At 30.3% G+C, this 144179-nt stretch overlaps 1 protein-coding gene across 1 annotated transcript; it reads right to left on the bottom strand.

The window, feature by feature from the left end:
* Positions 1–14374: 14374 nt before the first annotated feature.
* Optix (optix) lies at positions 14375–86559 on the bottom strand. The gene is made up of 4 exons (XM_075312599.1): positions 84839–86559; positions 66797–66915; positions 61806–62055; positions 14375–16210 (listed from the first exon to the last, which is right to left on the bottom strand). The coding sequence occupies exons 1-4, from the start codon at positions 85129–85131 to the stop codon at positions 15274–15276; spliced, it is 1599 nt and encodes a 532-aa protein (XP_075168714.1). The 5' UTR covers positions 85132–86559; the 3' UTR covers positions 14375–15273.
* Positions 86560–144179: the final 57620 nt, after the last annotated feature.

The raw sequence follows: 144179 nt of genomic DNA on the forward strand, positions 1-144179 counted from the left end.
ACCACTCAAGTAGGACGTCATCTTTGAAAAAAAAAAACAGCAACTATCAAAAGTCATAAGCATCAACTTAATGATACGATGTTTTTGAGGTGGCGATAATGGTGTTCTCTCCATTTAGGGATGTCGTTAAAGAGTGGGGTTTATCGAGTATAAATTTATAATTATATTAAAAATCGAAAATTAACATAAATTTAAATTGAAATTGAAATAAAATTAAAAAAATAAAATACAATTTTAAATTATAACTAAATATTGTTAGATTAAAATAAATTTTTATTTTTATTTATTTTTTTAGTTCACTTTTTTATTTTATTTTTATTTGTTTATATTTTACTTTATTTTATTTTAATGTAATTTGGAATTAACATTTCAACGAAATTAAATTAATTTTATTTTATAAACTTATCAAAGGTTTAATTAAATTAAGTTTAAATTAAAGGATTTGATTTTATTTTAATTTTTTTCGTTGTATTTGTTAATTTACTTTATTTGATTTCATTATTTTAGTTTAATTTATGTAATTTTTTGTATTTCTTATATATTTTCTTCTTATATATTTAAGGTACAAAATTCAACTTATATTTGGTATAAATTTAAAATTATAATTAATATTAAGATCGAACATTAACATAAATTGATATTAAAATAATATTTAAACAAAATTAAAACAAATTTTAAATTTTATTTTATTCATTACATTATTTACGGGCAACTATTATTTTTTAATTAAATTAAGTATAAATCATTTATTTGAATTCAGTAAAACATTATACTTAAGTTGACAATTGAAATTAAATTTAAAATAAATTGAATATGTGTAAAATTTATTTTACTTTTCATGTTGTTTTTTTTATTTTATTTCAATTTATTTTATTTTGAGTTTTAAGTTGAACTTTTTTATTTTAGTTTATGTTTATGTTTTAGTTTATTTTTTATTTTTTCTTTTAGTTTAGTCTATTTCAATTTGTTAATATTATATTTTTCAGTTTACTTTATCTTATTTCTTTTCATTTAAAATGAAAAATTTTATATTTAATTTAAGTTTAAATATATTCATTTGAATTCAGTAAAAAACTAAACTAACATTAACGATTAAAATTAAATAAAATTTATTTTATTTTTTTATATTTTATTTGTTTTTTTATTTTACTTTAACGTAATTTGGAATTGACTTTTAATTAAGTTTAAATTAAAGGATTTGATTTTATTTTAATTTTTTTCGTTGTATTTGTTATTTTATTTTATTTTACTTTATTTGATTTCATTATTTCAGTTTATTTTTTATTTAATTTTTTGTATTTCTTATATATTTAAGGTACAAAATTCAACTTATATTTGGTATAAATTTAAAGTTATAATTAATATTAAGATCGAACATTAACATAAATTGATATTAAAATAAAAATTAAACAAAATTAAAACAAATTTTAAATTTTATTTTATTAATTTTTTATTTATTTTTTTATTAAATTATTTATTTTTTTTATTAAATTTAGTATAAATCATTCATTTGTATTCAGTATAAAATTATACTTAAGTTGACAATTGAAATTAAATTAAATATTCGTAAAATTTATTTTACTTTTTATGTTGTTTTTTTTATTTTATTTTATTTCAATTTATTTTATTTTGAGAGTTAAGTTGAACTTTTTTATTTTAGTTTATTTTATTTTATTTTTTCTTTTAATTTGCTCTATTTTAATTTGATAATATTATATTGTTCAGTTTACTTTATCTTATTTCTTTTCATTTAATTTTTTATTGTACTTTATTTTATTTTAAACGTAAATATAAAAAATTAATGAAATTTAATAATGAAATAAATAAAAATTATTTTTATTGAAATTAACTTATTTTTGTGTTTATTTTCTTTGGGTTCGTTTTAATTTATTCTATTTTAATTTATTTTACATAATTCTTTTATATTTAAAAATTTTAAATGACCCCCCTATCCGTATTTTTATCACATTTAGTCTGATCTAATTTAATTTTCTATGTTTTACTTTTTATTTTATTTTATATCATTTTATTTTATGCCATTTTGTTAATTTTTAAGTTGAACTTTTTTATTTTAGTTTAGTTTATTTTTATTTTTTCTTTTAATTTGCTCTATTTTAATTTGTTAATATTATATTGTTCTGTTTACTTTATCTTATTTCTTTTCATTTAATTTTTTATTGTACTTTATTTTATTTTAAACGTAAATATAAAAAATTAATGAAATTTAATAATGAAATAAATAAAAATTATTTTTATTGAAATTAACTTATTTTTGTTTTTATTTTCTTTGGGTCCGTTTTAATTAATTCTATTTTAATTTATTTTACATAATTCTTTTATATTTAAAAATTTTAAATGACCCCCCTATCCGTAGTTTTATCACATTTAGTCTGATCTAATTTAATTTTCTATGTTTTACTTTTTATTTTATTTTATTTTATATCATTTTATTTTATGCCATTTTGTTAATTTTTAAGTTGAACTTTTTTATTTTAGTTTATTTTATTTTATTTTTTCTTTTAATTTGCTCTATTTTAATTTGTTAATATTATATTGTTCAGTTTACTTTATCTTATTTCTTTTCATTTTTTATTTTACTTTATTTCATTTTATTTTAAACGTAAATATAAAAAATTTATGAAATTTAATAATGAAATAAATAAAAATTATTTTTATTGAAATTAACTTATTTTTGTTTTTATTTTCTTTGGGTCCGTTTTAATTTATTCTATTTTAATTTATTTTACATAATTCTTTTATATTTAAAAATTTTCAGTGTATATTTTTAAATGACCCCCTATCCGTAGTTTTATCACATTTAGTCTGATCTAATTTAATTTTCTATGTTTTACTTTTTATTTTATTTTATTTTATTTTATTTTATATCATTTTAATTTATGCCATTTTTAAATTTGTTTATTGTTGAATTTAATTTGGAACTAAAATTTCAACCAAGTAATAATAATTTTATTTTGTAATGCTTTTAAATTAAGTTAAGTTTAATTAATATATTTTAATTTGGTATACACTTAAAATTAAAACTAAGTTGAAATTAAAAAAAAAACTTAAAAAATAAAAATTTTAATGAAATTAATTTATTTTTATTTTCTTTGGTTTCATTTTTATTTATTTTTTCTTAATTCTAATTTTAATTTTAAAAGTTCCCCTACGCCATCCGTAGTTTTATCAAATCAAATCTATTTTCATTTTCTATATTTTAATTTATAAAGAATTAATTTAAGGTAACTTTTTAATTTAATTACAAATAAGAACAAAAATTTCAATATTAAATTATTTTTGTTGAAAAAAAAAATTTTTAATAAAAAAAAAATTAGAACGAAAATTAACATTTCAAATAAATTAATTTTACTTAATAAAATTAGGTAGTAAAATCTAAAATTAATATTATTAAAATAAGCTACGTTAAATGAATTTGATTTCTTTCTTTTTTTTTTGACTCAGTTTTTCATTTATATTTAAAAATTTGAAATGACCCCCCTATCCGTAGTTTTATCACATTTAGTCTGATCTAATTTAATTTTCTATGTTTTACTTTTTATTCTATTTTATGCCATTTTTTAATTTTTTATTGTTGAATTTAATTTGGAACTAAAATGTCAACCAAATAATAATAATTTTATTTTGTAATGCTTTTAAATTAAGTTAAGTTTAACTAAATATATTTTAATTCGGTATAATCTTAAAATTAAAACTAAGTTGAAATTAAAAAAAAAACTTAAAAAATAAAAATTTTAATGAAATTAATTTATTTTTATTTTCTTTGGTTTCATTTTTATTTATTTTTTCTTAATTCTAATTTTAATTTTAAAAGTTCCCCTACGCCATCCGTAGTTTTATCAAATCAAATCTATTTTCATTTTCGATATTTTAATTTATAAAGAATTAATTTAATGTAACTTTTTAATTTAATTACAAATAAGAACAAAAATTACAATATTAAATTATTTTTGTTGAAAAAAAAAATTAAATTAAAAAAAAATTAGAACGAAAATTAACATTTCAAATAAATTAATTTTACTTAATAAAATTAGGTAGTAAAATCTAAAATTAATATTATTAAAATAAGCTACGTTAAATGAATTTGATTTGTTTTTGTTTTTGTTTTTTTTTTTGACTCAGTTTTTCATGTATTTTATTTAATTTATGTTATTTATAGTTCCCACAATTTCAGTTTCTCCTTTACGTCATCCCTATTTCCAATTGCAGTGAATATTGGTATTTGTGTTGCATTTACTTTAGAGCCGGACGTGTCATCGATGGCGCCAACGTTTTGTAGTTTTAGGAAAATTGGGCTAACAGTTGCATTCGCTGGTTTTGTATCTTGGTGAACACCAAGATCACCAGTGTAGGAGGTAGAGTAGTGAGTCTTGGGAAATTTGGAAAAACAAATGTTGTTGTCATTGTGTCACTTGCGCATTCAGCGCATTTCTATAGGCTGTTGCTTTAAAGTTCCTGCTATTGTTGTTGGCGCTGTTGGTACTGATCTTGGCCGTGTGTTTATTCAGAAATTGATATTTTTCGTATTTGGAAAATAAACACAAAAATAGGCCTCAAAGCAAACATAGAACATTGTCTATACGTAGGTGGCGCCTTTGAAGGATGATGAGCCTCTGGAAGCAGCTAACTTTGGCCAGTGCATTATGTTTGTACAGGATTTCCTGGAAATACTGGGAGATCGATTGCAATATTTTATTTTGGTAATCTCTCATTTGCTCAAGTCATTTGAGAATTGCTTTAGGGAATGTTGGAAAATTTCCCTGAGTTATATGTTATGGAGAAGTCATGCCATAAAGGGACCTATTTAAACCATATGAGTGGACCTTCTTATTCTATAATCTCAAAAACTACCTAGTACCAAAAAGTTATCGATTTTTACGATCACCACTTTTTCAATCTCTTTGTAACGCATAGAAATATTGGTCTGAGACCCCAAATTATAGATAGATTTTTAACCCTTTCACTACCGATGTCCACTTCGACGGACATTCGAAAAAGACAGAAAATTCTATTTTCCCACTTAGTTTCGATTTATTTCTCGATGCTATTTTAAAATACATTTTTATAAACATTTTTATAAGGTCATTTGGTCACAATTCATGAATCAAGTTTTCAGAACAAGCTCATATAGTTCATGAAGTAATTGAGGTAGATTTTCAAAATGTCAATTTTTGTTCTACGTGCACGGATGAAAAAGACTGTTTTTCATATGTTTGGATATAAATATTATATGTTTGGAACACAAATTTTTAAACACAATATTTTTGAGTGCAAGCATATAATGTTCATAATCTAGCATAACATGTTTGGGATATATATGTTAATATGTTAGAACATATTATGTTTGGGACATAAAATGTTTGTAAATATAATATGCTTGGATGCAAACATATATTAATTTAGAAATAGCCTATAAACATATATGTGTTTAGTAGCTTTGAGCGCTATTTAACAGGGAGCGATATTGAATAAAGTTGGTGGTTGTTGCTTGTTATTACAAAATTAACATTTTATTTTTCCTTGGGCAATTGATCAGCTACTTCTTTGATCCTTACAAACTGTGTGGTCCGCTGTTCGAATCCCCGTCCGGCAAAAGGTAAAATTAAAATAAAAAAAATCATACAATTGAATAATTTCTTCTACAATGTTTGTATTACAGAAAAAGGTGCTAAGAACTAAAAAATCTCGTGGAAGTGAGAAAGATGTGGGGGAATATACAATTGGGCAGAAACAAAATTTTGAGCATTCAGGTCGAAAACCTATGTTGTTAGCACCTATATTACCTGTTTATTTTCATAATTCATTATGATTGTAAATATATAAATAAATAAATATAATTTTGGGTGCAAAATGCTTCCAAACATATTATATGTTCACATAATAACATATTGTTTTTTGGAAGACAACATTATTGAATTTGGATGCAAAAATGCAAAATGTTTGGAACTTAGACTACCCAAACATATATTGTTTAGACCAATGTGCTTTCAAACATATTATATATTGGAAGAGATCATACATATAAATGTTTGGGCAATAGCCAAAAATGTATATGCTTGAAGCAAAATATGTTTGGGAGTATATGTTACAGAAACGATTTTTTGTGAACGTGTGCTGTTAGTACAAGTAAAAACAGAAGAAAAACAAGTATATACGGCGGCAAGTTCGGCCAGGCCGAATCTTATGTACCCACCACCATGGATTGCGTAGAAACTTCTACGAAAGACTGTCATCCACAATCGAATTACTTGGGTTGTGGTATCTTAAAACTTCTTATTCCTGCATGGTTGTTGGATACCATATACTAACATCACGTACCAAATTTCAACCGAATGGGAAGAATTTTGCTCTTCCAAGGGGCTCTGGAGGTCAAATCTGGGGATCGCCCATGCCAATATATAATTATGGACCGATATCGACCAATTTTTGCATGGGAGTTTGAGGCCATATATTAACACCACGTACCAAATTTCAACTGAATCAGATGAATTTTGGTCTTCCAAGAGGTTCCGGAGGTCAAATCTGGTAATCGGTTTATATGGGGGCTATATATAATTATGAACCGATGTGGACCAATTTTTGCATGGTTGTTAGGGACCATATACTAACATCACGTACCAAATTTCAGCCGGATCGGATGAAATTTGCTTCTCTTAGGGGCCTCGCAAGCCAAATCGGGGGATCGGTTTATATGGGGGCTATATATAATTATGGACCGATGTGGACCAATTTTTGCATGGTTGTTAGAGACCATATACTAACACCATATACCAAATTTCAGCCGGATCGGATGAAATTTGCTTCTCTTAGGGGCCTCGCAAGCCAAATCGGGGGATCGGTTTATATGGGGGCTATATATAATTATGGACCGATGTGGACCAATTTTTGCATGGTTGTTAGTGACCATATACTAACACCATATACCAAATTTCAGCCGGATCGGATGAAATTTGCTTCTCTTAGAGGCCTCGCAAGCCAAATTTTGGGGTCCGTTTATATGGGGGCTATACGTAAAAGTGGCCCGATATGGCCCATTTGCAATACCAGCCGACATACACCAATAACAACTACTTGTGCCAAGTTTCAAGTCGATAGCTTGTTTCGTTCGGAAGTTAGCGTGATTTCAACAGACGGACGGACGGACGGACATGCTCAGATCGACTCAGAATTTCACCACGACCCAGAATATATATACTTTATGGGGTCTTAGAGCAATATTTCGATGTGTTACAAACGGAATGACAAAGTTAATATACCCCCCATCCTATGGTGGTGGGTATAATAAAAGTTTTTTACCTTAGATTTATTTCGGTAGTGAAAGGGTTAAACGTGTTGAAATTCTTTTTGGCGTTATCCTTGTCCGTCCGTCCGTCTCTTGAAATCAATTTAACTTTCCAACGAATGGAGATATCGAACGAATAGAGATATCTGAAGCATATCTGAGTTATAGTCCGATCCCCAGATTTGACTTCTGGAGCGTTTTTTTAAGATTTTTAAGTTCGATCCGCTTCCAATTCAGTATTTGGTTCACCAACAGGTTGCCAGCCAAATTGGTTCTTAACTAGATATAACCCCCATATAGACCGAACCCCAGATTAAAATTCATGAGATTTCTGAAGGCTTATTTTTAATCCGATCCGCTTGAAATTTGGTAGGAGATGTCGATACTCACTCTCAAGCAACCACTTAAAAATGACTGCATAATGGTCCATAATTAACGATTGTCTTCATATGTAGCATTTTACAATTTAAATGGAACCATTTTTAATTATAAATGAAACCTTTTTCAAATACAATGAAGTGAATGTAAAATATATTCAATTTTGATTCCGAATTTTCTTTTGTTTAATATTTTATTTTGGTTGCCAAAACGACCGTTGTTACGAATTATTTGCATATTTTTGTGATCATATGTATGATAAAAATTTTAGTTAAAGAAACTTACCCACTTTAAATATGGCCAGAGAAGGGTAATTTGTATTGTCAAGAATATTGCTTGCCTTGAAACCAATTTTGTACTCTGTTGGGCTATATGCCTCAATACAGGTCGATCACCAGATTAAACTTTTGGAGTGTCCTGATATGTATATTATTTTTCAACCGATCCGCATGAAATTTGGTGCGAGATTATATAGTTTGAGGCACAGTCCATATTGTCCTACATATAAATCTCACGATCTGCTTTTATATTAAATTGGTATGTGTGTCTGTCTTACGAGGGCAGTTCGGAAACTTCTTAGCCTAGCTCAAAAAGCGCGGTATAAACAGAAAAAGTTAAGTGTTTTGGAAACTTCTATCTCTGTTATGAACACATGTTAAATTTTGTTTCGATCTGGCAACTCCTTAAAAAAGACGCATCCGCAATTTTTTTACAATGGAAAAATTAGAAATGCGTGCTGTCATTAAATATGTACATAAAAAAGGTTTATCGGGACAAGAAATTCGTAATATATGGTGAATGTGTTAGGTGAAAGTGCTCCTTCATATGCAAAAGTAAAAAATTGGGTTGCTGAATTTAAACGTGGTCGTACAAGCATTGAAGATGAACCGCGTAGTGGACGTCCAAAAAACAGCAACAACAACAGAAATTGTAGCCGAAGTGCCATATCATGGTATTAAATGAACGACGAATAAAAGTGCGTGAAATTGCTAATATCATGGGCATCTCAAATGATCGAGTCCATTTAATTTTGCATGAAGAACTACAGATGGAAAAAGCTTTCTGCAAGATGGGTGCCGCATTTGTTAACAGTCGAGCAAAAACGCATAAGAATGAACATTTCTCAAGCTTGTTTGGATCGTTTTAAGCGAAATAAAATGGATTTTAAGCGTCGTTTTATAACATAGAATGGTGATGGGGGTATAAAAAGTTTGTCATTCCGTGTGTAACACATCGAAATATCGACTTCCGACTATAAAAAGTATATATATTCTTGACCAGGGAGAAATTCTAAATAAGATGATATAAACATGTCCGTCTGTCTGTTGTAATCACGCTACAGCCTTCAATAATTGCGTTATCGTCCTGAAATTTGGCACAGATTCGTTTTTTGGTTGCAGGCAGGTCAAGTTCGAAGATGGGCTATATCGGTCCGAGTTTTGATATAGTCCCCATATAAACCGATTTCTCGATTTGGGGTCTTGGGCTTATAAAAAAAGTAGTTTTTGTCCAATTAACCTGAAATTGAAAATCTAGAGGTCCTTGAGGATCATAAAGAGGTGTGCCAAAAATGGTTCGTATCGGTCCATGTTTTGGTATAGCCCCCATATAGACCGATCTCCCTATTTTGCTTCTTGGGCGTCTAGAAACTGTATTTTCTATCCGATTTGCTTGAAATTGAAAATCTAGAGGTATTTTAGGACCATAAAGAGGTGTGTCGAAAATGGTTTGTATCGGTCCATGATTTGGTATAGCCCCCATATAGACCGATCTCACGATTTTGCTTCTTGGGCTTCTAGAAACTGTATTTACTATCCGATTTGCCTGAAATTGGAAATTTAGAGGTATTTGGGGACCTTAAAGAGGTGTGTCGAAAATGGTTCGTATCGGTCCATGTTTTGGTATAGCCCCCATATAGACCGATCTCCCGATTTTGCTTCTTGGGCGTCTAGAAACTGTATTTTCTATCCGATTTTCCTCAAATTGAAAATCTAGAAGTATTTTAGGACCATAAAGAGGTGTGTCCAAAATGGTCCGTATCGGTCCATGTTTTGGTATAGTCGCCATACAGACCGATCTCCCGATTTTTATACTTTGGCTTCTATAAACTGTATTTATACCCGATTTGCCTGAAATTGGAAATTTAAAGGTATTTTGGGACCCCAAATATGTGTGCCGAAATTGAGGTGTATCGGTCCATTTTTTGATATAACCCCCATATAGACCGATCTCTCGGTTTTACTTCTTGGGCGTCTAGAGACTATATTTTCTAGCCGATTTGCTAGAAATTGAAAATCTACAGGTATTTTAAGATCACAAATAGGTGTGTCGCAAATGGTGCCTATTGGTCCATATTTTGGTATAGCCCCCATATAGACCGATCTACCGACATTATTTCTTGGGCTTCTAGAATCCGTAGTTTTTATTAAAATTGTCGGAAATTAGAAATATAGACGTATCTTAGGACCATAAAGAGGTGTGTCGAAAATGGTCCGTATCGGTCCATGTTTTGGTATGGCCCCTATATAGACTGATCTCTCGATTTTACTTCTTGGGCTTCTAGAATTTGTAGTTTTCACCAATTCGTCTGAAAGTGGAATTCTAGAGGTATTTGAGGGACATTAAAAGGTGGTGAGTATTGGTCCATGTTTTGGTATAGGCCCCATATAGACCTAACTCCTGAATTTATTTCTAGGACTTCAAGTCAAGGCGTTATTTCATCATATACACTATATGTTTATGATTTCTCTAAAACTCAAACAAAACTGGTTCTCATAAATCCAGAATCTGATATGGTCTTCATAGGTAGAATCTTTAATTTATTTCTTCGGGAAGCGTACTGGTTGAACTGATTTGCTTGGGAGAAGATTTGTCATCAAACCCCCTAAAATGCTATATATTATCAAATAACCCGCTACGACGATGAGTTTTCAAATTAAACTATTATATGTGATTCATGGTGGTGGGTATTTAAGATTCGACCCGGCCGAACTTATTGCTTGTTTCATATTTTAATGGGTAAGTTTTTCTTTTTGTTTCTGCAAATAGGTTAAAAGAGTAAGAATTTATAAATATTCTAGGTCAAAAGTTTCAGACAAGCATTAGAATGCATTATAACATTGAATTCTGATCCCACCTCAAAATTCAGTGCCACGGATGTTGAAATGATGGACATCCGTCCTATGACATGCCCATATTAAATTCATCGCTTCGGCGCCAATTTTTCCCCACTTCCGGACCCAAAAAGAATATTTCCACTACTTTTTGGCGACGTGAGTCTAAGCCCCTCTCCAGAGGCCTTCCTATGCTTATGATATTCGGCCAGTCCGTTATACTTGTTCCTTACTAACATTGTAGTCCCAGGTTAAGTTAGGTGGCAGCCCGATGTATCTGGCTCACTTAGACTATTCAGTCCATTGTGATACCACATTGGTGAACTTCTCTCTTATCACTGAGTGCTGCCCGATTCCATGTTAAGCTCAATGACAAGGGACCTCCTTTTTATAGCCGAGTCCGAACGGCGTTCCACATTGCAGTAAACCACTTAGAGAATCTTTGAAACCCTCAGAAATGTCACCAGCATTACTGGGGTGGGATAATCCACCGCTGAAAAACTTTTTGGTGTTCGGTCGAAGCAGGCATCGAACCCACGACCTTGTGTATGCAAAGCGGGCATGCTAACCATTGCACCACGGTGGCTCCCCAGGTTACTAGCCGATTTAACGATGCTTGTCTAAGAACTCGCATTAATAAATAGGAATATAAAAGTATTTTAAATGGCTACTAACAAATTTAAAAGACATCAGATTGAATCGAAAATGTTGGTGCAGGGTATAATATAGGCGATCTCTCCCTACTTTAGACTTTCTTTACTTTTTTTTAATATGTCTTTCTATCGCAATATATTTTTGCTAGATGTGTTAATTTTCCCCCGTGTATTTTGGTTAAAAAAAAAATCCTCCCACATGGAAATGAAACTCTGTGAAATATTTTAAATGTTTTTCATGTATATATTTTTAACTGATTTATTTTATATTTATTGCATTCTAATAATAAGCTTTCTATTTACTAAATATATATTTTTATTTATTTATTCAATTATTTTTATTTTTATAATTATAATAGTATATTTCTTATCGCTTTCGTCTCTCATTTTGTTTTATTTAATTCGTAGTTTATTATAATATAATAGTAATAATCTTACAAGCTATTTACAATCAAAAACAAAAAAAAATTCTTTAAAAACAAAATTTAAAAAAAAAATATAAAATAAAAAACAAAAATTAATTTTTCGAAGTTTTTTTTAAGAAATTTCTTTTATGTTTTTCGTATATTTTGTTTTTGTTTGACAATAAAAACTCAAATAATAAAGCCTTATTATTATATTAGGAAAAAATATACAATGTATTAATTAATTAATTTCATAAATTTGTTTTTTTTTTTTTTTTTTTAAATATCAAATAATTTCTATAAATAAGCATTTCGTAAGTGCAAAAATATTGAAAGATTGACAATTTAGACATTTGTTTAGGTGTTTTGTTTTTCAATGTTTAGTGAATAAATGGATCAGGGTTACCAAGGGGATGCGGGGTGGAAAAAATTAGCAAAATTCAGATGAAAGTGAAGAGAAATTCAATGATTTATGTATTGTCTCTTTTGTATAAAAATATAGTGATTCAATTTATCTGGTATGCATTATAGGGATGGATAATTTTAAGAAATTGTCTGAAGATATTAAATCACTACAGAGTTACTTCAGACACAGCATACAAAAAATTTTCGCCCGATTCAATCACGAAATTAATGAATCCAATTAATTTTTTAATTGAAATGTCTTCAATCACAGAAACAATAGTATCAATTAAAAAATTAATTGAAGGTCAATGAAAAAAAATTAATTGATCTAATTAAAAAATTAATTGATATTATTAAAAAATTAATTGATATTATTAATTTTTGTGATTGATTTTTGTTTCAATTTTTTTTAAACTCAATTAAAATTTTAATTGGAAAAATTTTCGTGAAATTTTTTTCTATGTGCAAGATGAAATAAACACTCAAAAATCAGTGGATCCACTACACACAAAAAAAATATTTTTTGTCTTCAATCACGACATTAATTGAAACGATAACACCAATTAAAAAAATGAATTGAAGATCAATTAAAAAATTAATTGATCCCATTAAAAAATTAATTGATACTATTTATTTTTATACACAGAAAAAAATTCACGAAAATTTTTCCAATTAAAATTTTAATTGAGTTTTAAAAAATATTCAATTAAAAATTTAATTGAATCAACAAATTTTTTAATTGAGACAAAAATCGATCACAAAAATTAATAGTATCAATTAATTTTTTACTTGACCTTCAATTAATTTTTTAATTAATACTATAATTTCTGTGATTGAACACATTTCAATTAAAAAATTAATTGGATCAATTAATTTCGTGATTGAATCAGAAAAAAATCTTTTGTGTGTAATCGATATTTGTTTCAATTAAAAAAAAAATTGTTGAATAAATTAAATTTTTAATTAAATATTTTTTACAAACCAATTAATTCTTTAATTGGAAAAATTTTCGTGAATTTATTTTTCTATATAGGTAGGAAATTTTTTGTTATTTTAGAAAAATTTAATTAAATGATCCAATTAATTTTTAATTGAAATGTCTTCAATCACAGAAATGATAGTATCAATTAAAAAAATTAATTGATACTATTAATTTTTGTAATCGATATTTGTTTCAATTAAAAAATTTGTTGAATCAATTAAATTTTTAATTGGATATTGTTTACAAATCAATTACTTCTTTAATTGGAAAACTTTTCGTGAATTTATTTTTCTGTGTAGGAAGGAAACTTTTTGTTGATTTTAGAAAATTTTAATTAATTGACCCAATTAATTTTTAATTGAAGTGTCTTCAATCACAGAAATGATAGTATCAATTAAAAAATTAATTGATACTATTAATTTTAGTGATCAATTTTTTTCAATTAAAAAATTTGTTGAATCAATTAAATTATTGTTAATTGGATATTTTTTAAAACTCAATTAATTCTTTATTGAAATAATTTTAGAAAATTTTAATTACTTGATCCAATTAATTTTTAATTGAGGTGTCTTCAATCACAGAAATGATAGTATAAATTAAAAAACTAATTGATACTATTAATTTTAGTGATCAATTTTTTCAATTAAAAAATTTGTTGAATCAATTTTTCTATGTAGGAAGGATTTTTTGTTTTGTTAATTTTAGAAAATTTTAATTAACTGTATTACAAACGCCTATAACGCACAGAAAAAAATTTCACGAAAATTTTTCCAATTAAAATCTTAATTGAGTTTTAAAAAATATTCAATTAAAAATTTAATTGATTCAACAATTTTTGTAATTAAAATAAAAATCAATCACACAAATTAATAGTATCAATTAATTTTTTAATTGGGTCGATTAATTATTTAACTGACTGCCAATTAATTTTTTAATTGATACTATCATTTCTGTGATTGAAGACATTTCAATTAAAAATTAATTGGATCAATTATTTTCGTGATTGAATCAAAACAAAATTTTTTTTGTGTGCGCGCTGATAACACATAAATAAAATCAAGAAAATTTTATTTACTTTTCATTTTTTCACTTTCTAAAAATTTTTTTTTTTAGTTTGTAGGAAAAAAATAAGAGTTCAATATTGCAAAAATGTCTTTAGCGCCATACTTGTATTGATTAGGAAAGCATTAAAAAAATCCAAAATAATTTTCACACAAATGAGACAAATTTGTCAAGTTTGGAATTTCATAAAAATTTAATTCTGACAATATAAGGAAAGGAGTTCATGTATGATAGGGTGAAGTTTGGTGTCTGTGACTTACAAAAACTAAATAAATTGTTGTAATTATTAATTTATAAAAATATAATATATGTATATAAATACTTTTTTTTGTAATATTGTTCTATTTCATTGTATACGGTAACATGGTATGGTACAAGAAATTATAAAAAAACAAAATTAAATTTAATGATTTCTTCGATAGGAAACAAACAAAAAAAGCGCACCCTGTTTTATAAAAGGGGAGAGATTTTTTCTTTACTCTTTTTCTCCCTCTCTCTCTCATTTACATATTATCTCTTGGTGTTACATTTGATTCTGGTGACACGTGTCCTGCCACGAGGTCTTTAAATATACGTTACTTTTCTAAATTCAAAATTATAGGTTTGGTGATTTCTGTTTCGTTTTTTCTTATGATGGGCTGAATCCCGGGGCTTTGTAATCCCTGGCCTTTAACAAATGAATAGGTAATTGAATTTCAATTGGTACCAGAAATCAATGGGATGCATATTGTAATATCTCCTGTGCCCTCCAACCCCTCCGCCCTTGGCGTTTTTTCTTCCCCGCGCTTTCCTTTAACGCTTTAAGATTGGGATTTTTTTTGTTTTTTGATTTTTGTTGATGCCTCTAACATTTGATTGCTTTAATTTTGTTTTATTTTACATAACTTTTGCAGAATATCTCTCTTTCTGCCTTTTGGAGAACAGTTCATGCGTGTCCTTGCGGTCACTACTAGACTTTGGTGGGGCATAGACATCATCATGTTATCTCTGGGGCCGAGCTATGTTTCACAATATCAGGTGATGTGGAAAAAGGTCTATGCAAAAATTGGCCTCCATGATGATAGGGTGTGGTCAAGGCGGTGGCTGCTGCAGCAGCTGCCGCCGCCGCTGCTGCTGCTGCCGCTGATACTGAAGTGGCTGAGGCCGTTGATGATACACTTGTGGGACTACTATTGCTTCGCTGGGTCTGGACCGATGATGGAGGTGGGTGTTGCTGTTGTTGTTGCTGCTGCAGTTGCTGCTGCTGTTGCAAATGATGATGTTGCAGGTGATGATGAGCATGGGCTGGATGATGAGCCACCGCTGCCGTTAATGTTGCCGCTATACTATTCGCTGTCAGATTTAATTTTTCCGGGGAATTCACACGAATTTTGGGTGGATGTCCTCCCGCTGATGTCTGTTGCTGAGCCGTCGAACAATCGACTACATAAGCTGCCGATGCATAATTCGGATGTAAATGTTGCGCCCCATTTAATCCGGCCGCCAAGGCTTGTGGTAATTGTGGATGTGGTCTTATCACCATCGGTTGTATGGGAAATTGTTGTGTCATCTCTTTGAAATTGGCAAAACTTTGTAGATAACCCGCCGAAAAGAGACTTGTGGCAGCCGCATCCAATTTGAATGAGGGCAAACATGAGGGTGGTAATGTTGCTGTGGGATAAGCAGGTATACTATTGGATGTCAGGGAATTGGAAAGATCACGAGGTTTATCATCATCGATACTAAGACTTTCATCGCGATCATTCGCCCCATTTGAGGTGGAGCCAGGACTATGTTGTAAATGCAAACTACCCGGAACGGGAGAGTGTGTACCCAACGAAATGTCCGAATCGGAGGTGTCCGATGGTGTAGGCGAGGGTGCACCATCGGGACGTCGTCTACAACCCATGCCAGAATTTTGATTGTGCTGTAATCTGTAATGGTAGAGATATGGGGAAGGAAATTAGAAATTAATAAATTTAAAAATTATAAATTATATTTTTTCTATATGCAGAAAAAAAGCTAGACACAAAAAATACAAAATCTACTTTTCGTCTAATGGACATATTGTCAACAAAAACCTAAATCTATCCTTTTAATAGCTTTGACGAACCTATATTCGATTTTTTCAAAATTTCCATATATTAATGTGATAAAGAGATTGGGAAGGAAATGAGAAATTTAAAAATTTGAACTTATCAGCCAACCTATTAATGTGATAAAGAGATTGGGGAGGAAATTAGAAATTTAAAAATTTGAATTCAAACATTTTTTATTTTATTTTGATATTATATACGGAGAAACAAGACAAAAAAGGAATAAAAATCCACCTGCCATTTTATCGACGTTGAGTCAAAACAAAAAAAAAATCAAATTTAACAAATTTTGATGTGAGAAAGAAATTAGAGCCATAAATAATCTAGCAAAATTTGGAGAAAATGTTAACAAAACGTTACCAAACAAAACAATGTTATGTTGCAATATTTTATGTCTACAGAAAGTTTTGCCACAATTTTATTTCTATAGAAAATTTTGTCAACATTTTATTTCTGGAGAAAATTTTGTCAAAATTTTATTTCTAGAGAAAATTTTGTCAAAATTTCATTTGTAGAGCAAAATTTTCAAAATTTTGTCCAAATTTTCTTTCTATAGAAAATTTTGTCAACATTTTATTTCTACAGAAAATTTTGTTAAAATTACATTTGTAGAATAAATTTTTCAAAATTTTGCCCAATCTTTTTTTTGTAGAAAATGTTGTCAAAATTTTATTTCTAGAGGAAAATGTATCAAAATTTTATTTCTATGGATAGTTTTATTTCTATAGAAAATTTTGTCGACATTTTATTTCTACAGGAAATTGTGTCAAAATTGCATTTGTAGAACAAATTTTTCAAAATTTTGACCATTTTTTTGTGGAAAATTTTGTCAAAATTTTATTTCCGGAGGAAGATTTATCAAAATTTAATTTTTGTAGAAAATTTTTTTTCTAGAGGAAATTTTATTTCTATAGAACAGTTTGTCAAAATTTTATTTCCGTAGAAAATTTTGTCAAAATTTTTGTTTTATAGATAATTTTGTAAAAATTTTATTTATATAGAAAATTTTGTCAGAATTTTATTTCTATAGAAAATATTGCTAAAATTTCATTTGTAGAACAAATTTTTTAAAAATTTTGTCCAAACTTTTTTTTGTAGAAAATTTTGTCAAAATTTTATTTCCAGAGGAAATTTTATTAAAATTTAATTTTTGTAGAAAATTTTGTCCAATTTTTTTTTCTGTAGGAAATTTTGTCAAAATTTTATTTCTAGAGGAAATTTTATTTCTATAGAAAATTTTGTCACAATTTTTGCTTTACAGATAATATTGTACAAATTTTATTTATACAGAAAATTTTGTCAGAATTTTATTTCTATAGAAAATTTTGCAAAAATTTCATTTGTAGAACAAATATTTTAAAAATTTTGTCCGAACTTTTTTTTTGTAGAAAATTTTGTCAAAATTTTATTTCCAGAGGAAATTTTATTAAAATTTAATTTTTGTAGAAAATTTTGTCCAATTTTTTTTCTGTAGAAAATTGTGTCAAAATTTTATTTCTAGAGGAAATTTTATTTCTATAGAAAATTTTGTCAAAATTTTTGCTTTATAGATAATATTGTACAAATTTTATTTATATAGAAAATTTTGTCAGAATTTTAGTTCTATAGAAAATTTTGCTAAAATTTCATTTGTAGAACAATTTTTTTTTTAAAATTTTGTCCAAATTTTTTTTTAGAAAATTTTATCAAAATTTTATTTCCAGAGGAAATTTTATTTCTATAGAAAATCTTGCCAAATTGTCAGTTGTAGAACAAATTTTTTAAAAATTATGTCCAAACTTTTTTTTGTAGAAAATTTTGTCAAAATTTTATTTCCAGAGGAAATTTTATTAAAATTTAATTTTTTTTCTTTAGAAAATTGTGTCAAAATTTTATTTCTAGAGGAAATTTTATTTCTATAGAAAATTTTGTCAAAATTTTTGCTTTATAGATAATATAGTACAAATTTTATTTATATAGTAAATTTTGTCAGAATTTTATTTCTATAGAAAATTTTGCTAAAATTTCATTTGTAGAACAATTTTTTTAAAAATTTTGTCCAAAATTTTTTTTAGAAAATTTTATCAAAATTTTATTTCCAGAGGATATTTTTTTAAAACTTAATTTTTGTAGAAAATGTTGTCCAATTTTTTTTTTCTGTAGAAAATTTTGTCATAATTTTATTTCTGTAGGAGATTTTATCAAAATTTTATTTCTATAGAAAATTTTGTCTACATTTTATTTCTAGAGAAAATTTTGTCAAAATTACATTTGTAGAACAAATTTTTCAAAATTTTGTCAAAATTTTTTTTGTAGATAATTTTGTGAACATTTTATTTCTATAGAAAATTTTGCAAAAATTTTATTTGTAGAGCAAATTTTTAAAAATTTTGTCCATTTTTTTTGCAAAATATTTTGTCAAAATTTTGTTTCTAGAGGAAATTTTATTAAAATTTAATTTTTGTAGAAACTTTTGTCAAAATTTTATTTCCAGACAATATTTTGTCAAAACTTTATTTGTAGAGAAAACTTTGTCATTTTTTTCTAAAGAAAATTTTGTAAAAATTTTATTTCGATAAAAAATTTTGTCAAAATTTTATTTCTATAAAATATTTTGTAAAAATTTTATTTCTATAATAAATTTTGTCAAAATGTTATTTCTATAAAAAATTTTGTCAACATTTTATATCTAACGACAATTTTGTCAAAATTTTAATTCAAACAAACCTTTGTCAAAATTTTAGTTTTAGAGAAAATTTTATCTCTAGAGTTTATTTTGTCAAACTTTTATTCGTAGAGAAAACAAAGTCAAAATTTTATTTTTTGAGAAAATTTTCTCAAAATTTTATTTCTAGAGGAAATTTTGCCAACATTTTTTTTCTAGTGAAAATTTTGTCAAAATTTTATTTCTAGAGAAAATTTTGTCAAAATATCATTTTTTAGAAAATATTTTCAAAAATTGATTTATGTAGAAATTTTTTTTCTTCAAAATATTATTTCTATAGAAAATTTTTTTCAAAATATCATTTCTATACAAAATTTTTTCAAAATTTTATTTCTAGAGAAAATTTTGCAAACATTTTATTTCCAGACATTATTTTGCCAAGATTTTATTTGTAGAGAAACCGTTGTCATTTTTTTCCATAAAAAATTTTGTCAAAATTTTATTTCTATAAAAAAATTTGTCAAAATTTTTTTTTCTGTATATAATTTTATACAAATTTTATTTTTATAGACAATGTTGTCAAAATTTTACTTCTAGTTAGTGTCAAAATTTTATTTCTACCATATTATAAACTTTATTTTTTAGAAATTTTTTTTTCTATAAAAAATGTCAAAATTTTATTTTTATGGAAAATTTTGTCAACATTTTATTTCTTTACAAAATTTTCTCAAACTTTTGTAGTTGTTTTTTGTCAGCTTTAACTTCTATTTTAATCTCGGTTTAAAAAGAATGTGAAAAAAATTGTTTGAAGATTTCTTTATATTATGAGGTATGAGAAAATATTTAAGCGAAACATGTTACTATAGTGTCCATAGGCCAAAGTGATGTTGTAATTTTGACCACAATATAAATGATTTGATACGCCTATCGGAAACATTTAATGCCTATTTAGAAAGCATTAAAAGTCGGCAAAGGGACAGAGAGAGATGAATTGGACACCAGTTCATCTTAGACAAGATGGCAACACATGAAAGAAAGACAGACCGAGAAAAAAAACGAAGTGGGAATTAATGACCCATTGCTATAGATGGACAGACGTAAATATGCAGCTATAACCTGGTATATAATTGAGGGATATCATCAGAGATAATAAAATGAAAAGTATTAGCAATTCACACAAATGCCCTAAATGGTCATTTGCTAATCCACTATATGGTGTTCTTCCAAACGACAAGGGTAGCCACATGTAGAAGAATTATTGAATAATATTATACACCCCAGAAGAATTAATTAGAAAAATTTTCGTAATATTGAGTCCGTTTGAAATTTTTTTAGCAAGTAAATTTATTACAATAAGAAACATTTTCACTGCATTTAGGAAATTGTTTACTTTTAATGACAAATTTCGTTAATATTACGGTTATTTTTCTATTAGTTTCACCATAAACGAAATATTTTTCAGTGTTCATTCTTCAGAAGTCAGATATATCAAAATATCTCCCTTCTAGAATCCCCAATTTCCCAGGGCCAAATAAAAAGTTACTTCTTAATTTTCTGAGCAGACATAGAGGCCGTCAGTAAATTCTTTTTTTTTTTTTGCCATCTAAACTATCTTCACTCTTAACTGATGTTTGAACATTTGAAATGCGACTGTCATTAATCACTCGACACGTTTGGACAGTAAATGGTAAATGTTCCGCTACCAAAGCGGCATGAAAATAACACGACCAGCTACGTTTTTCAATGGACATCACACGAGCCTCTTCTTGCTGGTGGAGGACACCAAATGTGTTGGACTTTTAAAACCTCAAGATTATATCACTTGGAAGAGTGAAAAAAAAAACAACGAATGAATGATAGGATTTGTTGATTCATTTTAGCCACCAGTCACAGACTATAGCTCACCATACATGCGAAACTCAAGGGAAGCCCAAACCATCAAGCGAACGGATAATTATGACAATGTAAGGAAACAGCATGATGCCGACACATGTATGACCTCGCCGATTTCGGACCATAACCATCACATCAAATCATCTCATCGCAGCTCAGTTCACCTGGTATAAGACATGACACGACTTATGTGAGAGTCCCACCGTGTGTTGGCCAAGATAAATGACCAACATTAGTAAAGATCACAGTAAATGACCAAACAAAAAAAATGACTAAATTTGGGAATGGTGGAACATATGAGAAATTCCCAAAAAAAAAATTCTGAGATATTCACTTCTTGGGCGGGGGGGAATGGTGGGGTCGAAGCCTTCAGCTAAGGCGTAATAGTCCAAGTGAGTAAAATTAAAGGTGGCAATAACCGGCCTATGCCGCCAGCTTTAGCATCCGTAATAATATAGATGGCAAAAAGGCTTCAAGCTAATGTGATGACTATATTTCCATCATCTTCCTTGGGATGGAAGTGAGGTGTTAGTTACCCCCAATGAGGACTGAGGAAAGTTTAGGATCGTAGAGAAACACAAAAAACGACAGCGTTTAACTAAACATTAGTGGGGGGACACCATCATATCACCATCCACTCATATGCCGTGGTGTTGTTTCTTTGATCTTCTTCTTAATTTCTTGTGAAAAACCGCCAGACTTGCCGACGCTCCAATTCGCTAGCAATGGCCTAAAGTCCAATCTGTAGCGATTATACAGCCTTGTATCTTAATAATGTGTGAACGATAATGTTAAACGGAATGAAAGAGATCTCAGATCTACATTCAAGCTATGAGCTATGAAAATCACAATGTCTTTAACTAATGACTGTTAATTATTCTTTCTGGATTTTTATTTAATTTGCCTTATATACGAAATTAGAAGAAGATGTTTTAAAATGATGATGATGACGAGATTTCACAATCAATGTCATTAAATTACAGGTCAGTGATATGAAAACAATGCCCATAAAAATATGTCACTGCTAGACGGACATATTTGCTTGAAAATCTGGTGATTATTATACAAGGGTTCACGATAAGTATAATATAGAGGATCAGGGCTTTCGATCTTTCTTCAATATCCATCCATAAAACTGTGCCAAAATGAAGGTAAAATTCTCGCAGTTGTGGTTGAAAATTTCAGAAATTTTGAAATTCTCTAAATTATTAAAAAATTATGCATGTCAAAAGCAATGTAATTTATTTGTAAAATTCTTATTTTTAATCTGTAGGAATTAAATGGAGAAAAAAAAAATGGAAAATACACTAAAAAAAAGTTTACTTGGATCCAAAGATTTTGACGTTCTCTTAAGGATTTAGGTATTGATTCCGAGCCAAAGATGCGGCTTCTTTAAAATAAAGACATTTTTAGCGACATATCTGACCTTAAATCTAGGATCAATAAAATTAAAATTAAAACTAAATTTTAGATCTCATTTATCGCATTTTCAATATGAATTTTCATTTCAATTGCAAGCAATTCGAACTGAAAAAAAATATTTACGTGATAATTTTACGATGCGAAATTTACAAAAATAATGAAATTTTATTTAAAACAAGTTAATTAGAACAAGTAAGTTCGGCCAGGCCGAAGCTTATGTACCGTCCACCATAGATTGCGTAGAAACTTCTAGTGAAGACTGTCATCCACAATCGAATTACTTGGGTTGCGTCAACACTTGCCGATGGCAAGGTATCTTAAAACTTCCTAACACCGTAATATATACCACATAGTCCATACGTGGTATATATTAAACTAAAAAAGGCCGATTAAATACGTATATAACTAAGTTTAAAGTTTCTATAGAAATAAAATTTTGACAAAATAAAATTTTGACAACATTTTCTATAGAAGTAAAATTTGGAAAAAATTTTCTATAGAAATAAAATTTGGAATAAATTGTCCATAGAAATAAAATTTTGACAAAATTTTCTATAGAAATAAAATTTTGACAAAATTTTCTATAGAAATAAAATTTTGACAAAATTTTTTATAGAAATAAAATTTTGACAATGTTTTCTATAAAAATAAAATTTTGGTCGATTATTTTTGGCTCGAGTGGCAACCATGATTATGAACCGATATGGCCTTATACTAACACCACGTTGCAAATTTCAACCGGATCGGATGACTTTTGCTCCTCTAAGAGGCTCCGGAGGTCAAATCTGGGGATCGGTTTATATGGGGGCTATATATAATTATGGGCCGATGTGGACCAATTTTTGCATGGTTATTGGAGAACATATACCAACACCACGTACCAAATTTCAGCCGGATCGGATGAAATTTGCTTCTTTTAGAGGCTCCGCAAGCCAAATCGGGGAATCGGTTTATATGGGGGATATATATAATTATGGACCGATGTGGACCAATTTTTGCATGGTTATTGGAGAACATATACCAACACCACGTACCAAATTTCAGCCGGATCGGATGAAATTTGCTTCTCTTAGAGGCTCCGCAAGCCAAATCGGGGGATCGGTTTATATGGGGGATATATATAATTATGGACCGATATGGACCAATTTTGGCATGGTTATTAGAGACAATATACTAACACTACGTACCAAATTTCAATCGGATCGGATGACTTTTGCTCCTCTAAGAGGCTCCGGAGGTCAAATCTGGGGATCGGTTTATATGGGGGCTATATATAATTATGGGCCTATGTGGACCAATTTTTGTATGGTCATTAGAGAATATATACCAACACCATGTACCAAATTTAAGCCGGATCGGATAAAATTTGCTTCTCTTAGAGCAATCGCAAGCCAAATTTGGGGGTCCGTTTATATGGGGGCTATACGTAAAAGTGGACCGATATGGCCCATTTGCAATACCATCCGACCTACATCAATAACAACTACTTGTGCCAAGTTTCATGTCGATAGCTTGTTTCGTTCGGAAGTTAGCGTGATTTCAACAGACGGACGGACGGAGGGACGGACGGACGGAAATGCTCAGATCGACTCAGAATTTCACCACGACCCAGGACTTTTTGGGGTCTTAGAGCAATATTTCGATGTGTTACAAACGGAATGACAAAGTTAATATACCCTCATCCGATGGTGGAGGGTATAAAAATTGGAAAATACACTCAAAAAAAAATTTACTTGGATCCAAAGATTTTGACGTTCTCTTAAGGATTTTGGTATTGAATCCGAGCCAAAGATGCGGCTTCTTTAAAATAAAGACATTTTTAGCTACCTATCTGACCTTATATCTAGGATTAATAAAATTATAATTCAGATATCTTTCATCGAATTTTCAAACTAAAAAAAAAAATCACGTGATATTAAAGATTACGCACCTCAAATTTTAGGATGCGAAATTTACAAAAATAATGAAATTTTAATTAAAATAAAATTTATAATCTTTGCTTCAAAAAATTTTTTTTTCATTAAATTTAGGACAAACATTTTGTAAATTTGCATCCTATCGTTAAAGTCCCATGTCCTTGAACTAAGGCTAATTTTCCTTAAAGTAAAGAAGCAAATTTTTAATATGAAGAAATTGTCCTTAAATTAACTGAAATATTGAAACTGCCAGTTTAAAAATCCAAATTATTACGGATACCTCAAAATAAGTCTTAGCCTATATTTGAAGTTTTTTTATCTTAAATCTAAAGATTGAATATTTCAGTTAATTGAGGATGACTTCTTTAATTGAGGATGATTTCTTTAAATCAAAAATGTGTTTCTTTATTTTAAGGAAAATTTTCTTTGAGTTTATAAATTTAATGAAAAACATTTTTTGAAGTAAATATTATAAATTTTGTTTTAATTAAAATATCATTATTTTAAAGAATTTTGTCCTCAATATTTTGTAAATTACGCATCCTAAAATTTGAGTTGTATAATCTTTAATATCCCTTAAATATATATTTTTTTAGTGTAGCCTATACCGAAAAATTACGAAAAAAACTACGCGAAAATTGAATTAAATTCTATCCCACATTTTGAGATTTCTATAATGCCCTGTTGTGACTAAGTTCAATTTGGCTTTAATAATTCTGAAAAATTCTTCAAAATTAATAAAATCGTCTTGGTGTAAAGACATAATCTTTGTATGTTTTTTTTTTAGTGTATATAAAATTCGACAACGTTCGGCCCATATTTCCTTGTCCTCCATTGGAATCCCTTAAAGGTAATTTGATAGTTTTTTTTCAAATTTAATTTTCACTAACAGATCTCATACAATGGTCCCTTGTTTTTAATCCTTCTCAAACATAGTATGAGACGTTTTAAAGGAGTTTTGTTTTTATGATTTTTTTCTTTAATAAATTAATTTGCAAATCACTTTAAATCATATCATTTACGTACCAGTATTAGGACCAAAATTAAATGCAAATAATTCTTTTATTTTGTTTACTCCACAATAGCATTGAATTTTTCAATTGTTTTCCAAAATTTAAACAATGGATTTGTGTTTGATTTCCTGTCGCGACAAATTAAAAGAACAATTAACAGCGTATAAAACAAATAAATTGAGCATAACGATGCATATAATTACCAGGCACTAAAGCCAGTAACCAAAAAAAAAAAAAAACTGAGCAATCATATGACAGACACTATTGTTTAAGCGGATATACTAAAAATGTGGTATGAGAGTTTTGCAAATTCCGAGAAGAATGTTTTTTTTTTTGGAAATATGAGGGAATTAGAAAATCTCACTGAGTAGATTTAAAAAAAAATTTAAATATTCGGTAGTCGCAAAGGTTTTTTTATATATCTAATCCAATTTTCAATTAATAATTTATTTGTATAAAAAAAATATATTGAACCATATACCATATGTATCATTTTGGTCCAAACCCTTTTTGCTATTTTTCCGTTGGAGTCATAACTGATTTATAGAGTTAGCCATAGAATTCTCTAACGACATCTATTGACAATACGAATTTTTTCGATTAAATACTCAATAAAATTGAAACGAATTGTTTAGTTTGCACCTATAGCCATTATATAAATTAAATTGTTTTTATTTTTTTTAATATACAGGTTAGCTGATATAAAACGCAACAAATTGAAGCACTATACTTATTATTATTATTTTTTTTTTGATTTTATTCTAGCTCCAATACTGCCTTTAATATATTTTCCCGACATTCGGTATTTATGTTGACTCCACGACAACGCCGGCCCACGCCATTACCATTGGCATCGCTTGTCCATTTTGAGGCATCGAAGGTGTCCATTTTGAGTTGACCTCATTGGCAAGTAAATCCGATCATTTTGTTTGTTCACAAACTGCTCAATTTGGAGCAAAATTTCGTCACTGAATAGTTTCGTGCAACTCCTTCTTTTTTTCAGTCCAACTTTTCGTTGAACTTTCGCACTCTTTGAATCTTCAATGGCTTCGAAAAATCATTTCTGGTGTTGTTACTGTTTATTTCGTTCAACTTTTGGATACCATGAAACACTGCTAGCAAGGCCGTAGCCAGGATTTTAATTCGGGGGGGGTTCAACTTTAAAAAAAAAAATATTCATATAATCTCATGTGTAGAAAATTTTATTTATGCATAGGTATGTATACAATATTTTTATACCCACCACCATAGAATGGTGACGGGGGTATAATAAGTTTGTCATTCCGTTTGTAACACATCGAAATATCGATTTCCGACTATATAAAGTATATATATTCTTGATCGGGGAGAAATTCTAAGACGATATAACCATGTCCGTCTGTCTGTCTGTTGTAATCACTCTACAGTCTTCAATAATGAAGCAATCGTACTGACATTTTGCACAAACTCGTCTTTTGTCTGCAGGCAGGTCAAGTTCGAAGATGGGCTATATCGGTCCAGGTTTTGATATAGTCCCCATATAAACCGACCTCCCGATTTGGGGTCTTGGGCTTATAGAAATCGTAGTTTTTATCCAATTTGCCTGAAATTTGAAACCTAGAGGTATTTTATGGCCATAAAGAGGTGTGCAAAAATGGTGATTATCGGTCTATGTTTTGGTATAGCCCCCATATAGACCGATCTCCCGATTTTACTTCTTGGGCTTATAGAAACCGCAGTTTTTATTCAATTTACCTGAAATTGGAAATCTAGAGGTATTGTAGGACCACAAATACGTGTGCCAAAAATTGTGAGTATCGGTCCATATTTTGGTACAGCCCCCATATAGACCGATAGGTATTTTCGGGTCATAAATAGGTGTGCCGAAAACGGTGAGTATCGGTCCATATTTAAGTAAGCCCCCATAAGAACGATCTCCCGATTTAACTCCTTGGGTTTCTAGAAACCGTAGTTTTTATCTGATTTGCCTGAAATTGTAAATATTCTGGCATTTTAGGCTCACAAAAACGTGTATCGGATTAAGTTTTTATCGATCCATTTGGTAATGCCTCCATATAGACCGACTTCACTTCTTGAGGGTGTAGAAGGCGCACTGATCATGAAAATTGCTTGAAACTCAATGTAAAATTTCCAGATTTTACTTCTACAGATTTAAGATTTCAAATCAAGACTTTATTTTATAATTTTCTTGCACACTTACAAGAGATGTTAATGATTCCTTTAAAACTCAAACAAAAATGGTTCTTATAAATCCAGAATCTGATATAGTCCTCATAGGTGAAATCTTTAAATTTATCTTCGGGAAGTGTTCTCAAGTCCTCAAGCCCTCCTGAAATTTCAAAGGAAACCCTAATATTTGGTTCATGGTGGTGGGTATTGAAGATTCGGCCCGGCCGAACTTAGTGCTGTATATACTTGTTATAATATTAAATTGAGCCGACGGGCTTTTTGGGCAGCAAATAAATCAATGACTTCTTCAGTCGGCACATTTATTCGGCGATGAACCGACATTAATGCCAATCCTTTGAGTCTACTCTCGCTAGTCGAATTTCTAAGATACGTCTTTAATCTCTTCATTGTTGAAAATGAACGTTCGGATGAGCACGTAGTAACTGCAGGGATGGAAAATGCAGTACTATAGTACTTTTTTCAAACCTTTTTCACCCCGGTCAGTACCGTAGTACCCCCGCGAATGATTTAGTACCTTTTGTGTAGACATTTTTGAGTCGATATCAGATTTATGGTACATTGGCTTTGACAAAATATTTTAATATTTTGAGAAAGTCTTTATCAACCTTATTTGCTAATAGTCTTTTACAAATATGGCAAAACAGACATGTTCATGTGGGAAGAAAATCTAGATTTTGTAAAAGACATAGTCAAAAACAGGATTTTATTGAACTTCAATAAAGTTTTAGTCGAAAAAAGAATGCGATTCTATATTATCGAAATAGTAGAAATAGTTGTCAACATTTTATTTCTATATAGAATTTTTGCAAAATTTTATTTTTATAGAAAATTTTGTCAAAATTTTATTTCAATTGAAAATTTTGTAAAAATTTTATTTCTATAGGAAATTTTTGCCAAATTTTATTTCTATAGAAAATTTTGTCAAAATTTTATTTTTTTAAAATTCAGTCTCTTGACAATAATCTTCCAGTGAAATTTTTGTTGAAATTTAGTAAAAAGTACCTTTCCGCTCAAAAAATGCCTTTTTTGTACTTTCTTAAAATTTATATTTTCCATCCCTGAGTAACTGGCAAAGTGACCAAAATTTTTAAAAGAATATGCACGTTTGGAAAAATCTCTTTATTGCTTCCATCGCTGAATTAGGCAGTTTCTTTTCGCGGGTTTTGCGCCATTTCATTTGCACATGTATGTTTGGCTGTTTCGTTGTTGTTGCTATGGCCAAACAAAGCGAGTCATGTTGACAAAAAGAACAACAAACACACATAAAAAGCACAAATACATTTTCCAAAAATGAAATTTGTGGTGCGAGAACAAAAATAATTTGTTTTTTTCGACCGTCCTTTGACGGGCTTTTCAACTAGTATTCTATGATTTGTGCAAGTTTTATAGGTAAGCGTTCTTCAAAATAAAACCTCCAGCTTTTCTTCAACATCTTCGATAAGATTTTTCTATGCAGCTAAAAATATATATTTATTTATATAAAAATATTCATTCATTTCGGGGGGGGTTTGATCCCCCTCATCCCCCCCCCTGAATACGGCCTTGACTGCTAGCATCTTAGTAACGACCAATGGTACGACAAACAAATGAATTATTCACATTTAAATGTTGGAGGACTCTAACAAAAGTAAATTGTGGTTTTTATGTCAAATATAAAACTAACATGCGTAACTTCATTTTGAGTGCAATAGATAAAAATGCTTTTGTAAAATGAACTTTCACTGGAATAAGTTTGTCAGCTGCCCTCCGAGTCATTTAGAAATTATAACAACTCTGAAGTTTGGTTGCAATACATTTCAGCCGCTTTGTAATTAGCTGGCCACACACTCAGAAAAAAGCCAACCCATCAGGAAAGAACAATTTGGTTAAATGTAGTAATATTTAATTAACAAATGAAATAAAACAAGTATATACGGCCGTAAATTCGGCCAGGCCAAATCTTATGTACCCTCCACCATGGATTGCATAAAAACTTCTACAAAAGACTGTCATCCACAATCGATTTACTTGGGTTGCGGTAACACTTGCCGATGGCAAGATATCTTAAATCTCCTTAACACCGTCTTCTCAATTATAAGTTAGTACGGGGTATATGTTAAACAAAAAAAGGCCGATTAAATACGTATATAATGCAGTTTGACAACATTTTCTATAGTAATAAAATTTTGACAAAATTTTCTATAGTAATAACATTTGGGTAGATTATTTTTGGGGATCGGCTATATATAACTATAGACCGATATGGATCAATTTTGGCATGTTTGTTAGAGGCCATACACTTACACCACGTACCAAATTTCAACCGGATCGAGTGAATTTTTCTCTTTCAAGGGACTACGGAAGTCAAATCTGGGGATCGGTTTATATGGGGGCTACATATAATTATGGACCGATTTCGACCAATTTTTGCAAGGGTGTTGGAGGCCATATATTAACACCACGTACCAAATATCAAGTGAATCAGATGAATTTTGGACTTCCAAGAGGCTCCGGAGGTCAAATCTGGCGATCGGTTTATATGGAGCTATATATAATTATGCACCGATGTCGACCAATTTTTGCATGGTCATTAGAGACCATATACTAACAACATGTACCAAATTTCAGCCGGATAGGATGAAAATTGCTTCTCTTAGAGGCTCCGCAAGCCAAATCTGGGGATCGGTTTATATGGGGGCTATATATAATTATGGATCGATGTGGACAAATTTTTGCGTAGTTGTTAGAGACCATATACTTACACCATGTACCAAATTTCAGCCGGATCCGATGAAATTGGCTTCTAGAGGCTCCGCAAGCCAAATCTGGGGATTGGATTGTATGGGGGCTATATATAATTATGGACCGATGTGGACAAATTTTTGCGTAGTTGTTAGAGACCATATACTTACACCATGTACCAAATTTCAGCCGGATCCGATGAAATTGGCTTCTAGAGGCTCCGCAAGCCAAATCTGGGGATTGGATTGTATGGGGGCTATATATAATTATGGACCGATGTGGACCAATTTTTGCACGATTGTTAGAGACCATATACTAACACCATGTACCAAATTTCAATCGGATCGGATGAAATTTGCTTCTCTTAGAGGGTCTGCACGCCAAATTTGGGGGTCCGTTTATATGAGGGTTTTACGTAAAAGTGGACCGATTTGCAATACCATCCGACCTACATCAATAAAAACTACTTGTGCTAAGTATCAAGTCGATAGCTTGTTTCGTTAGCGTGATTTTAACAGACGGACGGATGGACATGCTCAGATCGACTCAAAATTTCACCACGACCCAGAATATATATATACTTTATGGGGTCTTAGCGCAATATTTCGATGTGTTACAAACGGAATAACAAAGTTAATATACCCCCCATCCTATGGTGGAGGGTATAAAAATATTGGATATTTGTTTCTCTTGATTTTTTTTTTTTGGGAGCCATCGTGGTGCAATGGTTAGCATGCCCGCCTTGCATACACAAGGTCGTGCGTTCGATTCCTGTTTCGACCGAACACCAAAAAGTTTTTCAGCGGTGGATTATCCCACCTCAGTAATGCTGGTGACATTTCTGAGAGTTTCAAAACTTCTCTAAGTGGTTTCACTGCAATGTGGAACGCCGTTCGGACTCGGCTATAAAAAGGAGGTCCCTTGTCATTGAGCTTAACATCGAATCGGGCAGCACTCAGTGATAAGAGAGAAGTTCACCAATGTGGTATCACAATGGACTGAATAGTCTAAGTGAGCCTGATACATCGGGCTGCCACATAACCTAACCTAACCTTCTCTTCAATTTTGAGGCAAAAAACTGGAGTTAGAATTTGTCTTTAGTACACTACGAAGTCCAAAATGGACGCATTTTTTTCATAAAATTGGGAAATTTCATGAAATTCTGTATTATTTTTTGGGAAATAGGAATTTAATAAAATGTTTTGCTTCATTTGTTTATATTTTTTCCTCGGTTTTTGTTAATCTAAGTAAATTAAAAAAAAAAATTATAAAATTGAAGAAAGCTTTCTCATATTGGGAAAATTTTGATTCAATTTTTTTTTAATTTCCATGAACTAAAAAAAATTTAAATTGGAAGGAACACGACTTTGTGAAAAGAGAAATTTCATATTCGCTACAGAAAATTTTACAAAAAATAAATAAATATTTATATATTTTCCAGGTCATAGGGATTTTTTAATATAAAGTTAAAATATCAATTTTACCATATAATATTTTAATTCTTAAGAGTATGATCACACTAAGCAAATATTTGCCAAAAATTAGCGTCAAACATTTTTCCTGGAGGTCTTTCGAAATATCTGGATAACATTTTGGGAAAACACTCCAATTGTGTTGTAATGTATCTAATATGAGCTAAAATTTTGTGTTGGTTTGACTGTGGCCACAAATTCTTTTTTGGATTCCGGTCAACTATTTTCCCAGTGTGACCATGCCGTACAACAATTACCTATCGTAGGTTTTAACTTGTTCTCATTGAAATCTCTACCAAATATTATAATTATTCCCCGATATCAATATTGGCAAAGTAAACTATCCAAGATTCAAATGTCAGTTAATATTACAGTAGATGGTCATATGGATGGCAGTATGGATATCCTCAACTGTAGTCATGCCAGACGGTTAGCCATCCATTTCATTTTGACTGCCGACTGCCGTGATTATAGCTGGATGATGTTTTTTATAGTCTGCTGGCTTTTTGTTTTTTGTTCTTTTTTTTTGCTAAGAAATGCGCCGGGTTATAATACGGCTGACATGAGCCGATTATAATTTTTTCTGAAGCATTGAATTTCAATAGCAAAATGTCATAAGACCAATAATAATACACGAATATGAGCCATTCAAAATGTTGGATATGTTTCTGGTGTGCCTGAGTTCCTGCTGCTTATACTGCTGCTGCTGTAGTTGGAATATCGTCATATAATTACGTGTCACTTAAGGTAGGTGCCAGTGGATCGTATTACAAAAACATACCTATTAAAATCAAATGAAATAAATTTCGTACCAACAAAACAAAAAAACGAAGACCAAAGCCTTGGTTATCAAAAACCCTTTTTGTTCTGAAACTAAGCTGGAAATCCAACACTCCAACTGATTTTGAATGAAGTGAGCAGTTTTGAAAAAAAAAAACACAAAAAAAATGAAAAAAAAAACTTCACCACTAAACGAAACGAAACAGTAAAACGATGATGTTTAATCAATTGAGTGGAAAATCTTTTTAACTTTATTTCATTCAAGCATGTTTTCAAAAAAAAAAAAAACCCTTAAAAGCAACCAGATACTCATAACCTTAGCTCCAAAACCGAAGGGTCTATAAAAAAATCAATGGAAAAAAGTCTTAATTTTTTTTATTTACAAAAAAAATTCATTCATTCATATTTTCTTTGTGATATCTCTTTTTTTTTTGTTTGGTATAGGTATATCGATCGTATTTAAAGTGTGCTAAGGATTAAGTAAATTGATATATTAGCAATGTGATTTTTTTTACATAGAGACTTCCTTTTTTTTGTATTTAACCTTGAATAAAAAACCATGGTCTACTTGATTACTCCCTGCTGACATGTGGCAAATATTGTCATCAACTTTAATAAAAATTTTAATATTTTTTTATACTGCTACTCTTTTTTTTTGGGGAAGGGTATCATTTAACAATCTATATTCATATTATTTCGTAGAATTTCTCTATATATCGGATATCAAAGTTTTGAGTCTAAGCCACCAGGTAGCATTGATTCTAATTGAGAATGCTTTCAGTTATTCGATATTTCAAAGAAAGAGACCATTTTTAATAATCTTATTTTCATAGAAAATTTTAAAAATATATTTTTAGGAAACTGGACCAAAAAAAAACACACACAAATTAAAATTATTTAATCTAAAATACGTTTCTATTTGATACATTAAATCGAAATGGTCTATTTGATTTTTATTTAGTTGAACGAAATTTAACTCAATTTTTTAAATAGGACAATTGAAAGTTGTATAAATTATTGGCTAAATCTTCTATCTATTATTCCCATACTTATCTTAGTTAAGTTTAGTACACTAATAAAAAAGTTTCGTTATATTAACGAAATGTTTCGTTAAAAGTCAGCCAATGAAACAAATTCGTTAATACAACGAATTTTTTTCGTTAATATAACGAATTTTCCGCAAATCAACGTAACGTTTCGTACTATTAACGAATATTTTCATTGTATTAATGAAAATGTTTCGTTGGCTGACTTTTAATGAAATATTCTTTGTGTGTATAATTAAAAAAACAAGTAAGGAAAGTCTAAAGTCGGGCGGGGCCGACTATATTATACCCTGCACCACTTTGTAGATCTAAATTTTCGATACCATATCACATCCGTCAAATGTGTTGGGTGCTGAATATATAGAGGTTTGTCCCAAATACATAAATTTAGATATCACTCGATCTGCACAGAATTTGATAGACTTCTACAAATTCTATAGACTCAAAATTTAAGTCGGCTATTGCACTAGGGTGAAACACAATGATAGTAAAAAACAAGTAAGGAAAGTCCAAAAGTCGGACGGAGCCGACTATATTATACCCTGCACCACTTTGTAGATTTAAATTTTCGATACCATATCACATCCGTCAATTGTGTTGGAGGCTATATATAAAGGTTTGTCCCAAATACATACAAATATCACTCGATCTGGACAGAATTTAACAGACTTCTACAACATCTATAAACTCAAAATTTAAGTCGGCTAATGCACTAGGGTGAATCATAATGTTAGTAAAAAAATATGGGAAACATTTAAATCTTAAGCAATTTTAAGGAAACTTCGCAAAAGTTTATTTATGATTTATCGCTCGATATATATGTATTAGAAGTTTAGGAAAATTAGAGTCATTTTTACAACTTTTCGACTAAGCAGTGGCGATTTTACAAGGAAAATGTTGGTATTTTTACCATTTTTGTCGAACTCAGAAAAACATATATATGGGAACTATATCTAAATCTGAACCGATTTCAACCAAATTTGACACGCATAGCTACAATGCTAATTTTTCTCCCTGTGCAAAATTTCAACTAAATCGGAGTTAAAAATTGGCCTCTGTGGTCATATGAGTGTAAATCGGGCGAAAGCTATATATGGGAGCTATATATAAATCTGAACCGATTTCAATCAAATTTAGCACGCATAGCTACAATGCTAAATCTACTCCCTGTGCAAATTTTCAACCAAATTGGGCAAAAACTCTGGCTATTAGAACCATATTTGTCCATATCGGGCGAAAGATATAAAGGGTGATTTGTTAAGAGCTTGATAACTTTAAAAAAAAAAAAAAACGCATAAAATTTGCAAAATCTCATCGGTTCTTTATTTGAAACGTTAGATTGGTCCATGACATTTACTTTTTGAAGATAATTTCATTTAAATGTTGACCGCGGCTGCGTCTTAGGTGGTCCATTCGGAAAGTCCAATTTTGGGCAACTTTTTCGAGCATTTCGGCCGGAATAGCCCGAATTTCTTCGGAAATGTTGTCTTCCAAAGCTGAAATAGTTGCTGGCTTATTTCTGTAGACTTTAGACTTGACGTAGCCCCACAAAAAATAGTCTAAAGGCGTCAAATCGCATGATCTTGGTGGCCAACTTACCGGTCCATTTCTTGAGATGAATTGTTCTCCGAAGTTTTCCCTCAAAATGGCCATAGAATCGCGAGCTGTGTGGCATGTAGCGCCATCTTGTTGAAACCACATGTCAACCAAGTTCAGTTCTTCCATTTTTGGCAACAAAAAGTTTGTTAGCATCGAACGATAGTGATCGCCATTCACCGTAACGTTGCGTCCAACAGCATCTTTGAAAAAATACGGTCCAATGATTCCACCAGCGTACAAACCACACCAAACAGTGCATTTTTCGGGATGCATGGGCAGTTCTTGAACGGCTTCTGGTTGCTCTTCACTCCAAATGCGGCAATTTTGCTTATTTACGTAGCCATTCAACCAGAAATGAGCCTCATCGCTGAACAAAATTTGTCGATAAAAAAGCGGATTTTCTGCCAACTTTTCTAGGGCCCATTCACTGAAAATTCGACGTTGTGGCAGATCGTTCGGCTTCAGTTCTTGCACGAGCTGTATTTTATACGGTTTTACACCAAGATCTTTGCGTAAAATCTTCCATGTGGTCGAATAACACAAACCCAATTGCTGCGAACGGCGACGAATCGACATTTCACGGTCTTCAGCAACACTCTCAGAAACAGACGCAATATTCTCTTCTGTACGCACTGTACGCATTCGTGTGGTTGGTTTAATGTCCAATAAAGTAAACTGAGTGCGAAACTTGGTCACAATCGCATTAATTGTTTGCTCACTTGGTCGATTATGTAGACCATAAATCGGACGTAAAGCGCGAAACACATTTCGAACCGAACACTGATTTTGGTAATAAAATTCAATGATTTGCAAGCGTTGCTCGTTAGTAAGTCTATTCATGATGAAATGTCAAAGCATACTGAGCGTCTTTCTCTTTGACACCATGTCTGAAATCCCACGTGATCTGTCAAATACTAATGCATGAAAATCCTAACCTCAAAAGAATCACCCTTTATATGAGAGCTATATCTAAATCTGAACCGATTTCAATCAAATTTTTCACCCTTAACTATACTACTAATTGTACTCCTAGTGCAAAATTTCAACCAAATTCGGCCAAAAATCTAGCTTCTGGGGCCATATAAGTCCATATCGGGTGAAAGATATATATGGGAGCTATATCTAAATCTGAACCGATTTCAATCAAATTTTGACTATACGACCAAGTGTTATGTTTGTACAAAATTTCAAGCAAATCGGGATAAAACTCTGGCTTCTGGATCTATATAAGTGCATATCGGGCGAAAGATATATATGTGAGATATATCTAAATCTGAACCGATTTCTTCCAAAATCAATAGGGTTCTATTCTGACCCAAAACAGGAACATGTGCCAAATTTGAAGTCGATTGGACTTAAACTGCGACCTAGACTTTGATCACAAAAATGTGTTCACAGACAGACGGACGGACGGTCGGACGGACCGACAGACCGACATGGTTATATCGACTCAGGGAACCACCCCGAGCATTATTGCCAAAGACACCATGTGTCTATCTCTATTAACTTTGTCATTCCGTTTGTAACACATCGAAATATTGCTCTAAGACCCCGTCCGTCCGTTCGTCCGTCTTTTGAAATCACGCTAACTTCCGAACGAAACAAGCTATCGACATGAAGCTTGGCACAAGTAGTTGTATTGATGTAGGTCGGATGGTATTGTAAATGGGCCATATCGGTCCACTTTTACGTATAGCCCGTGTATAAACGGACCCCCCAATTTGGCTTGCGATTCCTCTAAGAGAAGCAAATTTCATCCCATCCGGCTGAAATTTGGTACATGGTGTTAGTATATGGTCTCTAATGACTATGCAAAAATTGGTCCACATCGGTTCATAATTATATATAGCCCCCATATAAACCGATCCCCCGATTTTGCTTGCGGAGCCTCTCAGAGAAGCAAATTTCATCCGATCCGGCTGAAATTTGGTACATGGTGTTAGTATATGGTATCTAATGACCATGCAAAAATTGGTCCACATCGGTTCATAATTATATATAGCCCCCATATAAACCGATCCCCCGATTTTGCTTGCGGAGCCTCTCATAGAAGCAAATTTCATCCGATCCGGCTGAAATTTGGTACATGGTGTTAGTATATGGTATCTAATGACCATGCAAAAATTGGTCTACAGCGGTTCATAATTATATATAGCCCCCATATAAACCGATCCCCCGATTTGGCTTGCAGAGCCTCTAAGAGAAGCAAATTTCATCCGATCCGGCTGAAATTTGTTACATGGTGGTAGTATATGGTACCTAATGACCATGCAAAAATTGGTCCACATCGGTTCATAATTATATATAGCCCCCATATAAACCGATCCCCCGATTTGGCTTGCAGAGCCTCTAAGAGAAGCAAATTTCATCCGATCCGGCTGAAATTTGTTACATGGTGGTAGTATATACTAAGCCGATCCCCCGATTTGGCTTGCGGAGCCTCGTGGATGAGCAAAATTCATCCGATTCGGTTGAAATTTGGTACGTGGTGTTAGTATATGGTCTCTAACAATCATGCAAAAATTGGTCCACACCGTCCTTAATTATATATAACCCCCATTTAAACCGATCCCTAGATTTGACCTCCGAAGCTCTTGGAGGAGCAAAATTCATCCTATCCGGTTGAAATTTGGTACGTGGTGAAATTTGGTACATTGCGCTAGTATATGACCGCTAACAACCATGTCAAAATTGGTCCATATCGGTATATAGTTATATATAGCCGATCCCCAAAAATAATCTACCAAAATTTTATTACTATAGAAAATTTTGTAAAGATTTTATTTTGTTAGAAAATTTTATCAAAATTTAGTTTCTATCGAAATTTTTGTCAAAATTTTATTTCTATAGAAAATTTTGTCAAAATTTTAATGCTATAGAAAATTTTGTTAAAATTTAATTTCTATCGAAAAATTTGTCAAAATTTTATTTCAATAGAAAATTTTGTCAAAATTTAATTTCTATCGAAAATTTTGTCAAATGACAGTCTTTCGTAGAAGTTTCTATGCAATCCATGGTGGAGGGTACATAAGATTCGGCCTGGCCTAACTTACGGCCGTATAGACTTGTTCAATTTTAAATGTCCTTGGCCTTTGAAATCTACAACCAAGGTTTTCAATTGAATTTCTATTTGATTTAAACGTTTAACAAAATTCGAAATGCTAGTAAATTGTATTTCTTCAATAAATTGATTTAATGTCTATGACAAAAGAACAAAAAAGGCAAAATAGAAAAATTGCTATAAATAAATTTTACAAATAGGATAAATAAATATTTACCTAAAAGCCTAAAAGACTGAAATTCAAACCTATAACAGCCAAAAACAATCACCCCTCGAATATAAGGACCACAGACAAGATGAACAAAAAAAAACTCAACTTTGAATATCCTTAATGAACTTCAATACTATATTCTATTTATAGCTATAATATCCAAATAAAATATGTAGCTGTCTTGCCATGGCATCCTTTGATCTCCCTCATCGGTAATTCTAACACACCCCCCTCCCCCGTTGGGCCAGCTCAAGACTTTGTAAATCAAATAAGAAAATGTCAATGTCTATGATATTTGAATATAATCACTAAACGAGCAAAGGGAATATACTGGGATTTTCCACCCCATTTGAGTTCTCCAATACGTAAATTGTTCAAATGTATTGGCAAGGAAAGACTCTTTAACAAGTAAACGGAAATAAACAAAAAAAAACAGAGAACAACAACAAAAAACATCAACAATTGTTTATTTAATTTTTCGCGCTTTATTTGTAACGTCTTTTCGTCGGTCGTCAGAGGCTTCATTTGAGTCTATGAATGAATAAGTGAATGATTTAAAATTATTTTTTTTTGTGTATAGAAACCGGTCTTGTATACCCCTTGAGGGTCTAATATTTACAACTTTTGCAAGTTAAAATGGGCCATATGAGCTACCACGAAATATAAATAAAATTTAGAAATTTCAATTCCTTAAAAAAAATTCATAGGCAAAGGGGATAGATACCCTTTCTCCATGCCACTTTTATTTTTGTTATTTTCTTGTTTACTGCTGCACCCGAGAAGTGTGTTAATTCCCCAAAGGCTTTTTAATTCATTTTGGCCTTTTCTTGTTGCCGTATTTTTGTATTATGTTGGTCAAACACTTGTTATACGCCATCCATCCATTTAAGCATCTCTCCCAACTCTCTCAACACCATTCACATCCGTTTACACTTGGATTGTTAATTTTTGTTGTTATTTGCATTGACTTCCATGTTTTTCAAACTCTTGAATTTTTAAAGTTTTAAAAAATTCGGTAGTAGCTTTTTCTGGGGTTCCTCTGGTCTTTCTCGTTTGACAGACACTAAATAAACACAAATTTGTCTGTTTAAATACTCTTAAGGTGAAAAGACACTTTACCATAGATCCATCCGGGGTCGGAACGTAGTCTTTTATCATAGCCTGTTATCGTTTAAACTTGAAGTGTTTTTTTATTTAGCTTTTATATTTGTTTTTTGGGGGGTCCCTTGAGGGCATATTTGGAGTATGGATGAATTCTATTCGATTATCTTTTTGAATGGGTTATTCAATTTTATTAAATATCATAGAAAAAACCTCGAGTCAATTTAACAGTAGTTGTTGGTTAACAATGTATATTTGATTGCCGTAGATTTTTGAGAGAGAAAGAGAGAGAGAGAGATCATTTGATAAGATTCATTGAATATGGTAGATTCACGATAGCAATGTTACCTTTGTGAGTCTCTAAAAAGTGGCACAAAAAGTGGCACTCGTAATAAAAAGGTGGCACACTATTTTTAAAATAGTGACACAAAAAGTGGCACACATTTTTTATATAAAAATATATTTTTTTTTTTATTTAATCATATAAAAATTTTTAGGAACAAGTATATATGGCCATACGTTCGGCCAGGCCTATTCTTATGTACCCTCCACCATGGATTGTGTAGAAACTTCAACGAAAGACTGTCATCCACAATCAAATTACTTGGGTTGTGGTATCCAAAGATTATAAATTGTAGGAAGATAGGAAATTAGCTACTGAGGAGATCGAACCATTTACCAGATTAGTTTAATACTTGAACCAAACGCGTATACGACAAGTATTGACATAGCATTAAAATGCAAATAAAAAGAAATTAAGTGCACGAAATAAATTTCCATAAAGGGGAAAATGTATTTTTTTTGTTGTTGCCTAAAATTTAACATTGTTTCATTGAGAAAATTAAATTTTTCATTTAAAAAATAGAAACGAAAAACAACTAAAAGATTACAAACATGTATTGAACTAACATGGTAAATGCAACATTTGGTATGACGCAAGCCAATTTCCTATCTTCCTCAAATCTATAATCTTTGGTGGTATCTTAAAACTTCTTAACATCGTTTTCTAAATTGTGAGTTAGTCCATACGTGGTATATATTAGACAAAAAAGTTATTTATAGGTAACTCTACAAATAATTACAAATCGATATGGACTTTTTGCACGATACGTAGAGAGCCACAATTGAAATACGGGGGTCGCTTATATGGGGGCTATATACAATTATGAACTTGATATGGACCAATTTTTGTGTGATTGGGGATCGATTTATCTGAGGGCTATATATAACTATAGACCGATATGGACCTAGTTAGGCATGGTTGTTAACAGCCATATACTAGCACAATGTACCAAATTTCAACTGACTCGGATGAAATTTGCTTCTCCAAGAGGCTCCAAAACCAAATCTCGGGATCGGTTTACATGGGGCCTATATATGATTATGGACTGATATGGACCACTTTTGGCATGATTGTTAAACAGCATATACTACCACCACGTACCAAATTTCAACCAGATTGGATGAATTTTGTTTCTCCAAAAGGCACCGGAGGTCAAATCTGGGGATCGGGTTATATGGGGGCTATATATAATTATGGACCGATTTCGACCAATTTTTGCATGGGTATTTGAGGCCATATATTAACACCACGTACCAAATTTCAACTGAATCGGATGAATTTTGCTCTTCCAAGTGGCTCCGCAAGGCAAATCGGGGGATCGGTTTATATGGGGCCTATATATAATTATGGACCGATTTCGACCAATTTTTGAATGGGTATTTGAGGCCATATATTAACACCACGTACCAAATTTAAACTGAATCAGATGAATTTTGGTCTTCCAAGAGGCTCCGGAGGTCAAATCGGGGGATCGGTTTATATGGGGGCTATATATAATTATGGACCGATGTGGACCAATTTTTGCATGGTCATTAGAGACCATATACTAACACCACGTACCAAATTTCAGCCGGATCGGATGAAATTTGCTTCTCTTAGAGGACCGGCAAGCCAAATTTGGGGGTCCGTTTATATGGGGGCTATACGTAAAAGTGGACCGACATGGCCCATTTGCAATACCGTCCGACCTACATCAATAACAACTACTTGTGCCAAGTTTCAAGTCGATAGCTTGTTTCGTTCGGAAGTTAGCGTGATTTCAACAGACGAACGGACGGACATGCTCAGATCGACTCAGAATTTCACCACGACTCAGTATATACACAGTCTCACACAAGTTTACATACCCCTGAGTTGTTTCCCTCTTAACTAAACCTTTTTCTTGTTGTTGTTTATAACCCACACCAAAAAAATCTTCTTGAAAATTAACAAGTATATACGGCCGTAAGTTCGGCCAGGCCGAAGCTTATGTACCCTCCACCATGGATTGCGTCGAAACTTCTACTGAAGCCGATGGCAAGGTATCTTAAAACTTCCTAACACCTTAATATATACCACATAGTCCATACGTGGTACATATTAAACTAAAAAGGCCGATTAAATACGTATATAATTAAGTTTAAAGTTTCTATAGAAATAACATTTTGACAAAATTTTCTATAGAAATAAAATTTGGAAAAAAATTTTATAGAAATAAAATTTTGCAAAATTTTCTATAGAAATAAAATTTTGCAAAATTTTCTATAGAAATAAAATTTTGACAAAATTTTCTACAGAAATAAAATTTTGACAAAATTTTCTATAGAAATAAAATTTTGACAAAATTTTCTATAGAAATAACATTTTGACAATGTTTTCTATAAAAATAAAATTTTGGTAGATTATTTTTGGCTCGAGTGGCAACCATGATTATGAACCGATATGGACCAATTTTTGTGTGATTAGGGATCGGCTATATATAAGTATATACCGATATAGACCAATTTTAGCATGGTTATTAGCGGCCTTATACTAACACCACGTTGCAAATTTCAACCGGATGGGATGAATTTTGCTCCTCCAAGAGGCTCCGGAGATCAAATCTGTGGAACGGTTTATATGGAGGCTATATATAATTATGGACCGATGTGGACCAATTCTTGCGTGTTTGTTAGAGACCACATTCTAACACCATGTTCCAAATTTCAACCGGATCGGATGAATTTTGCTCCTCCAAGAGGCTCCGGAGGACAAATCTGGGGATCGATTTATATGGGGGCTATATATAATTATGGGTCGATGTGGACCAATTTTTGCATGGTCATTAGAGAACATATACCAACACCATGTACCAAATTTCAACCGGATCGGATGAAATTTGCTTCTCTTAGAGGCTCCGCAAGCCAAATCGGGGGATCGGTTTATATGGGGGCTATATATAATTATGGACCGATGTGGACCAATTTTAGCATGGTTGTTAGAGACCATATACAAACACCATGTACCAAATTTCAGCCGGATCGGATGAAATTTGCTTCTCTGAGAGCAATCGCAAGCCAAATTTGGGGGTCCATTTATATGGGGGCTATACGTAAAAGTGGACCGTTATGGCCCATTTGCAGTACCATCCGACCTACATCAATAACAACTACTTGTGCCAAGTTTCAAGTCGATAGCTTGTTTCGTTCGGAAGTTAGCGTGATTTCAACAGACGGACGGACGGCAAGCCAAATTTGGGGGTCCGTTTATATGGGGGCTATACGTTAAAGTGGAGCGATATGGACCAATTTTTGCATGGTTGTTAGAGACCATATACTAACACCATGTACCAAATTTCAGCCTGATCGGATGAAATTTGCTTCTTGTAGAGCAATCGCAAGCCAAATTTGGGGGTCCGTTTATATGGGGGCTATACGTAAAAGTGGACTGTTATGGCCCATTTGCAGTACCATCCGACCTACATCAATAACAACTACTTGTGCCAAGTTTCAAGTCGATAGCTTGTTTCGTTCGGAAGTTAGCGTGATTTCAACAGACGGACGGACGGACATGCTCAGATCGACTCAGAATTTCACCACGACCCAGAATGTATATACAGTATGGGGCCTTAGAGCAATATTTCGAAGTGTTACAAATGGAATGACAAAGTTAATATACCCCCCATCCTATGGTGGAGGGTATACAAATTTTAATAAAATAAAATTATTTAAAAAATGCTATGCCTGGTAACGGAAAATAATTAACCCCACATTACATTCCGTCCAACTTGCAATAAATCACCTATATCACCTAACTCATAGCCTAACATATCGAATATTCCACTTAATTTACACGTGTATACAACAATGAAACATTTCTCATTTCTGACTACATCTCATGTTCATTTTGCCAAGTGGGGTCATTCAGAAATGTATGCTAAAGGCTACCACATTTCAAAAAATCTTTAATAGAATCGGGAGTTGAGCTTTTGATTTTTTTTTTTGTGTTTTCATTAAATGCCAACGTAAGGTTCGTGGTAAATATGAAAAAACAAAATTCTGATTCTGAACAGATTCTTTATGATTCCTTCAATGACGTGATCTCCCCCCAAAAACAATATAAAAACCGACACTTTGAAACAAAACTATATAAAAAAAAAATAAATCACTATTTCATTACAGAAAATCACGCAATAAAATAATCCATCTTTGGTGTTGAAATTGAAGTGTTTGTTTTCATTGTAATATCTATAAAACAAATGTGGGCAGTACTTGTGGCTATGATGATGATGATGACGACGATGATGATATGAGCTCTAGATGGAGCAGAAGTAGGGAGATTGCTGATGATGGGCAATGCTAACGACGACGACGACAACAATAATGAGACCAAGCTAAAAATGACCACCAGTTTTCTTACTGGCAATGATGGATGCGTGTGAATTGCCGCTACTGTATCATTGTCAGTCAGACAGTCATTGCATGTTCACTTCATGTTCATTGGAATTGAGCAAAGTAATTGAAATTGGAAAAGGTGCCGCCATAATGAAAACACCAACTCCCTTGGTTATGACAAAAAGATCATTGCCGCCGCCGCCTCTCAGTCTCAATCTTATTAAATGGGCTCTAACTAAGAGACACCTAATCATAATTGTAGTGTAAATTTGTTTAGGGAGTGGAGGCGGGAGCAAACATTTGGTAGAGATTTGTAGGAAGTGAAATGGTTTATGGCGAATTAATGACCACTAATTAAATTGACACTGTTATATTCAAGTTTTGTACCGGGTAGTATTAATAATATTTTGAAATAATGTGGATGTGATTGTATAACCAAAAAAAAAAAAATACAATAAATATTACAATATAGTTTAAATGTATATTTTTTTAAATCATACATTTTTACCTTAAACAAACGCACACATCATGACTTACTATTTACGAAGAAGCTAGTAAATACTGTCTTTATTACCATGTAAGTGCTGTATCAATATCAATTATTTTACTTTAGCCCTAAATCGATTTTTCTTAAACCATAAATTTTTACCTTAAACCAATGCACACACAGTGATTTACAATTTGCATAGAATCTAGTAAATACTAAATTTATACCAATTGAAATGTTATACCAATATCAATTATTTTACTTTAGCCATAAATCAAATTCTACGAAAAGTTGAAAATTTAAAGTCATAAATTGACTTTTCTTCATTTTTCTCCAATGCACACACAGTGATTTACTATTTGCATAGAATCTAGTAAATACTAACTTTATACCAATGGAAATTTTATGGCAATATCAATTATTTTACTTTAGCCATAAATCAAATTCAAGGGAAAGTTGAAATTTTAGAGTCATTAATTGACTTTTCTCGATTTTCAATATTTTCAATAAATTCGATGCACACACGAAGACTTATTATTTTTATGAAGACAAGCTGATGCTATCTTTTTAACTCTAAACATGATATATCAATATTAATTATTTTACTTTAGAAGTAAATAAAATTTGAAGCAAAGATTTTAAATGGACTTTTAAAGCATTTCAATATCTATTCAAATTAAATTTTCATGTTACCTTAGAAAAAAGATTTTTAATAAAATTTCTACTATTTAATAAAATTGGCTAATCGACCAGCCATAACATACCAAAAAATTGGCAAACGTTCGAGTTTTGGGTTCATTCAGTCGATGGCGATGAAGCTAAAGACGGACTAACAATAATTAACATTTGAATATTTGCAATTTTAATTGAATTTGAATTTTCTTGACCTTAGAATCGATTTTATGTGAAATTTAAATTGAATAATTGATAAACAATTTAGTAAAAAATTAAACATCGGGCACGTTCAGTGTATGGTTAAAGAATTTTAACAAATACATTATAGGCAAAGACCGACATACAGACATCTCAACCAAACCTTTCTTTATCGATAATATACCCTCTCTTCTGGCCCTCTACACCACAGGGGGTATCCCAAATTGGCCGGCTATCAATGGTGTAACAAATAAATTGAGGAAAACTATATCATTTTAACAAATACAATATATTAGATAATTTGCTTATTTTATATCAAATACAATATAGCTAAAAACGGAAGTCCATTGTGCGCCACCAGACTGCAAGGGAGAATATCCTCTTACTTTCAGTAGGTACGATTACTCTGTGGTGGGTACGTTCACTTGATGGACGGACGAACAAAATCTTTTCTGGGATGACAAAACCTTTTCTTATCGAAAATATGCAAAACACTTTTTCGTGTACTACTTGACATCAGGAAGCATATCCCATATCAACGAATCGACATTTTATGCTGCTAAAAAATAAATTAACCAAAACGTCATCATTGTGTACGTTTAGTCTATAGTAATATTTTGTTTAATAAAATACGATATTGCTAAATACAGAGGCCTAACCTAACGCGAAATTTCCTTTATGCAAAAGGTCCATCGTTATTTTTTCTTCCACACAAGACCAGAGAATACATATACCATACACACAGGTCGAAAAATCTCATTCGGTGTGCACGTTCAGGCGGGTACGTTCAATCTCAGTCGGTGTGTACGTTCAGGCTATAGCTGAAAATACATTGTGGCTAAATTCGGATGGACAACCTCCAGAAAACATTGCTTATCGGAAATACTCCACGCATTGTATCCTGCACCACTAGACCTTAGGGGCCAAATTGATATTTTATGGCGTTAAAATATTACGAAAATTCGATCATCGAGTACGTTCAGTCGATGGCTACAAATTTTTAACAAATACGATATAGCTAGAGACGGACGGACTTCAAACACTATATCTTCTTTATTGAAAAGGTCCATCGCTATCATATCTTCGACACCAGACCACAGAAGTCATATCCCAAAAACTAAAAATCTCGATTGTTGAGCACGTTCAGACGATAGCAGAAAAATTAAATATAGCTAAAGACCGATGGATACTCTCTGCCAAATATTTCCTTATGGGAAAGACCCAACGCCCTACTTTCTGCATCAACAAACTTCAAGAGTAAATTCCTAAATTGAAGAAATTGAATTTGTATGGTCTAAGAAATAAATCAGCGAAAACTGGATCTTTTGAAGAGTTCACTTTAAAATTTTAAACAAAAATAATGCAGCTATAGAGGAAGGGAGCCTCCTCGAAAACTTCATTTATAAAAACAAAAAAATTCAAAGCCCTCTTTTCTGCACCTCCAGCCCATAGGGGGCATATTCTAAATTGGCGAATCGACATTTGATGGTATTAATATATAAATTGGCAAACTCTCGATTATTGGGTACGTTCAGTTGATGGTTAAAAAATGTTTACAAATAGCTAAAGGCGGGCGGACATCCTACACCGAATCATTTTTTTAACGTTACGATTGAAAATTCTTTTTTTTTTTCTTCAACTCCAGTTTACAAATAGCTAAAAGCGGGCGGACATCCTACACCGAATCATTTTTTTAACGTTACGATTGAAAATTCTTTTTTTTTTCTTCAACTCCAGAGCCCGGGAATCATACCCCAAATGATAAATTCACATTTAATGGTGTACTATATAATATTGGGTACGTTCAGTCCCTGGCTCAAAGATGGAATTTAGCTCAAAATGAACAAATTTCTACTATACTTCATGCCATGAGAATTATTCTTTCTTCCTCAATTAATGAATTTCCCATAACCCAAAAACAAAATTCCCTTAGCTATTGAAAAAATTGATTTTTCCCACTTCGATTTTAGTTCACATGAGATCAATGAAAATTTCAAGTGGTTTTCGGTCATATTCTGGCTGGATGATGACCAAGCCAAGTCACTAGATATTCACTTGCAACAACAGCAGCAGCAGCATCGATAAACAAAAGCATTGTTGATATATCCGTGAGAAAATTGCATTGTCTTTTGTTAGAAGATATTTTCCCAATTCAAAATTATGTATAATTTAAGTCTACTCCCAAGAAATGGCCCTGGTTATCGCCATCGCTTTAGTTGGGTAAGGTAGGCAGATAGATTCAATGATGGCTTGTCTCAGAAGTAGTAGCCAGGTTGTTAACGTTTTTCAAGAGTGTTTCAAGAGATTGCCAGACATAGATCCCAAACAAAAGAAACTCGTAAGTAAATCTCCAAGTGGCAATAAGGAACCAACAAACCCAACAACAAAAAAACAGAAATCAATTTTGTTAAAATAAAAACTAAAAAATGAAAGAGTTATTGAGTGCAAGACAATCGCCTTTATATATAAAAATAAATAAAGTGGTGATCCCCAGATACAACCAAAAATTTCCAACAAATATACGAGATACACTCGCATATCATTGATGGGATTTTGATGGTGTTTATTTCTTTCCAGACTTTATTATTGCGATTATAAAGCATGTATAGACATGATTTTTATAAAAGAAGGAAAAAGTTTTCATAGGCACTTAGAAAAAAAATAGGAAAATAATTTTTAAATTAAGGTGAAAAAATTGGTTTTACAATTTTAATTGGTTACAACGTAAATGAATCTTATAGGGAAAACTTTGTCAAAAAACAGAAGAAAACTATTTCGAAAATTAAAATTTGGGAAACATTTTTTACCAAAATTATTAAATATATAAAGTTTTAATTTAAAAAAAAAAATTTTAAAACTGAATTCTAAATTATTTTTAGATTAAAAAAAAAAAAAAAACTCTCTCGAATTTTTCCCGTGTAGTTACATGATCACAAACAAATGCAACAAATATGATTACTGAGATATGAGAAAAAACTCGACCAGAGATTGTGCTTCCTTTAATAATGGGATGACTGAGCAAAAATCCAATCCCAAGACAAGAAACATTCAAAGCCTTTAAAAAAAACGCCAGTGGTTGGCTCTCAAATAACAAGAAAAAATACAGCAACAGGAAAACAATTTTGTTGGGTGTTAATGGCTGATACATTCATGTCTGGAAACCAGTATTAGCACACCAAGCTTAAGCCAGGATGGTTGGTTGGCTGGCTGGCTTACTGACACCACAAATTGTAGAAAGAAATGCTCAATCGATGGATGGATGGATGGATGGATGGATACATCATGGAACGCCAACTGCCGCCACCGCCATTAAATTATAATCACAATCATTACTCGACTAATGATCCCCCTACCGAAGAATGGCTTACACATGTAAAACCGAAAACTGGTGAAACCATTACAAAAGCCAAACAAAGTACAAAAGAACCATATCTGGATTTTGAAAAAAAAACAAAACTTCGACCAAGTGCTGATACAAAAAGACATAAGAAACTCATTCAAATAGTTGCGAAGACAATATATGGACACTGGAATGATTTAATTTAATTTATTTGGATTAGTTATCCAAATAAATTTAAATTTAGTTATCCATAACAATTTAATTATAAAGTCAAAAATCGTTTTTTATTGCCAAAAGTTTCTATAGAAATAAAATTTTGACATTTTTCTGTAAAAATAAAATTTTCACAAAATTTTATAAAGAATTAAAATTTTCACCAAATTTTCTATAGAAATGAAATTGTGACAAAATTTCCTATAGAAATAAAATTTTGACAAAAAGTTTAATATAGAAATAACATTTTGACAAAATTTACGATAGAAGTAAAAATTTGACAAAATTTCTATAGAAATAAAATTTTGACAAAATGTTCAATAGAAATAAAATTTTCTCTAGACATAAAATTAAAAAAAAAATCTTTAGAAAAAAAATCTCTATAGAAATAAAATTTGGACAAAATTCTCTACAGAAATAAAATTGTGACAAAATTTTCTATAGAAATAAAATTTTGACAAAATTTTCTATTCAAATAAATTTTTGACAAAAATTTCGCTAGAAATAAAATTCTGGCAAAATTTTCTATAGAAATAAAATTTTGACAAAATTTTCTATAGAAATAAAATTTTGCCAAAATATTTTATAGAAATAAAATTTGGACAAAATTTTCTACAGAAATAAAATTTTGACTAATTTTGACAAAATTTTCTATAGAAATAAAATGTTGACATAATTTTCTATAGAAATAAAATTTTGACAAAATTTTCTATAGAAATAAAATTTTGACAAAATTTTCCACAGAAATAAAATTTTGACTAATTTTGATAAAATGTTCTATAGAAATAAAATTGTGACAAAATTTTCTACAGAAATAAAATTTTGACAAAATTTTCTATAGAAATAAAATGTTGACAAAAACTTCTATAGAAATAAAAATTTGACAAAAATTTTTGAAAAATTATTTATAGAAAAAAACTTTTGACAAAATTTTATGTAGAAACAAAACTTTCTATAGAAATGAAATGTTGACAAAATTTTCTATAGAAATAAAATTTGACAAATATTTCTTTCCAAATAAAATTTTGCGAAATTAGTTATAGAAAAAAGTTGACATATAAAAAAATTTGAGAAATTATTTATAGAAAAAAAAATTTACAAAATTTTCTATAGAATAAAATTTTGTCAAAATTTTCTTAGAAATAAAATTTTGACAAAATTTTCTGCAAAAATAAAATTTTAACAAAATATTTTATAGAAATAAAATTTTGACAAAATTTTCTACAGAAATAAAATTTTGACTAATTTTGATAAAATGTTCTATAGAAATAAAATTGTGACGAAATTTTCTATAGAAAAAAAATTGCACAAAAATTTCTATAGAAATGAAATGTTGACAAAATTTTCTTTAGAAATAAAAATTTGACAAATATTTCTATAGAAATAAAATTTTGCGAAATTATTTATAAAAAAAAATTACAAAATTTTTTATAGAACTAAAATTTTGACAAATATTTCTATAGAAAACAATATCGATAAAACTTTTAATAGAAATACAATCGTGACAAAATTTTCTATAGAAATAAAATGATGACAAAATTTTCTATAAAAATAAAATTTTGAAAAAAATTTCTATACAAATGAAATTTTGACAAAATTTTCTATAGAACTAAATTGTTGACATAATTTTCTATAGATATAAAATTGTGACAAAATTTTCTATAGAAACTATATAATTTTTTTTTTTTGAAATAAGATTTTCTATAGATATAAAACGTTTAAAAAAATTTCTTTAGAAGCAAAATTTTGACATTTTCTTTAGAAATAAAATTGTGACAAAATTTTCTATAAAAATAAAATTTTCACAAAATTTTCTTTAGAAATAAGGTTTTCTTTAGATATAAAATGTTTAAAAAATTGTTTAGAAACTAAATTTTCTATAGACATACAGTTTTAACAAAATTTTCTCTAGAAATAAAATTAAAAAAAAAAAATCTATAGAAATACAATTTTGAAAAAATTTCTATAGAACTAAAATGTTGACATAATTGTCTATAGATATAAAATTGTGACAAAATTTTCTATTTTTTTTTTGAAATAAGATTTTCTATAGATATAAAATGTTGAAAAAATTTTCTTTAGAAGCAAAATTTTGACATTTTCTTTAGAAATAAAATTGTGACAAAATTTTCTATAAAAATAAAATTTTCACAAAATTTTCTTTAGAAATAAGATTTTCTTTAGATATAAAATGTTCAAAACATTGTTTAGAAACAAAATTTTCTATAGACATACAGTTTTAACAAAGTTTTCTCTAGAAATAAAATTAAAAAAAAATCTATAGAAATAAAATTTTGACAAAATTTTCTATAGAAATAAAATTTTGACAAAATTTTCTATAGAAATAAAATTTTGACAAAATTTTCTATTGAAATAAAATTTTGACAAAATGTTCTATAGAAATAAAATTTTGAAAAAATTTTCTATAGAAATAAAATTTTGAAAAATTTTCTGTAGAAATAAAATTTTGAAAATTTTTCTATTGAAATAAAAATTTTGACAAAATTTTCTATACAATAAGAAATTTGATAAGTTTTTTATAGTTTTTATTTTAATTTTAGTTTAGTTTGATTTGATTTTTTTATTTTCTTTTTAGAAATAAAATTTTGACAAATATTTCTATCGAAATAAAATTTTGCGAAATTATTTATAGAAAAAAAATACAAAATTATCTATAGAACTAAAATTTTGACAAAATAGAAATACAATCGTGACAAAATTTTCGATAGAAATAAAATTTTGACAAAATTTTCTATAGAAATAAAATTTTAACAAAATTTTCTCTAGAAATAAAATTTTGAAACAATTTTCTGTAGAAATAAAATTTTGACAAAATTTTCTATAGAAATAAAATATTGACAAAATTTTTAATAGAAATAAAATCGTGACAAAATATTCTATAGAAATAAAATTCTGACAAAATTTTCTATAGAAAAAATTTTGAGAAATTGTTTATAGAAAAAAATTGTCAAAATTTTCTATAGAAATAAAATGTTGACAACATTTTCTATAGAAATAAAATTTTGACAAAATTGTCTATAGAGATAAAATTTTAAAAATATATGTTTCGTTTTTATTTTATTCTAATTTTTTATTTATTATTTTAATTTAATTTAATTTTTGTTCGTTTCGTTTCATTTTATTTTCTTTTCTTTTATTTTATTTTGACTTAATTTTTTAAACAAACAATATTAAGTTCATATAGAAATTCATTTGTTTAAAAAATTGTGCGATTAAATGGAAATTTACATTAAATTTTTGAATTTTTGTTTATTTAATATATTTTACTGCTTCAATTTGCGTCACTGTGCACCTTCCATGTTGAAGGCATGTGTAATCGTACCACCAAACAATGGATGAAGAAGGAGTTTATCATCGCAAAATAAAGGAAAACAAATGGCAAGTTAACTCAATAAACACCATTTCACCTCGTACATCAATAAAAATGAACTGGTTGTAAAATGCGTAGTTTCCAGCTGCTCTGGACTCGATATTTATTTCATTTTGCTAAAATATTTCCCAAGCAGAAGTCATCCAACTTCTTGGTAGTGGGCATTACATTTAAGTATGCCAAAGATACCAGACGCCTGTATTATATATGGTCAAGTAGTGGTAGTGGTGAAACACACACCATTTCAATCCAATTCAATGTATCGTTACTTACTTAATAATTGCGCTTGCGCGCATACAGACGAAGACGATGACGACACATTGCCATCACGGTTTATGGCTTGTAAGCGTATTTGCAAAAGCCGCATTACCACTGCCAGCATAAGAATAAAAAGAAGTGCCTTTTTTGTTACAAAGGTCCATTACATTTTGCTTTGTCATTCGAACACTTTTAAATGCACATACACCATTCACTTGAGCTGGTAGGTTTTTGCAAAAGATCTCGGTTTCTTTTATAATTACTTTTGTTTCCAGAAGGACCATTAAGCAAGATCCAACAATGATACATTGTATATATGTTTTTAACATAAAAACACATTTTGTATTAGGTAGCTCTTATGAAATTTGGTAAGACATTCTATTATGGATATACATAACAAGTGGAAAAATGCAAGCCATAAGTTTGAGTACTTTAACAATATTTTTGAGATCACATTTAAATAGAACTATACCAGTAACGATAGAAAATTATATTGTAACAATTATGAAATTATATTATAAATATTATGAATAAAAAAATTATGAATTAGGCTTTATATAAATAGAAGATATTGATTTTTCGACTTTGGATAAGTCAACTTTTCGGATTTCCAACAATTTAAAATTGTTAGCTGCCCTTACGGCTGCAAGCAATTTATCCTTGAGTAATTAAGAAGTAAGTAAATCATATCCCACTATTTATCCAACGTCAATTTTAATCTTTTAAAGATTACAAAATATATGTAAAGTTAATTTTTTTATTGATCATTACGATCAGGTATCGAATCAACAGATTATTGAGAATAGTGGGTCAATCGGAACATAAACTGAGGGGTCTAGGACTTATATTAATGGAAGGCATACAAAAACTGATCATAGCTGGGATGCGACCATCCTTACATGAAATACACAATAATATATGCAAGAAAAAAAATTTTGAAAAAAAATCTTCACAAATAAAATTCTTTCCTATTTGATTTTTAGTAAATTTTCGATAGCTATAACATTTTTTCGGAAATTTGTCTATAAAAATTATATAGAGATAACACTTGGCAAATTTTCGATAGAGAAAAACTTGTGATAATAATTTTTATATTGATAAAATTATGAGAAAATTTTCCATAAAAAAGTTTTTGAAAAAAAAAATCTATAGAAAATGTTTTGCGAATTTTTTTCTTAGAAATACAAATAAAGATTTCCATAGAAACAAACTTTTTATGAAACTTTCTATAAAAAGATTTGAGAAAAAAAAATTCTATAGAAATAAAATGTTGAAAAAACTTCCTAACGAAATAAAATTTTGCACACATTTTTTAGAGAAATAAAATTTTGACAATATTTTCCATAGAAAAAAAATTTTCTATAGAAATAAAATTTTGACAAAAATCTCTATAGAAATAAAATTTTTGCATATAAATGAAATTTTGAAAATATTTTCTTTAGAAATGAAATTTTGAGAACATTTTCTTTAGATATGAAATTTTGAGAAAACTGTCTATAGAAATAAAATGTTGGCAAAATTTTCTATTTTCTATATATTTTCTATAAAATAGAATTTTGAGTTCCATAGAAATAAAATAAAAAAAAATAAAATTTTCTATAGAAATAAAATTTTGAGAAAACTTTCCTAACGATTTAAAACTTTGCACAAATTTTCTATAGAAATAAAACTTTTACAAAATTTTTATAGAAATTATATATTTTCCCAAAGAAATAAATAAAATTTTGCAAAATTTTTCTAACGAAATAAAATTTTGATAAAAATTTCTGTAGAAATAAGATTTTGCAAAACTTTCTAAAGAATTTAAATTTTGCAAAAATTTCCAAATAAAATTGACAACATTTCCTATATAAGTAAACGTCTAACAGAATTTTCTACAGAAATAAACTTTAGATAAAATTTTCTACAGAGATAAAATTTTCACAAAATTTTCTATACAAATAAAAGTTTGACTAAATTTTCTATAGCTATAGAATTTTGACAAAAATTTTATGTAAATAAAATTTTGATAAAATTTGATATAGAAATAAAATTTCGACAAAATTTTCTAGGGAATTAAAATTTTGAGAAAAAAACTGTTTCGATAGACATAAAACGTTGAGAAATCTTTTTAAACAAACAAAATTTGAGGATATTTTTTCGAAATAAAACATTTCCTATATAAGTAAAAATCTATGAAAATTTTCTACAGAAATAAAACCTTCACAAAATTTTCTATAGAAATACAATTTTGACAAAATTCTCTATAGAATTTTGACAAAACTTTCTATAGATATAAAATGTTGAGAAATATTTACATAGAAATGAAATACTGAGAAAATTTTCTTTAGAAACAAAAAAACTTTTCCGATAGAAATAAAACGTTCAGAAATCTTTTTAAACAAACAAAATTTGAGGATATTTTCTTTCGAAATAAAATGTTGAGTATGTTTGCTATAGTCATAAAATTTAGAGAAAAATTTCTAAAGAAATACAATTGTTAGAACATTTTTATAGAAATAAAATTTAATCAACATTTTCTGTAGAAATATAATTTGAGAAAATTTGCCATTTAAGTAAAATTTGATAAACAATTTCTAACATAAGTAAATTTTGAGAAAATTTTCTATAGAAATAAAATTTTGACAACATTTCCTACATGAGTAAAAATCTATGAAAATTTTGTACAGAAATAAAATTTAGATAAAATGTTCTACAGAGATGAAATTTTCACAAAATTTTCTATAAAAATAAAAGATTGACTAAATTTTCTATAGAAATAAAATTTTGACAAAATTCTCTATAGAAATAAAATAGAAATAAAATTTTGACAAAATTTTATATAGAAATAAAATGTTGAGAAAATATTCTTTAGAAACCAAATTTCGAGAAAAACTTTTTCGATAGAAATAAAACATCGAGAAAATTTTTTTAACAAACAAACTTTGAGGATATTTTCTTTCGAAATAAAATTTTGAGACTATTTGCCATTTAAATAAAATTTTGAGAAACATTTCTATAGAACTACAATTGTTAGAACATTTTTTACACAAAAAAAAATTGTATCAAAATTTTATATAGAAATACAATTTTGAGAAAATTTGCCATTTAAGTAAAATTTTGATAAACAATTTCTAAAGAAGTAAATTTCGAGAAAATTTTCTATAGATATAAAAGTTTGAAAACATTTCCTATATAAGTAAAAATCTAAGAGAATTTTCTACAGAAATAAAATTTTGATAAAATTTTCACAACATTTTCTATAAAAATAAAAGTTTGACTAAATTTTCTATAGCAATAGCATTTTGACAAAAATTTTATAGAAATAAAATTTTGACAAAATTTTATATAGAAATAAAATTTCGACAAAATTTTCTATAGAAATACAATTTTAAGAAAATTTTCTATAGAAAGAAAATTTTGACAACATTTCCTATAAAAATAAAAATCTATTAAAATTTTCTACAGAAATTACATTTTTATAAAAATTTGACAAAATTCTCTATAGAACTAAAATTTTGACAAAATTCTCTGTAGAATTAAAAGTTTGACAAAATTTTGTATAGAAATAAAATTTTGAGAAAAATTTTTATAGAAATAAAATTTTGACAAAATTTTCTATAGAAATGATATCTTGACAAAATTTTCTGTAGAAATAAAATTTTGACAAAATTTTATATAGAAATAAAATTTTGACAAAATTCTCCATAGAATTAAAAGTTTGACAAAATGTTATATAGAAATAAAGTTTTGAGAAAATTTTTTATAGAAATAAAATCTTGACAAAATTTTCTATAGAAATGACATATTGACAAAATTTTCTATAGAAATGACATCTTGACAAAATTTTATATAGAAATAAAATTTTGACAAAATTTTATATAGAAATAAAATTTTGACAAAATTCTCCATAGAATTAAAAGTTTGACAAAATTCTATATAGAAATAAAATTTTGACAAAATTTTTTATAGAAATACAATTTTGACAAAATTTTCCATAGAAATAAAATTTTGCAAAAATTTTCTATAGAAATAAAATTAAAAAAAAAAACATGTTATCGAAATAAAATTTCGACAAAATTTTCTATAGAAATACAATTTTGAGAAAATTTTCTATAGAAAGAAAATTTTGACAACATTTCCTATAAAAGTAAAAATCATTTTCTACAGAAATTAAATTTTTATAAAAATTTGACGAAATTCTCTATAGAACTAAAATTTTGACCAAATTCTCCGTAGAATTAAAAGTTTGACAACATTTTCTATAGAAATAAAATTTTGAGAAAATTTTTTATAGAAATAAAATTTTGACAAAATTTTCTATAGAAATGACTTCTAGACAAAATTTTCTGTAGAAATATAATTTTGACAAAATTTTATATAGAAATAAAATTTTGACATAATTTTCTATACAAATAAAATTTTGACAACATTTTGTAGAGAAATAAAATGTTGACAAAGTTTTCTATTGACATAAAATTTTGACAAAATTTCTATAGAAATAAAATTTAACACAATTTTCTATATAAATAAAATTTTGACAATATTTTCTATAGAAATAAAATTTTGACAAATTATCTATACAGATAAAATTTTCGATAGAAATAAAATTTTGCAAAAATTTCATAATAAAATTTTTGAAAAATTTCCTAAAGACATAAAATTCTAAGACAAAAATATATTTTTATAAAATTTTCTACAGAGATAAAACTTTCACAAAATTTTCTATAGAAATAAAATTTTGACAACATTCTCTATAGAATTAAAATTTTGACAAAATTCTCCATAGAATTAAAAGTTTGACAAAATTTTCTATAGAAATAAAATTTTGACAAAATTTTTTATAGAAATAAAATTTTGAAAAAATTTTTTATACAAATAAAATTTGGACAAAATTCTCCATAGAATTAAAATTTTGCCAAAATTCTGTACAGAAATATAATTTTGACAAAATTTTCTATAGAAATAAAAGTTTGACAAAATTTTCTATATAAATAAAATTTTGCAAAAATGTTCTATAGAAATAAAATTAAAAAAAAATTATAGAAATAAAATGTTGATAAAATTTTCTATAGAAATAAAATTTTGCAAAAAATTTCTATATAAATAAAATTTTGCAAAAATTTTTTATAGAAATAAAATTTTGATAACACTTAGTAAGAAGCATTGATTTTTGATAAGAGAGATAAACCAACATTTTGTAATGTACAATCCAGTAATCCAAAGATGTGAGGTATGCAATCCTAGATCCAGCCATCTTAGCGCCATTCTTACTGTTTTTTTACATTTTCCTTTATCCTTTCACCTCACTCCAATTTCATATCTAATCCAACTTTAATCAGAAAGTTCCTTGTCGGTCGTTGAAAACAATAACCTTATCATAATTCAAGCGGTCACTTTTAATGTGGCTACCAGCAGCGTGCTATGATGGTTGGCGGCATTTTCATATCTAATAGACCACAAATGCAAATAAACGAAGGAAGACGAAGAGAAAAAAACGCAAAATATGTAAGGCAAATTTAATGTAACTTTAAACTCCTTCAAATCAACTAAACCAAAAGCAAATTACAAACTCATGGGGATAACTCCTTTTACAGTCCAGATGAAATAACAAAAAAATCGAATAACCGATATTGTAGCTCGATCAGCATCGATCACGACAACATGGCAACTAAAGATCCAAGTGTAAAGTGATTGTAAGTACTGACGGCTATGGCATATGAGCCACATGCGTATGCCTAGCATTTGAACGTCGACGGTGATAGTGGTATTGGTGGTGGTGGTTGCGGCGTTCTTCTCAGATCAATGAAACGGAAAAGCTTGAAAAGATATATCCAGAGCTCTATAGCGGTGTGAGGCGGCTAACAAGCAGACAATGATAACTGCCACCACATCACAACGGCAGCGACAAGGCGGCTTGTCGTTCAATTTCAAAAACTTAAGTAGAGATAGATACATATGGCCCATAGCCATGACGAGGAACGAGAAGGAACCTGGGCAAGATGCAAATGTTTTAAAACGTTTTGACTTGATTTAGAGGTTGTAATGACTTAGCTATAAAGGAGGTATCAGTTTACCTACAAGTTAATGATATCCGGTTACAATAACAATGCCACACACTGAAAATGTCGATTGTCTTCGTGTCCGTCCGGGGGGGCGAACTGTCCACCAGAACACACACACACACCGAAAAAAGGGGCCACAAATTGTCTGTCCACTTACTGCCCATCATCATTCCCTACTTATAGTCCTAAAAGTGAGTGACTCTGAGTGTTGGTTATTAACAAGAAGAACGACAACTGAAAAAAATATTCTCGTATTGAACCCAAAAACATATGAGGCTCTAAACCGCTGCTTTGGTGTCTCTACAACCCTCCTTGGTTCCCCATATGTGCTGCCACCGACGTTGTTGGCGGCTTCATTATAGGTGATACACATCCATCCATCCATCATAAGTGTATCATATGATGATATATTTTCTTATTATTATACCCACCACCATAGAATGGTGACGGGGTATAATAAGTTTGTCATTCCGTTTGTAACACATCGAAATATCGATTTCCGACTATATAAAGTATATATATTCTTGATCAGGGAGAAATTCTAAGACGATATAACAATGTCCGTCTGTCCGTCTGTCTGTCTGTCTGTCTGTCTGTCTGTCTGTTGTAATCACGCTACAGTCTACAATAATGAAGCAATCGTGCTGAAATTTTGCACAAACTCGTCTTTTGTCTGCAGGCAGGTCAAGTTCGAAGATGGGCTATATCGGTCCAGGTTTTGATATAGTCCCCATATAAACCAACCTCCCGATTTGGGGTCTTGGGCTTATAGAAATCGAAGTTTTTATCCAATTTGCCTGAAATTTGAAATCTAGAGGTATTTTATGACTATAAAGAGGTGTGCCAAAAATGGTGAGTATTGGTCCATGTTTTGGTATAGCCCCCATATAGACCGATCTCCCGATTTTACTTCTTGGCCTTATAGAAACCGCAGTTTTTATTCAATTTACCTGACATTGGAAATCTAGAGGTATTGTAGGACCACAAATACGTGTGCCAAAAATTGTGAGTATCGGTCCATATTTTGGTATAGCCCCCATATAAACCGACCTCCCGATTTGGGAGTCTTGGGCTTATAGAAATCGAAGTTTTTACCAATTTGACTGAAATTGGAAATCTAGAGGTATTTTATGACCATAAAGAGGTGTGCCAAAAATGTTGATTATCGGTCCATGTTTTGGTATAGCCCCCATATAGACCGATCTCCCGATTTTACTTCTTGGGCTCATAGAAACCGCAGTTTTTATTCAATTTACCTGAAATTGGAGATCTAGAGGTATTATAGGACCACAAATACGTTTGCCAAAAATTGTGAGTATCGGTCCATATTTTGGTATAGCCCCCACATAGACCGATCTCCCGATTTTATTTCTTGGGCTTATAGAAACCGCAGTTTTTATTCAATTTACCTGAAATTGGAAATCTAGAGGTATTATAGGACCACAAATACGTGTGCCGAAAATTGTGAGTATCGGTCCATATTTTGGTATAGCCCCCATATAGACCGATCTCCCGATTTTATTTCTTGGGCTTATAGAAACCGCAGTTTTTATTCAATTTACCTGAAATTATAAATCTAGAGGTATTGTAGGACCACAAATACGTGTGCCAAAAATTGTGAGTATCGGTCCATGTTTTGATATAGTCCCCATATAAACCAACCTCCCGATTTGGGGTCTTGGGCTTTTAGAAATCGAAGTTTTTATCCAATTTGAAATCGAAGTTTTTATACAATTTGCCTGAAATTTGAAATCTAGAGGTATTTTATGACTATAAAGAGGTGTGCCGAAAATGGTGAGTATCGGTCCATATGTTAGTATAGCCTCCAAAAGAACGATCTCCCGATTTAACTTCTTGGGTTTCTAGAAACCGTAGTTTTTATCTGATTTGCCTGAAATTGTAAATATTCTGGTATTTTCGGCTCACAAAAACGTGTATCGGATTAAGTTTTTATTGGTCCATTTGGTAATGCCTCCATATAGACTGACTTCACTTCTTGAAGGTGTAGAAGGCGCACTGATCATAAAAATTGCTTGAAACTCAATGTAAAATTTCCAGATTTTACTTCTACAGACTTAAGATTTCAAATCAAGACGTTATTTTATAATTTCTTGCACACTTACAAGAGATGTTAATGATTCCTCTAAAACTCAAACAAAAATGGTTCTTATAAATCCAGAATCTGATATAGTCCTCATAGGTGAAATCTTTAAATTTATCTTCGGGAAATGTCCTCAAGCCCTCCTGAAATTTCAAAGGAAACCCAAAAATTTGGTTCATGGTGGTGGGTATTTAAGATTCGGCCCGGCCGAACTTAGTGCTGTATATACTTGTTTTTATTTATTTTTTTTTTTTAGTTTTGTTGATTTCGATGGAAGCCGCCAGCTTCTCATTGAGGAGACAAGGAAAACAAAATAAAACAACAAGACAAACATTCCAAATTGCCAAACCACACTCAATTCCTAACAAACTATGCTGCGGTTTTGGTGTCGATTTTTTTTTTGTTCTTCAGAAGAGAACATTTGATCTATAGGGAAAGAAAGAAACAAACACTTGTCCATCTTTTGGAATTTGAGATGAATTATTAACAAAAAAAATGATCTAAGGAAAATAACTAGGAAATGTTGACAGAGGCACTGGTGACCTGATGCTGTAGGTCATCGTAACAGTCGGGAGAAATAAATTTCCAGAGAATAAATTTCCAAATACAATGATAGAAAAATTTTCGTTATATTAACAAAATGGGTCATTAAAAGTGAGCCAATGAAACAAATTCGTTAATACAACGAAATTTTTCGTTATTATAACGAATTTTCTGTTCATCAACGTAATGTTTCGTACTATTAACGAATATTTTCATTGTATTAATGAAAATGTTTCGTTATATCAATGAAAAATTTTCGTTGGCCCAATTTTAATGAAATTTTCTTTGTGTGTATATGTGTGTGTATTTTATGGAATTTTCTAGTTAAAAAATCTTGGATAGATCTCTAGCTTTCACCTTATATCTAATATATTTTTCCACCCTTTTCCAAAAGAATTTTTATATGACTTGTAACTTACCGATTTTTCGCTGCCGCCGCTCTATCACGTTGTCGACGATTTTTAAACCAATTACCAACTTGTGTGGGATTCAAACCCGTCGCCTTGGCTAGTTCACGTTTTTTCGTTGGATTTGGATAGGGATCCTGTAGGTACCATTCACGCAGGAGACTTCTCGTACGTTCTTTGAAACAGTGTGTCTTTTGTTCACCATCCCAGATGGTGGGTGGCAAAGGAAACTTTTTCCTTACCCGATATTTATCAACGGGACCTGGAAAAACAAACAGAAAAAAAATATAAATTAGTGAAATTTATTTATTCGATAAAAAAAATTGTGCTAGCATGCAAAAGAACAAAAATATTTGAAAGGAAAAATTATTTTTATATGAAAATTATTTTTTTTTAAGAAAAATAAAATTTTATATAATTTTTAGGAAAATTTTAATTTATTAAAAAAATTATTCTATTTTGTTTTGATTATTAGCATTTTAAATCATTTTTCTAACTTTTTAATTAGGAAAATTATTTTTCCTCAAGAAAAATTGTATTGTATTCTATTTTGGAAAATAATAGGAAAGTATTTTTTTTTTTTTTTGAGAAAATTTTATTATTATTATTAGTTTTTTTAATAAGAAAAGTATTTTTTTAAGAAAATTTCATTTCTTAAGAAAAATAAAATTTTATATACTTTTTAGGAAAATTTTAATTTATTAAAAAAAATATTCTATTTTGTTTTAATTATTAGCATTTTAAATCATTTTTCTAACTTTTTAATTAGGAAAATTATTTTTCTTCAAGAAAAATTGTATTGTATTTTATTTTGGAAAATAATAGAAAAGTATTTTTTTTAGAAAATTTTATTATTATTATTATTTTTTATAAGAAAATTAATTTTTTTTTAAGAAAATTTCATTTCTTAGGAAAAATAAAATTTTATATACTTTTTAGGAAAATCTTAATTTATTAAAAAAATTATTCTATTTTATTTTGATTATTAGCATTTTAAACCATTTCTCTAACTTTTTAATTAGGAAAATTATTTTTCCTCAAGAAAAATTGTATTGTATTGTATTTTGAAAAATAATAGGAAAGTATTTTTTTTTTGAGAAAATTTTATTATTATTATTTTTTTATAAGAAAATTATTTTTTATAAGAAAATTATTTTTTTTTAAGAAAATTTCATTTCTTAAGAAAAATAAAATTTTATATACTTTTTAGGAAAATTTTACTTTATTAAAAAAATTATTATATTTTGTTTTGATTATTAGCATTTTAAATCATTTTTCTAACTTTTTAATTAGGAAAATTATTTTTCCTCAAGAAAAATTGTATTGTATTTTATTTTGGAAAATAATAGGAAAGTATTTTTTTTTTTTTTTGAGAAAATTTTATTATTATTATTTTTTTTTTTATAAGAAAATTAATTTTTTTAAGAAAATTTCGTTTCTTAAAAAAAATAAAATGTTATATACTTTTTAGGAAAATTTTATTTTATTAACAAAATTATTCTATTTTGTTTTGATTATTAGCATTTTAAATCATTTTTCTAATTTTTTTAATTAGGAAAATTATTTTTCCTCAAGAAAAATTGTATTGTATTTTATTTTGGAAAATAATAGGAAAGTTATTTTTTTTAAGAAAATTTTATTAAATATAATTTTGATTATTAATAAAGCATTTTTCTAATTTTTAATGATTTTTTTTTTATCCCTTTCTATTTATTTTAAGCTGTTCTAACAAAATATTCTTTATTAAAATTTCAACAAAAAATGGCACTTAAAGGAAATTAAAGAAAAATAAAAACAGATTATTCAAAAAAATTTTAATTAAACAATATTTCGATTATTAACATTTCAAAGAATTTTTCTAATTTTTTAAATATGAATATTGTTTTATGTTTTGTCAAGAAACATTTTATTATATTTTTTTTTGGAATATAATAATAAAATTATTTTTTCAAGAAAAAAATTTATAACATTTTATTTTGATTATCAGCATTTAAAAACATTTTTCTATAAAAAGACAAATTAGTTTTCGTTAAAAAGAAGTAATTATATTTTATTTTGAAAACTAATAATAAAATTTTTTTAATTACCTTGTTTTGATTATTTTTTAATTTTTCTATTTTTTAATGAACTTTTCTATTTTTTTATCCCATTCTATTTATTTGAAGCCGTTCTAAAAAAATATTCTTTATGAAAATTTTAACAAAAAATGGCACTTAAAGGAAATTAAAGAAAAATAAAAACAGATTATTCAAGAAAATTTTAATTAAACAATATTTCGATTATTAGCATTTCAAAGCATTTTTCTAATTTTTTTAAATATGAATATTGTTTAATGTTTTGTCAAGAAACATTTTTATTATATTTTATTTTGGAAAATAATAATAAAATTATTTTTTTAAGAAAAAAAATGTATAACATTTTATTTTGATTATTAGTATTTCAAAACATTTTTCTATAAAAAGAAAAATTATTTTTCGTTAAAAAAATAAATAATTATATTTTATTTTGAAAACTAACAATAAACATTTTTTTAAGAAAAATTTAATTACCTTTTTTTGATTATTTTTTAATTTTTATATATTTTAATGATTTTTTTCTATTTTTCATGAACTTTTTTTAATGATTTTTTTATCCCATTCTATTTATTTTAAACTGTTGTAACAAAATATTCTTTATTATAAAATAAAACATAAAATTGTATCCCTTTCTATTTATTTTAAACTTTTGTAACAAAATATTCTTTATTATAAATTTCTCATAAAAAATTTTTCTCATAAAAAAATTTAGAAAATAAATAATTATAAAAAATAAATAATTATATTTTATTTTTAAAACTAATAATATTTTTTTTTCAAAAAAAATTTAATTACTTTTTTTTTGATTATTTTTTTAATTTTTATATTTTTTAATGAATTTTTTCTATTTTTCATGAACTTTTCTATTTTTTGATGAATTTTTTATCCCATTCCATTTATTTTAAACTGTTGTAACAAAATATTCTTTATTATAAAATAAAACATAAAATTTCTCATAAAAAAATTAGAAAAAACTGAAATTTTTCTTATTCTTGAAATAGGACAATTATTTTTCTTTGCAAACAAAACTGTATTTATATTTTATTTTTGAAAATAATAGTAAAATTATTTTGCCAAAAAATTGAATTATACTTTATCTTGGTTATTAGCATTTCAAAGAATTTTTTTTAATTTTTTAAAATATGGTTTTATGTTGTTTTAATTATTTTAAATTGTTTTTAACAAAATGTTCATTCCTATAGATATAAAAAAGAAAAATTGAAGTCTGTTTTATATTTATTATTAGCATTTCAAAGCATTTATTTTTTTATTTTTTTTTATTATTATTTTATTATTTATGTATTTATTTATTTTTTTTAATAGGTAAATTATTTCTGGTGTTGAAAGTTTTAATTATATTTTAGTTTGGAAAATAATAGAAAAATTACTTTTTGAGAAAAAATTTATTTTAATTATATTTCAATTTGATTATCATCATTTCAATGAAATTTCCTAATTATTTTATTCCATATTATTCTAAAAATATATATAAAAAATAAAATAATATAAAAAATATAAAAAATAAAATAAAAATATATGTTATTAGCATTTCAAAGCATTTATTTTTTTATTTATTTATTTTTTATTATTATTTTATTATTTATTTTTTTAATAGGTAAATTATTTCTGGTGTTGAAAGTTTTAATTATATTTTAGTTTGGAAAATAATAGAAAAATTACTTTTTGAGAAAAATTTTATTTTAATTATATTTCAATTTGATTATCATCATTTCAATGAAATTTCCTAATTATTTAATGTAGTTTCCATATTATTCTAAAAATATATATAACAAATAAAATAATATAAAAAAATAAAATAAAAATAAAAAATATTTTTCAAGAAAAATTTAATTATACCAACTTTGTTTGATAACTTTTTTTAAAATTTTAAAGCGTTTTGTTTTATGTAAAAAAATAATTTTATTTTGTAATATAATAGAATTTTTTTTTACACAAAATATAAATAATATTTCATGTTGATTATAAAATTTTAAAGCAGTTTTCTTATTATTATTTTAAATAGGAAATTTATTTTTTGTCTAGAAAATTTTAATTATATTTTATTTTGGACAATGATAGAAAAATTATCTTTCAGGATAACCATTGAACTATCCCCCATGTTCCGAAATTCGGAATCGCAAATCACAAAATTTTTGCTTGGCCATAATTTCTTAACCCTGAAACTTTCAAACATAAATCTTGCTAATATAGTTCCTTTAATGAGAAGTTCAAATTAAAATTGTATTTGTATCCGAGAGTATTTTGTATTTTTTCTTGCGATTTGCGGTTCCGAATCCCAGAACATGGGGGTATAAATTAATTTATCTATAACCATTTCAAAGAAATTTTCTAATTTTTTAATGTAGTTTTTTTTTTTAATTTAACTATTTTAAAATGTTTTTAACCAACTAGTCATTATTCTAAATTTAACAAAAATAATTTAAAAGGAAACATAAAAAAACATATTTGAAGAAAGGTCGAAAACCTTAGTTGTTAGTGCTTTCATTTTTTTGTATTTATTTTCATAATTTATTATGATTTTTAATAAACTAATAATAATAATAATAATTTTTCAAGAAAAAAATTAATTATATTGTATTTTGATTATTTGCATTTTAAAGCTTACTTTGAATATTTAAATAGGATTTTTTTTTTTTGAACAAATTTTTTTAAGATTTTTTTTTTTATTTTTTTTATTAATTAATTATATTTTATTTTAGGGAAAAAACAAAAAATTATTTTAGTACAGAATATAACTAAAACTAAAAATCTAAAATCATTTTCTACACTTTTTTATTAAAGTTTTATGAACTTTCCAGTGCTTATATTTATTTTTTTCTTTTTAATAACGACATTTATATTATTTTTCTAATTTAATTTTAACAATGACAAAAAATTTGGCATCACTTCATTCCATACTTAACTTACCCAGTGAGCGTCCTCGTAATTTTTCAGCCTCAATGTAATGGGCTTCCAGCCACATTGCCTGCAATTTACCATATGAGGCTTTTGTAAATTTATGATTTTCAATTATTGCATAAAGTTCCCTGTGGGCGTAAAAAAAAGAGAAAGAAAAAAGACATTTTCCAAATTAGATAATTATGTCATAAATGTAACATTGTTATTACATTCATTTAACCAAACTGGCTTTCTGTTTTTAAGGGTAGAATTATACAGTGCGAATCATAAAATAAATACATAAAAAGTCAATCATAATTCCACTGGAAAGATAGGACAATAAACTACAAGTCTTGGCAAACATAATATTTCTGCTGTATATATACCCTACGGGAAATTGGTGCAAATTGCCACTGACGGACTTATCACAGAACTGGTATACCAATCGATTCAGAATCACCTTCTGAGTCGGTTTAGCTCTTGGTGTCCGTCCGTCTGTCCATTAATTATCTGTGTTGTTTTGATTAAATCTTGTACAATGTTGATGGAAGAATGGAGGAATATAGGTACAGATAACATAAAAAATTAGTCCATTCAATGTCTGGAAGGCTTGATACTGGTACCAAACAAAAAGGAATGCCCACCAAGTACTAAATGTACAAAAACAAAAAAAAAATAATTTAAAACTACATGTGCCAATAATTTTGTTCATCAAAAAATTTGCCTTTTAAAATTTTATCTAGATGCTTAATGTAGTTACAATCCGAATTAAAACAACTTTTTTTTTTAATTTAAAATAGTTTCATATCATTTTTAACATGTAGTTATTATCAAACTTGTTTGATGTCCAAATACTTATGTTTGTCACAGTATATCAAAAGTTTCCTTATCATTGATATAAAGGATCGGGCAACACACATTTCTATGACAGAAATGTATACCTGTACTTCTTTTGATGTCAAATATATAAAAATCATTTTTTTACACAGCTTTCGCAACAAATTTAAATTATGTGCATTTTAAAAGACATTCCTGAAGCGGCCTGGCCGAACTTACGGCCGTATATACTTGTTTTTTTTTTTCTTTCATAAAACAGATAAAGGTATGACGTTAATAATGATAATCAATATTAGCCAAATGGTTACCAAGACCACGCTTTTTATCAAATTCTTGCAATCGAAAACAGAAATAGAAACTTGTACTAAAGACTGTCATTTGACAAAATTTTCTATAGAAATAAAATTTTGACAAAATTTTCTATAGCAATCAAATTTTGGCAAAATTTTCTATAAAAACAAAATCTTTGTATAGTAATAAAATGTTGACAAAATTTTCTATAGAAATAAAATTTTGACAAAATTTTCTATGGCACAAAAATTTTGTATAGTAATAAAATCTTGACAAATATTTCTATAGTAATAAAATGTTGACAAAATTTTCTATAGAAATAGAATTTTGACAAAATTTTCTATATAAATTCTTGACAAAATTTTGTATAGTAATAAAATCTTGACAAAATTTCCTATAGAAATAAAATGTTGACAAAATTTTCTATAGAAATAAAATTTTGATAAAATTTTCTATAGAAATAAAATTTTGACAAAATTTTCTATGGCAAAAAAATTTTGTATAGTAATAAAATCTTGACAAATATTTCTATAGTAATAAAATGTTGACAAAATTTTCTATAGAAATAAAATTTTGGTAGATTATTTTTGGGGATCGGCTATATATACCCAGCAAAAAATTTGGAAGTTCTTCCAAAGGCACAACTTTAAAAGCGCTTCCAGAAGATGCACTCCCAATGATGTTCTTTATTTTAACTACCCAGGAAGTTCTTTTAATGCAATTTTTTATAACTTGGTTTTTTCATACTTTTAATGGATAATTTTAACTTATTTTGTTTCAAATAGGTTAAAAACAGAGTAAGAATTCATAAAATGGTACAAAATATTTGAATTTTGTCAAAAAAATGCTAAGACCAGTCTGAAAAAATTGTGAATTTTTGAAAATATTTGGGGTTAAACGTTTCCGAGAAGCGTTAGAATCCATTAAAAATTATAAAAAATTACAAAAATTATTTATTTGACAAAATATCACAGATTTTTTTAATTTACATCCAAAACATTGAATTCGGATCACACCTAAAGAAGTGCTGTAAATTCAGTGCAACGGCTGTTGAAATGGAGGACTTCCGTCCTATGACAAGCCCATGTTAAATTCATCGCTTCTGCGTCAATTTTGCACCACTTCCGGATCCATAAAGAACATTTTCATTACTTTTTTGGCGACGCTTTTTTTTACTGGGTAACTATAGACCGACATGGACCAATTTTGACATGGTTGTTAGCGGCCATATACTAGCACAATGTACCACATTTCACCACGTACCAAATTTCAACCTGATCGGATGAATTTTGCTCATCCACGAGGCTCCGGAATTCAAATCTGGGGATCGGTTTATATGGGGGATACATATAATTATGGACCGATATGGACCAATTCATGCGTGGTTGTTAGAGACCATATACTAACACCACGTACCAAATTTCAACCGGATCGGGTGAAAGTTGCTTCTCTTATAGGCTCCGCAAGCCAAATCAGGGGATCGGTTTATATGGGGGCTATATATATATAGTTATAGACCGATGTGGACCAATTTTTGCATGGTTATTAGAGACCATATAGTAACACCATGTACCAAATTTCAGCCTGATCGGATGAATTTTGCTCATTCATCAGGCTCCGGTGGTCAAAGCTGAGGATCGGTTTATATGGGGGCTATATATAATTATGGACCGATGTGGACCAATTTTTGCATGATTGTTAGAGACCATATACTAACACCATGTACCGAATTTCAACTGGATCGGGTGAATTTTGCTCTTCCAAGGGGCTCCGGAGTTCAAATCTGGGGATCGGTTTATATGGGGGCTACATATAATTATGGACCGATATGGACCAATTCCTGCATGGTTGTTAGAGACCATATACTAACGCTATGTACAAAATTTCAGCCTGATCGGATGAATTTTGCTCATCCACGAGGCTCCGCAAGCCAAATCTGAGCGTCGGTTTATATGGGGGCTATACGTAAAAGTGGTCCGATATGGGCCATTTGCAATACCACACCCAGAGAAGGAATATGATCACCTCAACCATGTTTCAAGAGCAAAATGTTATTTTTGAATGTTGACCATGTAACATGTTTGTCGCAACCATGTTATTTTCTCGGAAATTATGTGTCTGATTTCGGCAAGCATATTATTTTTGGCAAGAAAAGAACATTTTTGCCATAAACATGTTACATGGTCACCAACCAAAAATAACATTTTTCTCTTGAAACATGGTTGAGGTGATCATATTCCTTCTCTGCGTGCATCTGACCTACGTCAATAACAACTACTTGTGCCAAGTTTCACGTCGATAGCTTGTGTCGTTCGGAAGTTAGCGTGATTTCAACAGACGGACGGACGGAAGGACATGCTTAGATCGACTCAGAATTTCACCACGACCCAGAATATATATACTTTATGAGGTCTTAGAGCAATATTTCGATGTGTTACAAACGGAATGACAAAGTTGATATATCCCCCCATCCTATGGTGGAGGGTATAAAAATACGAAAATGGTCATATGCGTATATGTTATGTATTGGATACTGGAATTGCTTTGCGTATCCTTCAGCATAATATTTTATATGTGAGAATTAATATTGTTATTTTATGCTGCCGAAATAAAAGAGAGATTTACATTTACATCATATAAATAAATTCAACAATTCATTTATTCATATGATTTCAGGTTCTCATTCATTTTTATAAATCTCAATCAATAAAACCTACAATCAATCATATACTGACCCATTTGTCATAGGGCGTGTATGTATTTGTTAAAACATCCCTCATAAATTCGAAAACAGTTGAATTTTACACCTTCTGTTTCTCAGCAGGATAATAACTTCACCACAGGATGTCCACAGGATAAACTTCAATATTGTAACAAAACAATAAAACTATCAAAAAGAAAGATTTAAAATTTTTACAAAGGGTCCTTCCTTAAAAATCCCATAAGGGGGACACACAGTCACGTGAGCTGATAAGTTTTCCACATTTATGGCTAAATTGCAAATAGAAAATCTAAATTATAATGGAAATTTTTCCAATTAATATTGATATGGTTTTATGTTCCAAATGTTGACCCCTTGAAGTGTATTAAAAAAACGTGCTTCTTTCCTTCGAAATGAAACTTTAGACCAACGAAGTTTTCTTTCATTGGGAAAGTTGTCTCTTTAAAGGCACTTTTTACTTAGAATTAGGTGATTCTATATTAAAATTTGTATTTTTACATGAAAGAAAATTTTGTTGGACTAAGGACAAATTTAATAATGCTGAAAAATTCTTCAAAATTAATGAAGTCTTTAAATTCGAGACGTCTTTCCAAGCTTTATATTAAATACACGTTTTATTTGAAAAAAAAACGGCATAATTTGTGCTTGGAGGAGAGTTTGAATTTTAAGTTGCGGTTAACACGTTTATAAACAACTAATAAATTAAGATTTGTGTCCTAGCATAAAAAACGGAAAATCTAAATTTAAAATTAATGCGTCGGATGCATATCCTTAGTTAAATTCAACGCTTCTTTGGCTAGGAATCAATGTAAAAACAAGTGAGTAAAGTAGAAAGTCGGGCGGGGCCGACTATATCATACCCTAAACCACCCTCAACTGAATTAGTAAACATTGTTCCATATGTAAGAACATTAAGTGGTAAATAGTTATATGGGAGTTTTATCACAATCTGAGCAGAAATGTCTGATATTAGGAGCTATAGTTGATTCTGAACCTACACTCAAAAAAAAGTGAACTCTCTATTTCACTAAAGCCATATTAACTTTATATTAGTTCATAGAATCATTATGTTTGGAAAAAGTTTATTTTAGTCAAATAATTGTTTGCGTATGTTAGTTAAATGAACTAAAAAACGGGAAAAATTTATACACAAATAAAGCATAAAGATTTCCTAATTTCGTATTTCTTACAAAATAGTTCATTATTTCTTTAAATTTGTAAATTTTACCAAAAATGTGTCCATCATGAACTTCGTATGTCACTAAAGACATTCTTGCAATTTTGAACTCCAAGATTTCTCTTAAAACTACAAAATTTTCTTTAACTACTGAAAAAATTTAGTTATGTCTAATAAATTTTCTTGAATTTGTCGAAAAATATATACTTATTTTTGCCATATCGGAGTGATGCCAGCGCTTGTAATACCGTTTAGTTAAAATTTTCTAAAAAAGTTCCAAATTTTCTAAAATTAATCGAAAGTTATCTTTCCTGGTGGGTTCACTGTTTTTTCAGTGTACAGAGTTTGTATGCCACTAATATTGCTTCCATTATAAAAAAAAAAGGAAATCGCTGAATTAGTTTGGGTAATAAATCCAAATTTGTGCAAATCGGCCAATATATTTATGTACAAGCTGCTACATGTATGGCTAAATTGAAGATCGTCTAATAAATCAAAATTTGAAATTTACGTAACGTTGGTTAATAAATAAGAATATTATGGTAAACTTTAGGAAAATCAAGCGATGCATATACGTTATATTAGAGATGTGCACGTGACACGAAATTATTGTGACTCACGAAAATGTTCGTGACTCACGCGTGATGTTAAGAGTGTAATAACGCTCTCGATTTTAATAATGCTCACGGCGCTAAGGTAAATTACTGAAAAAATTGTTAGTTAGTCACGACATTTTTCGTGAGTCACGACATTTTTCGTGAGTCACGATATTTTTCGTGAGTCACGGTATTTTTCGTGAGTCACGACATTATCGTGCGTGAGTACAAATTTTCTTTTCGTGAGTGTGCGTGAGTGCTACCAAACAATATCGTGCGTGAGTGTGCGTGAGTAAGATTTTTACGTCGTGAGTGTGCGTGAGCGTGCGTAAAATATTACTCACGTGCACACCTCTAATATATATGGGAGCTATATCGAAATCTTAACCAATTTGGATAATATTTGGCAAGTTTGATTGATACCACAGAGGGTTACCTTGTGCTAAATTTGAGTAAGATCTGATAATAAATGAGGCCTCTATGTTAGTTAAAACAAGTAAGGAAAGTCTAAAGTCTGGCGGGGCCGACTATATTATACCTTGCACCACTTTGTATATCAAACTTTTCGATACCATATCACATCCGTCAAATGTGTTGGGGGCTATATATAAAGGTTTGTCCCAAATACGCATAGCAACAATGCTAACTCTACTCTCTGTGCAAAATTTCAACTAAATCGGAGTTAAAAATTGACCTCTGTGGTCATATGAGTGTAAATCGGGCGAAAGCTATATATGGGAGCTATATCTAAATCTGAACCGATTTCAACCAAATTTGGCACGCATAGCTACAATGCTAATTCTACTCCCTGTGAAAAATTTCAACCAAATTGGGGTAAAACTCTGGCTTCTGGGACCGTATTAGTCCATATCGGGCGAAAGATATATATAGGAGCTATATCTAAATCTGAACCGATTTCAATAAAATTTGGCACACTTGACTATAGTACTAATTATTCTTCTTGTGCAAAATTTTAAGCAAATTAGGGTAAAACTCTGGCTTCTGGGGCCATATAAGTCCATATCGGGCGAAATATATATATGGGAGCTATATCTAAATCCACAGTGTGGAGCAGGGTATAAATATGGGAAACATTTAAATCTGAAGCAATTTTAAGGAAACTTCGCAAAAGTTTATTTATGATTTATCGCTCGATATATATGTATTAGAAGTTTAGGAAAATTAGAGTAATTTTTACAACTTTTCGACTAAGCAGTGGCGATTTAACAAGGAAAATGTTGGTATTTTGATCATTTTTGTCGAAATCAGAAAAACATATATATGGGAGCTATATCTAAATCTGAACCGATTTCAATCAAATTTGGCACACATGACTATATTACTAATTGTACTCCTAGTGCAAAACTTCAACCAAATTGGCCCAAAACTCTGGCTTCTGGGGCCATATAAGTCCTTATCGGGCGAAAAATATATATGGGAGCTATATCTAAATCTGAACCGATTTCAATCAAATTTGGCACACATGACTATACTACCAATTGTACTCCATGTACAAAATTTCAAGCAAATCGGTATAAAACTCTGGCTGCTGGGTCCATATTAGTGCATATCGGGCGAAAGATATATATGGGAGCTATATCTAAATTTGAACCGATTTCAATCAAATTTGGCACGCATAGCTACAATGCTAAATCTACTCCCTGTGCAAAATTTCAACCAAATTGGGCCAAAACTCTGGCTTTTAGGACTATATTAGTCCATATCGGGCGAATGATATATATGGGAGCTATATCTAAATCTGAACCGATTTCAATCAAATTTTGCACATTTGACTATGCTACTAATTGTACTCCTAATGCAAAATTTCAACCAAATTCGACCAAAAATCTGGCTTCTGGGGCCATATCAGTGCATATCGGGCTAAAGATATATATGGGAGCTATATCTAAATCTGAACCGATTTCAATCAAATTTTGCACACTTGACTATACGACCAAGTGTTATGTTTGTACAAATTTTCAAGCAAATCGGTATAAAACTCTGCCTGCTGGGTCCATATTAGTCCATATCGGGCGAAAGATATATATGGGAGCTATATCTAAATTTGAACCGATTTCAATCAAATTTTGCACACTGGACTATACGACCAAGTGTTATGTTTGTGCAAAATTTCAAGCAAATCAGGGTAAAACTCTGGCTTCTGGGTCCATATAAGTGCATATCGGGCGAAAGATAAAGGGTGATTTGTTAAGAGCTTGATAACTTTTTTTTTAAAAAAACGCATAAAATTTGCAAAATCTCATCGGTTCTTTATTTGAAACGTTAGATTGGTCCATGACATTTACTTTTTGAAGATAATTTCATTTAAATGTTGACCGCGGCTGCGTCTTAGGTGGTCCATTCGGAAAGTCCAATTTTGGGCAACTTTTTCGAGCATTTCGGCCGGAATAGCCCGAATTTCTTCGGAAGTGTTGTCTTCCAAAGCTGGAATAGTTGCTGGCTTATTTCTGTAGACTTTAGACTTGACGTAGCCCCACAAAAAATAGTCTAAAGGCGTCAAATCGCATGATCTTGGTGGCCAACTTACCGGTCCATTTCTTGAGATGAATTGTTCTCCGAAGTTTTCCCTCAAAATGGCCATAGAATCGCGAGCTGTGTGGCATGTAGCGCCATCTTGTTGAAACCACATGTCAACCAAGTTCAGTTCTTCCATTTTTGGCAACAAAAAGTTTGTTAGCATCGAACGATAGCGATCGCCATTCACCGTAACGTTGCGTCCAACAGCATCTTTGAAAAAATACGGTCCAATGATTCCACCAGCGTACAAACCACACCAAACAGTGCATTTTTCGGGATGCATGGGCAGTTCTTGAACGGCTTCTGGTTGCTCTTCACTCCAAATGCGGCAATTTTGCTTATTTACGTAGCCATTCAACCAGAAATGAGCCTCATCGCTGAACAAAATTTGTCGATAAAAAAGCGGATTTTCTGCCAACTTTTCTAGGGCCCATTCACTGAAAATTCGACGTTGTGGCAGATCGTAAGTCTATTCATGATGAAATGTCAAAGCATACTGAGCATCTTTCTCTTTGACACCATGTCTGAAATCCCACGTGATCTGTCAAATACTAATGCATGAAAATCCTAACCTCAAAAGAATCACCCTTTATATATGGGAGCTATATCTAAATCTGAACCGATTTCTTCCAAAATCAATAGGGTTCTATTCTGACCCAAAACAGGAACTTGTGCCAAAGGCGATTGGACTTAAACTGCGACCTAGACTTTGATCACAAAAATGTGTTCACAGACAGACGGACGGACGGACGAACGGACGGACAGACGGACATGGCTAGATCGACTCAAGGACCCACCCTGAGCATTATTGCCAAAGACACCATGTGTCTATCTCGTCTCCTTCTGGGTATTACAAACATATGCTCTAACTGTTCCACAGTGTGGCGCAGGGTATAAAAATTAATTCTTATTAAATAATTTTCCAAAATTAAAAAAAAAATCTATATAATATATTTTTTTTTGTTTTTAAGAAAAATTCAGATTTAGAAAAAAATGGATTTAGTTGAAATATTTCAAGATGGGAACATTTTTGGTAAACTTCAAAAATAATAAAATTAAATTCTGAAAGTCTTTTGGACAACGTTTTAATTTGGTAAACTTGTATGCTTAATTTGTGCATAACTTTTTTTCTCATATTTAATTCATGTGGCTACAGTAATAATATTTTGCATATTGGGGAATTTTTAAGTAACCATCATAATAATTTCCCAGAAGTAAAATTAAAGTTATGGCGATTTCGATTGGGAAAAAAGGTGCAACATTCTGGAAATTGATTGCCACATATGAAGGCCACTGTCATAGATTTTGGATCCTGTATCCCTCAAAATGTTATGAGTTAATAATAACTTTGGAATGACACTATCATTTGGGCGAAAATACAATGAGGGCAAAAGTAGTGTAACACCAAGGCAACATATTTTTTGCGAAACGAAAACGCCCTTAATTGGTTTTAGTTTCCCCTTTTTATTGAATGTAGATTATTTTATGGAGATTCTTTTCATCCAGAAATTTAAATAACAAGTATTAATTATTTTATAAAAATTTATTCATATATTAATACAAATCATTTGCGCTGAAGAAAAGTATGCCCGGTTTTAAAGATTTGGTCTTTACACTGTTTATGTTGGTATTGATTCCGAGCCAATTCCACAATCATTAGTGTAAAGACAAAATTTTTGGAACCGGGCATGCTTTTTTTTCAGTGTATGTTTGAAAGCTTTTTGGCTTTGTTGTGAAGATACAAAAAGTCAACAAACTTAAAGACTTTATTAGAGATTTTATTAACGATTTTATTAGTTTTAAAGAAATTTTCAGAATTATTAAAGCAAAGTTGATCTTAGTCAAATGAAATTTATTTTCTTGTTAAGATACCCATTTCCAAGTCAAATCACTTAACTACACAGAAAAAAAATATCACCAAAATATTTCCAATTAAAAAGTTAATTGAAGTTGATTTTTTTTTCAATTCAAATTGGATCAATTAATTTCGTGATTGAATCAGAAAAAAAGTTTTTGTGTGTATAAGGACAAAATTACAAAATGAAAAGCTTATGGAATTTTGGACAAGGAAAAAAACTTTATATCGAAGAAGCAACCAAAATTCGCATTTGTATTTTAAGGTCATTAAATCTTTAGCCTCACGACAATATTTTTTTCAGTGTCCGGAGGGGGTATAGTAAATTCTCTCAGCCCCAAATTAGCGCCGTTTTAATTGTTGATCAAAGCTTCGAAATTAAAAATTAAGAACAAATACACATAACAAATATTAAAATTCCTTTCATGAAATTTGATAATTTATTCTCACAAAAAAATAATAAGCAAACGCATACAAATTAACGGAAGCCTTTCCGTTGTTATTTGATCTGCAAAACAGGGCTTACTGTCACTATCATCTCAGACAGACATCAAGTCAAGCATCCCTAAAGATTTCGAATGAAGCTTTTTAAGCAAGACATTCTAGAAAAAAAAAACGACCTGTATAGTTAATCCATGGTATTATTCCATTCCATTTCAAATGGAAGACACTAAACTCCAGCATATGCAAATATTCCCTATTGTATTTTGGGTAGGGAGAGAGTGGGGGCGAGGCCTCATTGTATTCACATGGCCTAATGTTAATTGATAAATTAATCACATTGTTTATTAATTTAGTAGTTGTTGATCGTCATCAACTTCATTTGTCGTTGAAGCTTTAAGACAGATATTTTTCCATTGCTTCATTAATTTATCCACATGGTTTTTATGAGATATTCTATAGATGGGATATTGTCTGGTGTCTTCCTCATTTCATGTTTTGCTTTTATTGGTATTGTATTCTTATTATGCAAAAATTCCACTTTCCTATACGAGAGGTTAAAAGGAAAGATTCATTAAAGAGTTCATCAATTTTAAATTTAAAGATCATATTACACTGGGCTGGGTATGAAGCCACAAGTTGTTGTTGGGTTTTATTTTTATTTTTTTTTATTTCTGTATTTCACAAATTTAAAGTGATTAAAAAATAATTAAAATGATGGAAGTATATTGTGGTGGTCGAGTCCGGGGGAGGATATATGGACATCGTTTTTGTGGTAATGTTTTATGTTAAATGAGATTACACGAAAAAAAAAACCAACAGAAACATCGATTAGTTCAAATGTGAGCCGCATTAAATGGAAACGAAGTTTTTTGTTTCATTGATTAGTTAAACCATAAGATATTCGATTAATATGGGAAAATTTTGAGCAAAGCCTATACATACTGAATAGTTATGGGGGGAAATAATGTTTGTGAACAAATGTATCATATTTGGACTTTTATTATTCTCCATTGGCATATATATATATATATATATATATATATATATATATATATATATATATATATATATATATATATATATATATATATATATATATATATATATATATATATATATATATATATATATATATATATATATATATATATATATATATATATATATATATATATATATATATATATATATATATATATATATATATATATATATATATATATATATATATATATATATATATATATATATATATATATATATATATATATATATATATATATAAAGGGTGATTTGTTAAGAGCTTGATAACTTTTTTTTTTTAAAAAACGCATAAAATTTGCAAAATCTCATCGGTTCTTTATTTGAAACGTTAGATTGGTCCATGACATTTACTTTTTGAAGATAATTTCATTTAAATGTTGACCGCGGCTGCGTCTTAGGTGGTCTATTCGGAAAGTCCAATTTTGGGCAACTTTTTCGAGCATTTCGGCCGGAATAGCCCGAATTTCTTCGGAAATGTTGTCTTCCAAAGCTGGAATAGTTGCTGGCTTATTTCTGTAGACTTTAGACTTGACGTAGCCCCACAAAAAATAGTCTAAAGGCGTCAAATCGCATGATCTTGGTGGCCAACTTACCGGTCCATTTCTTGAGATGAATTGTTCTCCGAAGTTTTCCCTCAAAATGGCCATAGAATCGCGAGCTGTGTGGCATGTAGCGCCATCTTGTTGAAACCACATGTCAACCAAGTTCAGTTCTTCCATTTTTGGCAACAAAAAGTTTGTTAGCATCGAACGATAGCGATCGCCATTCACCGTAACGTTGCGTCCAACAGCATCTTTGAAAAAATACGGTCCAATGATTCCACCAGCGTACAAACCACACCAAACAGTGCATTTTTCGGGATGCATGGGCAGTTCTTGAACGGCTTCTGGTTGCTCTTCACTCCAAATGCGGCAATTTTGCTTATTTACGTAGCCATTCAACCAGAAATGAGCCTCATCGCTGAACAAAATTTGTCGATAAAAAAGCGGATTTTCTGCCACTGATTTTGGTAATAAAATTCAATGATTTGCAAGCGTTGCTCGTTAGTAAGTCTATTCATGATGAAATGTCAAAGCATACTGAGCATCTTTCTCTTTGACACCATGTCTGAAATCCCACGTGATCTGTCAAATACTAATGCATGAAAATCCTAACCTCAAAAGAATCACCCTTTATATATATATATATATATATATATATATATATATATATATATATATATATATATATATATATATATATATATATATATATATATATATATATATATATATATATATATATATATATATATATATATATATATACAGAATTCCTTTCATTTGGAAAGATTTTCCAAAATGTTTCGCGACAACAAATATGCAATTAAAATACTCTTTTTCTTTGACGACTTTCATTACACAGAATTGAGGAAGATATAGATTAGTCCATTTATAGTTATTCAGTAATTTTCACAATATTCGTACTGAAATTTTTTTTATTTTGTTTTCTTTTTTTTGTACCCCCAGAAAAAAAAACAACAACACTTTTTTTATATTATTCAGTAATTTTCACAATATTCGTACTGAAAGTTTTTTTTATTTTGTTTTCTGTTTTTTTTTTTTTTTTTGTACCCCCAGAAAAAAACCAACAACACTTTTTTTATATCCGAAATTTTGTTGACTTTAGTTAAATATTGCCAAATGTCAGTCTTGAGCTTCATATAGCGCTAAAGACATTTTTATAATTTTTAACTACAATTATTTCTATTTTTATGTTAGCCTGATATCAACGCAGGCTGGTTTTTCGTCCAAATCAATTACTTTACATTAATTAAAATTTTAAATCCGAGCTAATTGGACATGAAGATTAAGGAATTGGTATTATTATGCTATTGAAAAGAAAATGCCAGATACTCATCTTACAAGCCTGACTATACATATGTATCAGTGTTGGCTAATTAACATTTCCATAGTCTCTAGTAAGATCTGGCTGGGTGAGATGATTCAATTTGGGTCTTATATGCTAATTTTTTATGGAAATTACACACGAGAATTTAGAAACATTTATCAAAATTTTATTTGTATAGAAAATTTGGACAAAATTTTATTTCTCTAGAAAAGTTTGTCAAAATTTTATTTCTCTAGAAAATTTTGTCAAAATTTTAATTCTTTAGAAAATTTTGTCAAAATTTTATTTCTCTCTAAAATTTTGTCAAAATTTTATTTCTATAGAAAATTTTGTTAAAATTTTCTTTCAATAGGAAACGTTGTCAAACTTTTATTTCTATAGAAATTTTAGTCAAAATTTTATTTCTATAGAAAATTTTGTAAAAATATTATTTCTATAGAAAATTTTGTCTACATTTTATTTCTATCAAAATTTTTGTCAAAATTTTATTTCTACCAAAAAATTTGTCAAAATTTTAGTTCTATAGAAAATTTTGTCAAAATTTCATTTCTCTAGAAAATTTTGTCTTTATTTTATTTAAATAGAAAACGTTGTCAAAATTTTACATCTATAGAAATTTTGCCAAAATTTCATTTCGTTAGAAATCTTTGTCAAAATTTTATTTCTAAAAATAATTTTGTCAAAATTTTAGTTCTATAAAAAATTTTGTCAAAATTTCATTTTTTTAGAAATTTTTGTCAAAATTTTAGTTCTGAAGAAAATTTTGTCAAAATTTTATTTCTTTAGAAAATTTTGTCAAAATTAATTTTATTTCTATGGAAAAATTTGTCAACATTTTATTTAGTATATAGAAAATTTTGTCAAAATTTTATTTTAATAGAAAATTTTCTCAAAATTTTATTTTAATAGAAAATTTTCTCAAAATTTTATTACAAAAATTTATTTCTAAGGAAAATTTTCTCAAAATTTTATTTTTAATGGAAAATGTCAAAATGGAAGTTTTCAAAATTTTGTTTCTATATAAAATTTTGTCAAAATTTTATTTTAATAAAAATTTTGTCAAAATTTTATTTTAATAGAAAATTTTGTCAAAATTTTATTTTAATAGAAATATTTGTCAAGATATTTTAATTTTATAGAAAATTTTGTCAAAATTTTATTTCTAATTTTGTCCAAATTTTATTTCTATAGAAAATTTGTTAGTATTTTTTTTTTTCTCTGGACAAATTTTATCAACATTTTATTTCTTTGGAAAATTTTATCAACATTTTATTTCTATAGAAAATTTTGTCAAAAGTTAATTTCTATAGAAAGTTTGTGAAGTACCTTTCAGATGAAGGGATTTTGCAAAATCTACCAAAACATCAATAATTCTACCAAGCAGTAACAAATTTATACTGTTTGGCAAAACGCGCATGCTTTTTTTCAGTGAAGAAAGGGGAATTTCGTTTGTCTCAAATTTCGTTCCTGGGGAAAGTATTTTTTCTTTGTATGTAGACTACGGATTTCTCTAATATAAAGTCGATAAACATATCAATGAAATCAGTTTGTCCCTATATTAACTTAAATATGGAAATCTTTGCATGAAAGCAAATTGTGTTTAATGATCCATTAAGATTTTAATATCAAGCATTTTCACATTTAGTGAAATAAAATTATCAGAAGTTTTTTTTTCATTTCGGGTTCGCTTGGAATGCCCAAATTGAAACAGATTTCTAAGAGTTTCTCCGAGACTGGTTCCTGAGGACCTGTCATTGGGGTTCGCCTGATAAATTGTTCCAGGACGTGTCCTTTGGGATGAGTCCAAGACGCGTCCCAAAATGTAAATTTACCCCGTCAATGACAAACCCATGTTAAAGTGACCGGTCCCTTCCATACGTTTTGACCAGAACTGGAACTGGTCCATACACACCAGGGACTAGTCCTGTACCGGTTCTGTGGTTGATCCATTTCGTTTTTAAAGGAGTGTGTGACGAAAAAAATAACAAAAATAATAGATTCCTATTTTTCTAGTATCAAGTACGTACGCTAAACTCAATTTTAAAAGAGAATTGTGTCCTAAAATATCCTTATTTCAATTCTCCACTTCTTTGGCCCGGAATCAAAGCCAACATAAAGATAAAATCTTGACTTTTCGTAAATATTTGCCTAGGCGATTTTCATCATGATGAAATGTTTATTTTGACCAACGACAAAAGTCGATTTCAAAAAAAAGGTTGGAAGTTGTAAGAAAGTCGCTTTTAAAAGACACAAAAAGTCGACATTTTTATAAAAAAAAAATATCCATAAATCGAAAAGCTTACTTTCTAAAAAAAAATTGCCCGACGCTGGCAACCAAATTGCCGGCCGACTCGAGCAAAAACTATAGCTTATGTAGCCCTGACATTCCGTCGGTTTTTTTATTTGTTGATCGCAAGAAAAGTGGTACCCACTTTTAATCCGATAATCATGAAATTCGGTACTGAAAAGATTTCCATTAAACACCATAAATTCGAAATAAACCTCGTCAGGATATTTAAAAAAATCTCATGTCTCCTGACGTACACAAATGTTATCATATACAGAAAGAAAATTTCATTAAAATTGCGTCAACGATGGTAATGAAAATAACCATTACGAGAAATAATCATTGAACCAATGGAGAATTATTAAAAGAAAAATTAATTATCTAATCTAATAAATTTTCTTGAATTTGTTCGAAAACATTTACTTTTTTTTGTGATATCGGCGTAATGTCAGCGTTTGTAATACTGGTTCATTTAAAATTTTCTAAAAATAATCTAAATTTTTTAAAATTAACTAACTTTTTTTCTTCCTGTGTAGGTCTTAGGTAAACCATATTGATTTAGGCGAAAATGACAATATTACACAACTTAAGGAATTTCAATTTTGAATATTAAATAGGGGACAAGGAGAATTTTTGTATGCCAATGAGATTCAATATTAATTTGCTCGACCGGACCCAACGTCCACTTACCGCCCCTTGCAACCGTTGGGGGCCCCATTCCCATTACATAGGGGTAGCGTACACAACATATTCCGGAACATAGCGGGTTTGTACCAGAGGTTTGTAACCAGCTATAGAGAAAAGGACTCATCAGCCGGTTATAAGAACAAATAAAATCAATACTCAAGTCTCTACTACAACATATACATCTAGGTACCTAGCAAAAAAACCGTCACCAAAAAAGTGGTGAAAATGTTCTTTTTGGATCCGGAAGTGGTACAAAATTGGCACAGTAGCGATGAATTTAACATGGGCTTGTCATAGGACGGATGTCCACCATTTCAACAACCAGTACACTAAATTCGCATCACTTCTTAAGGAGTGATGCCAATTCAGCGTTTTTGATGTGAATTAAGAAATTTTGAGATATTTTGACAAATAAATAATTTTTAAAAATTTTTATGATTTTTAATGCGGTCTAACGCTTGTCTGGAACGTTTGACATCAAATATTTTCAAAAATTCGCAATTTTTCTAGAATGGATTTAGCATGTTTTTCGGCCAAATTTAAATAATTTGTACCATTTTATTAATTCTTAATCTAACCTATTTGAAATAAAAAAAAAAAAATAAATATCCCATTAAAATTATGAAAAAAGCTAGTTATAAAAAATTGACTCAAATTAACTTCCTGTGCAGTTAAAATAAAGAACATCTTTGGAAGGACATTTTTGGAAGTGCTTTTAAAGTTGTGCCTATAGAAGAACTTCCAAATGTGTTTACTGGGTATTTAAATATGTTAATATTTTTCGTTTATTTATTGTAATGATAAGGATATCCCTTCAGTAGCCAAGTCCTATAGGCATTAGAGGTGTGCACGTGAGTAATATTGTGCTCACGCTCACGCACACTCACGATGGAGAAATCTTATTCACGCACACTCACGCACGATATTTTTTGGTAGGACTCACGGTCACGCACGCTCACGAAAAGAACATTTATACTCACGCACACTCACGCACGAAAATCTTTTAAATGTTATGACTCACGAAATATATCGTGACTCACGAAAAACTTGGTGACTCACGAATAATTTTATGAGTGATTTACCTATAGAACCTGACTGAAAACATGAGTATGGTTAAAATCGAGTGCGTTATAAAACTCTTACCACCTAGGATGTTACTAAAATTATAAATGAATTCAACTCGTAAGCATTTTATGTTCGTAAGCGGGATTATTTTCGTGAGCGTGTTTTTCCGAAATTCGTTACTCACGCACACTCACGAAGATATTATTTTCGTGACTCACGCTCACGCACGACATTTGGTTGGTTAATCACGCTCACGCACACTCACGCCGTTGCCGTCAGCGTGACTCACGACTCACGCGTGAGTCACGAAAATGTTCGTGAGTCACGACAATTTCGTGTCACGTGCACACCTCTAATAGGCATGTCACACTAGTTAGCATGTCACACATTACCAAACAACGGAATTATTATAAAAAGATATTTTTGGAATTATCTCCAAGTTCAATATTAAACCCATGAACTTATACGTATAAGGCTGTCGTGTTAATCTTTTTACCTCTTCGAACTTTCTTAAACCAATATCCCTAATTATTCCTATTTAGGCCTTTCATTGAACTATTTTGAGCCAATATACCTCCCAATTCTTCCCTATTTAGGTCATTTACTTAAAGCATTTTAAAGCATCTCCTCACAACTCACCTGAAATTTCCAACATGATACGCCACCACAGCACGAGCCCTCAGCACCGCTTCACAATTTAAAATTTCATGCATATTGGGCAATGCCACCGGCAGACTCCAAAGAAATCTGGCCAAACGTTCAATATCGCCAGAATCTTCCAGTGTTTTGCAAACGATCTCCACCTGGGCGGCGGAAAAGGCAAGCGTTGGTATAGCCAATATGGGGCTGGGTGCTATGATTTGATGGGCGGGTGCTGGGGAGAAATTTTCTTGTGGAGGATGTTGTTTACCCTCCGTCGGTCCAACGGCCATTTTATTCGTTGAATCCACTGTGAACAAATTCGCATACTATACACGGATCAATGATAGGTAAAATTTTGCGTTTGTTTTTTGTGTTTTATTATTTCTTAAAAATTTAAAAAGGGAAAATATTTTTTTTTTCGCAATTTATTACATACAATTTTTTTTTGGAAATTTTTCTAGCACTCGCGTTTTTTCACCGTTCACATGTTCATATGCGGATGAACTGGTTTGGTTCGAATATCTTTCGCAATAATTCTTTTTTTTTTTGCCCAAAGATTTTTTTCTTATTATACACTATACTCCTCTATGGCCCATTAACAAAAAGGAAAACCAGATCCCCCTGTATATGGTGAAGATGATTGGTTGGATTGAGTCTGCCTGCTTGCAGCAGTCTTTTTGATTATATCGAGTCTTTCGTTTCAATGGAATTTCACTTGATTAGGTTCGGTTACTTTTTTTGCTTTTGCTTATTTGATTGAGGACAATACGGTGAGTATTTTTGCGCTTGGAGATTTCTGCATTGCACGGGGTATAATCACAAACTAGCTTCAAGTGGCTGGCTGAGCTGAACTACCAATGAACTGTACTGCGCGAAACTGATATTGAAATGTATATGAGAACTCTGCACATAAAGGCTCAATCACACGCGCTCACACACACACACGTACACAAATGGAGGCGAACCTATGTTTTGTGAGCGTGTAGCTTTGTATTTTTATTTTCATTCACAAAAACTACCGGATAAACCATCCAACCGACAACGACGACCGGGAACCAAACATGAAGTCAACCAAAAATTTTTATTATTATAAATCCACTTTTTTTGTCGAGGGGGTATCCGCCGTCGCAAATATCACAACCACTCACTGACTGATTACGATTGGATTGCTGCTGCTGTCTGTATTGTTGCTGGCTTGGTGCTGTTTCTGCTGCTGCTACAGAGCTAATGCTTGCTCTCATTTGCTATTGTCGCCGTATAGTCCATATTGTGTTATGTATAGCAGCTTATTCCACACTGATATCAATGACATAAGCACTCAAACACACACACACACACATTAACACATGCGAGGGATGGTTATGGGAGAACGAAATTCAAGCTCCCTACCCACAAACAAAACAAATATCCACAGGCAAATTAAATGGTAGAGGATGTTCACATTATCATTAGATTAATAATACGTTACGTTACGTTACGTCTAATTATAAAAAAGGATAAACACACACAGCCACCATGCAAATATCACGGTATTACAATGATGCTAATGCTTATAAATCCAAAAAGATTTTCTCCTAAAAACGCGACGTATAACAGCGCAATAACGTGTTTATTCCTACTCCTTGATACGTTTGATTGACGAAATGGCTTAAAAATATTCGTCGAAAAATCAAAAAAGAAACCGATAACGACAACGATGCGCTCACACACAAAATTAACTCATCACCGTTCCAATGGCAGATACTATCTGAAATATGCTTAAATGGAGATGCTAGTGAAACCAGAAAAAGAAACAAAACAACACGAGCGCACACTGAACAATGACGAAGAGGCGTAGCCAATTTGCCTTTTGTTTGAATTAACCAGGAGTATAACAAAAACAACACTGCTCGAACGAAACATGCTATCCCTATCATTCACAACGCCATTTGTAAAAATTTTTCCCTTTTGAATGAAAGCATAGCAGTCAAATGCATGTTCATGTAACTCTCTTTCTATTTTAGACTCTCTTTATCTCTTTCTCTCCCCATGGGCAATAAGAAAATGAGTAGAGTATCAAGGCTCTATGTGGAATATACACCATACACAATTTCAGTAGCAGCAACAACAACAAACCTCTGACTAAGTTAAGTGGTCGATGCTATTGTGATGTTGTTGTTGTTGCCATTGCTTAACTTAACTTCGGGTGTGGGTAAGTAAGCAAGCGAGCTGAGAGTAATTTATACTTTTTTGTATTGCCTAGGTATGTATATCAGAGTGTGTGTGTTTTTTTTTGTGATAGGTATTTGCTACTATTAAATAGGATGATATGACTAACGATGTGGTGCTATAGCTCTTACATTACACACTGGGGTGGAAAAACCTGAAAAAAAATATTGAAATAATATTAAAGATAGTGCAGCTTAAATTTTAGGACACACAATTTAGCCCATATTAAGGACAAATTTCTCAAAAAAAAAAAGAATTAATTTTAATTAAAAATTTTTAATTAAAAAAGGTTAGTAAATTTTTCTTTAAATTTTTGCCATTACATTAAGGACACGAATCATTGAAATTTACACTCCTCTTATAAAGTCATATATCTTTGATGTAAGGGACATTTTCCATAAAAGAAAAATAATTTTGATTTAAAGAAATAGCCCATATTCAAAATAAATGAAAAAATAGCTTGTCGAAAAAAAATGTATTGGAAAAGGAGGCTTAAAGTTTAATTTAACTTTTTTGAATATGAGGGACTGTCATTAAATGAACTAAGATATTAAATCTTTGATTTGAAATTAAAAAAAAGAAAAATAATTTTGATTTAAAGAAATAGCACATATTCAAAATAAATTAAAAAATAGTGTGTCGAAAAATTTTGTATTGGAAAAGTAGGCTTAAAGTTTAATTTAACTTTGTTGAATATGGGGGACTGTCATTAAATGAACTAAGATATTAAATCTTTGATTTAAAATTAAAAAAAAAAACTTTAAATATAAGCTTAGACGTATTTTGAGAATTTTCCATCGTTGGCTTAACTTTTTTTTGAAATGAAGAAAACAATATTAACGTTAAATGTTTAAACTGTCCAGCTAAAAAATGTGGAAGTTCTTCGAAAAGCATAACTTTAAATAAACTTCCAAAAATGTTCTCCCACATATGTTCTTTATTTTTTGAAAATAGTTAAGGTCAAGCGTTTCAGACAAGCGTTAAAATGTATAAAAAATCATAAAAAGTTTTAAAAAGTATTTATTTATCAAAATATCACAAAATTTTTCAAATCACATCTAAAACTTTGAATTCGCATCACACCTTAAGAAGCAATGCATATTCAGTACAACGGCAGTTGAAATGGTAGACATCCGTCCTATGACAAGCCCATGTTAAAAGCATCGCTTCTGCGTCAATTTTGCACCACTTTCGGATCCAAAAAGAACATTTTCACTACTTTTTTGGCGACGCTTGTTTTGCTGAGCTGATATTTAACTTGTCATAAATAGCTTCGGGACAGAATCAATACCAAAAAGTGTATGCCAAAATATTTGGAAACATGTAAACTTTGTTTAATTGGAGTAAAAAGTTCAATATACTGTACAACCAAAGAAAAAATACCTTTCCTCCGGAACGAAATTTCAGACAACAAAATTCCCCTTTCTCATAAAGTATTATCTTTACGAACACATAAACCCGAATTTATGACAAGCGATACAACGACAGTCCCTGATTTTTTTTTATTTTCTTCTAAAGAAAACTGTGTTCCCTCAAAAGAAAACTTCGCTTGTCTAAAATTTCGTTCCTCAGAAAAGAAAATTCTTCTTCCGGTGTAGGCATGTATCTCGCTTAACATAAACGTATATTAGAAACTTTAGCCAGCATAACGTTTTGGTATTTTATTGTAGAAAACTATTTCATGGCAAAATCTTTTTTTTAAGTAGTGAGTTGATTTTTAAACTTTTTAACAGTTCACTAACGAAGTAGAAAATAATTGGAAAAAATATATATGTATTCGAAATAATTTTTGCAGAGTATAATTCTCGAAAACTCAAAAAGTTATCCAGTTAAACTTTCCTTAAAAATGTTGGTACTGATTCTAAGCTTCCTTGAGTTAAAGAGAGTTTTTATCCAGCTCGAAATCTACACTGAAAAAACTATTGACCGAATACGAAAGATTATGCAAGATTAAGGACAAATTTATTGAAAATAAGAAATGTTAATAATTAAAAATTAAAGGTTATGATCATATTTTCATTAAAGCAAAGAAAAACATTTTTAATTTAAGAAATAAATATAAAAATGTTCGGAAATATTGATTATTTGGATTAAAAATAAAAAAGTTTCAAATATAAAGTAAGAATTATTTTGAGGATTTAAGTTCGTTCTTTTCTTACGATAGTTAAAAAAGATATTCACGTAAAAATAAACGGTAGTTTAAAAATCTAAAATATACTTCAAGGTAAAAAAAAGGTTTGGTGCATTCCAAAAAATGTACAACAAATATATAATATAAGATAAATGCTTAAAATAAGTTTTTACGCTCCAGTTTTTATCCAAAATCTACATATTCTTATATTTTTGTTAATTCAAATAAGACTTCTTTAAATCAAAAATGTCTTTCTTTACATTAGGGAAAATTAGCAGCAATTTTGAAAGATTTGTATCCTGAAAAGGTTTCTGAGGCAATGATAATAATCACTCTTTTAATTAAAATTTAATTATTTTAAAGAAATTTGTGCTTAATACTGTGTAACTTGCATGTCCTATATTTCAATATTTTTTTATTGTAGTATTGCATTGACAATTAAATTAATAACTTACAATTAAATTAAGATATTGACAATTTAAATTAATATAATACTAAATAAAAAATTATATTCCAAGTAATTCTTATAGAAAATAATTCACTTTTTTTGTGAATTTTTACACGACGAAATTACCTTGAAAACACATTTCCAAGCTACTTACTTTTTCTAAATACCATATTTATTCCCTCACATACCAACAATCGTGCCAGTGTGCAAACGTACTCACTCTTTTGTATTTGATGTTGGTATTCATAAGCCCTTGCCTCTTGGTGTTGTTGTTACAGTAACATTTTGAATGTTTGTTGTTGTGGCTTTTTCCTTATTCTCTCAATGAGTGGCAGTGAGAAGAGTAACAGCCGCAGCAGCAACAAACACCAATCTTATTTGACAGTCGTTTAGTCATTGACGGTGACTGGTATGAAAAGAGGCAACGACAACGACAGTGAGGCACAGCAGCAATAGTAGCTATAGCTGATTTTGATGAATGCCGTGCCATGAGTACGTATGAGTGTTTTATTTATTGTTGCATTCTTTCATTTGTGTTGTTGTTTTTTAATATCCTTTACATGAAAGTATTATACACACGCACACACATACATATATCAAGGCATTCATCGTATCGACCATATTATATTTACCACATTACGTTCAGCTGGGCGATTTGTTTCTTTTTTTCATTTTGATAATTCATTAATGGATTATGAATACAAGAGAGTTTCTAACAAAAAACAAGGTTTTTGTATGCTTGGCAAAATGCTAGTAGATGACAGTGGATCAAAGAATTAATTAATAATTCTATTCATTTTCAATTTAAAATTTTAAGCGTAGAAAATAAATTTGAATATCTAATATACACTACAATTATGTAAATCGTCAACATTTAGTTTATACATACAACAATTTTGTTTTAAAAACTTTGCCCATTTTATTTCTATAGAAAATTTTGTCAAAATATTATTTTGTCAAAAAATTTTGTTTCTATAAAAAATTTTATCAAAATTTTATTTATATAGAAAATTTTGTCAAAATTTCATTTATATAGAAAATTTTGTTAACATTTTATTTATATAGAAAATTTTGTCAAAATTTTATTTATATAGAAAATTTTGTTAAAAATTTATTTCTATAGAAAATTTTGTCAAAAATTTATTTCTATATAAAATTTTATCTAAATTTCATTTCTATACAAAATTTTGTCAAAATTTTATTTCTATAGAAAATGTGCTCAACATTAGTTTCAATAGAAAATTTTGTCAAAATATTTTCTCTATCAAACTTTTCCTCAAAATTTATCTTCTGTAGAAAATTTTGTCAAAATTTATTTCTTTAGAAAATTTTTTCAAAAGTTTTATTATATAAATGTGTCAAATTTTTAGTGTTTTAGAAAATGTTGTTAAAATTTCCCATAGAAATTTTATTTCTATGGGAAGTTTTGACATTTAACTTCTAAAGAAAATTTTGTCAAAATTTTGTTTATATAGAAAATATTGTCAAAATTTTATTTCTTTAGAAAATTTTGTCAAAATTTATTTCTTTAGAAAATTTTGTCAAAATTTTATTTTTTAGAACATTTTTTTCACAATTTTACTCTATAGAAAATTTTATCAAAATTTTAGTTCTACAAAAAATATATTAAAATTATATAGAAAATTTTGTACAAATTTTATTTTTTAGAAAATTTTGTCAAAATTTTATTTCTATAGAAAATGTTTTCAATATTTATTTCTATAGAAAATTTTGTCAAAAAAAAATTTTTTTTCTATCAAAAATTTTATCAAAATTTTATTTCTACAGGAAGATTTGTCAAAATTTTATTTCTAGAAAATTTTGTCAAAAATTTATTTCTATGGAAAATTTTGTCAAAAATGTATTTCTATAGAAAATTGTATCAAAAATTTATTTCTATAGAAAATTTTGTCAAAATTTTATTTCTACAGAAAGATTTGTCAAAAATTTTTTTATATAGAAAATTTTATTTATATAGAAGATTTTGTCAAAAATTCATTTCTATAGAAAATTTTGTCACGAAATTCATTTCTATAGAAAATTTTATTTTAATTCCATTTCTATACAAAATTTTGTCAACATTTTATTTTTATAGAAAATTTTATCAAAATATTTCTATAGACAATTTTGTCAAAAGTTTATTTCTATAGCAATTGTGCTCAACATTGTTTTCTATAGAAAATGTTGTCAAAATGTTTTCACTATCAAGCTTTTTCTCAAAATTTTACTTCTATAGAAAAAATTATCAAAGTTTTGTCAAAATTTTATTATATAGAAAATTGTGTCAAATTTTTAATTTTTTTAGCAAATGTTGTCAAAATTTTAGCTCTATAGGAAGTTTTGACAAAATTTTATTTCTATGGGAAATTTTATCAAAGCTTTATTTCTACAGAAAAGTTTGTCAAAAGTTTATTGTATAGAAAATTTTGTCAAAATTTTATTTGTTATTTTTTTTTTTGGAAAATTTTGTCTAAATTTTATTTCTATAGAAAATTTTGTCAAAATTTTATTTCCATAGGAAGTTTTGTCAAAATTTTATTCAAAACTTTATTTCTATAGGAAGTTTTGACAAAATTTTATTTCTAAAGAATATTTTGTCAAAGTTTTATTTTTGCAGAAAATGCCAAAATTTTATTTTTTGTAGAAAATTTTGTCAAAACTTTAGATTTTTTAGAAAATTTTGTCAAAAGTTTATTTCTATAGACAATTTTGCCAAAACTTTATTTCTATAAGAAGTTTTGTCAAAATTTTATTTTTGTAGAAAATGTTGTCAAAATTTTATTTTTTGTAGAAAATTTTTTATTTTTATAGGAAGTTTTGACAACATTTTATTTCTAAAGGAAATTTTATAAAGTTTTAATTCTACATAAAATATTGTCAAAATTTTATTGTATAGAAAATTTTGTCAAAATTTTATTTCTGTAGAAAATCTACTCAACATTTTTTTCTATAGAAAATTTTGTCAAAATAGTTTACTTCTATAGAAAATTTTATCAAAGTTTTATTTCCACAGAAAATTTTGTCAAAATTTTATTATATAGAAAATCGTGTCAAATTTTTAGTTTTTTTAGAAAATTTTGTCAAAATTTTATTACTATAGGAAGTTTTGACAAAATTTTATTTCTAAAGGAAATTTTATCAAAGTTTTATTTCTACAGAAAATTTTGTCAAAATTTTATTATATAGAAAATTTTGTCGACATGTTATTTTTTTTTTAGAAAATTTTGTCAAAATTTTATTTCTATAGAAAATTTAGTCAAAACTTTATTTCTATAGGAAGTTTTGACAAAATTTTATTTCTAAAGAAAATTTTGTCAAAATTTTATTTTTGCAGGAAATGTTGTCAAAATTTTATTTTTTGTAGAAAATTTTGTCAAAACTTTACTTCTATAGAAAATGTTATCAAAATTTTAGTTCTATAAAAAAATGGCCAAATTTTTTTATATAGAAAATTTTGTTAAAATTTTATTTTTTTTTAGAAATGTTGTAAATTTTACTTCTATATAAAATTTTATCAAATTTTTTATTTCTTTCGTTTTGTTTTGTTATTGTTGGTTTTTTTTTTAATTATTGTTGTTGTTGTTCTTTTATTTCAGCTTAAAACCATGCATTGACTATACTATAAGTGTAGCTTAACCAACAGAGGAAAATAATGTTTGTCAAATTTGTTTGGGCAAAGCCCTATAGACTGCAATATGGTTGGATGGACGCATGTTTCAGAATTACCACATTCCTCATCAGCATCCTCTACTTGCAGCAAAACTATCAACCAATTATCAGAATAAATTCAGGCAGTTCTCTAATTTCTACAGAAAAATTTGTCAAAATTTTAGTTTTATTAGAAAATTTTGCCAACATTTTATTTCTATAGAAAATGTCAAAATTGTATTTATATCGAAAATTTTGTCAAAATTTGATTTCTATAGAAAATTTTGTCAAAATTTTATTTCTACAAAAAAAAAAAATATTTCGGTCGAAAATGTTCTCGACATTGTTTTCTATAGAAAATGTTGTCAACATTTTTCTCTATCATAATTTTTCTCAAAATTTTACTTCTATAGAACATTTTATCAAAATTTTAGTTACACCGAAAATTTTGCCAAATTTTATTATATATAAAAACGTTGTCAAAATTTTATTTCTATAAAAAATTTATTTCTATAGAAAATTGTGACAAAATTTTATTTCTAAAGACATTTTTTTTCAAGATTTTATGGTTTTGTCAAAATTTTATTTCTATAGAAAATTTTATTTCTACAAACAGTTTTTTTCAAAATTTTATGATATAGAACATTTTGTAAATTTTTTTCTGTTTAGTTTTGTTCAAACCCGACACAGACCACTGTGCACAGATTTACAGAATCTAATACAAAATCACAAACACAATTAAGATAATCACTCAGTTAGACATGAGCTTTGTAAGGAGAAAGTCCATAACTTTGTAAAATGTAAATACAATCAATGTTATATTTTTGTTGCTAAACATTGTAAAAGTTAATACTGTTAAATATTTAAATTATTACAATTTATAGATAATATCTCGCTGAAGATGATAACCGATGGTGTATCGAAATATCCAAGAACAGAAACATTTCAATAAATCAGTAATGAAAAACAACAACACCAGCATCTTTCATTAGTCCATGACCTCAAGCCAAACGAATAATCCCACAATTAAAAAAAAATATTTCTTTAGAAAATTTTGTCAAAATTTTATTTCTGTAGAGAATTTCGTTAGAGTTTTCTTTCAATAGAAAATGTTATTTCTATCGAAAATTTTTCAAAGTTGTATTTGTAGAGAAAATTTTATCAAAACTTTATTTCTATAGAAAATATACTTTTTTATATAAATTAGTCTTATTATCACTTTGAACCACTGTTCCCAAAACAAAAACGTATCATTTTGTAACAGCTTTGCCAGATAAGAAACAACAAGAACTTATAGCAGAAATGTTTAACACACTGTAAGTGGTCGGGTATCGTTACCCTGTTTTGCCAGAAAATTTGACGTTGCCATCAAGGCGTTGCGCATTATCCGACCGATGACTATACAGCACCACATACCATGGTCATGCCATGTCATACCAACCAATCTACCACTCATAATCCAGGCCTCACACCCTCTTTTGCTATTCGATACAAGACTGGTAACTGATGTATGGACGGGCAAAGGACAAAGTTTGGAAGCAAAGCCAGAATAACAACTTCAAATTGAAGCATTGGATAGGAGGATTTCGTTTTGTGCTTTCTTCTTTTTCATATTTTGCGTAATTGATGCATACTCCATACACCATCATTACAGGCAGGCATGCATGCATGCAGAGTTTTATTCAACCAAAGAGGTATAGGAGGAACAGACGAATGGAATGCCATGTATTTCATGCTGTGAAAGGAAACAATTCTCGCCTTAAATCAACGCCACCGCTTCTGAGTTTCCCTAGCAATATGACCACTAGCAAAGGGGATTGCAAAAAGTTTTCCGGATATTTGACGGAAAATTGAATTTGGTCCAAATATTATTTCAATCAGAAACTTTGTCCAAATTTTATTTCTATAGAATTTTTTTTTAAAATTTTATCTCTATATGCAATTTTGTCACAATTTTATCTCTATAGAAAATTTTGTAAAAATTTTATCTCTATAGAAAATTTTGTCAAAATTTTATCTCTATATAAAATGTTGTAAACATTTTATCTCTATAGAAAATTTTGTCAAAATTGTATATTTATAGAAACTTTTGTCAAAATTTTATGTTTATAGACAATTTTGTTAAAATTTTATCTGTATATAAAATGTGTTAAAATTTTATCTCTATAGAAAATTTTGTCAAAATTTTATCTCTACAGAAAATTTTGTCAAAATTTTAACTCTATAGAATATTTTGTCAAAATTTTATTTCTATAGAAAATTTTGTCAAAATTTTATCTCTATAGAAAATTTTGTCAAAATGTTATCTCTATAGAAAATTTTGTCAAAATTTTATCTCTATAGAAAATTTTGTCAAAATTTTATCTCTATAGAGAATTTTGTCAAAATTTTATCTCTATAGAATATGTTGTCAAAATTTTATCTCTATAGAAAATTTTGTCAAAATTTTATCTCTATACAAAATTTTGTCAAAATTTTATGTCTATAGAAAATTTTGTCAAAATTTTATGTCTATAGAAAATTTTGTCAAAATTTTATCTCTATAGAAAATTTTGTCAAAAAATTTAATTTATAGAAAATTTTGTCAAAATTTTATCTCTATAGAAAATTTTGTCAAAATGTTATCTCTATAGAAAATTTTGTAAAAATTTTATCTCTATAGAAAATTTTGTAAAAATTTTATCTCTATAGAAAATTTCGTCAAAATTTTATTTCTATAGAAAATTTTGTCAAAATTTTATCTCTATACAAAATTTTGTCAAAATTTTATCTCTATTGACAATTTTGTCAAAATTTTATGTCTATAGAAAATTTTGTCAAAATTTTATCTCTATAGAAAATTTTGTCAAAAAATTTAATTTATAGAAAATTTTGTCAAAATTTTATCTCTATCGAAAATTTTGTCAAAATGTTATCTCTATAGAAAATTTTGTAAAAATTTTATCTCTATAGAAAATTTTGTAAAAATTTTATCTCTATAGAAAATTTCGTCAAAATTTTATTTCTATAGAAAATTTTGTAAAAAATTTATCTCTATAGAAAATTTTGTGAAAATTTTATCTCTATAGCAAATTTTGTCAAAATTTTATCTCTATCGAAAATTTTGTGAAAATTTTATCTCTATAGAAAATTTTGTCAAAATTTTTTCTCTATAGAAAATTTTGTCAAAATTTTATCTCTATAGAAAAATTTGTCAACATTTTATCTCTATACAAAAATTTGTCAAAATTTTATCTCTATACAAAATTTTGTCAAAATTTTATCTCTATACAAAATTTTGTCAAAATGTTATCTCTATAGAATATTTTGTCAAAATTTTATCTCTATAGAAAATTTTGTCAAAATTTTATATCTATAGAAAATTTTGTCAAAATTTTATATCTATAGAAAATTTTGTCAAAATTTTATCTCTGTAGAAAATTTTGTCAAAATTTTATCTCCATAGAATATTTGGTCAAAATTTTATCTCTATAGAAAATTTTGTCAAAATTTTATCTCTATAGAAAATTTTGTCAAAATTTTATCTCTATAGAAAATTTTGTCAATATTGTATATTTATAGAAAATTTTGTCAAAATGTTATGTTTATAGAACATTTTGTTAAAATTTTATCCGTATATAACATGTATCAAAATTTTATCTCTATAGAAAATTTTGTAAAAATTTAATCTTTATAGAAAATTTTGTCATAATTTTATCTCTTTAGAAAATTTTGTCCACGTTTTAACTCTATAGAAAATTTTGTCAGAATTTTATCTCTATAGAAAATTTTGTCAAAATTTTACCTCTTTAGAAAATGTTGTCAAAATTTTATCTCTTTAGAAAAATTTGTCCACGTTTAACTCTATAGAAAATTTTGTCAAAATTGTATCTCTATGGAAAAATTTGTCAACATTTTATCTCTATAGAAAAATTTGTCAAAATTTTATCTCTATAGAAAATTTTGTAAAAATTTTATCTCTATAGAAAATTGTGTCAAAATTGTATCTCTATGGAAGATTTTGTCAAAATGTTACTCTATAGAAAATTTTGTTAAAATTGTATATTTATAGAAAATGTTGTCAAAATGTTATCTCTATAGAAAATTTTGTAAAAATTTAATATTTATAGAAAATTTTGTCATAATTTTTATCTCTTTAGAAAATTTTGTCCACGTTTTATCTCTATAGAAAATTTTGTCAGAATTGTATCTCTATAGAAAATTTTGTCAAAATTTTACTTCTTTAGAAAATTTTGTCAAAATTGTATCTCGTTAGAAAATTTTGTCAAAATTTTATCTTTTTAGAAAATTTTGTCAAAATTTTATCTCTTTAGAAAATTTTTTCCACGTTTTATCGCTATAGAACATTTTGTCAGAATTGTATCTCTATAGAAAATTTTGTCAAAATTTTAGCTCTTTAGAAAATTTGGTCAAAATTTTGTCAAAATTTTATCTCTTTAGAAAATTTTGTCAAAACTTTATCTATTTAGAAAATTTTGTCCACGTTTTATCTCTATAGAAAATTTTGTCAAAATTTTATACCTATAGAAAATTTTGTCAAAATTTTACCTCTTTAGAAAATTTTGTCAAAATTTTACCTCTTTAGAAAATTTTGTCAAAATTTTATCTCTTTAGAAAATTTTGTCAAAATTTTATCTCTTTAGAAAATTTTGTCAAAACTTTATCTCTTTAGAAAATATTGTCAAAATTTTATCTTTAGATGTCAAAATTTTTCTCAAAAGAAAATTTTGTCAAAATTTATTTTTATAATTTTATTTCGATAAAAATTTTATTTCGATAGGGAATTTTGTCAAAATTTTATCTCTATAGAAAATTTTATTTTTTTTTTTTAGAAAATTTTGTCGCCATTTGAATTACCCCCGAAATGATGCTTTAGAGTTTTGTATTTTTTGTATCACCTCAATTGGTAGCAGTCTTTATTTTCGCTTCGCTTTAATTTAATGGTATAACATGTTAAGGAAAAAAGAAAGATTTTACAAAAATCATAATAAATATGAAATCACGTACCACACAGGCCATATACCAACCTAGTACCAACAATCAATTCTACATAACGTACATGACGTATATGTACAATAATACAACGTAACGTAATGTATGTACGGACTCACGAACATACCGCACTTATACTTGGCACCAAGAGTGAGCGAGAAGTCATCACTCGCCTCTATAGCAACTGCAGCAAGGATGTGACAAAGGCTGAGAAGTTAATTCGTTGGGATTTTGTTCGTGTTGTTTTTTTTTTGTTTTTTTCATTTCGTATCATTCTGTTCCTTATTTTGTAAATCATCTCCTCCGTTGGTTGTATTTCAGTTGGTGTATTCGGTTACCACCATTAAAATTGTATGGATTATTCGTTAGATAGATGATGACTGCTTGAATAACGAACTGAATGTATCCAATGATGAGATGGGGTGGGTGGAATGAGAGAGACTTGGTTAGTTGAGTAGACGATGCCATTCGAACACCTCCAAGCAAAGGAGTAAAGAGTACCACAAATCTCAACAAACGAGTGGTTGGTGATTGCATTATAAGATTCCTCTAGGTTGTGAAATATATTTCATACGGATATTATTTGTATTGTGTTTATATAATTAACAACAATAGCAATAACAATGAGAAGACGATGAAGAAAAAAAATTTCCGATATGCAATAATGAGGATAATAAGAATTGCTATATATGCCTTATGCATTATTAAATAGAAGGATACGTTGCAATGCTTTATGATTGAAAGCGAATTGTGAACTGAATAAAATAATTTGAGTTAATAATAAGCATTATAATTTTGAAAAAAAAAATTTTATAGAAATGAAATCTTGAAAAAAAATTCTATAGAAATAAAATTCTGACAAAATGATAAAAAAGATAAAATTTTGACCAAATTTTCTATAGAGATTTTACACAGAGAAAATAAACTTTTTACAAAATTTTCTATAAAAACAAAATTTTGACAATATTTTCTTAAAAGATAAAATTTTGATGAAATTTCTATGGAGATAAGCGTTTTACAAAATTTTTTATGGCAATATATATTTTTGACAAAATTTTCTAGTTAAATACAATTTTGACAAATTTTCTATGAAATAAAATTTTGAAACAGTTTCTTAAAAGATAAAATTTTGACAAAATTTTCTATGAAGATAAATTTTTGACAAAATTTTCCATAGAAATAACATTTTGACAAAATATTCCATAGAAATAACATTTTGACAAAATATTCCATTAAATAAAATTATGCCAAAATTTTCTACGGCGATCATTTCTATAGAGACACAAAAATTTCAATAGAAAAAAAATTGACTAAATTCTCTATAGAAATAAATTTTTAACAAAATTTTCTCTGCAAATAAAATGTTGAAAAAAATTTCTCTGCAAATAAAATTTTGACAAAATTTTGTCTCCAAATAAAATTTTGATACATTTTTTTGTAGAAATAACATTTTGAAACAACTTTCTACAGAAATAAAATTTTGACAAAATATTCTACAAAAATAAAATTTTGAGAAAATTTTCTACAGAAATAAAATGTTGAGAAGATTTTCCATAGAAATAAAATTTAAAGAAAAATTTCTATGGTAATACAATTTTGCAAAAATCGTTAGAGAAATAACAATTTTTGGCATAATTTTCTATAAAGATAACATTTTGACAAAATGTCTAAGAGGGAAAAATAAATTTTTGACAACATAAAATTTTGACTAAATTTTTTATATATATAAAATTTTGGCAAAATTTTCCACAGATATAAAATTTTCTATAGAAATAAAATTTTGGCGAAATTTTCTATACACACAAAAAAATATTTTTCTGATTCAATCACGAAATTAATTGATCCAATTAATTTTTTAATTGAAATGTCTTCAATCACGAAAATGATAGTATCAATCACAGTTTTAATTGGGCATAGAAAAAATCCTCGATTAAAAAATTAATTGATGTCATTAGCAATTTTCAATTAATTTTTTAATTGATTCAATTAAAAATTTAATTGATTTTGAATGCAAACCCCAATTAATTTTTTATTTAAAAAGGTAACTATTTTCAACTACTTTCTGAATTGGCTTAGAATTTTTATTTTGATTAAGAAATGTTCATCACTTTTTTTAAATGACTTCGTCTTCTGAATTTGATTAAAAAGTTAATTCTATCAATTAATTTTTTGATTAAAAATTTTAAAATTTTCAATCATTGACTTAATTAACCTAACGTTTCTACCTTGATTAAAAAGTTAATTGTATCAATTAATTTATTAATTGAAAAAACATTCAACTTCAATTAACTTTTTAATTGGAAATATTCTGGTGATATTTTTTTCTGTGTAGAGATAAAATTTTATTTCTAAAAATCAAAATATTGACAAAACTTTCTGTAGAAATACAATTTGGATCAAATATTCTATAGAAATAAAATGTTGTCAACAATTTTCTACAGAGATAAAATGTTGACAAGATTTTCTATAGAAATAAAATGTTGACAACATTTTCTTTATAAATAATCAAACTGTCTATTGAAATAAAATTTTGACAAAATTTTCGTTTTCTAAAGAGATAAAATGTTGACAAGATTTTCTATCGAAATAAAATTTTGGCAAAATTTTCTATGGTGATACATTTTTGACAAAATTTTCTATTGAAATAAAATTTTGACACATTTTCTATGAAATAAAATTTTGAAACAGTTTCTTAAAATATAAAATGTTGACAAAATTTTCTATGGAGATAAAATTTTGACAAAATTTTTATATAGATAAAATGTTGACAAAATTTTCTATAGAGAAAAAATTTTGACAAAATTTTATACGGAGAAATAAACTTTTTACAAAATTTTCTATAAAAACAAAATTTTGACAATATTTTCTTAAAAGATAAAATTTTAACAAAATTTCTGTGGAGATAAGATTTTGACAAAATTTTTTATATTAATATAATTTTGACAAAATTTCCTATGGTGATATATTTTTGACAAAATTTTCTATTTAAATAAAATTTTGACTAATTTTCTATGAAATAAAATTTTGAAACAGTTTCTTAAAAGATAAAATGTTGACAAAAACTTTTACGGAAATATAATTTTGACAAAATTTTCTATGAAGATAAATTTTTGACAAAATTTTCCATAGAAATAAAATTTTGACAGTATATTCCATAGAAATAGAATTTTGACCAAATATTCCATAAAATAAAATTATGACAAAATTTTCTACGGAGATAAAATTTTGACAATAATTTCTATAGAGACACAAAAATTTCAATAGAAAAAAAAATTGACTAAATTCTCTATAGAAATAAAATTTCAGCAAAATTTTCTCTGCAAATAAAATGTTGACAACATTTTCTCTGCAAATAAAATTTTGACAAAATGTTGTCTCCAAATACAATTTTGATAAAATTTTTTTTATACAAATAAAATTTTGAAACAATTTTCTACAGAAGTAACATTTTGACAAAATATTCTATAATAATAAAATTTTCTACAGAAATAAATTTATGAGAAAATTTTCTACAGAAATAAAATTTTGAGAAGATTTTCCATAGAAATAACTTTCAAAAGAAATACAATGTTGAACAACATTTTCTACAGAATTAAGCTTTTGTATAGAAAAAAAAATTCCCAAAATTGTCTATAGGTTATATTAGGTATAGTGATAGATATTTCAGGCTACTTTTATGATACGATATTTCAGGCTACTTTTATGATACCACATTAGTGATCTTCTCTCCTATCATTGAGTGCTGCCCTATTCCGCGTTTAGCTCAATGTCAAGGGACCTATTTTTATACCTTCTCCGAACGGTGTTCCATATTGCTGTAAAACCATTTAGAGAAGCTTAGAAACACTCAAAAAATGTCACCAGTATTAATGAGAGGGGTAAACTTTTTGGTGTTCGTTCGAATCAGAGATTGAACCCATGACGCATAGTTTGAAAGGCGGCATGCTAACCGTTGGCTCCCTAATTTTCTATAGACAAAAAATTTAAGAACATTTTCTTTAGATATTAAATTTTGACAAGATTTTGTATAGAAGTAAAATTGTGACAAAATTTTCTACAGAAATAAAATGTTGACAAAATTTTCTATAGAGATACAATTTTGACAAAATTTTCCATTGAGATAAAGTTATGCAAAAATTTTCTGTACAAATACAATTTTGTAAAAATTTTCTATACAGATACAATTTTGACACAATTTTCTATAGAGATAAAATCTTGACTAAATTTTCTATAGAGATTAAATTTTTACAACATTTTCTACAGAAATTAAATTTTGCAAAAATTACATTTTTACACATACAAATACATTTTTGACAAAAATTGTCTATAGAGATAAAATTTTGTAAATTTTTTTTTGGAGATAAAATTTTGTAAAAATTTTCTATAGATATAAAATTTTGTAAAAATTTTCTATAGATATAAAATTTTTTAAAAATTTTCTATAGATTCAATAGAAATAAAATTTTGACAAAATTTCTAAAGAAATCAAATTTTGACAAAATTTTCTATAGAGCTAAAATTTTGAAAACCTTTTCTATAGAAATACAATTTTGACAAAATTTTCTATATCTATTTTGAAAATCTTTTCTATAGAAATAAAATTTTAACAAAATTTTCTATAGAAATCAACTTTTGTATAGAACTAAAATTTTCGCAAAATTTTCTATAAGCCAGTTTAGGTATAATGGTAGAACGATATTTCAGGCTCACTTTGTGATAGCACAGTGGTGAATTTCTCTGTTATCACTAAGTGCTACCTGATTCTATGTTTATGTCAAACCCAAGAGGTTCTGTCTTGTTTAAATCCGAGTCCGAACCATTTAGAGAAGCTCAGAATTGTCACCAGAACTACTGAGGGTTAACACACCACTTCAAAACTTTTTGGTGTTTGGTCGAAGCAGAATTTGAACCCACGCCGGGCATGCTAACCGTTGGACCACATTGGCTCACTAATTGTCTATAGTAATAAAACTTTAAGAATATTTTCTTTAGAAATGAATTTGAAATTTATGACAAAATTCTGTATAGAAATAAAATTTTGACAAAATTTTTTATAGAGCTAAAACTGTGAAAACCTTTTCCGTAGAGATAAATTTTTGGCAAAATTGTCGATAGATATAAAATTTTCTATAGAAATAAAATTTTGACAAAATTTTTTATAGAGATAAAACTGTGAAAACCTTTTCTGTAGAAATAAATTTTTGGCAAAATTGTCGATAGATATAAAATTTTCTATAGAAATAAAATTTTAACAAAATCTCCTATAGAGATAAGTTTTTGTTTCTAAAAATCAAAATATTGAAAAAATTTCTGTAGAAATACAATTTTGACCAAATATGTTATTCTATGGAAATAAAATGTTGTCAACAATTTTCTAAAGAAAATAAAATGTTGACAAGATTTTCTATAGAAATAAAATTTTGATAAAACTGTTGATTGCAATAAAATTTTGACAACATTTTCCAAGGAAATAAAATTTTGACATTTTTCTATTTATATTTTCTATAGAAATAAAATTTTGACAAAATTTTCTATAGAAATAAAATTTTAGCAAAATTTTCTACAGAAATAAAATTTTGACAAAATTTTCGTTAAAAATAAAATTTTGACAACATTTTCTTTAGAAATAAAATTTTGGCAAAATTTTCGTTACAAATAAAATTTTGACAAAATTTTCGTCACAAATAAAATTTTGACAAAATTTTCGTTAGAAATAAAATTTTGACAAAATTTTCTATAGAAATAAAATTTTTATCAAACTGTCTATCGAAATAAAATTTTGACATAATTTTCGTTAGAAATAAAATTTTGACAAAATTTTCATTAGAAAAAAAAATCTTGACAAAACTTTCGTTAGAAATAAAATTTTAATCAAACTGTCTATCGAAATAAAATTTTTACATAATTTCCTATAAAAATAAAATGTTGACAAAATTTTCCACAGAAATAAAATTTTGACAAAAATTTTTATTACATTTCATGTTAGCCTGATACCGAAACAGGCAATTAACGTCCAACTGTAAAACAAAAATTTTTATAGAAATAAATATTTGACAAAATATTCTATAGCAATCAAATTTTGAACAATTTTCTATACGAACAAAATTTTTACAAAATTTTCTATGGCAATACAATTTTGACAAAATTTTCTATAGAAATAAAATCTGTATAGATAAATTGGCAAAGAAATATAATGTTAACAAAATTTATAATGGTTAGGTTGGGTTAGGTGGCAGCCCGATGTATCGGGCTCATTTAGACTATTCAGTCCATTGTGATACCACATTGGTGAACTTCTCTCTTATCACTGAGTGCTGCCTGTTCTCAGCTCAATGACAAGGGACCTCCTTTCTATAGCCGAGTCCGAACGGCGTTCCATATTGCAGTGAAACCACTTAGATAAGCTTTGAAACCCTCAGAAATATCACCAGCATTACTGAGGTGGGATAATCCACCGCTGAAAAACTTTTTGGTGTTCGGTCGAAGCAGAAATCGAACCCACGACCTTGTGTAAGCAAGGCCGGCATGCTAACCATTACACCACGGTAGAAATAAAATTTTGAAAAAATCGTCTATAGAAATAAAATTTTGTCAAATTATTCTACGGAAATAACATTTTGACAAAATTTTCTACAGAAATAAAATTTAGACAAAATTTTCCACAGAAATAAAATTTAGACAAAATTTTCCACAGACATGAAATTTGGCAAAATTTTCTTTAGAAATAAAATTTTGCAAAAATTTTCTATAGAAATAAAATTTTGCAAAAATTTTCTATAGCAATAACATTTGATCGACATTTTCTATAGAAATAAATTTTTGTCGAAATTTTCTATAGAAATAAAATTTTAACACAATTTTCTATATAAATAAAATTTTTGCAAAATTTTCTATAGAAATAAAATTTTGTAAAAATGTATATTAATTTTATTTCCACTGTGTTAAACCTTAATAAATTATTTTCGATGACAATATCAAAAGCAATAGGTTCCAATTTTATATCACTATCAAACCTTAAATTTAAATAAATATTATCATTTTTCCCCAATTTTCACAAAATCATTCTACCAAGTCTACCTTATGCGACATGTGTGTAGTGTTCAAGGGAATTATTTCCGTCTGGTTGGGTGCCTTTGTTGTATGAGTGTGAGTGAATAAATCGAAAAATTCATTACAACAATATCCATAATAAAATTTGATTTTCATTATGTGACGAAATAAATTTGATTACAAAAATGAAAGCAACTCTCCAACGAAACTACATAAAGAAGTCGTTAAATCCCCCTCCTGCCACAGGATGGGGGGGCTAAAGAAAAGGTAAACACCGCAGGCAATATTTTGGGATATCCCATATACAATGGCCAACAAAAGCAGCCACAGGTTTGCTCGGTTGTCCGTTAGTAAATTGGGGAATAAACCAAAGATTGGAGAAAACAACCGTTGTTAATGTAATGAAAATTGGAAAATTCAATAAAGGGACATATAAATAAAATTCTATTGTATGTATAACTATAGACAACAACGGTTGGAGAAGTCCATGTACATATTTGTTTGAAGTGTACTCTAAAAGAAATATTATCAATATCAAGAGATTTTCTATGGGGGACGAACTTAATGTTAAGAAATAAATCCCAATTTTTTAAGTTATTCTTTAAAAAATATTTTTTAAAGAATTTTAGTAAAAATTTCCCTTATTCAAATTCAAAGATACATTCTTTGATGACTATATTTAACGGAATTCGATCTAATATTAAAATATTAAAAAATTTATAAAATTAGTTGTTGACAACTTTATTGAATAAACTTTCGATTCAATTGGTTCACGGCAAGCAAGGATTTTTTTTGCATCCAGATGTTTAACTCATTAGATGAAAAATCACCCTTTGCCGATGGCTGCCCTTTTAAGTCACGCTTGGTTTGTGATCTCTGTCAAAATGGGGTGGAGGGCATATTGAGAGAGAAGTTGTGTGGCTTTTATTGCGGTTATCCTTGTTGGTTGATGCCATTTCAAGCCTTTGTTGTGGTTGTCGTATTTTGTCTGTGTCCCTTAAAATTGAGTTCCAATTAGAGTACAGTCTAAATTACTTTTTAATTATTTTCATAGCCCAGGGCTATGAAAAAGATTTCATAATTTCTTTAAAAGAATTCCACGGAGTTATGAAATTTAATAACAAAAAAAAAAATCCAACATACATGACAATAGCATTTGGTGGTTATGATCTTTTGTTTAATTCATGGTAGAGAATGAGTTTCTGTTATTTTAATGAAAGCTATCTCTCATTTCCTTTTTTTCGAAGATAGGGGGCGAACGAAATAAAATTTATTGTTCATTAAATAAACCATTGAGCAGATGATTTGATTTTAAATTTCATTTATTTCAAAATCTTTTATTAGCTATAGTGAACCGCTACAGTTATTTTTTTGTGATATTTTTCCACTGAACCAGTGACATAGATTCGTGTGGAATTTCCTTGGGGGTCTATAATGGTTTAACTTTATTTTGTATTTCGGTTTTTCCCATGAATTAGAATAGATTTAAATTGGCTTTAGTTCTCTGAAGGGTCCACTTATTTTTAGTGTAATTTTCATTGCCTATTTTCAGACGTCACTTTAGTTCGTTGGCTAACACTAGGGTTCAAGAGGAAAATAAGTATATACGGCCGTAAGTTCGACCAGGCCGAATCTTATGTACCCTCCACCATGGCTTGCGTAGAAAATTCCACGAAAGACTGTCATCCACAATCGAATTACTTGGGTTGTAATACTTATCGATGGCAAGGTATCTTAAAACTTCTTAACATCGTCTTCTTACTTGGAAGTTAGTCCATACGTGGTATATAGTATTAACCAAAAAAGGCCGATTAAATACGTATATAATTCAGTTTGACAATATCTTCAATAGAAATAAAATTTTGACAAAATTTTCTATAGAAAAAAAATGTTTGACAAAATTTTCTATAAAAATAAATTGTTGACAAAAATTTCTATAAAAATAAAATTTTGACAAAATTTTCTATAAAAATTAAATTTTGACAAAATTTCTTAGAAATTAAATTTTGACAAAATTTTCTATAGAAATAAAATTTTGACAAAATTTTCTATAGAAATGAAATTTTGACAAAATTTTCTATAGAAATAAAATCTTGACAACATTTTCTATAGAAATAAAATTTTGACAAAATTTTCTATAGAAATAAAATTTTGACAAAATTTTCTTTAGAAATAAAATCTTGACAAAATTTTCTATAAAAATTAAATTTTGACAACATTTTCTATAAAAATAAATTTTTGACAAAAATTTCTATAGATATAAAATTTTAACACCATTTTGTATAAAAATAAATTTTTGACAAAAATTTCTATAAAAATTAAATGTTGACAACATTTTGTATAAAAACACATTTTTGACAAAATTTTCTATAGAAATAAAATTTTGACAAAATTTTCTATAGAAATCAAATGTTGACAAAGTTTTCTATAGAAATAAAATTTTGACGAAAAAATATGACACAATTTTCACAAAAATTTCTGTAGAAATAAAATTTCGACAAAATTTTCTATAGAAATAAAATTTTGACGAAATTTTTTTGGAAAAAAATATGACACAATTTTTTATAGAAATGAAATTTTGACAAAATTTTCTCTAGAAATAATATATTGACAAAATTGTCTAAAGAAATAAAATCTTGACAACATTTTCTATAGAAATAAAATTTTACACAAATTTCTATAGAAATTAAATTTTACACAATTTTCTATAGAAATACAATTTTGAGAAAATTTTCTATAGAAATAACATTTTGACAAAATTTTCTTTAGGAATAAAATTTTTACAAAATTTTCTATAAAAATTAAATTTTGACAACATTTTCTATAAAAATAAATTTTTGACAAAAATTTCTATAGAATTAAAATTTCGACAAAATTTTCTATAGAAATAAAATTTTGACAAAATTTTCTATAGAAATAAAATTTTGACAAAATTTTTTATAGAAATAAAATTTTGACAAAATTTTCTATGGAAATAAAATTTTTGCCAAAATTTTCTATAAAAATTAAATTATGACAACATATTTTATAAAAATAAATTTTTGGCAAAAATTTCTATAGAAATAAAATTTCGACAAAATTTCCTATAGAAAAAAAAATGTTGACAACATTTTCTATAGAAATAAAATTTTGACAAAATTTTCTATAGAAATAAAATTTTGACAAAATTTTCTATAGAAATAAAATTTTGACAAAATTTTCTATAGAAATAAAATTTTGACAAAATTTCTATAGAAATAAAAGCTTGACAAAATCTTCTACAGAAATAAAATTTTGACAAAATTTTCTATAGAAAACAAATTTTGGAAGACTATTTTTGGTTCGAGTGGCAACCATGATTTTGAACCGATATGGACCAATTTATGTGTGTTGGTGATCAACTATATATAAGTATAGACCGATATGGACCAATTGTTGCATGGTTGTTAGCAGAGATGGTCTGTATCAAACATTTTTAGGTTTGCGACTGTCGCAAAGTTGTAAACGTCGTAAACGTCTCATACGTGTCGTAAATGTAGAAAAAGTAACAAAAGTCGCAAACTCAAAATACTTTTGTCGCGTCAGCTAGGCAGCAAATTCGATGATATCCAAGGCGATGGTATGTGCGAAGAGAAGGTTTTATTCCCCACATTTTCCCTATTGCCATTTGCACGAGTACCGGGTAACCGTGGATTTTCTCGTCCTTTCTTAGCTCTAAGTTCAGTCGCAAATGTATGTCGCAAAAGTCACAGTTTGTGACAGGCCAACCCTGATTGTTAGAAAACATATAATAACACCATGTAGGGAGCCACCGTAGTGCAATGGTAAGCATGCCCGCCTTGCATATACAAGGTCGCGGGTTCGATTCGTGCTTCGACCGAACACCAAAAGTTTTTCAGCGGTGGATTATCCTACCTCTGTAATGCTGATGACATTTCTGAGGGTTACAAAAGCTTCTCTAAGTGGTCGGGTATAAAAAGCTTAACATGGAATTGGGCAGCACTCAGTGATAAGAGAGAAGTTCACCACTGTGGTATCACAATTAATATACTCATACAGTCAACCTGCAATAAAATCCTTCGACTCTTTGTTCTTTAACTCGAAAACGGCCATCGACTTCCGCAAATCTCTCAACGGCTGAGCAGTACAATATTCACCTAATATAGGTGCCTGGGAGCCACCGTGGTGCAATGGTTAGCATGCCCGCCTTGTATACACAAGGTCGTGGGTTCGATTCCTGCTTCGACCGAACACCAAAAAGTTTTTAAGCGTGGATTATCCCACCTCAGTAATGCTGGTGACATTTCTGAGGGTTTCAAAGCTTCTCTAATTGGTTTCACTGAAATGTGGAACGTCGTTCGCACTCGGCTATAAAAAAAGGAGGTCCCTTATCATTAAGCTTAACATGGAATCGGGCAGCACTCAGTGATAAGATAATAAAATCCTTCGACTCTTTGTTCCTTAACTCGAAAACGGCCATCGACTGCCGCAAATCTCTCAACGGGATGGCTGAGCAGTACAATATTCCCCTAATATGGGTGCCTGGACATTTGGAACATACTGGGGAATTGCGAAGCGGATGAGTTAGCAAGGTTAGGGACTAAATACCTTACCTTATTCCAGTGGAATTAGAATCTGTTGGTATGCCTCTGGCTACCTGCAAAAGGAATCAATTAAACACCTGTTGTGTGAGTGTCCCGCATTTTGTGTAAGGCTTAAGCGAATTTTAGGGCCATATAGCTTTAGATTACTGGCGGACATGGAAAACGTTAACTTAAGCAGTCTGCTAATGTTTTTTGGAACAATCTGGTTGGTTCAACAGAAGAAAATAAGCGAGAAGGTTCAGCGGTTAAAACTAGAAGAAAACTATGTAATAGGTACTTTTAGTTAATGTGGTATCACAATGGACTGGATAGTCTAAGTGAGCCTGAAACTTAATCGGGCTGCCAGTTTAACCTAACCCATAGACCGACGTATAAGTGATTTCCAGAGACTTCCCACTACTGCACTTCATCCATCAGAAAACCTGATAGATGTCATCTCCTTGGACAGAAAGAATGGTATACTCTCTCCTAATGCTTCAATGTTGAAGGAATTTTTTGATAACTTTTTTTATAAAAAAAACACTAACATAAGAAAAATTGGCTGATTATTTTACGGTCAGCGTTATGGTTCATGGTTCTAGTCCAACAACAATTTTGCACTCAGTTATGCAGACAAAGATTTGTTGTTTTACCTTATTAAAACATCAAAAATAAATATTATTACTTTATTTGGCAATGGCCATAAGAATTTCAGTTATGCGCATCATATTGAAATGCATTTCATAATTTGTGTCTGCACTACCATGGTGAATGATGAACTTTTGCGTGGTTCCAGTTTCCAAAAAGGTAAAATGTGAGACTGATCCCATTTGGTCTCATGGTACAGCGGCTGCCGGTGTTCATGGTATTCATGATGGTAAATAATGACGATGACGATGACGATGATTCTGATGATGATGATGATAAGGTTGTACCATTTGCCATGCTATGTCAGATTGCAGAGGTTTGCTTTTTTTGTGGTCGGGTGTCGTCGTCTTCGCGCATTCTTTGAATGCAAGACGGACGACAATTCAATACAAAAGACCCGGATCATAAGCATCCATTCCATCTGAGGAAGGCTCATAATATGCCACTGGAGTTCTTTTCCCTTTTGCATCAGGAGATGCTCTGAAGATCAAACATCTTCATTTGTGTTTGGCATTACAGCACGCATGCGTAATGTGAAAAGGCTCACTGTCAGTAGAAGTGCTGGTGGTGGTGGTGGTACTGATGGCAATAGCTCAACAATTCAACCATAGACTATAGGATGTCATCTGTTCTGTAAGGATATTTCAATGTGTAATGAATGACTTTGAAGGAAGAAATATAAAGAAGGGCAAAGAAAATGGTTGTATCTTTTTGGTGGAGGTGACAGACTTCAGATTCTAATCACAGACTTAGATTCGGGTTAAAAATTCGGAAATAAATCATCCAAAAGTTCCCATATTTGGATTTGCCCGAGGGGAAGCCATTGCGAATTGAGCATTTTGTGAAGAATTCAAATGATCGGGTTTACTTACCAAAGAGGCTATAAAAAGGAGGTCCCTTGTCATTGAGCTTAACATGGAATCGGGCAGCACTCAGTGATAAGAGAGAAGTTCACCAATGTGGTATCACAATGGACTGAATATTCTAAGTGAGCCTGATACATCGGGCTTCCACCTAACCTAACCTAACCTACCAAAGAGGTAAGAAGAAAATTTGCACATTCGATTGGCCACCAAAACTCATGCGCCGCCGATTGTAGCTCTCCGCTTGTATTCATCTACTAAAATAAATGCCAAATATTGTCGGGAAAATTTTTCTAAAGACAGTATCGAATTACTGGGCAGAAAAACATTTGGCCCGTAGACCATGGACATGGAATGTCGCTTAGGACTCAACCACATCTCGGAAGGGCATTCCTCGCAGAATATTCGTCAAAATTTTCGAATATCAATCCGTTTGACTTTTCCATTTGAACAACAAGAATCGCTCACCAGCAGCTAACCTAGTACTCCACCTGAGTCTGGTGGAGAATTTGCTAGACGCAAACATACATGGATTCCGTTCATGAAAAACATGACAAGCCATGAAAGAATAATAGGACAAACGGTGGAACTAGCAGCGAATAACGACCATGACCCTTAAAACGGTCCTGGCCGATTAAGATTCCGAAACAAATACCAATGGATTGAAGATGAGTCACACATCTAGTGAACCCAAGTACCGAGATCCTATTTCGATCTGCTAACAAGATCCCAGAGATGGTGAAAATTTTGCACGGATAGTAAAGGTAGGTCGGAAGCCACCGTGGTGCAATGGTTAGCATGCCCGCCTTGCATACACAAGGTCGTTGGCTCGATTCCTGCTTCGACCGAACACCAAAAAGTTTTTCAGCGGTGGATTATCCCATCTCAGTAATGCTGGTGACATTTCTGAGGGTTTCAAAGCTTCTCTAAGTGGTTTCACTGCAATGTGGAACGCCGTTCGGACTCGGCTATAAAAAGGAGGTCCCTTGTCATTCAGCTTAACATGGAATCGGGCAGCACGCAGTGATAAGAGAGAAGTTCACCAATGTGGTATCACAATAGACTGAATAGTCTAAGTGAGCCTGATACATCGGACTGCCACCTAACCTAACTTAAAGGTAGGTCATGGAAGCATTATCAGATTTTACAGTTCAATCTCAAACGTCAACTCAGCAGACTAATGGTGAATTTAGGCCGTCCCCTACAAAAAAAGGGTAAGCTCCTGATTGAAGCCTGTACATCCATAGAAAAAATCATGAACGGCGTGGTTATTTCAAGACGATCCGTGCATGAAAGTGAATCAACACGCATGTGTTGTCAAATTGAGAACAGACGCGGTCAATCTGACAACGTTAAAATGACACCATGCGTTGTCAAAACAACAACCAGCGTTCATGATCTGACAATGTTATGGTTACGAATTTATAAACAAAATTAAAAAAAAAAGATTTCCGCTACCGTGACTCCAACCTGTATTGTCTGCACCATACGCGTTAACAGACGCCTTAGCACATTCCACCACCGAGGGAGTTGCCATAATAACGTCTAACGATCATTTTAAGAATTTTCATGGCCAAAGAAAAACGAATGCCGTTCATGAAATCGTGAACGCCCGTGGACGAAATCGTGAACATTCCGTTTTGAGTTTTTGTGAACGTTTCCGTTTCATTTTGTCACCGTTTGTTTACGACTGTAGAACGCAATTTTTTCTATTAGTGTAATAGTGTTCTACTCTATGGAAGAGTGATATGGGCAAGCGGGCTGAGACATGTGAATAGGGCGCGAGCCCTTCGGGCAGTACGACTGCATTGCGTGTAACCTCCGCATATCGCACTGTATCTGCTGCGGCGGTACTGACCATAGCCGGCATGATACCAATAGACTTCCAAGCTGAGAAAAGGAAGAGGATTTTTGACCGAAAGATAGAAAACAGACTCGACTCCAACACGTTAGAGGAGATAAAACAAAAGACTATGCATCAGTGGCATGATTGGTGGAACTGCAATACATAACATACGACAGGTGGACAGCAAGACTAATCCCCGATAAAGAAAAGTGGACGTACACAAGTCACGGTTTCTTTTTTCAGAATATTAATGATGTCCGGGACGGTAATCGGAAGAATATATTTGCCTTCTGAAGGGAAGGCCTAACATAGAAGAAAATGGGATTAAACTTGGCGTCTTCTTGGAAACAACTGTCAGAAATCACAATGGACCAATATGGTCTAACAGGTTGGCTGATAAGTCCCTGGTCTGGCACATAGATGTCGTCGCAGTATTAAATGCATATTATTTTTATATAGTACCAACCTTCCAAAGATTTGTGTCAAAATTTGACGTCTGTAAGTCAATTAGTTCGTGAGATAGAGTGTCTTTTGTGAAGCAACTTTTGTTATTGTGAAAAAAATGGAAAAAAAGGAATTTCGTGTTTTGATAAAATGCTGTTTTCTAAAGGGAAATAATACGGTGGAAGCAAAAACTTGGCTTGATAATGAGTTTCCGGACTCTGTCGCAGGAAAATCAACAATAATTGATTGGTATGCAAAATGCAAGCGTGGTGAAATGAGCACGGAGGACGGTGAACGCAGTGGACGCCCGAAAGAGATGGTTACGGACGAAAACATCAAAAAATCCACAAAATGATTTTGAATGACCGTAAAATGAAGTTGATCGAAATAGCAGAGGCCTTAAAGATATCAAAGGAACCTTCCCCAAAAACAACAACGTGTTGTTCTGAGCGGTGTATGCAGCTGTTAACTCGTAATACACCCGAGTTTTTCCATCGATATGTGACAATGGATGAAACATGGCTCCATCACTACAGTCCTGAGTCCAATCGACAGTCGGCTGAGTGGTCAGCGACCGGTGAAACGTCTCCGAAGCGTGGGAAGACTCAAAAGTCCGCTGGCAAAGTAATGGCCTCTGTTTTTTGGGATGCACATGGAATAATTTTTATCGATTGTCTTGAGAAGTGAAAAACCATCAACAGTGACTATTATATGGCGTTATTGGAGCGTTTGAAGGTCGAAATCGCGGCAAAACGGCCCCATGTGAAGAAGAAAAAAGTGTTGTTCCACCAAGACAACGCACCGTGCCACAAGACATTGAGAACGATGGCAAAAATTCATGAATTGGGCTTCGAATTGCTTCCCCACCCACCGTATTCTCCAGATCTGGCCCCCAGTGACTTTTTTTTGTTCTCAGACCTCAAAAGGATGCTCGCAGGGAAAAAAATTTGGCTGCAATGAAGAGGTGATCGCCGAAACTGAGGCCTATTTTGAGGCAAAACCGAAGGAGTACTACCAAAATGGTATCAAAAAATTAGAAGGTCATTATAATCGTTGTATGTCTCTTGAAGGGAACTATGTTGAATAATAAAAACGAATTTTGACAAAAAAATAGTTTTTTCTTTGTTAGACCGGGGACTTATCAGCCAACCTGTTACAACAGTGGCATGATCGGTGGAACTGCAATACATGCGGCAGGTGGACAGCAAGGCTTATCTCCGATATAGAAAAGTGGACGAACAGAAGTCACGGTTTCTTTCTTTCAGAATATTACTGATGTCCGGGACTGTAATCTTAAGAATATATTTGTTTTCTGAAGGGAAGACCTAGAAGAATATAGGACTAGTCTTGGCGTTTTCTTGGAAACAACTATTAGAAATCACAATGGACCAATATGGTCTAAGTTGATATCAATTCCTTTTCTACTGGTTAGTGGCATACTCCATAACCTAACCTATATACCGATGTATAAGTGATTTTCAGCGACTTTCCACTACTGCACTTCATCCATCAGAAAACCTGATAGATGTCATTTCCTTAGACGGATAGAATGGTGTACTCTGTCCTAATGTTTATACCTTCAATATTGAAGGAATTTTTTGATAACTTTTGTGGTTTGTTTTTATAGAAAAAACAAAATCTTTGACATCACCGATATAGAAAAGTGGACGAACAGAAGTCACGGAGACGTGAACTATTACATAACGCAGATGCTGTCTGGACAGGGATACTTCCGAATATATTTGCATAAGATAGGTAAATGTCATGGTCCATATTGTCATCGATAATGCGCATCATACGTCTTTCAGGTACATAACAGCCAACGATAAGTCCCCGGTCTAACAAAGAAACACACATTTTTTTGTCAAAATTCGTTTTTAGTATTCAACATAGTTCCCTTCAAGAGCGATACAACGATTATAACGACCTTCCAATTTTTTGATACCAATTTGGTAGTACTCCTTCGGGTTTGCCTCAAAATAGGCCTCAGTTTCGGCGATCACCTCTTCATTGCAGCCAAATTTTTTCCCTGAGAGCATCCTTTTGAGGTCTGAGAACAAGAAAAAGTCGCTGGGGGCCAGATCTGGAGAATACGGTGGGTGGGGAAGCAATTCGAAGCCCAATTCATGAATTTTTACCATCGTTCTCAATGACTTGTGGCACGGTGCGTTGTCTTGGTGGAACAACACTTTTTTCTTCTTCATATGGGGCCGTTTTGCCGCGATTTCGACCTTCAAACGCTCCAATAACGCCATATAATAGTCACTGTTGATGGTTTTTCCCTTCTCAAGATAATCGATAAAAATTATTCTATGCGCATCCCAAAAAACAGAGGTCATTACTTTGCCAGCGGACTTTTGAGTCTTTCCACGCTTCGGAGACGGTTCACCGGTCGCTGTCCACTCAGCCGACTGTCGATTGGACTCAGAAGTGTAGTGATGGAGCCATGTTTCATCCATTGTCACATATCGACGAAAAAACTCGGGTGTATTACGAGTTAACAGCTGCAAACACCGCTCAGAATCATCAACACGTTGTTGTTTTTGATCAAATGTGAGCTCGCGCGGCACCCATTTTCCACTGAGCTTCCGCATTTCGAAATATTGATGAATGATATGACCAACACGTTCCTTTGATGTCTTTAAGGTATCTGCCATCCCGATTAACTTCATTTTACGGTCATTCAAAATCATTTTGTGGATTTTTTTGATTTTTTCGTCGATAACCACCTCTTTCGGGGGTCCACTGCATTCACCGTCCTCCGTGCTCATTTCACCACGCTTAAATTTTGCATACCAATCAATTATGGTTGATTTCCCTGGGGCAGAGTCCGGAAACTCATTATCAAGCCAAGTTTTTGCTTCCACCGTATTTTTTCCCTTCAGAAAACAGTATTTTATCAAAATACGAAATTCCTTTTTTTTCCCATTTTTTCACAATAACAAAAGTTGCTTCACAAAAGACGCTCTATCTCACAAACTAATTGACTTACAGACGTCAAATTTTGGACACGAATCATTTGAAGGTTGGTACTATATAAAAATAATATGCATTTAATACTAGCGACGCCATCTATGTGTCAGACCGGGGACTTATCAGCCAACCTTACGATGGGGCACCGAGAGATCATAACTAGAGGGAGAAGTAGGCGAAATAGATGAGCAGAATCTGATAGAAAAAACAAGGATTTTTTCAAATTCAACACTGGGACATTTCGATATGAAACAATTATATACGGCCGTAAGTTCGGCCAGGCCGAAGCTTATGTACCCTCCATCATGGATTGCGTAGAAACTTCATCTAAACACTGCCATCCACAATCGAATTACTTAAGTTGCGGTAACGCTCGCCGATGGCAAGGTATCTTAAAACCTCCTAACACCATCTTCTAAATTGTATGTAAGTCCATACGTGGTATATATTAAATCAAAAAAGATCGATCCAATACGTATATAATTCAGTTTGACAAAGTAGACATAAAATTTTGACAAAATTTTCTACAGAAATAAAATTTTAACAAAATTTTCTATAGAAATAAAATTTTCGCAAAATGTTTTATAGAAATAAAAATTTTGACAAAATTTTCTATAGAAAGAAAATTTTGACAAAAATTTCTACAGAAATAAAATTTCAACAAAATTTTCTATAGAAATAAAATCTTGGTAGATTATTTTTGGCTCGAGTGGCAACCATGATTATGAACCGAATAAAATTTTAACAAAATTTCTTTCTATAGAAATAAAATTTTGACAAAATTTTCTATAGAAATAAAATTTTGGTAGATTATTTTTGGCTCTAGTGGCAACCATGATTATGAACCGATATGGACCAATTTTTGTGTGATTGGACCAATTTTGGTACGGTTGTTAGCGACCATATACTAACACCACGTGCCTAATTTGAACCGGATCGGATGAATTTTGTTCCTCCAAGAGGCTCCGGAGGTCAAATCTGGAGAATGTTTTATATGGGGGCTATATATAATTATGGACCGATATGGACCAATTTTGCCACGGTTGTTAAAGATCATATACTAACACCATGTTCCAAATTACAACCGGATTGGATGAAATTTGCTTCTCTTGGAGACTTCGCAAGCCAAATCTGGGGATCGGTTTATATGGGGGCTATATATAATTATGAACCGATGTGGACCAATTTTTGCATGGTTGTTAGAGACCATATACCAACATCATGTACCAAATTTCAGCCGGATCGGATGAAATATGCTTCTGTTAGAGGCTCCACAAGCCAAATCTGACGGTCCCTTTATATGGGGGCTATACGTAAAAGTGGACCGATATGGCCCATTTTCAATACCATCCGACCTACATCGATAACAACTACTTGTGCCAAGTTTCAAGTCGATAGCTTGTTTCGTTCGGAAGTTAGCGTGATTTCAACAGACGGACGGACGGACGGACATGCTTAGATCGACTCAGAATTTCACCACGACCAAGAATATATATACTTTATGGGGTCTTAGAGCAATATTTCGATGTGTTACAAACGGAATGACAAAGTTAATATACCCCCATCCTATGATGGAGGGTATAATAACGGCAAACGAACGGCATTGGAACATCATCGCGAAGTATTGTGATGTCATATTGAGGATAAAGAAGATCGACCTTGACAATAGGAGGGCTATGCACTATGGAGCGAGACGGAATGACCACGGAAGGAGATGGGCACATAAGAAGGTTAGGTTAGGTGGCAGCCCGATGTATCAGGCTCACTTAGACTATCCATCCATTGTGATACCACATTGGTGAACTTCTCTCTTATCACTGAGTGCTGCCCGATTCCATGTTAAGCTCAATGACAAGGGACCTACTTTTTATAGCCGAGTCCGAACGGCGTTCCACACCAGCATTACTGAGGTGCGTTAATCCACCGCTGAAAAACTTTTTGGTTTTCGGTCGAAGCAGGAATCGAACCCACGACCTTGTCTATGCAAGGCGGACATGCTAACCATTGCACCACGGTGGCTCTTCCTTGGATAATTCTAGACACTGGCGCGGAAATGGTAGGATTCTACTGTTGCCTCTGGGTCCAGACACCATCTACAAATAACGTCATAAAGCCAATCTTTACAATGAGTTTTCCAAGTGTTTTAGGGCCTGTTATGATGCCTATCAGTGGACTCAACTCATCTCTCTGTGTGTAACCACCAGAATCAAAGTTCTTAGGCTCTTGTCGTCCCATATCAGTTTGGTTTGCTCGCAGTTCGCAACGTCCTTTCCATAAATCATTGTATTTCACACTGATCTTGTAAGTATATAAAGATAACGTAGGAGAAGAAATCTGACTATTCGAGGACATTGAAAACTCTCCCAACTGAGAGGAACCAAGCATTTGGTTCTTAATTATCTGTCCCGTAGTCACTCGTACGTGGAATTTAGAGCCAAAAAATTAAGACCTCCTAACAGGGAGCTCCCCAAGTGGTGTGATATCTCCGGCACAACTCAACCTCTAAATTTCTTCTATTCCACCATTCTCCTAACGGCGGGTCCATTGTTGATGACATCTGCGATCCTGTTACTTTCCTGTTATTTCACTGCTAGAAATTTGAGACTATCCGCCACCCAATCCTCAGCCACACTATTCACTTATTCTATTGTTCTCTCACATGGGAGAACAATAGAATAAGCTTGGAAAAGGGACTGAAGGCCTACAATGGAAAAGAACGAGTTAGAGCTAACAACGGGCTATAAATTGACTAAGGTGTATGCCAGCCGATAGGAGAAAGGGGACCTCCCTTCAACTATCTTATCTCTAAATAAGCCCAGTTCCTCCCACGATGTTGCATTTTCCTTTAACTTTTGATAAGCATTCCTCATAACTTTTTCAAACAAGTGTCCAGAATATGCTTACAACTCCCTAAGAAGACCATACCATGTCTCATTATTTAATGGTCAACATTTCCATGTAGATTTACTTGTATTCATTATCGGCCAGATGATGTTCTCAATAGAGAACAGTTTTCATTATTTTCCAAAGCTAACACAGGCCCCTCTCCAGTTAAACCCTGGTCCTTAGTTCAACATACAAAAACAGTCAGCATGACGACTGACTATCTCTAAAACCACATGGGTATGTTAAGGGAGAAGGGGATTGAAGTGAAGTGGAAAAACATCTCGCATACATCTTTGTTAGTTTTGCGTGACGATTACGCGCATATTAATCAGTCAACATTCACCCATTAACGCGCGCATAGTTGCTGTGATGTGATTGCTCCCATAAGAATCCATTGATGATGGACTGACTAACCATGGATGGGAAAGTGGTTAGGTATTGTTGACCACTGATGATGACGATGCTGATGCTGATGATGATGCGGTTCCACTCAATTCGCACGGGTGCATAATTCAAAACAATTTCATACCTTATATGCCATCATGATATGTGCTGATGGTGTTTGGTGTTGTACATACGCAATGTGCTGACTGATTGTCCTCTTTCTTTGCGAAATGATGACCATGGGCGCTTGAATCCTCTGGAGAGCATTGAAAGACTTAGCCAAAAAAAAAAAAGCAAACCAGCTCTACTTCAGACTCTTGTCAGGAATCAAGCACTCAGTGTGTCCGTTTGTCTTCATCATTTTATCACGGTTTCGCGGCTTTTATTTACTGCCACTTGGCTGCATGGATGATGATGATGATGCTGATGGCATTCTTTTTTTCGTGGTCCATATGCATGTTTAGGTTTTGGTTTATGTGAATGTTCATTGGTCACCGTAGCAAATAAACAATTCTCAAATACTAGTAGCTGTTTTTATGGAAAATCATCCAGACGCATTCTCACTTTAGCTTTGATTTGGCATGGATTGAAAATTTATATCAGCTATGCCGTCTCTGAATGAAGAGTGCCCTATAGTAGGCAAACATTTTCGATTTCAATATTCAGAAACTGGTGGAGAAAATCTCTACGATTAAAATCCTCTCCATTGCCGATGTCTGCAAAATGGGTAGTGTGGTTCGGTTACTGAAACCAGGCGAGAACTCGAGTAAGTGTAAAATGTGTACGATAATGAACCAGAAACCGAGATCCTATTCAGATTACCGGACCACAGCACAATCCTACGATAAGTACAGGATCCACATAATGTTGATGTCTGGGTATGTCGACAGTAGGGAAACCGTCTAGTTTCACGTTGGCTGACAAACATCTAAACCATTATTCGGATTGTTGAGCACTCTACCTCTTTCTTTCCTTCGTGCTGTTTTTTTATTCCAGGAAACACCGTATCTTGAACAAGTTCCTTAATTTATTACACACTGGGCCTTGCTGGCCCGCATCACCTCTTCCTCAATGTGGGTCCGATATCAAGATCATCGTCTACTCCTATTCGGCAAATTCCACACCCAACTCTTGGTGCTCCCTCATGATTCCCTCGGCACTTCTGACCCATTCATTTTCAGTACATCTTCTCTTGCTTCCTCTTGCTTATATCAGTCTGTACACAACACGTCCTTCCAATCTTTGAACTGTTTCAATTCTCTTTATATGTTTTTCTTGCCCATTCATCCAAGATAAAAATCCTCCCCAGTGCCGATGTCTGGGTAGTGTGGTTCGGTTACTGAAACCAGGCGAGCACTCGAGTAAGTGTAAAATATGTACGATAATCTCCCTTGTCTCACCCGATCCCTTACTCCTATCGATCCTGGGGGAGAATTTTTTCAATCCAAATATGACGCACCGGATGAAGGAAAGTGTAATTGGGCCAATGCTATCAGGGCAGATGAAATTCAATGACCGAACTCGGCACTGACGTGGTGAACCCACAAACCGAGATCCTATTCAGATTACCGAACCACAATGCAATCCTACGATTAGTACAGGATCCACATAATGTGGATGTCTGGGTATGTCGACAGTAGGAAAATCGTCTAGTTTCATGTTGGCTGACAAACATCTAAACCATTATTCGGCTTGTGGAGCACTCTACCTCTTTCTTTCCTTCGTGCTGTTTTTGTATTCCAGGAAACACCGTATCTTGAACGAGTTCCTTAATTTATTACACACTGGGCCTTGCTGGCCCGCATCACCTCTTCCTCAATGTGGATCCGATATCAAGATCATCCTCTACTCCTATTCGACAAATTCCACCCCCAACTCTTGGTGCTCCCTCATGATTCCCTCGGCACTTCTGGCCCATTCACTTTCAGTAGTTCTTCCCTTGCTTCGTCTTGTTTAGATCAGTCTGTACATCACACACCCTTCCAATCTTTAAACTCGAGTAAGTGTAACCCAAATATGACGCACCGGATGAAGGAAAGTGTAATTGGTCCAATGCTATCAGGGCGGAGGAACTCAATGACCGAACTCGGCACTGACGTGCTGAACCCAGAAACCGAGTTCCTATTCAGATTACCGGACCACAGTGCAATCCTACGATTAGTACAGGATCCACATAATGTGGATGTCTGGGTATGTCAACAGCAGGGAAATCGTCTAGTTTCATGTTGGCCGACAAACATCTAAACCATTATTCGGCTTGTGTAGCACTCTACCTCTTTCTTTCCTTCGTGCTGTTTTTGTATTCCAGGAAACACCGTATCTTGAACGAGTTCCTTAATTTATTACACACTGGACCTTGCTGGCCCGCATCACCTCTTCCTCAATGTGGGTCCGATATCAAGATCATCCTCTACTCCTATTCGGCAAATTTCACCTCCAACTCTTGGTGCTACCTCATGATTCCCTCGGTACTTCTGACCCATTCAATTTCAGTAGTTCTTCTCTTGCTTCCGCTTGCTTAGATCAGTCTGTATATAACACGTCCTTCCAATCTTTGAACTGTTTCATACTATTTATATGTTTCTCTTGCCCATTCATCCAAGGCAACCCACGTAGCTTCTATGGGCTTTGTCATCCCTAAATTCACTATCCTTTGTATCCTAGCTCTTATCATCAGTTCACGGTTATTCATATTCCCACATATCCCATATTCCCGTCCTCTCACCACCAACTTTGATCCATTGATGTGATACTGTTTTCCTCTGGTATCTATTCTTAGATCTCATTTTGAATGTCAGACTTTGCGCACATGGTTACCTCAGCTATACGATCATAGATTCGCGACCGATACATGATTAGTGTCTAGTGTATATAGACCGCTTCCCATTGTGGTCAAAACGTTTGAAAAGGAGTGATCACTTTACCATGGGGTTCTCACTGAGATGGAGAATTACACTCTTGGACACGGCTTGAACTCTTTCCAAGGGATACGCACTGAGACATTTTTGAGATGGATATCCCCATAGGTTGATCCTCATGAACGAGTCAGGCAAACCTTCTTAGGAACTCATTTCATTTTGAGCATTCGAAGGGATTTCCACCTTTCCGTAGGGATATTGATGCATCGGCAACTACTTCCTCCTTCTCCTCTATTAAACTTTGATAGTTCGTCATCTATCGTGTTTCCGTCAGTTCTGCTTAGGTAATTTCTCTTCTGAAATGTATCTCCATGGAATGCGTACAGAGCAGCGTTGCCAATTTAGCTTTTTCCCCGCTAGATTTGGCTTTTTTTTAAGACGTTTAGCGGGAAAAAAATGCATTTAGCTTTTAGCTTTTTTTCTGGCTTTTTTTCATGGCCATTTTAGCTATTTTTGGCTTTTTTTATTTTCGACATATTCCTATTGAAATATGGATAAAACTTCGTTTTTATCTAAGCCTTGCTGCCAGAATAAGGTTTTCCACATATTTCAATTTCTTATATAAACTGTCAGTAAATTATTAGGAATATTAGCATTTGACTCGTTTATCCTTTTTATGTTATTATAATATTCTAAAGTTATTATGATATTACTAAATTAAAATAGTAGATGTGAATTGCTTTGTACCTTGAAAAAATATTGTGGTGTGGCCAAAGATGTCATTTCCTTAAAATACGAACGCGAATTTTGGTTATAATAGCATTTGTGAATTTCTCTTATATAAACTGTTTTCCTTGTCCAATAGCCGATAAATTCTTTTTGTCCTTATAGTTAAGTGATTCAACTTAAAAATGGGTATCTTTTCATGAAAGAAGGCTAGGGTCAATTCTAAAAAATTCTTAAAATTAATGAAATAGTCTTTAAATTTGTGGAGTTTTTGTATCTTGACCACAAACCAAAATAGCGTTCAAAAATAGAAGAGGTTTTTCAACATTTTATTTTAAAAACGTATACATAGAATAATTTCTACTTAAAGTCGAGTCTGAATTTGGAAATTTAAGTTGTCGTTAGCACGTTTTTAAAGCACTGTGATAGCTCATGAAGAAAAAGCTGAAAAAAACGAATATTTAAATTCAAATTTGACTCGGAATCAATACCAAAATCATTAGTGTACAAAATCTTTGGAACCGAATATAGAAATAATTAAGGAAATAAAGTTTTGAATGTGGTATTATTTTTTTTAACATCAAAAAATGCAATGAAAAAATTCGTAGTGATAGGATCAAAACAAATCTGCTATATATTAATGGAATGGATTTACATTTACGAAAATTGGACAACAATAGGTTTGTATGGGAAATTTTCGAATAAAAGTTATTCAATATAAACTTGCAAGACAGTTAGAATGGGTTTTATTCTCTTGGGTAAAATTAGGAGAAGTGTTCACGTTCACGAATTTATCATTAATTCAGTTAAAACGAAATATATTGATATTTTCTAATGCAGTTCTATGTGACATTATGCAATATATCGCACATTGGACTTGTTGATGATTAACCAGCTGGCAATTGCAAGTTTACTGGGAAAAATGTTTTTACTCGGAAATATAAACGAAGGACTTCCAGTAAAAATTTGTGATAGTAATCAAAATGTATCGAGTACGCAAACAGAGCTAATATGACTTAAATTTTCTTACAGTCTCACAGAAATTGAATTAAAATGAATACAATTAAAATAATATGCATTTTAAGTGAAATAAAGCCTTTAAGTTTGTTAAATTTCAATCAAAAATGTGACTTTTGATACAAAAATTTTTAGCTTTTTTTCTAGCTATTTTTTAAAATTTTTTAGCTTTTTTTGGCTAGTTTTTTGGACAAATCTAGCGGTTTTTTGTGAAACAATTCTGGCAACGCTGGTACAGAGTGAGGTGGGAGTCAGTCGGGAAGGTTTGGCTGGCAAGCGAACGTATTGGCTGGCAAGCGAACGTATTGGCTGGACACATGACGTATCAAGTGAGTCTTCATTACAGATGGGACACGCACTGCTTTCAATCACTGGTAGGTAGAAATTCTGCCATGGAAGGTCGTATTCCTCCGCTGCTATGAGCGGTAGTCGGACTCCGAGAACAGCATTAACTATAGCTTCACACCGCTTCAGGAATCCTGATATAGAGTCTCTTTTTTTAACACTGGATATTGCTCTCTAAATAGTGAAGATCAATTCTAACATTCCTGAGTGGTCTATCCATAAGATGATGGTTTGGAGGTTGCGATAGCAACCCTGGCATGTAATTGCCTGTCTTGGTCCTTACATAAAGGTGACCAGGGTGTACAGGGGAGACACCCTATTGTATGTCTCTGTATGTTATTCCACTGCGTATCACTTGTCTGAGCAGTTCACATGGGCGTTGCATAATTTACCACTGATAGACCAATTTTCTTAATGGTAGTCAACAAGATTTATTTCGTAGAATCGCGCAGCACTCAGTGATAAGAGAAAAGTTTAACACTGTGGTATCACAATGGACTGAATAGTCTAAGTGAGCCTGAAATATTGGACTGTCACTATACTTAATTTACGCTATAGACTCTAGCATTCAACTCCATGGGTACTTCTGCTGTCTATGAAGTGAATAGTGTGGCTGAGGATTCGGTGGCGGATAGTCTCAAATTTCTAGCAGTGAAATAACAGGAAAGTAACAGGATCGCAGATGTCATCAACAATGGAACCGCCGTTAGGAGAATGGTGGAATTGAAGAAATATAGAGGTTGAATTGTGCCGGAGATATCACACCACTCGGGGAGCTCCCTGTTAGGAGGTCTTAATTTTTTGTCTCTAAATTCCACGTACGAGTGACTATGGGACAGATAATTAAGAACCAAATGCTTGGTTCCTATCAGTTGGGAGAGTTTTCAATGTCCTCGAATAGTCAGATTTCTTCTCCCCCGTTATCTTTATATACTTACAGGATCAGTGTAAAATACAATGATTTATGGAAAGGACGTTGCGAACTGCGAGCAAACCAAACTAATATGGAACGCCGTAAGAACTTTGATTCTGATGGTTACACACAGAGAGATGAGTTGAGACCACTGATAGGCATCATAACAGGACATAACACACTTGGAAAACTCATTGTAAAGATTGGCTTTATGGCGTTATTTGTAGATGGTGTCTGGACGCAGAGGCAACAGTAGACCCCTACCATTTTCTGCGCCAGTGTCTAGCATTATCCAACAAAATACTGGACTTCTTTTTCTTCAGGATATAACGGATGTACGGAACTGCAATCTGAAGGATATACTTACCCTTATCAAGGCCTCAGGTTGAAAGACCTAGAAAGCTCTTTTTGGAACTCGTCTGGAACCTCGAATGTGAAGAAATCTGCCCCTTGTGCTACGGGCTGGTTTCATCCTCTATGTCCTTACCTAATCTAATCTCGAACAGTCTGTCTGAGTTCTCTTTATCTATGCTGAAATGACATGCAAATCTATTGTGCTATCCATTTTACGGATTCCAAGTTGATGGTTGGCAGCTGGAGATTGATCAGCACCAATGGCCTTGCTTGAGTCTTTGTCTGGCTTCAGTAGTGGAATCACCCTAGCCATTTTCCAGACATCGGGTGTAATGAGTTATTCCAAGGATAAAATGAAGAGTCTGGTCGAGTACTCCGCTGCCGGTAATCCCAGATCCATCAGCATTACCATAGAAATTCCATCGGCACTCACTGCCTTGAATGGTTTTGTGCTGCTGATGACTTCGGTTGGGGTAAATTGTGAGGTGTCACTGTCTCGGAAACCATGGATGAGGTGAATGGCTCTCTTTCTCTATCAGTCTGGCGATGCCCTACACACTGTCTTTTAAAGAACCACGCGCACGTCTTCGGATCAGTCACCATCACATTGCCAAGGTTAGGTTAGGTTAGGTTATGTGGCAGCCCGATGTATCAGGCTCACTTAGACTATTCAGTCCATTGTGATACCACAGTGGTGAACTTCTCTCTTATCACTGAGTGCTGCCCGATTCCATGTTAAGCTCAATGACAAGGGACCTCCTTTTTATAGCCGAGTCCGAACGGCGTTCCACATTCCAGTGAAACCACTTAGAGAAGCTTTGAAACCCTCAGAAATGTCACCAGCATTACTGAGGTGGGATAATCCACCGCTGAAAAACTTTTTGGTGTTCGGTCGTAGCAGGAATCGAACCCACGACCTTGTGTATGCAAGGCGGGCATGCTAACCATTGCACCACGGTGTCTCCCTATTCTAATCACATTGCCAAAGATGACTGGGATCCCATGATCTCTTAGAGCAGAGTTCTCCGTCAAACTCTGTTTTACAGGATGAGCACAAATTACCTGTGCCAGTCCCTAGGTGCTGTAACCATGTGTTCCGCTTATGCTCATCGACTATCTTAAAGGGTGATACGGTCAAAATTTGGTCAACGGAAAACGCGTGTAAATCGGTGAAATCGTTTATTTAAAAAATCAAATTAAATTTCTTTTTCAAGTTCAATTAGTATAAAATTAAGGAAAAATATTCAGTTAGGCTTTCGCTTTTCCAAATCCGTATTGCCGGGCCTCACGCTTGACACCTGCCATTAGATTTTTTACAGCCACCTTGTCCACCTTCTTCGCCGCAGAAAGCCAGTTTGCCTTGAACTGCTGCTCGTCCTTAGCAGTTTTTTGGTCTTCTTTAGGTTCCGCTTGACAATAGCCCAGTATTTCTCAATTGGGCGGAGCTCTGGCGTGTTGGGAGGGTTATTGTCCTTGGGAACCACCTGCACGTTGTTGGCGGCGTACCACTCCATGGCCTTTTTACCGTAATGGCAAGATGCCAAATCCGGCCAAAACAGTACGGAACAACCGTGTTTCTTCAGGAAAGGCAGCAGACGTTTATTCAAACACTCTTTCACGTAAATTTCTTGGTTGACAGTCGCGGAAGCTATGAAAATGCTGCTTTTCAAGCTACAGGTACAGATGGCTTGCCAAACCAGATATTTCTTTGCGAACTTTGACAGTTTTATGTGCTTGAAAATATCTGCTACCTTTCCCCTTCCTTTTGCCGTATAAAGCTCCTGTCCCGGAAGCTGCTAGTAGTCGGCTTTGACGTAGGTTTCGTCGTCCATTACCACGCAGTCAAACTTCGTCAGCATCGTGGTGTACAGCCTCCGGGATTGCGCTTTGGCCGTCGTATTTTGTTTATCATCGCGATTTGGAGTCACTACCTTCTTGTAAGTCGATAGTCCGGCTCGTTTTTTGGCTCGATGCACGGTTGTAGACGATACACCCAGCTTATTTGCGGTATCTCGGAGAGAGAGGTTAGGGTTTCGCTTGAAACTACCGGCAACTCTCTTTGTCGTCTCAGCGGTTTTCGATTTCCCCCCGATCCAGACTTCCTGGCTGTCGACAAAAGTTCCCCAAACACTTTAATTACATTTGTAACGGTTGATTTGGCAACTTTTAGCGATTTTGCCAGCTTTGCGTGTGAGTAGCTCGGATTTTCCCGATGCGCGAGCAAAATTTTGATACGCTGCTCTTCTTGCTTGGACGGTATTTTGACAACTGAATAGTGAATTCCAAAATCAAAATAGGAGCAATATTCTACACAGACACACACCTTCAAAATGAGGGGTGTTCAGGTTTTTTAAATGCAAAATTGAAAGAAATACGTCAAGTTTATATTGACCAAATTTTGACCGTATCACCCTTTACTAATCTCTAGATTAAATTCCCTGATTCTTGGATCAGCACGATTAGCACAACGGTGTTCATCATACTCGTCTGCAAGTCCCGCCGCTTCTGCTGGGAAGTTGAGCTTCACGTCGGCAAGTCCAGCGGGTATCAAGCGTACAGTTGCTGCATTGATGATGTCCCGGTTGCTGCATTGATGTCTCAAGGTCAAGCGTCACATCGATCCGACAGCTCATATCAGTTACCCCGCTTATCTTCAATCGATGATCTGCCAATGCAGTATCGTAGCCTTATAATAGTCACCTAATCATTCTAGTAGGGTAAATTTAAAATATGTTTTACTCCTTACTTCTCCTCAGATGAAGTAACTTGTTTTAAGCTCGCAACTTTGTCCAACGTCATGCGTCTGACTGTCTGGGCGTGTAGTATCTACGAATTTTGCTTTCGGTACTTTTGTCACTTTGGATCGTCACACTAATCAACTTTACCAACAGAAGCTGGGCAACTAAGAAGCTTTGCCATTCTCAATGCACCAACTACACCACAATCGCCTGGCGTGTGATGCTGCATTATGCGATGCCGAAAGGAATATGTCATATGCGTTTTTATGTGCAATGGCAAAAGAGGAGGGGAATTTTTGTTTAATTTTCTCTGTTTCGGTTTTTTTTGTATTTTATTATTACGTTAAATGTTCTTTTTTATTACTAAAAAAAAAGAGTATGAACTTTAATTAAGTCATTAGCAACCGTGCGATCTGCCACTTTTTTCCCCGGCATCAGTATGCAGTGGCAATTGCATGGGTATGAGTAAACAACATGTTTGGAATAAGAAATACACAAGAGAATTAAAATCAGTTACAGTTGTCTTTGCCAATTGATACATGCAGAGTAAAAGAGGAGGAGTAGAAATTCGATGCTAAAAGGCTATGGAAATTCGCTTTAGCTATCGATGAAACATGTATAGCTAGGCTTATGTAGATTGATATGTGGCATTTTCTTTTCAACTTATGAATAAAAATACCATCATCTTCTCGCAGTATAACTGCAGTAGTATATAGTTATAGTGGCAGCCCAATATTTCAGGCTCACTTAGACTATACAGTCCATTGTGATAATAATTCAAAATATTTCTCTTAGTGTATATACATCATGTAGTAATGCTTCCAACATCTTGTCATGATGTTGTTACTGAGACTAAATGAAACACTTTTTGGTTTTGGAAAAAGACGACAATTCAAACAGACAACCATTTAAGCAGCGATACCATGATCCTCTTAACTTGATGTTGCCCAACGACGACACAACATCCAACAGAGTTCCATAAAAAGTCATCACAAGAGGAGAATCGCAGAATAAAAATGGAATTAAAATAATAATAATAAACGAAAGATAACAACTCCCATAGAGGTTATTAATTAATCTTCTTCTTTATATACTATTTTGTCCATAATGAATAGATATTGAGCAATTGTCTGATATTGCAAGATGAATATCTGTAATGACTGCATTAGTTATTAATTAAACTTGTTGCGAGGGATGACTTTTATATTTCTGGGAGTGCAGAGCGACTAATATGTAATTCATTCCCGGCAAAGCACCATGTTGAGATGATCGATACAATGTATTTTTAAAGCCATCTTTAGTCTCTGAAATGCCCCAGTCCAAAATAATTGAGATCCATAGATTTTGGAAGCGAATGTGCTGAAGAATTAAACCACGAACCTCCATTATAAACCTTTCTTATATTGGGTTCGGTATAGTGGCAGGACAATATTTCAGACTCACTTACGGTACGGGCACGGGAGCCACCGTCGTGCAATGGTTAGCATGCCCGCCTTGCATACACAAGGTCGTGGGTTCGATTCCTGTTTCGACCGAACATCAAAAAGTTTTTCAGCGGTGGATTATCCCACCTCAGTAATACTGGTGACATTTCTGAGGGTTTCAAAGCTTCTCTAAGTGGTTCACTACAATGTGGAACGCCGTTCGGACTCGGCTATAAGAAGGAGGTCCCTTGTCATTGAGCTTAACATGGAATCGGGCAGCACTCAGTGATAAGAGAGAAGTTCACCAATATAGTATCACAATGGACTGAATAGTCTAAGTGAGCCTGATACATCGGGCTGCCACCTAACCTAACTTACGGTACGGGCACACTGGGCAAATATTTGACAGAAATCAAAGAAGAAGAGTTAGCTTATAGGAGCATTATCTAATTACGGTATCTGGATCTTTCGAAAATTGTTCTTGAAAAAATTGCTGAAATTCATTTTGGACAAATATTTGCCTAGCGAGACTACAGCCTTAGACTAATCAGTTCATTGTGATACCGATACAGTGATGAAGTCTGGTGGACGCATGATGATGGTGTGGCGATATTTGTCTGTCCAGGGCTTCAATAACGTCTTGAGTCATTTTCACCATACTATTCGCTATTTATATTGAAGCCTTAAAAATAAAATTTTTAAAATATTGAAGCTATAGAAATAAAATTTTGGCACAATTTTCTATAGAAATAAAATTTTAACAAAATTTTTTTACAGAATTTTTTTTTTTTTATAAAATTTTCTACAGAAATAAAATTTTGATAAAATTTTCTATAGAAATACAATTTTGAAAAAATTCCATAGAAACCAAATTTCAACAATTTTTTTTATAGAAATAAAATTTTGACAGCATTTTCTATTGAAATAAAATTTGGACAACATTTTCTCCAGGTATGAAATTTTGACAAAATTTTGACAGCAATTTCTATTGAAATAAAATTTGGACAACATTTTCTCCAGGTATGAAATTTTGACAAAATTTTCTATAGAAATAAAATGTTGACAAAGTTTTCTGTAAAACTAAAATTTTGACAAAATTTTCCATAGAAATAACATTTTGACAAAGTTTCCTATAGAAATAAAATTTTGAAAAAATTGTCTATAGAAATAAAATGTTGAAAAAAATTTTCTATAGAAATAAAATTTTGACAAAAGTTTCCTATAGAAATAAAATTTTGACAAAATTTTCCATAGAAATAAAATTTTGATAAAATTTTCTATAGATATAAAATTTTGAAAAATTTTCGATAGAATTAAGATTTTGATAAAATTTTGACAAAATTTCCAATAGAAATAAAATTTTCTATAGAAATATTATTTTGACAAAATTTTCTATAGAAATACAATTTTGAAAAAATTTTCTATAAAAATAAAATGTTAACAAAATTTTCTATAGAAACCAAATTTTGACAACATTTTTTATAGGAATAAAATTTTGACAAAATTTTCTATACAAATAAGATTTTGAAAAATTTTTCTATAGAACCAAATTTCAACATAATTTTGAAAACTATTTCTCCAGGTATGAAATTTTGACAAAATTTTCTATAGAAATAAAATTTTGACAACATTTTCTCCAGGTATGAAATTTTGACAAAATTTTCTATAGAAATAAAATGTTGACAAAATTTTCTATAGAAATAAAATTTTGACAAAATTTTCTATAAAACTACAATGTTGACAATTTTTTCTATAGAAATAAAATTTTGACAAATTTTCTATAGAAATAAAATTTTGACCAAAATTTCTATAGAAATCAAATTTCGACAAAATTTTCTATAAAATGTTGACACAATTTTCCATAGAAATAAAATTTTGACACAATTTTCTATAGAAATAAAATTTTGACAACATTTTTTTAGGAATACAATTTTGACAACATTTTCTATAGAAATCTAGTTTTGACAAAATTTTCTATAGAAATAAAATTTTTATAAAATTTTCTAAAGAAATAAAATTTTAACAAAATTTTCTATAGAAATAAAATTTTGACAAAATTTTCTATAGAAAAACATTTTTGACAACATTTTCTATAAAAATTAAAATGTTGACACAATTTTCTATAGAAATCAAACTTTGACAACTTTTTTTATAGGAATAAAATTTCGACAAAATTTTCTATACAAATAAGATTTTGACAAATTTTTCTACAGAACCAAGTTTCAACAAAATTTTTTACAGAAATAAAATTTTGACGGAATTTTGTATTGAAATAAAATTTTGACAACATTTTCTCCAGTTATGAAATTTTGACAGAATTTTCTATAGAAATAAAATTTTGACAAATTTTCTATAGAAATCAAATTTCGATAAAATTTTCTATAAAAATAAAATTTTGACTCAATTTTCTATAGAAATAAAATTTTGATAACATTTTTTATAGGAATAAAATTTTGACATTTTCTACAGAAATAAAGTTTTGACAAATTTTTCTGTAGAATTAAAATTTTGACAAAATTTTTTATATAAAAAATAATATTTTATATATTAGTCAGCTGAAATCAAAATTTTCTATAACTTAAAATTTGACAAAATTTTCTATAAAAATAAAATTTCGACAAAAATTTTTATAGAAATAAAATTTTGACAAATTTTTCTATAGTAATTAAATGTTGACAACATTTTTTATAGGAACAAAATTTTGACAAAATTTTCTATATAAAATAAGATATATAAAAGAATAATAAAATTTTTTATAGAAATAAAATTTTGACAAAATTTTCTATAGAAATAAAAAAAAAATTATATAAAAAATAATATTTTGACAAAATTTTCTATAGAAATCAAATTTTGACAAAATTTTCTAAAAAATCAAATGTTGACAATATTTTCTATAGAAGTAAAATTTTAACAAAAATTTTTATAGAAATAAAATTTTGACAAAATTTTCTATAGAAATAAAATTTTGACAACATTTTTTATGGAAATAAAATATTGACAAATTTTTCTATAGAAATAAAATTTTAACAAAATTTTGACATCATTTTTTATAGAAATAAAATGTTGATAAATTTCTTATAGAAATAAAATTTCAACAAAATTTTCTATAGAAATACACCGATGATTTGACTTTGGCAAAGGAATAGTGAATATTTGTATAAAATTAATTTTAGGCAAAGCCGAATATCGAAAACCTTTTTTTTCGGGAAGTTCGAGTGTAATTTACATTGGCTTTAGTGAATAACCCGAATTTATTCTAATAATTGGTTGATAGTTTTGCTTCTAGTAGAGGATGCTGGTGAGGAATATGGTAATTCCGAAACGGCTGTCCATCTAACCATCTTGCAGTCTATAGGGCTTTGCCCAAATAAATTTTACAAATATACTTAAATGTTGACAACATTTTTTATAGGAACAAAATTTTGACAAAATTTTCTATATAAAATAAGATTTTGACAAATTTTTCTATAGAATTAAAATTTTGACAAAATTTTCTTAAAAAATAAAATTTCGACAAAAATTTCTATAGAAATAAAATTTCGACAAAAATTTTTATTTCAATAAAATTTTGACAAAATTTTCTATAGAAATAAAATTTTGACAAAATTTTCTATAGAAATAAAATTTTGACAAAATTTTCTGTAGAAATAAAATTCTGACACAATTTCTATAGAAATAAATTTTGATAAAATTCTCTATAGAAATAACATTTTGACAACATAAAATGTTGTAAAATTTTTCTATAGAAATAAAATTTTAACAAAATTTTCTATAGAAATAAAAATTTGGCAAAATTTTCTATAAATAAAATAAATAAAATTTGGCAACATTTTTATAAAAATAAAATGTTGAAAAATTTTTCTATAGAAATAAAATTTTAACAACATTTTCTATAGAAATAAATCGATGATTTGACTTTGGCAAAGGAAAAGTGAATATTTGTAAAAAATTTATTTTAGGCAAAGCTGATTATCGAAAACTTTTTTTTCGGGAAGTTCGAGTGTAATTTACATTGGCTTTAGTGAATAACCCGAATTTATTCTAATAATTGGTTGATAGTTTTGCTTCTAGTAGAGGATGCAGGTGAGAAATATGGTAATTCCGAAACGGCTGTCCATCTAACCATCTTGCAGTCTATATGGCTTTGCCCAAATAAATATTACAAATATACTTTTCCTTTGTCGGTTAGGCTACTCTTGTATTTTAGTCACCGCAGTGGTTTTAAGCTGAAATCAAAACTTTCTATAAATTAAAATTTTGACAAGATTTTCTATAAAAATAAAATTTCGACAAAATTTTTTATAGAAAAAAAAAATTGACAAAATTTTCTATAGTAATTAAATGTTGACAACATTTTTTATAGGAACAAAATTTTGACAAAATTTTCTGTACAAAATAAGATTTTGACAAATTTTTCTATAGAATTAAAATTTTGACAAAATTTTCTTTAAAAATAAAATTTCGACAAAAATTTCTATAGAAATAAAATTTTGACAAAACTTTCTCTAGAAATAAAATTCTGACACAATTCTCTATAGAAAAAAAATTTGATAAAATTTTCCAAAAAAAAAATACAAAGTGTTCTATAACTTAAAATTTTGACAAAATTTTCTATAAAAATGAAATGTTGGCTAAATTTTCTATAGAAATAAAATTTTGACAAAATTTTCTATAGAAATCAAATTTTGACAAAATTAAAAAAAAAATAATAAAATTTTTATATAATTTTCTATAGAAAGAAAATTTTGACAACATTTTCAATAGAAATAACATTTTTAAAAAATTTTCTATAGAAATAAAACTTTAACAAAATTTTCTATCAAATGTTGACAAAATTTCTATAGAAATAAAATGTTGACAAATTTTTCTATAGAAATAAAATTTTGACAAAAGTTTCAATAAAAATAATATTTTGACAAGTTTTTCTATATAAATAAAATTTTGACCAAATTTTCTATAGAAATAAAATTTTGACAAAATTTTCTATTAAATGTTGACAAAATTTCTATAGAAATAAAATGTTGACAAATTTTTCTATAGAAATAAAATTTTGACAAAAGTTTCAATAGAAATAAAATTTTGACAAGTTTTTCTATATAAATAAAATTTTGACAAAATTTTCTATATAAATAACATTTTGACAAAAAATAGAATAAATACTTATATAATTCAGGGAAAGTTAGTATATCCTATGGTGGAGGATATAAAAAGATCGAATAAAAAAACCAAAAAAACACAAGGAATCTATGAATAATTACGAACCGATATTAACATTTTTATAGAAATAAAATTTTGACAAATTTTTCTATAGAAATAAAATTTTGACAAAAGTTTCAATAGCAATTTTGACAAGTTTTTCTATATAAATAAAATTTGGACAAAATTTTCTATAGAAATAAAATTTTGACAAAATTTTCTATAGAAATAAAATTTTGACAAAATTTTCTATAGAAATAAAATGTTGACAAATATTTCTATAGAAATAAAATTTTGACAAAATTTTCTACAGAAATAAAATTTTGACAAAATTTTCTTTAGAAATCAAATTTTGGCAAAATTTTCTATAGAAATAAAATTTTTACAAAATTTTCTATAGAAATAAAATTTTGACAAAACTTTCTATAGAAATACAATTTTGTCAAAATTTTCTATAAAAATAAAATGTTGACAAAATTTTCTATAGAAATAAAATTTTTACAAAAATTTTTATAGAAATCAAATTTTTACAAAATTTTCTATAGAAATAAAATTTTGACAAAACTTTCTATAGGAATACAATTTTGTCAAAATTTTCTATAAAAATAAAATGTTGACAAAATTTTCTATAGAAATAAAATTTTTACAAAAATTTTTATAGAAATCAAATTTGGACAAAATTTTCTATAAAAATCAAATGTTGACACAATTTTCTATAGAAATAAAATTTTGACAAAATTTTCTATAGAAATAAAATTTTGACAAAATTTTCTATAGAAATAAAATTTTTACAAAATCTTCTATAGAAATAAAATGTTGACAAAATTTTCTATAGAATTATAATTCTGACACAATTTTTTATAAAAAAAAAAAATGTTGACAAAATTTTCCAAAAAAATTTTTTGACAAAATTTTTCAAATTTTCTATAAAAATAAAATTATGACACAATTTGTATAAAAAAATGACAAAATTTTCTGTAGAAATAAAATTTTGACAATATTTTCTATAGAAATAAAATTTCATACGAGGGAGTTCATTTTTCCCATCAAACAATTTACATTTTTCTTTGTAATTTGATTTGATTTTTTCCAAAATCATTCGTTGTTAATTAATTTAATTTATTTGTATTACAATTTTAAATAATTGGTTTATCGAATTGCTGCAAGCTTATTTAGATCTTTTGATTATTGACTGTATGATATTTATCCAACAAATTATTTCGAAATATTGACAGTACTAATTTTAAGCAAATGTTTTTTGATTAATATTTACATTTGTTTTTAGTAATTAAGAATAATCGCTATAGATTTCTGGAGGCATCTATATGCCCCACCTCCCAACATTCCTTACAACTCAATTAAATAAGGTCTAATTGTAGGAGGTTGACAAGAGAGTCCTGCATCTGTTGTTGTCAATGTTGAAATGATTACCGTTGGGCTTGATTAAATTTGATTTCATTTGTTTATTTTATTATTTTATATTTATTATTCATATTTGAAAGATGTTTGCCATACAGCTCCAACTCTGCGTAGCTTATAAATATTCCTACATCACAGACCACTCGCAGCCTCACCCTCCACTCCATTGTTATTGCGATTCAGTTGGTATGAAGTTTATGTCCTTATTGTCAAAGTGCGTGAGTGGAACCAAAAGAAGGATGATGAAACAACTGTTACATTTATTTGCTTTTCTTTAACGCATAAGGTGGCATTGCGTTAAAGTCCTGGGGGTAAGGAGTACACAAGAACCACACAATTTGGGATTTTAATTTATTCATATTTGTCACTCAATTGCACACAGCAAGCGCTAAGGTTTTCGGAATCTCACATCATCAGCATCACCATCAGCATCACCATCATCATCTACATCAACTTTCATAGCCACAATAAATCTGTGAAACCTAAAGAGCAGCTGTAAGGCTCACACAAAGTTATCCCTGTATTTGGAAGAGAGGGGGTGGGGGAAGGCTATATGAGTATGTACAGTAAGTAAGTACACATGTTAGGAATTCATCATAAACATTTTGTCAGTGGAATCAAGCTATTCGTCCATCCAGCTCTTCGTCTGTCCGTCAATCCATCTCTCCGTCCCTCCATCCATCCATTCTTTCACACGTAAATATAGTCAATCAAGCAGAATGTATTGTCAATGTTTACCAACAATAATAACGCATCAACAACAACTACAACAATTCCATTATCATCTCACCAGCATAGCAACAACAACAACAACAACAGCGGGACCATTACCATTGAACGATACAATATGAAAATATGTAATAAAGTATAATTTTATAATTTATTCTGTGTATTTAACAAATAAACAAAGAAGGCAACGAACAACAACAACAACAACAGCAAACAGACAATAAATGAACGATAAAAACAAGCAAACAATTCATTTTCATTTATGTTTTTTTTTTTTTGTTGTTTTTGCTTAATTCATTTTAAGGCTTACACACAGTTTTGCCCTAATAGGATTAGGCTGTATGTCTTTTTTGGTTAGGGTATAAGGATTTAAAATTCTCCCTCTCCCGCCTTCTACCTTTAACCCACACCCCTTTTGTTTGAGTCGTAATTTTTAATAAATACTGAATAACAATGTTTTAAAAATTTGTAGTTGTTTTTTATTTTTCCATAATTCCTTGATGGGATTATATTAAGGGTGGGTAAAAACAGAACTATGGTACAATTAAGTGACAGAAACACATAATATACAATATTTCAATATAAAAGAAAGAGAAGAAAACAAAAACTATAATTAACGTTTAAAATTAACTAGTCTAGCTGACATTCATACAAATCGTGTAGTATAGTGAAGGTGATAAAATTAAATATTACCTCATAACTTCACTGATGTTGTTTTAATAACAAATATGTAAATTTTTTAAAAAAATTTTTCTTAAGAAACCCATTATTTATTAAAACTTTAAGAAAAATATACGAATAGCTGATCTTTTCGCCCATAAAACATCTCACTCCCCATAAAATTCCTCTCAGCAAATTCATACAAAATGTAATTGTATTAATCTCATTGCCTCAACTCTTTCTCTATCTCTATCTCTGTTGCTATTAACGCTCTTCCGATGGCTATCAAACTTACTTGGCCATACTCACACACACAGCAAACATCTCATCCCCATCAAATTCCCCCCAGCAATGCATTCAAAATGTAATTGTATTAATTTAATTGCTTTAAATCTCTCTCTGTTGCTATTAGCTCTTCCAATGGCTATCAAACTTACTTGGCCATTCCCACATACACAGCAAACCAAACTACAGATAATCAAACGTGGCCTTCGATAGCATAGTGGAAGTGCATAAGTCTTGCAAGACGAAAATGCCGGGTTCGATTCCCGGCCGGGGTGGCACTGGCAAAAATAATTTACATGCGTAAATTGTTGAATTCTTCACTCCTGATACATTTACATTACCGGTCGCATTCTATAAATAAAAACAGAACTAAACAAGTATATACGGCCCTAAGTTCGACCTAGCCGAATCTTATGTATCCTCCACCATGGATCTTCTACTAAAGACTATCATCTACAATCGAATTACTTGGGTTGGGGTAATACTTGCCGATGGCAAGGTATCTTAAACCTTTTTAACATTGTCTTCCAAATTGTAAGTTAGCCTATAGGGCATATATATTAGACAAAAAAAAAAAAAAACAGATTAAATACGTATATAATTCAGGGAAAGTTAGTATATCCCCCATCCTATGGTGGAGGGTATGAAAAGATCGAATAAAAAACCAAAAAAACACAAGGAATCTATAAATAATTACGAACCGATATTAACATTTCCGCGGTAATTAGAGAACCAAAAGAGAAAAATGGAGGTCGGTCTATATGGGAACTATATACAATTATGAACCAATAAGGACCCATGTTTGTGCGATTGGGAATCGGTTCATGTGGGGCTATATATAATTATAGACCGATATGGACCAATTTTAGCACGAATGTTAGAGACCATATAAAAACACCATGTACCTAATTTCAGCTGGATCGAATGAAAATTGCTCCCCCAAGAGGATCCGCAAGCAAAATCTGGGGATCGGTTTATATGGCGGCTATATATAAGTATGGACCGATATGGACCAATTTTTGCATGGTTATTAGTGGCTTACACCACGCACCAAATTTCAATTGGATCGGATGAATTTTGCTCCTCCAATGGGATTCGGAAATCAAATCTGGGGATCAGCTTATATGGGGGCTATATATAATTATGAACCGATCTGGATACCTACACCATAGGATGGGGGGTATATTAATTTTGCCATTCCGTTTGTAACACATCGAAATATTGCTCTAAGACCCCATAAAGTATATATATTCTGGGTCGAAGTGAAATTCTGAGTTGATCTAAGCATGTCCGTCCATCCGTCCGTCCGTCTGTTGAAATCACGCTAAATTCCGAACGCAACAAGCTATCGACTTGAAAATTGGCACAAGTAGTTGTTATTGATGTAGGACGGATGGTATTGCAAATGGGCCATATCGGACGACGACGGAGCCTCTAAGAAAAGCACATTTAATCCGACAATGATCTCCGGAGCCTCGTGGAGGAGCAAAATTCATCCCATCAGGTTTAAATTTGGTACCAGTTGTAAATATACACAACTATGCAAAATTTGGTCCATATCAGTCTATAATTATATATAGGCCCCATATAAACCGATCCCCAGATTTGACCTCCGGAACCCCTTGGAGGAGCAAAATTCATCCGATTCGGTTGAAATTTGGTACATGGTGTTAGTATATGGCCGCTAACACCTATGCCAAAATTGGTCCATATCGATCTATAGTTATATATAGCTGATCCCCAATCACACAAAAATTGGTCTATATCGGTTCATAATCATAGTTGCCATTCGAGCCAAAATTTAATCTACACGCAAAAAAATAATTCTTTCCTCCCAAACGAAATTTTAGACAAACAAAGTTCGTTTCTCATTTGCTTTTCGCTGTAAGGAAGTGTATTTGGAAGAAAAGTATATACTTTTTGTGATAAACGTTTATTCTTTTCCAGGATGTAAAAATAATTTCATAAAGACTAGCTCAAAAAAAAAAAACATTATTTTCTTGCTAATTGCATTGTCCCTCACATCTTTCTCACATCCACGAGGATTTTTAGTTCTTAACACCTTTTCCTGTAATACCAACAATGTAGAAGAAATTATACGATTTTATAAATTTTTAAAATTTTTTTTACCTTTCGCCTGGACGGAGAATCGAACCGCGGACCATGCACATTGTAAGCCAACACACTAACCACTGAGCTATGTAGCTGTTATGGTCATCAATAGATAAATATTAATATAAGTTATATTTATATAGCATAGCTTGCGGCGCCCACGAACCGAATAAACAAAGTTTATTTAACAGAAACAAACACTTAGTTTGGCACCGTGGAGCAGTGGTAGCTACGTCCGACTCTCATGCCAAGGGTCGTGGGTTCGATCCCTGCTTCGGCCAAAGTTTTTTTTTTGCTTTTGTTTTTTTTTTACATATATTCCAGATATATTCGAAGATTCCGAAAAAATGTTCAACATTACATTGTAGTATATTAAATTTTGAACTGTAAAATGTGTCTTATTAAAGACCTAAAGTCAGAAAAGAGCAGTGTTTGATATAAACGAAATGGACTGTGTTGTTATTTCAAAAATAACTTTTTTTATTGAATTTGTAACAAACGAATTTTTTTGGTGATAAAAGTTTAAATTTTTCGAAGCAATTCAAAAAACTCTAACAAAAGAAAAACGTTTTCGGTACACGTTTTCCAAACGTATTTTTTCTTTGCGTGTACCAAACTTTTATTACTATAGAAAATTTTGTCAAAATTTTATTGCTATAGAAAATTTTGACAAAATTTTATTTCCATAGAACATTTTTTTTTTTAATTTTATTTCTATTGAAAATTTTGTCAAATTTTTTATTTCTATAGAAAATGTTGTCAAAATGTTATATCTATAGAAAATTTTGTCAAAATTTTATTTCTATAGAAAATGTTGTCAAAATTTTATTTCTATAGAAAATGTTGTCAAAATTTTATTTCTATAAAAAATATTTTCAAAATTTTTTCTCTATAGAAAATTTTGTTAAAATTTTATTTCTATAGAAAATTTTGTTAAAATTTTATTTCTAACATACTTGTTCTTATCTGTGTAATTCTATAATAGTTTCGTTGTCCGACCGTTGCATTAGTACACATCGCTCAATGTGGCTTCCATGACAACCATCTAGGCCGCATTGATTTTTCTAAGTTCACTTTCCTAAAAGTCCTAGCTGTTATCGCTAGTTTATTAGCTTTTGCGTTTCCTATTATTCCGACATCTCCCGGCACCCATATATGGTCGTTGATCATGCTTTTGCATTCCAAATTGGTTGCCTATCGAAATGTAATGTCTTCTATTGCCTTCATTATCCTCTGACAATGTTTTAAGATATTCAAGTATTATGGTCTCGTGTTATTTCCGAGGAAATTAACACATTCCGTTATGACGCACTTCGACCTGCAGCATTGTGTTGGGGTCCTGAAATCGGAATCTCGGTATCTGGGACCTCCACATGGACGACCATTCCCGTCCTCTTACCCATCTTCGATCCATAATTGTAGCATTTATTTCCCTCTTTGGTATATGTTCTGGGGTTCCATTCTCCCACGGTCATATTGATGTCGTCAGAATGTCACATTCGACAGCCTTCGATACCTTCAGGTATACGCAACGTGGTTTATTGCGGCATCCGCCATTTCTCTCAATTCTCCCATTCTTCCAACATCTTCAATCTCTATCGCAGCCATGGCGGCTACGCTTTTTATATGAACCTCTATAGGTCTTAAGTCCAGTATCGTCTTCAAGGTTCTGGTTGACGTGGTCTTCAGTTTTTAGTGTTTCTTGAGAGACTTCAGAGTCCAACTGTGCTGTATAAAATTTTTAAAACAGAATTATCTTCTTTTCATGATATAGAGACTGGCGATTGTGAAATTTGTATTATATTCTGATGAACACACTGAAAAAATATTTTCGTAAGCACAAAGATTTCGTGTCCTTAAATTAGGAATGTCATTTTGGCAAAGTGTAAAAAAATGAAACAAAAAATAATAATAAAAAGTTGTTTTAAAAAAGTTTTACGGCATTTTGTCCTTAGATTTAATAAATCTCAAAAACCTTCAACATTAATGAAAACATCTTTAAAAGGGTAATTTTGAAACCACAGCACATATTGCAAGGCTTTATTTCTTTCTCTTTTTAAATGTAATTTCTTGCGTCTCAAACCAAAATTATTGAAGTGAAGACAACATCTTTGGAAATTGTTTCGTTTTCGTTTTTTTGGTTTCAGTACAGGGACAATCATTCTCACCAAAATATTTTCATAATATATGCGAATATAATAAAAATATTGGAATGCATATGAGTTCTGTGCACTCTCAAGAAGACCATAAAAACAAAAAGACAAAAATAAAAAAAGCCTCAATTTCAAGAGACAAAATAAAAAACAATTTTTAATTTTTCAAATATTTTCTTTTGCGCCTGGACATTAATTACGTAAGTTTTTGTCCTTTTCTGTGTATGATATTTAAGCGTATAGATATTTAATCAAACAGGTAGAACTCATTAAGCAATGACTTCCAAAAGTTAATGCTTTCAGTGGTGCCGAATGGAACTGCAATGGTGACGAAGATGATGATGATGATGACAAAGATGATATCTTTGATTTTCAATGCGCCGGCGTTTATGAATCACAAACAAGTGAATTTGTGTGAGCTTTTGAGGAAGGCATCATCAAATGTCTTTGATCAAAGATGGTCCAAAAATGTGAGATTTTTATACCCTTCACCATAGGATGCGGGCTATATTAACTTTGTCATTTCGTTTGTAACACATCGAAATATTGCTCTAAGACCGCATAAAGTATATATATTCTGGGTCGTGGTGAAATTCTGAGTCGATCTAAGCATGACCGTCCGTCCGTATGTTGAGATCACGCTAACTTCCGAACGAAACAAGCTATCGACTTGAAACTAGGCATAAGTAGTTGTTATTGATGTAGGACGAATGGTATTGCAAATGACCCATATCGGTCCACTTTTACTTATACCCCCCATATAGAAGGATCCCCAGATTTGGCTTGCGAAGCCTCCAAGAGAAGCAAATTTCATCCGATCTGGCCGAAATTTGGTACATGGCGTTAGTATATGGTCAATAATTACATATAGCCCCCATATAAACCGAAATTTGGTACATGGTGTTAGTATACGGTTTCTAACAACCAAGCAAAAATAGGTCTATATCGGTCCATAATTAACATATATATATAGCCCCCATATAAACAGATCCCCAGATTTGACCTCCGGAGCCTTTTGGAGAAGCAAAATTCATCCAAACCGGTTGAAATTTGGTACGTGGTATTATGCTATGGTCACACTGGGCAAATATTTGACAGAAATCTAAAAAGAATCCGTCGCCACAGCCAAACCAGCAAATACTTTGAGCTCATATTGGATATATAACATCATGGTAGGGTTATTTTCCATAAACCGTATCCAGATATTTGGAAAATGGTTCTGGAAAAATGTTTGACAGTCAATTTGGTCAAATATTTGCCTAGTGTGACCATAGCCTTAGTATATGGTATCTAAAAACCAAGCAAAAATTGGTCTATATTGGTCCA

Source organism: Haematobia irritans, chromosome 5 (genome assembly GCF_050003625.1).
Source record: "Haematobia irritans isolate KBUSLIRL chromosome 5, ASM5000362v1, whole genome shotgun sequence".
In the NCBI taxonomy this organism is placed as follows: domain Eukaryota; kingdom Metazoa; phylum Arthropoda; class Insecta; order Diptera; family Muscidae; genus Haematobia; species Haematobia irritans.

What these genes read in the sequence shown, in the direction of transcription:
- Optix (XM_075312599.1), bottom strand. Translation starts at nt 85,131, where the DNA reads ATGGCCGTTGGACCGACGGAGGGTAAACAACATCCTCCACAAGAAAAT. An exon ending in TATCATGTTGGAAATTTCAG is followed by an intron (nt 66,916 to 84,838) that starts GTGAGTTGTGAG and finishes TTACGCCCACAG; the next exon opens with GGAACTTTATGCAATAATTG. An exon ending in ATTACGAGGACGCTCACTGG is followed by an intron (nt 62,056 to 66,796) that starts GTAAGTTAAGTA and finishes TTGTTTTTCCAG; the next exon opens with GTCCCGTTGATAAATATCGG.